The 144,179-nt window shown below is 38.2% G+C and overlaps 1 non-coding gene across 1 annotated transcript; it reads left to right on the top strand.

Moving 5' to 3' along the window:
- The first annotated feature begins 134,175 nt into the window (after nt 1–134,175).
- Nucleotides 134,176–134,307, top strand: Gm23860. Its single transcript, XR_003955528.1, has one exon. It is a non-coding gene; the product is annotated as a small nucleolar RNA SNORA17 (small nucleolar RNA).
- The last annotated feature ends 9,872 nt before the right edge of the window (nt 134,308–144,179 follow it).

A 144,179-nucleotide genomic window follows, 5' to 3' on the forward strand; every position in this document is an offset into this window, starting at 1 on the left:
ACTCATCTCTCATTTTGAAAACTATACTTGTTTGCAAAAGAAAAAAATGTGATGGGACATAAATCACCACAAAAGTGTTTTTGCCAAGTGTTCCATTATACACGGTGGGAAAGACCTCTATGTACTTACCATGTCCTGACCATGCTTACAGGACTTCAGTAACCTGGAACACTTTTGCAAGTCTGTGAAATGGATAAGGGCAGGAAAGGCAGTGAAAATCCACTCACATGATAGGCATGAAATTGGTCCTAAAGCCTTCAGAAGGAAGCCAAACTTGGTATCACCAACCTGGCACCAACAGTCTAAAAGCTGATTTTCTGTCTACTTGGTGAACAGGTTGAAATATGTCATTGGAAAGTGTCAAATTCCAGACCTGAAATTTAAGGATCTGTTAAAGAAGGTCCCTCTGTGGTATCAAGCTCACCACACATTAGGTCAGTCAGAGACTTACAAAAAAGACTGGATCTTCTTTTCTGGTTGCAGAGTCTTCTGTTGGAGGAGACTGAAGCACAGGCAAGTGGAAGCTGTTCTTTCTCTTCAGAAAATGTGAACAGTATTCTGCATTCCTGTGGGAGACAGTCGAGTTAAGATGCCTATACTCCCCAGCTTGGCAGGTGTAACTACAGCTTTCATGCTGTCCCCTGTCAGTTCTGGCTTTGATTCCTTTGTCTTTTCATTGAGCTTTCATTGGTACAGCCTGCCACACCCTGGTACCTCTCTGCATTAGCCCTGAGGTTATGAAAACAGTTGGTAGGAGAGGTGGTAGGAAATAGAACTGTGTGTGCCTGGAGCACAAGGATCTTTCTAACTAACTTTATGAGCAGAATTTTTATTTTAATATCATCATCTTCTTCTTCATCATCCATTTTATTTCCCATTCACTGTCCCCCTCCTGGTCACCCCCTGCCACAATCCTTTCTCATACCCTCTCCCCTTCTCTTATGAGTGTGTGCCCCCTGCCCAGGCATCCTCCCACTCTGGCACATTAAATCTCTGTGATGCTAGGTGTTTCCTCTCCTGTTGAAGCCAGACAAGGTAGCCCAACAAGAAGAACATATCCCACATACAGGCTATACCTTTCGGAATAGCCTCTGTTTCAGTTGTTTGGGACCCACACACGGACCAAGCTGTACATCTGCTACATACGTGTGCGAAGGCCTAGGTCCAGCCTGTGTATGTTCTTTGGTTGGTGGTTCAGAATCTGAGATTTCCAAGAATCCAGGTTAGTTGGTTTTGTTGATCTTCCTGTGAAATTCCTGTCCCCTTCAGGGCCCACAATCTTTTCCCATATTCTTTCATAAGACCCCCAAAGCTCTATCCAGTATTTGGCTGTGGGAATCTGTATTTGTCTGAGTCGGCTTTTAGGTGGAGGCTCTCAAAGGACAACATGCTTCTGTCAACAAGCATAATAGAGTATCATTAATAGTGTCAGAGATTGGTGCTTGTCCATGGTATGGGTCTCCAGTTGGGCCAGTTATTGGTTGTCCATTTCCTTAGTGTGTGCAGATTATATGAATTCAAAGCTTCCTCGGAGATCACTACATTTTGAATATATCTCCAAAGTTCTTATGCTTGTTTGAAACTCAATCTACACATTCACGTATTGGTGGTTTTTTAAAGTGAGGCCTTTGGGATTAAAAATATTACATAAGATCCTGAGTATGAAGTATCCATGATAGGATTATTAGATCTACCAGAAGAAAGAAACCCCAACTTTTATGTTCTCACCTTCTATGCCCTCTCCCAGATAATAAAGCAGCAAGGAGTATCTCACCAGGTGCCAGCAATTTGAACTTAAACTTTGCATCCTCCTGAATTGAGAACCAACTAAACTTTCATTTCGTAAAAATTGCCCCGTTAGTGGTACTGTTGCAGCAGCAAAACCAAAACCTAAGAGCTCGCTTGGGAGGGCTGGCCACACAGATAACTTTCACAACCATTTGGCAATAGTAACCAGAGAAATGGCAATTCTCTGCATATGACTCAAGGTCAAAACAGGCCTTATATGTGTGCTGTATAAATAAGTGTGGGAATAAAATATTCTGCTTATGCTTTCCACCAATAAGCAAATGGAACTCAATGACTCAGAGATGTTGAAAGTACTAAAACACAAACATTTTGCTATGTTCCTCATTTTGTAAGTGGAACGAAAATGGTTGTTTACAGCTGTGTGGCAAAAAGAATATAAAACAGATTTTTTCCTCCTGTATAAGACTAATATAGTCATTACTGAGAAATAAAGAATATGTATACAGCACAATATTATGCCCTAAGTCATTTCCTGGTTAAGATGGGGCAATAGTTTACTGTGGGAGAAATGGAAAGTATAAATGGTGACAAGACTCCAATATGATGGTCTTGATGGAATGTCTCACATATCTTATGCATTTTAAAAGCTCAGCTCATATTTCATTCATGTGAAACATTATGTTATTTTGGCAATACTGTGGTTTTGTTGTTTCAATAATTGACAACAGACCAACTTTTCAGATTCAATCATCAAGAACAGTTTCATTACATAATTGTAAAAAGAAATATCATTACAGTACACTTTTGTTTTGCTTTATAATTGTTTTAAAAATAAGGGCACAACCTTCTCTGATTTTAACCTGACGCTTCAATACTTGGCTTTGAGACAAACACAAACCTTTCTCGGCATCTAATCTTTTTTATAAACTCTAAGATTTGTATGCCATTACTGTAACATATTGGGTTTCAAAAAATATAAGGGTTATATAGTAAGGGTTATATAGCTATTATTGCACATTATTAATTTGTCATGTGGTGCAAGTAAAATAACACTATGTTGCTTCGTGCTCTCTACCCTGAGAGATGGCTCACTATAGGGTGACAGTGGTTTCCATCTGACTCTGAATTACCTAGAAAAGCCACTGTGCTTCAGCTGAAAACTGAGCCCCAGGTACAGTAACTTACTTCACAGGGATCATTTGCCTCAACATAAATGAAGTGCAGCATAAAACTGCTAAAATGTGGCTAGACATGTGTCAGAAGAAATCATTTCTGGCTTCTTCCTCCTTCTTTCACATGGTACCCTAGGAGAACACGGACTTACTCAAGTTGGCCGCACCCACTCACTTGGATGGTAGGTGTGAAGCTAGCCATCTCTACTTAGCAGCTCACACGAGAAGTTTTCCTCAGCATCTATCCCCAGTTTTATTTTATTTAGTTAAAAAAAAATTACTAATTCTTTCTAAGAAAATAAGTTATCTAGGCAAAGCTAGACCACCAAATGGACATAAACCAGCAAAGCCAAAGAGAAAGTTGCCCAGGAAATCCAGGTGGAGGGTGAAGGCTCTGAGGAGCCAATTAATTCTTCCAGAAAGATCCAGACAGGCACCAACCTGGGCCCCACCAGACCTCAAGGTAAGAAGTGAGCCAACTATTCCTCACTCTGTGGCCTCCGCAGCTTGCTATTCAGAGCAAGCCCTTCTGAGATTTGAACTGATTTCTTTTTCTGAGATTTGTTGCTTCTAGGAATGAGATGAGACATTCAAAGTCATTTCCCTAGAGGCACAAACCAAATTTGAAAGTAGCAGAGACAGGAGTGAAAGACCAATAATCTCACCAGCTGGCTCTCCCACAGTAATCTCCCACCGAATGGGAAGTCGTAATATGTTGTGTGATTACTTCCTCTCTTTTATTTGTTTGCCTCACCCTCTGTTTCTGAGTTATCTTTCTTCATTTTGTGAAGAACAATATAAATGTATAATGTTTTGGAGTTGGGAAGAGAAGTTTGCTCGAAGCTCCTGAGTTATTTTTATTTCTTACTACTTTAAACAGAAAATAATAATTTTCATTTCTGCCCATGTAAAGGGTAAGGAAAGAGTAACCGCAAAGTCAGGTGCATAATGACTATAACAAGGAATTATTTTATTGGACTCCTGCAAGCTCTTGGTTATTAGATTACTAGTTTTCTGTAGCACAGGGCCCTTTTCAGACTGCAAAATTTGCTCAATTTTTATTGGGAACATGATGGCATTTCAGACAGTTTAATCTTCTGTTGAAATTATATTTCCCTAGCTCAAATTCAGTAAGGAAATAATACGCATACTGTTACTCTCTCTTTCCTGAATTGAGTTTGCATGTGTACAAATACAATGTCAGTGCATGTCTGTGTGCATAAATGATGATGTTTGTGGCATCCAGCATAGTATTCATGTTTTGGGCTCCTGAGAAAGTTTTGCATATTCTTTTGACAACTATAGTGTGCTACATAAAAATTCACAAACAAATGTTAATTCATGCCTGTAATCCTAAAACTGGGAAGGTGAGGTGGAAAAACTACTGTGAGTTCATGGACTATATAGTGAGTTCCTTGCCAGGCTGGTTATGGAGTAAGATTCTATGTCAGAAAATGTGTGTGTGTGTGTGTGTGTGTGTGTGTGTGTGTGTGTGTGTGTGTGAAAGAAAAGGAGAGACAGACAAAAGTACACAAGCATATTCAAAGTTCTAATGAAAATTTATCTGTATAGTATTTTCAATATGAATTTAGATATGCTGATAGAATCATCACAATTTATTTCCAAAATAAATAAGTGGCATTCATAGTTCAATAGATAATTGATAGTATGTAATATATGTCTCCCTGTATTCCTTAACTTCTTGAATATTACCCACCCACCCGCATCCTCCAATTTTACTGATTCATTACTCAGTAACTCTTCTCTTGTGTTTTCACTTTATGTTTCCTAATTCAGATTTACCTTGTCAGATACAAACTGATAGTCAAGGACCTCATGGCTTAGGAAGGAGCTCAGATTCCTTAGAAAAAGTTCATATTTAAGAAGTATAATTTCTTTTCATGATGACTTGATTTATACTTTGAATTGTTATTTGTACTACTCAGGGCTCTTCTGAGAAAGTGAATACAATAAGGACAAAATTTAAAAACCTGCTCTCCATCAAATTGGAAAGTCTAAAAGAAATGGGTAATTTTTCTCAATGCAAAGCACTAAAATAAGTTAAATTAAGATTAGGTAATCAATTTAAACAGACTCATAACCCCTAGTGAAGCAGTTATTAAAGTCTTCTAACCAATAAAAATCCAGGGCCAGATGGTTTCAGTATAAAATTCTAGCAGAATTTCAAAGAATTAACACCAATACTCCTCAAATTATTCCACAAGACAGAAAGAGGAAAAAAATCCTTGTTCACTTCACTTTATGAGGCCACAGCTCTCCTTATACCCAAACCATATAAAGACCCAAGAAAGAAAATGATTTACAGATCAATTCCCCTTATGAATATATATATGTATACACACACACACACACACACACACACACACACACACACACAAACAAATATTCTAAATAAAACATTTGCAAAATGAGCCCAAGAACACAGCAAAAAGATCATCCACCATAATCAAGTAAGCTTCATCACAGAAGTGCAGGGATGGGTTTATAAATTGATAAATGTAATTCACCATATAAACAAACTGAAAGACAAAAACCACTTCTCAATAGATGCAAAAGAGGCATTTGACAACTCTCCTAAATTTCCCATTTGAACTTTATCAGGAGCTATAAATAATCGTTTCATTTCTAATTCTTTTACTAGTTTAATATAGGCTTCATCTAAACTTTCTTTATTCTTTGAGGCAAGAAGGATATCATCTATATAATGTATTATCCTTAATTTTGGGAATGCATCACGGATAGGTTGTAGGGCTTCTCGTACAAAAAGTTGACACATAGTAGGACTGTTTGCCATCCCTTGAGGTAAAACTATCCACTGATACCGTTTATCAGGCTCTTCATTATTTACAGAAGGAAAAGTAAAGGCAAAATGCTCGCTATCACACAATGCAAGGGAAATAGAGAAAAAACAATCCTTAATATCAATGATTATAATTGACCACTCTTTGGGCAAACTAGAAAGTAGGGGCAGACCTCTCTGTATGGGGCCCATAATCTGCATTTGATTATTAATGGCTCGAAGAACATGCAGGAGCCTCCATTTGCCTGATTTTTTCTTAATCACAAATATGGGTGTATTCCAAGGTGACTGGGAAGGTTTAATATGTCCTAATTTTAATTGTTCCTCTACTAATTCTCTGGCAGCTACTAATTTTACAGAGGAAAGAGGCCATTGAGGAACCCATACAGGCTCCTCTGTTTTCCAAGTAATGGGTATACCACCGTCAATGGCCCCTAGGAAAAACCCAATCCCTTTTTATCTTGTTTGAACTTTGCAGGCACTGGCATAATCATGCCTTGTAATGACTTTCCTAGTCCTTTTCCTGGAGTGTAGCCCATACTAGACATTATTTCTTGGGCTTGTGGGGAATAATAATTAGTTAGTCTAAGATCCATTTTGGTTAAGACATCCCTATCCCACAGGGTCACAGGAATATCCACAATATAAGGAAAAAATTTCCCTGACTTACCTTCCTCATTTTTCCAAGTCAATTCCTTAGCACTTATAAGGATAGCAGTCTCATAACCTACACCACGGAGGCTTTGAAATGATGTTTGCGAAGGCCATTTTGGCAGCCAATCATGAGTGGAGATGCTGCTGCAATCTGCACCTGTGTCTAACAACCCCAGAAAGGATTGTCCTTCAACCTCCAAAGTTAACATGGGGCGATCTCCTAATTCCATTGATAAGAAAGTGAACTGAGAACCTGTAGAACCTAGTCCACTCTCTCCTCTTATTTTATTATTTGCTGGAAAATATTTATGCAAACTTGGCAACAATAATAATTGAGCAATTCTATCTCCTGGGGAGATAGCTGAAATGCCACTTGGGGAGGCCACTAAGATTTTCACAACCCCTGCATAACCTGGATCAATCACTCCAGGGGTAATTTGTAATCCTTTTAAAGCAGAAGATGAGCGGCCAAGCAATAGTCCTACAGTATCTTTGGGAAGGGGGCCTTTAAAATCTGTATCTATCGGCTGTACCCCCATCTTGGGGGTTAATTCGAGTCTGGTGGTGGAGTGGAGGTCCAATCCTGCGGAGCCAGTAGTGGCTCTCTGTGGTCTCTCGGATGATGGAGAGATGGCCAAGGTTTCTTCTGGTCTTTCTAAAGAGCCCCATATATTTGAGGGCCCTGGGGATGTGGGCGCCACTGTCCGTTATTTGGCCTGGTGTCACCATATCCTGCTTGTAATGGTCGGCCTTCTATATCCTTTGTAGATCTGCATTCATTAGCCCAATGTTTTCCCTTCCTACATTTATGGCATAAGCCTGGCTGTCTAGGTTTATCTAATGTGGCCCATTTTTCATTTTCAGGGCAGTTTCTTCTAAAATGTCCTCCTTGGCCAAACTTATAACAAGCATCATTATTAGATCTGCTCAACTGTACTATAGCTGCCGCCAGGCCTGCATTGGTTAACAGGTCCCCTAGTTCTCTGCAAACCTTCATCCATACTTCTAAACCTTTATGTTTATAGGGTGTAATGGCTGCTCTGCATTCTTTAGTACATTACTCATATACTAGCTGCTTCAACAAAGGCATAGCTGTATCTGGGTCTCCAAAAATTCTAGTGGCTGCTTCAACGAGGCGTGCTACAAAATCTGAAAATGGTTCTGTGGGACCCTGCAAGATTTTTGTAAGATTGCCTGAGACTGTGCCTTTGTTCGGCAATGCCTTCCAGACTTTGGTAGCTACCTCATTTATATGGGCATAGACTGCTTCAGGATAATTTGTTTGATCTAAAGCAAAACGTCCTAAACCCAGAAGCATGTCTGCATCCCAATGTCTCTGAGGATCTTGTCCTGTGGCTAAATTTGCTGCTGCCTGACTATTTGCATATTCATAGGACAAGGACTTCCAGTCTAAATACTGTCCAGACGACAAACAAGCCTGAGTAATATTATTCCAGTCCCCCGGGGTGAGGCAATATCTAGCAAGCACCTCGACCTGTGCAACTACAAAGGCTGCACTTACCCTGTAGGTACGGACTGACTCAGCCAGTTGCTTAATAGTTTAAAATCTATTGGCTCATGATACCATTGTCCCTGGCCATCTAAGAAGACAGGGAAAGTCAGTCCAATTTCCTTCCAAACCTCTGGGCAAAATATGGTACCTTGTTTACCAGATTTTGTGGATTCCTTTTTTCCTGTATACTCAGGGTTAAAAGGTGGAGCGGTTGGCACTTTCGATTTTACTCTTTTGTCAGCTGACTCCCCCTTTTTTAAAGGATTGGTTTTGTATGATCAATCTGGATCATACCTATCCCTCTCATGCCGAGCTGCCTCTTCTTCTAGGTCAGCTTCATCTTTATCAAGCTCTGAGTCACTGGAGTCAGAACTTGCTGAGCTTATTGTTAAGTCTTTTAATGAGGGATATTTTTTGCTATTTCCTTCTTTCTCATTATTTCCTTTTCCTTTTGAATTTGCCTTTTCTCCCTTCTCCTTTTCTCTCTCTTTTTTGCCCCCTTTCTTTCTTTTGCTTATGCATTTCCTATCTTCCTCTGACATACTTTCCTGTTTTTCCCTAAAAATTTTCTGACCTGCCTTAACTGTTTCTATCAAACAAAAGCAGAGGCCAGAAATTACAAAAAAAACCGAAACAACAAGGATAAGAGCTACCCACACTGGGTCAACGGGCGAGAAAACATACCCCCTCTTTTAACCGGGGATCAATTTGGGAGACTTACTGGTACCGCCATTCCTCAGCTGAAGAGTTCTGAATCCATGAGATCCTCGGGTCCCGTGTGGGCCACCAATTTGTCACTCCCACCTTGTCTGGCAAGGAAGACACAACATGGTCGGATTCTTCTCAACAGCTTTATTGCAGGACCGCATGGATGCTGCTACGGGAACCCCGGAAACCCAGAGAGGACTGCTTATATACACCCCAGCACTGGGCAGGGCTATGTGTCCTCCTGGGATTGGTTGGCCTGTTGACACTTCATTAGCATGCACCCACTAGGGAGGGGTTGGCGCCAGATTCGGGTTAGCACCTGCGCAGTGGTGTTGTTTACAGCCACAGTGTACCGTCTTTTAGGCGTCGGCTGCCTACAAATACCTAAGCAAAATAAAGGCAGTTTACATCAAGCCCACAGCTGGCAGCAAATGGAGAGAAGCACAATGCAATTCCATTAAAATTAGAAACAAGACAAGTTTGTCCATTCTCCCCATGTCTGTTCAATATAGTACTTGAAGTCAGCTGTAGCAATAGACAGCTGAAAGAGATAAACAGGATATAAACTGGAAAGGAAGCAAAGTACCTTTATTTGCAGATGAAATGATAGAATACATAAGTAACATTAACAATTTCTCCAGGAAACTTCAGAGCTGATAAACTTTTAGCAGAGTAGCTCGATAGAAAATTAATTAAAAAACAAACAATATACTTCCTTTAAAAATGACAGACTGAGAAAACAGAGAAATAAAATCTTTCACAATAGTACCAAATAATATAAAAAATTGTGGATTACTCTGACCAAGCAGGTTAAAAACTTATATGATATAAAGTTTAAGATGCTGAAAAAAGAAATTGAAGACAATATTGAAGATAATATCAGAAGATGTAAAGCTCACCTATGCTTAAGAATCTGTAGGATTAATAAAATAAAAATGGCCATTCTACCAAAAACAGTCTAAGGATTGAATGCAGTGCCCAACAAAAACCCACCACAATATTTCACAGATCTTGAAAGGACAATTTTCAGCTTATGGAAACACAAGAATTAAGTATAGCTAAAACAATCCTGAATAATATAGAATTGCTGGAAGTACCACCATCATCAATTCTTCTAGATCAATAATAATGCATGGTATTGTCACAAAAACAGAATCATCCACCAATAATGGAATCAAACTGAAGATCTGAAGATATACACACACACACACACACACACACACACACACACCCTGTATACACCTGATTTTTTTTATAAAGTCAGAAATACACACTGGAAAAAAGGCAGCCTCTTCAAAAAAAATGGAACTGGTCATGTGTTATCTGTATGTAGAAAAATCCAAATAGACCCATACTTATCACCCTGAACAAAACTCAACTCCAAATATATCAAAGACCTCAACATAAAACCAGATATATTGAACCTGATAGAAGAGGAAGTGGGGAATAGCTTTCAGGTCATTGTCACAGGATAAGGCATTCTGAACACAACATTAAAGAGTTTCACAATCCTGCTGCACAAATAAGAAAAATATAATAAAACTTCAAAGGAATGAAACCATTGAAAATAGAAAAATTCTTCAAAAACACATTATCTTAAATATAATGTTTATATATAAGTATAGTCATGATTGGCTTATAAATCAAATAGATGAGGAAATTGTCCTTACAAAATAATCGCCATTCTGACATTTAATCACTGTCAAAGAAAACAGAATTTTAACACAATTTTATTTTCTTATGGTTATAAATCCAAGCTTCATCACTTGGATCAACACATGAACAAGGAGATTAAGAACTGCAAATGGGGCATTGCTTCAGCACTAAAGTGCTTGCAACTCAAGCATGAGGACCTGTATTAGACACCCAGACTCCAGGTACAAAAGCTTGATGTGGTAGCACAAGATCATATTCCAGTGTTGGTGAGGACTTTTCTAGGAGACAGAGTCTTGAAGCAGTCTGCCTGTTCCCCTGGAGGAGTTGGACATAACAGGAGAACCTAGGAAATGGCAACTTTTCCAGGTGATCTTGTATTTCACCTACAATTAGGAGCAAGCAGAGGCATGAGAGTAGATGCTGCAGGGTACCAGGCAGATAGCTGGTGTGTTCAGAACTGGAAATATGCTCTATATCCATTACCTATATCACAATCAAAGGCATGGGTGAATCTACAAGACATATTCTCATACCTTATGTAGATGAATAGTTAGAAAGATGTGTATTTAGAATTGCATTTTCAGAATTACTGCTTACAAATCTTAAGTATCTGCTTTAATGAGCCTTTCCAGTAGAACAAATCTGTTCTTATCATAACAGCTTTGGGTCTTGAGAATGGAATTATGGTTGCTTTGACGTTGAATGAAAGTTTTCAAAACTGTGATCTTAACTTCACTGTTAAGATATTACACAAATTATAATTGTGTTTATAGTAAGTTGCATTTCATAGTTATTAACAGAATTATAATTTTGAATAAATAAATGAAAACAATGATGTAGAATGTTTGAATTTTATTTCAGATTCCAAACTGGTTAATGTAATACTCAAGAGACCATTATTTCATTTCATGATAAAGACTCAACATCTACTTGTATATCTGAAGAAATCATTTCCAGGGTCTTATAAAATCTTTTTATACAGAAACTGAGGCACTGCCTAAATAACAATGTATTTAGATAATAAAAGGAACAAAAGGAATTAGTCTAATAAAAGAGAATGTATGAAATATGCCTTAGTGTCTGCTAGTCCACTGTGGTATCAGTTATCTGTCACTATAACAGATATCTTGAATGACGACAAATGCAATGAATTATATGAATGTAAACTACACAACAGAAAATTTTTCTTGCCTTGGAGGTATTAATCCATAATTGATTGTTCCCATTATTTTGGAACAGTGGTAGCATAGCATAGTTGAATTGCATAACAAAGCAAAACCATTAGCTAATGGCTAGTGAGCAAAAAATGAGGCCACATCATCATTAGCATGTAGATCTGCATTCGATTCAACCTTATAAAGGCTGTACCATTATGATGATGGTTAATTTTATTTGTCAACTTCACTCAATGTAGATAACTTAAGTAAGCAGTCTCAGTGAGAGATTGGCTAGGTTAAGTTAGCTTGAGCACTAGCATGCATGCATACTTTCCTTTCTGTTCCTGATCATGCATGTGACCAAATCTCTCAAGCTCCTGCCACTGGCCCTTCTCTGCTTCACAGCTGTGCATCTTTACTGCTGTGGGTCAACACTGAAGGCCTGGAGATGGAGAAGTAAAGCCAACACTGATTCACATATTATCTTTGCTATCCCTGGGAAATATTATACACTGTATAACTCAGCCCTTTATTGGACATAATAAACTCTGGGATGGTTTTGGAGCATGAGTCCAACATTCCAGTTAACTTGTTCATCAACTGCCATTATCTGTGCTTTACAATATGCTCTCTACACACATTTGGCTCTGTTGTAGATTTTCATTTCTATTTTTTAAATGATCAATACCACTAACAATTTAAAACACTGTATATTATTTCATAATTGATTTTTCTATCAGCCATTCAGTTGCTGGAAACTGCCACATGAAGAGTGATATGGTAAGGTTTTTGTTTTTGTTTTTATTGATTATTTTAATTATTTACATTTCAAATGTTATCCCCCTTCCCAGTTTCCTCTCCACAAGTCCCCTATACCCTTCTTCCCTTCCCCTGCCTCAATGAGGGCGATACTCCATTCACCCACCCACTCCTACCTCAGCATCTAGTTTTATGTGGAGGTCCTTGATCCACTTAGACTTGGGCTTTGTACAAGGAGATAAGAATGGGTTAATTTGTGTTCTTCTACATTTTGACCACCAGTTGAACCAGCACTATTTGGTGAAAATGCTCCCCACCCCCCACACTGGATTGTTTTAGCTCCTTTGTCAAAGATCAAGTGACTAAATTTGTGTGGGTTTATTTCTGGATCTTCAAGTCTATTCTACTTATCTACCTTCCTGTCCCTGTATCAATACCATGCAGCTTTTACTACTATTGCTCTGTAGTATAGCTTGAGGTCAGGAATGGTGATGTCCCCAAAAGTTATTTTATTGTTGAGAGTGTTTTTTGCTATCCCAGGTTTTTTGTTATTCCAGATAAATTTAAGAATTACTCTTTCTATCTCTGTGAAGAGTTGAGTTGGAATTTTGATGGAAATTTCATTGAAACTGTAGATTGCTTTTGCTAAGATGGCCATTTTTATTATGTTAATCCTGTTGATCCATGAACATGGGAGATCTTTCCATCTTCTGAGGTTTACTTTGATTTTTTTCTTCAGAGACTTAAAATTCTTGTCATACAGATCTTTCACTTGCTACACCAATACCAAATAAAGAAAGAGAACTTTATACCAATTTCCCTCATTCATACTGATGCAAAAATACTCAATAAAATTCTTGCAAACTGAATCCAAGAACAAATCAAAATGATCACTCACCACCATCAAGTAGGCTTCATCCCAGGGATACAGGGATAGACGGTATGGAAATCCATCAACACAATCCACTATATAAACAAACGCTAAGAAAAAAAAATGATCATCACATTAGAAGTTGAAAAAGTCTTTGACAAAATACAACACCTCTTCATGATAAAAGTATTGGAGAGATCAGGAATTCAAGTTCCATACCTAAATATAATAAAAGCAATATACAACAAGCCAATAGCCAACATCAAACTAAATGGAGAGAAACTCTACTAAATTCAGGAACAAGACAAGTCTACCCACGCTCTCCCTATCTATTCAATATAGTACTCGAAGTTCTAGCCAGAGCAATTAGGCAACAATAAGAAGTCAAAGGGATACAAATTGGAAAGGAAGAAGTGAAGATGTCACTATTTGCAAATGATATGATTGTATACATAAGTGACCAAAAAATCCTCAAGATAACTCCTACAGCTGATAAACAACTTCGGCAAAGTGGCTGGATATAAAATTAACTCAAGCAAATCAGTAGCTTTTTCCTACTCAAAGGATAAATAGGCTGAGAAAGAAATTAGGGAAACAATACCCTTCGCAATAGTCACAAATAATATAAAATATCTTGGTGTGACTCTAACCAGTTTAGTTTTCTTAGCAATAGACAAACATGTTAAGAGTAAATAACCTTGTTTCTTCTGCTGCATTTTTTCAGATGATACTCTTAGAGTAGTCATTAAGAAAATGAGGTATGAATTCACTTTATGACCTCATATAAGAAAGTTAATACAGAGGAAGAAGAGAAGAGCCATAATAACAGGACGAACACCAAGGATATATGAAAATGTCATAGTAAAACTTGATTGTGTGTGTGTTACTAGATAGATAGACAGAGAGAGAGAGAGAGAGAGAGAGAGAGAGAGAGAGAGAGAGAGAGGGAGGGAGGGAAAGAGAGAGAGAATAGTTTAAGTAATGTGGTAAAATAATATTTAATATCTATATAGATGTAGATTCAAAAGAGACAGTTTAAATTAAGTTATGTCTCTTAGAAATCCACAATAGAATTTCTAGCAGAACATCCAGTGCTAGGCATTATAACCCTCTACTCATGATGTTCAGAGGAATCCAAGAAACTCTAAAAATTATATAAGCTATTGACATTGACCTTGGTGCTTAACTACTTAATAGTAAAACCCTATTGCTGAAGACACCACACACTTTGGACACAAAAGTTGAATGAATAGATCTGGAACTGACAAGGATGCCTTCCCCCTAAGGAGTAGTTCTAGCATCTGAAGTTGCTGTGCAAGCAACTAAGGGAGAAAAGCAAACAGTAGTACCGCCCAACTGAAAAACCTACAAACCAAAATTAGTTACCAGCCTAGCAAGATATCTTGAAATGTACAATACTGGACATATGTAGGGACTAATCAACAGCCATCTACATGTAGGTAAGGCCTATTCGGTTCAAAATAATCACATCTGGCCCTGTAAATGAGTCAGATGCTTATGACTGGTGGGGTCATTGAAATAAAGGAGACTCTACTACTGCCATGTTCCTAAACCACTATAATTTCTAACTGCATTCTAAATACTTATTGCTATACCCACATATAAGTGTAGCTCTCCACTCTAATCAAAAATACATTTTTGCAGAAGATGGAGACTATTACAGAAATCCACAACCTGTGGTTTACCTAATCTCAAGCAATATACCTACAATGTAACTTGAGGTTCAGGAAACATCACAGAAGAGGTATTGGAAAGATAATAAGATCAGGAAATTTGCTGGACATGACCAGCAAGCTACAACAGTGAGATTTCATTAGTATGGCAGTATACTAAGGCCTTCATGGCAAAAATACCAGATGACAGGCAGGTATGGATGAGGAAAATCTGATAAGGTACTGCCTTTAGGTGAAGAGCTATAGGGCATCAATTCTTTGGGGAGAGTGAGAATCAGTCTTTTTTGGGACAACCCCACTGATATGTTATCCAATCCCAAATGGTAAGCTTTTAAAAAGCATGCACTCAAGCAATACTAAATGGACAAAGCAGGTAACACAGGCCGATAGACACACATACACACATACACACATACACACATACACACATACACACATACACACATACACACATACACACATACACACAAACACACACACACACACACACACACACACACACCAATAATAATTTTAAAGGCAAAAGCAGAGGTCTAGAGACTAGTTGTAGTGTATGGGAAGAGTTAGAAGTGGCAAATGAGGAGTGAAAATATTATACATGTTATACAGTACTCAAACATAAAATGTTCTGAAAAATAAAAAAATTAAAAAATAAACTTAAAAAGCAATCCCACTAAAATCAGGGACTACACAAGGCTGTCCACTTTCTCCCTACCTATTCAACATTGTACTTGAAGTGGTAGCCAGAGCAATTTGACAACAAAAGGAGATCAAGGGGATACAAATTGGAAAGGAAGAAGTCAAAATATCACTTTTTGCAGATGATATGATAGTATATATAAGTGACCCTAAAAATTCCACCAGAGTACTCCTAAACCTGATAAACAGCTTCGGTGAAGTAACTGGATATAAAATTAACTCAAACAAGTCAATGGCCTTTCTCTACACAAAGAATAAACAGGCTGAGAAAGAAATTAGGGAAACAACACCCTTCTCAATAGTCACAAATAATATAAAATATCTTGGCGTGACTCTAACTAAGGAAGTGAAAGATCTGTATGATAAGAACTTCAAGTCTCTGAAGAAAGAAATTAAAGAAGATCTCAGAAGATGGAAAGATCTCCCATGCTCATGGATTGGCAGGACCAACATTGTAAAAATGGCTATCTTGCCAAAAGCAATCTACAGATTCAATGCAATCCCCATCAAAATTCCAACTCAATTCTTCAACGAATTAGAAAGAGCAATCTGCCGCTCCACTCGAGCCCCGGGCTACCTTGCCAGCAGAGTCTTGCCCAACACCCGCAAGGGCCCACACTGGACCCCCCACGGGATCCTAAGACCTCTGGTGAGTGGAACACAGCGCCTGCCCCAATCCAATCACACGGAACCTGAGACTGCGGTACATAGGGAAGCAGGCTACCCGGGCCTGATCTGGGGCACAAGTCCCTTCCGCTCCACTCGAGCCCCGGGCTACCTTGCCAGCAGAGTCTTGCCCAACACCCGCAAGGGCCCACACGGGACTCCCCACGGGATTCTAAGACCTCTGGTGAGTGGAACATAGCGCCTGCCCCAATCCAATCGCGTGGATCCTGAGACTGCGGTACATAGGGAAGCAGGCTACCCAGGCCTGATCTGGGGCACAAGCCCCTTCAGCTCCACTCGAGCCCCGGACTACCTTGCCAGCAGAGTCTTGCCCAACACCAGCAAGGGCCCACACGGGACTCCCCACGGGATCCTAAGACCTCTGGTGAGTGGAACATAGCGCCTGCCCCAATCCAATCGCGTGGATCCTGAGACTGCGGTACCTAGGGAAGCAGGCTACCCAGGCTTGATCTGGGGCACAAACCCCTTCCGCTCCACTCGAGACCCGGGCTACCTTGCCAGTGGAGTTGCCTGACACCCGCAAGGGCCCACACAGGATTCCACAGGAGATCCTAAGACCTCTAGTGAGTGGAACACAACTTCTACCAGGAGTCTGGTTCGAACACCAGATATCTGGGTACCTGCCCTGCAAGAAGAGAGCTTGCCTGCAGAGAATACTCTGCCCACTGAAACTAAGGAGAGTGCTACCCTCCAGGTCTGCTTATAGAGGCTAACAGAGTCACCTGAAGAACAAGCTCTTAACAGTGACAACTAAAACAGCTAGCTTCAGAGATTACCAGATGGCGAAAGGCAAACGTAAGAATCCTACTAACAAAAATCAAGACCACTCACCATCATCAGAACGCAGCACTCCCACCCCACCTAGTCCTGGGCACCCCAACACAACCGAAAATCTAGACCCAGATTTAAAAACATTTCTCATGATGATGATAGAGGACATCAAGAAGGACTTTCATAAGTCACTTAAAGAATTACAGGAGAGCACTGCTAAAGAGTTACAGGCCCTTAAAGAAAAGCAGGAAAACACAGCCAAACAGGTAGAAATCATTAAAGAAAAACAAGAAAACACATCCAAACAGGTGATGGAAATGAACAAAACCATACTAGAACTAAAAGGGGAAGTAGACACAATAAAGAAAACCCAAAGCGAGGCAACGCTGGAGATAGAAACCCTAGGAAAGAGATCTGGAACCATAGATGCGAGCATCAGCAACAGAATACAAGAAATGGAAGAGAGAATCTCAGGTGCAGAAGATTCCATAGAGAACATCGACACAACAGTCAAAGAAAATACAAAATGCAAAAGGATCCTAACTCAAAACATCCAGGTAATCCAGGACACAATGAGAAGACCAAACCTACGGATAATAGGAATTGATGAGAATGAAGATTTTCAACTTAAAGGGCCAGCTAATATCTTCAACAAAATAATAGAAGAAAACTTCCCAAACATAAAAAAAGAGATGCCCATGATCATACAAGAAGCCTACAGAACTCCAAATAGACTGGACCAGAAAAGAAATTCCTCCCGACACATAATAATCAGAACAACAAATGCACTAAATAAAGATAGAATATTAAAAGCAGTAAGGGAGAAAGGTCAAGTAACATATAAAGGAAGGCCTATCAGAATTACACCAGACTTTTCACCAGAGACTATGAAAGCCAGAAGAACCTGGACAGATGTTATACAGACACTAAGAGAACACAAATGCCAGCCCAGGCTACTATACCCGGCCAAACTCTCAATTACCATAGATGGAGAAACCAAAGTATTCCACGACAAAAACAAATTCACACAATATCTTTCCACGAATCCAGCCCTTCAAAGGATAATAACAGAAAAGAAGCAATACAAGGAAGGAAATCACGCCCTACAACAACCAAGAAAGTAATCATTCAACAAACCAAAAAGAAGACAGCCACAAGAACAGAATGCCAACTCTAACAACAAAAATAAAAGGAAGCAACAATTACTTTTCCTTAATATCTCTTAATATCAATGGACTCAATTCCCCAATAAAAAGACATAGACTAACAGACTGGCTACACAAACAGGACCCAACATTCTGCTGCTTACAGAAACACATCTCAGGGAAAAAGACAGACACTACCTCAGAGTGAAAGGCTGGAAAACAATTTTCCAAGCAAATGGACCAAAGAAACAAGCTGGAGTAGCCATTTTAATATCAGATAAAATCGACTTCCAACCCAAAGTTATCAAAAAAGACAAGGAGGGACACTTCATACTCATCAAAGGTAAAATCCTCCAAGAGGAACTCTCAATTCTGAATATCTACGCACCAAATGCAAGGGCAGCCACATTCATTAGAAACACTTTAGTAAAGCTCAAAGCATACATTGCACCTCACACAATAATAGTGGGAGACTTCAACACACCACTTTCTTCAAAGGACAGATCGTGGAAACAGAAACTAAACAGGGACACAGTGAAACTAACAGAAGTTATGAAACAAATGGACCTGACAGATATCTACAGAACATTTTATCCTAAAACAAAAGGATATACCTTCTTCTCAGCACCTCACGGGACCTTCTCCAAAATTGACCATATAATTGGTCACAAAACAGGCCTCAATAGATACAAAAATATTGAAATTGTCCCATGTATCCTATCAGACCACCATGGCCTAAGAATGATCTTCAATAACAACATAAATAATGGAAAGCCAACATTCACGTGGAAACTGAATAACACTCTTCTCAATGATACCTTGGTCAAGGAAGGAATAAAGAAAGAAATTAAAGACTTTTTAGAGTTTAATGAAAATGAAGCCACAACGTACCCAAATCTATGGGACACAATGAAAGCATTTCTAAGAGGGAAACTCAGAGCTGTGAGTGCCTCCAAGAAGAAACGGGAGACAGCACATACTAGCAGCTTGACAACACATCTAAAAGCCCTAGAAAAAAAGGAAGCAAACTCACCCAAGAGGAGTAGACGGCAGGAAATAATCAAACTCAGTGGTGAAATCAACCAAGTGGAAACAAGAAGAATTATTCAAAGAATTAACCAAACGAGGAGTTGGTTCTTTGAGAAAATCAACAAGATAGATAAACCCTTAGCTAGACTCACTAAAGGGCACAGGGACAAAATCCTAATTAACAAAATCAGAAATGAAAAAGGAGACATAACAACAGATCCTGAAAATCCAAAACACCATCAGATCCTTCTACAAAAGGCTATACTCAACAAAACTGGAAAACCTGGACGAAATGGACAAATTTCTGGACAGATACCAGGTACCAAAGTTGAATCAGGATCAAGTTGACCATCTAAACAGTCCCATATCACCTAAAGAAATAGAAGCAGTTATTAATAGTCTCCCAACCAAAAAAAGCCCAGGACCAGATGGGTTTAGTGCAGAGTTCTATCAGACCTTCAAAGAAGATCTAATTCCAGTTCTGCACAAACTATTTCACAAAATAGAAGTAGAAGGTACTCTAAACAACTCATTTTATGAAGCCACTATTACTCGGATACCTAAACCACAGAAAGACCCAACAAAGATAGAGAACTTCAGACCAATTTCTCTTATGAATATCGATGCAAAAATCCTCAATAAAGTTCTTGCTACCCGAATCCAAGAACACATCAAAACAATCATCCATCCTGACCAAGTAGGCTTCATCCCAGGGATGCAGGAATGGTTCAATATACGGAAATCCATCAACGTAATCCAGTATATAAACAAACTCAAAGACAAAAACCACATGATCATCTCGTTAGATGCTGAGAAAGCATTTGAAAAAATCCAACACCCATTCATGATAAAAGTCTTGGAAAGATCAGGAATTCAAGGCCCATACCTGAACATGATAAAAACAATCTACAGCAAACCAATAGCCAACATCAAAGTAAATGGTGAGAAGCTGGAAGCAATCCCACTAAAATCAGGGACTAGACAAGGCTGCCCACTTTCTCCCTACCTTTTCAACATAGTACTTGAAGTATTAGCCAGAGCAATTCGACAACAAAAGGAGATCAAGGGGATACAAATTGGAAAAGAGGAAGTCAAAATATCACTTTTTGCAGATGATATGATAGTATATATAAGTGACCCTAAAAATTCTACCAGAGAACTCCTAAACCTGATAAACAGCTTCGGTGAAGTAGCTGGATATAAAATAAACTCAAACAAGTCAATGGCCTTTCTCTATACAAAGAATAAACAGGCTGAGAAAGAAATTAGGGAAACAACACCCTTCTCAATAGTCACAAATAATATAAAATATCTTGGCGTGACTCTAACTAAGGAAGTGAAAGATCTGTATGATAAAAACTTCAAATCTCTGAAGAAAGAAATTAAGGAAGATCTCAGAAGATGGAAAGATCTCCCATGCTCATGGATTGACAGGATCAACATTGTAAAAATGGCTATCTTGCCAAAAGCAATCTACAGATTCAATGCAATCCCCATCAAAATTCCAACTCAATTCTTCAACGAATTGGAAGGAGCAATTTGCAAATTTGTCTGGAATAACAAAAAACTTAGGATAGCAAAAAGTCTTCTCAAGGATAAAAGAACTTCTGGCGGAATCACCATGCCAGACCTAAAGCTTTACTACAGAGCAATTGTGATAAAAACTGCATGGTACTGGTATAGAGACAGACAAGTAGACCAATGGAATAGAATTGAAGACCCAGAAATGAACCCACACACCTATGGTCACTTGATCTTCGACAAGGGAGCTAAAACCATCCAGAGGAAGAAAGACAGCATTTTCAACAATTGGTGCTAGCACAACTGGTTGTTATCGTGTAGAAGAATGCAAATCGATCCATACTTATCTCCTTGTACTAAGGTCAAATCTAAGTGGATCAAGGAACTTCACATAAAACCAGAAACACTGAAACTTATAGAGGAGAAAGTGGGGAAAAGCCTTGAAGATATGGGCACAGGGGAAAAATTCCTGAACAGAACAGCAATGGCTTGTGCTGTAAGATCGAGAATTGACAAATGGGACCTAATGAAACTCCAAAGTTTCTGCAAGGCAAAAGACACTGTCAATAAGACAAAAAGACCACCAACAGATTGGGAAAGGATCTTTACCTATCCTAAATCAGATAGGGGACTAATATCCAACATATATAAAGAACTCAAGAAGGTGGACTTCAGAAAATCAAATAACCCCATTAAAAAATGGGGCTCAGAACTGAACAAAGAATTCTCACCTGAGGAATACCGAATGGCAGAGAAACACCTGAAAAAATGTTCAACATCCTCAATCATCAGGGAAATGCAAATCAAAACAACCCTGAGATTCTGCCTCACACCAGTCAGAATGGCTAAGATCAAAAATTCAGGTGACAGCAGATGCTGGCGTGGATGTGGAGAAAGAGGAACACTCCTCCATTGTTGGTGGGAGTGCAGGCTTGTACAACCACTCTGGAAAACAGTCTGGCGGTTCCTCAGAAAATTGGACATAGTACTACCGGAGGATCCAGCAATACCTCTCCTGGGCATATATCCAGAAGATGCCCCAACTGGTAAGAAGGACACATGCTCCACTATGTTCATAGCAGCCTTATTTATAATAGCCAGAAGCTGGAAAGAACCTAGATGCCCCTCAACAGAGGAATGGATACAGAAAATGTGGTACATCTACACAATGGAGTACTACTCAGCTATTAAAAAGAATGAATTTATGAAATTCCTAGCCAAATGGATGGACCTGGAGGGCATCATCCTGAGTGAGGTAACACATTCACAAAGAAACTCACACAATATGTACTCACTGATAAGTGGATATTAGCCCCAAACCTAGGATACCCAAGATATAAGATACAATTTGTTAAACACATGAAACTCAAGAAGAATGAAGACTGAAGTGTGGACACTATGCCCCTCCTTAGAATTGGAAACAAAACACCCATGGAAGGAGTTACAGAGACAAAGTTTGGAGCTGAGATGAAAGGATGGACCATGTAGAGACTGCCATATCCAGGGATCCACCCCATAATCAGCATCCAAACGCTGACACCATTGCATACACTAGCAAGATTTTATCGAAAGGACCCAGATGTAGCTGTCTCTTGTGAGACTATGCCGGGGCCTAGCAAACACAGAAGTGGATGCTCAGAGTCAGCTAATGGATGGATCACAGGGCTCCCAATGGAGGAGCTAGAGAAAGTAGCCAAGGAGCTAAAGGGATCTGCAACCCTATAGGTGGAACAACATTATGAACTAACCAGTACCCCGGAGCTCTTGACTCTAGCTGCATATATATCAAAATATGGACTAGTCGGCCATCACTGGAAAGAGAGGCCCATTGGACTTGCAAACTTTATATGCCCCAGTACAGGGGAACACCAGGGCCAAAAAGGGGGAGTGGGTGGGCAGGGGAGTGGGGGTGGGTGGATATGGGGGACTTTTGGTATAGCATTGGAAATGTAAATGATCTAAATACCTAATAAAAAATGGAAAAAAAAAGAAAGAGCAATCTGCAAATTCATCTGGAATAACAAAAACCCTAGGAGAACAAAAACTCTTCTCAAGGATAAAAGAACCTCTGGTGGAATCACCATGCCTGACCTAAAGCTTTACTACAGAGCAATTATGATAAAAATGGCATGGAACTGGTATAGCCACAGACAAGTAGACCCATAGAATAGAATTGAAGACCCAGAAATGAACCCACACACCTATGGTCACTTGATTATCGACAAGGGAGCTAAAACCATCCATTGGAAAAAAGACAGCATTTTCCACAAATGGTGCTGGCACAACTGAAGTTTATCATGTAGAAGAATGCAAATTGATCCATTCCTATCTCCTTGTACTAAGGTCAGATCTAAGTGGATCAAGGAACTCCACATAAAACCAGAGACACTGAAACTTATAGAGGAGAAATTGGGGAAAACCCTTGAAGATATGGGCACAGAGGAAAAATTCCTGAATAGAACAGCAATGGCTTGTGCTATAAGATCGAGAATTGACAATGACCTCATGAAACTGCAAAGCTTCTGTAAGGCAAAAGACACCATCAATAAGACAAAAAGGCCTCAACAGATTGGGAAAGGATCTTTACCTATCCGAAATCAGATAGGGGACTAATATCCAATATATATAAAGGACTCAAGAAGGTGGGCTCCAGAAAATCAAATAACCCCATGAAAAAATGGGGCTCAGAGCTAAACAAAGAATTCTCACCTGAGGAATACCGAATGGCTGAGAAGCACCTGAAAAAACGTTCAGCATCCTTAATCATCAGGGTAATGGAAATCAAAACAACCCTGAGATTCCATCTCACAACAGTCAGAATGGCTAAGATCAAAAATTCAGGTGACAGCAGATGCTGGCGAGGATGTGGAGAAAGAGGAACACTCCTCCATTGTTGGTGGGAGTGCAAGCTTGTACAACCACTCTGGAAATCAGTCTGGCGGTTCCTCAGAAAATTGGACATAGTACTACCGGAGGATCCCGCAATACCTCTCTTGGGCATATGTTCCAGAAGATGTTCCAACTGGTAAGAAGGACACATGCTCCACTATGTTCATAACAGCCTTATTTATAATAGCCAGAAGCTGGAAAGAACCCAGATGCCCCTCAACAGAGGAATGGATACAAAAAATGTGATACATTTACACAATGGAGTACTACTCAGCTATTAAAAAGAATGAATTTATGAAATTCCTAGGCAAATGGTTGGACCTGGAGGGCATCATCCTGAGTGAGGTAACACAATCACAAAAGAACTAAAATGATATGTACTCACTAATAAGTGGATATTAGCCCAGATACTTAGTATACCCGAGATATAAGATACAATTTGTAAAACACATGAAACTGAAGAAGAACGAAGACCAAAGTGTGGACACTTTGCCCCTTCTTAGAATTGGGAACAAAACACCCATGGAAGGAGTTACAGAGACAAAGTTTGGAGCTGAGACAAAAGGATGGACTATCTAGAGACTGCCATATCCGGGGATCCATCCCATAATCAGCCTCCAAAGGAGGACACCATTGCGTACACTAGCAAGAATTTGCTGAAAGGACCCTGATATAGCTGTGTCTTTTGAGACTATGCCGGGGCCTAGCAAACACATAAGTGGATGCTCACAGTCAACTATTGGATGGATCTCAGGGCCCCCAATGGAGGAGCTAGAGAAAGTACCCAAGGAGCTAAAGGGATCTGCAACCTATAGGTGGAACAACATTATGAACTAACCAGTACCCCGGACCTCTTGTCTCTAGCTGCATATGTATCAAAAGATGGCCTAGTCAGCCATCACTGGAAAGAGAGGCCCATTGGACATGCAAACTTTATATGCCCCAGTACAGGGGAACACCAGGGCCAAAAAGTGGGAATGGGTGGTTAGGGGAGTGGGTGGTGTGTATGGGGGACTTTTTGGATAGCATTGAACATGTAATTGAGGAAAATACCTAATAAAAAATAAAATTAAAAAAAGAGAGAAATATTTCAAATAAATAATTTAATAGTATATCCCACAAAATTTTAAAAAGTGAGCCAAATAAAGTCCAAATGAGCAAAGTAAAACAACATAAAATAGAAATGAATTCAGCAGACAATTTCAAGCTATCAAATTAACACATGAATGGGAGGAGTCACAGAAAACTATCTGAAAAAGAAACTAAAGAAATAATCCCTCTTATAGTAGCAACCAATGTTAAACTCTTAGATCTATGTTTAGTAACCAAAACCATTGCTCAATTTAATCTCCATAAAAATATTAGACTCTAGTCGATATGTCACAACATACTATCCAAGATACCAGATCAGCATGCTTCAAATTATTAGTAGAGCAGTGTGACACCTGGGTTCAATCTCTAGTTCTGTCCTCAAAAAGGAAAAATTAAAGAAAGAACAGAGATAAATGATCTGGCAAAGGTGCTTGCTGCCATGTCTGACAACATAAATTCAATTCCCAGAACCCACTGGTATGTTCAAAGAACTGACTTCTGAAAGATGTCCCCTGACCGCAAAATGCACATGAACATGCACACACACACACACACACACACACACACACACACACACACACACACTCACCCACACACATACACATGCACACATAGAAAAAAAATAAATGAGAAATTTTGAAAAATATACAAGTTCATCAAAACTAATGGAAAATAAAATTGTCACACTCAAGAGCAACAAATATAAGCATGACAACTGAAAGTTCCTGGAACCAAATCAAATATTAAGGAGAAGTAAGGAAATGTAATGATTGAACATATACCTTACATTACCTTACGTAGTAATTAATTTATTGGCATAATAAATGTAAAATTAATTATTATTGAAAAATATTAATTATACAGAATCCGAATAAGACAGATGAGGGAACTTTACTACTTTTTGAATTTTACTATACCTTAAATATATTTATAGTTAAAATAATAACAAAATTTAAAAATATGAAACAAAATTGCATTCTAAGACAAGTCCTAGAACAACAATATCAAATAATGATTAGATTAAACAGAATTCAACGCATTCTCCAAATGAAAGACCAATGGTTTCTAGGTAAAATTGCATTTGAGTAGCTAAGTCCCTCATCTGATAGAGCCATCCCTTGATATCCATAAAGAATTAGTTCCATGACCTACTGAGAATATGAAAATCACAAGTAGTCAAGCTCCTTGTATAACAGTTTTCAATATTTACAGGAAACATTCATAAATACTTCACTGTGGTCTAGGTACTCTCTGATGTTTTGCAATATAATTTTCTAATCAGTTGCAGTGGATTGATTAGGAAAATTGACATGGGAAAAACCTGCTCATGTTCAATATATATGTACAATTTACAAACAGTTTTGTTCTGTGGTTGGTAGAATTTGAGGATTGAGAATCTACAAATATGGAAGGCAAACTCATGGTGAAACTAGACTCATATGAACACATACACATTTCCAAAAGATAGAAATGATCCACAGCTTTATACCATGGAACGCAGACCACATTAAAAAATGAGCAAATAGCACTGCTCTAAAGTTTCTCCATAAAAATATAAACTTTAACAATTGTAAATTAATTAATTTTTCATTTAGAAGCCAGGTATGGGGACACAGGCCTTTATTCCCAGCATTTGGGAGGCAGAAGCAAGCAGATCTCTGTGAGGTCAAGGCCAACCTGGTGTACAGAGCTAGTTCTAGACAGCCAAGGCTACATATTTGGGACGTTGTCCCTAAATCCTCCCCCAAAAAATTTCATCTAGAATATATAATCCATATCTGTCTGACAGTATGGAGCTAATGAGGTAATTTTTTTAATATAGAAAGATACACAAACACACACACACACACACAACTATGTCATCTTAAAAGAGAATGATAATCTAGAATGATTATCATTCTGGGAGAACATTCCTATAAAAGATCAAAGGTTATGGTACAACAGTAAATCGAAAAAGAGATTCGAATTTGTGGTGAGAAGACAACACAACTTCGTAAGTTTCTAATGAGCAAAGAGAACTTATTCCACATGTTAGTTACAGGACCCTAGAGAGAACTGTAAAGTACTGACGCTTGTAAATCTCAAAAGAGACAACTGGCAAATTCTGTGGCTGGATGAATGGCGCACTGAAACTAATCTATTATAAAACCAACTGGAAGTCCCTCGGGAAAGTGGAAGTTACATAGGAAAGGGAAAATAGTCACTGTAAACAGAGAACACCCTTCAATGAGACTATCCTTTATGGAAGCCTGGTAATACAACAAGCAAATATTGAAATCACCAACATTTAACTATTTACACATTATACTCTTATATGGTGTGTGTGTGTGTTTGTGTGTGTGTGTGTTTGAGATATAATAAACCCTCAGGAGTAATAGAAAGCAAAATTCATAATTTCTGTCATGGTAGTTTGTTCAATAATGATAACAGTGACAAGTAGAATTTTATGCATGTCAAGCAGGAATCATATCCAGAGATATGGTGTGAAACACCAAAAATATGTAATCATATGAATTTGTGGAAACATACACATGGATGAAAAGCACTTGAGACACACATCCATTGATTTTCTCCTCATCAATCTGCCTTGGACAAGCTCCTTGAATTCATACCTGATTAAAAGAACAGGTTTGAAGAAGTGTTTTAGCTTTTGTAAATATGCAGGATAACAAAGTTTATTTGGAATGCTGAAGAAAACTTTTGTTACTGTGGAAGGAAGTTTTGTACCTACAGATGCCAAAGGTACCATGATGGTGAAGAGGGCTGTATTTCCCAGTCTTTCAGTGAAATTTCAGTGTGTGTTTCTGTTATAACAAGTGTGTTTTCTGTGGTCTTTTCTCAGAAACAGATGGGACCAAGTCACAGGTGTGTTATCTACCATGATGTTTAAGAGGGAATTGATCTTCTATTTTATTTTTCTTTCTATAAGAATGAGGATGAAATTGGTACTTTGGTATATATTGCTCTTGAGTTCACCCCCAGCTCTCCCCAAAAATGCTCTTTAGTGAGAGGCTCTGGAGAATCCCAGGCCTCTGAAAATACTGAGTAAAATGTCATTTGTGTTTAATAGTCAGTGTATGAAAACCAAACTCACATCTGCCTTGCACACAAAGGGCTATGCTGTGGGCCCTTCCCCACTATTGTAACTTAATGAAAAGGAGTTAGCTGTCCTTCTATCCCCCAGGTGAATTGTGCTTGGTTGGATTCATCTATAGAAGCTCTTCACTTTTCTTTATCAAGAGAAATATTATCAAATCTTAACTCATCATGTTTAGCTATAAGCCTGAACACATCTATTCACAGGAAAATAAGGACCACAGCCTCTCTCAGGGTGGTCCATTTTCCCCTTATGCTCTTCCTTCCACATCCTCATTACAACCCTACTTCCTTAACTCATCATGTTTAGCTATAAGCCTGAACACATCTATTCACAGGAAAATAAGGACCAAAGCCTCTCTCAGGGTGGTCCATTTTCCCCTTATGCTCTTCCTTCCACATCCTCATTACAACCCTACTTCCTCTCTTCTTTCCGCTCCAGGGCCCCTGCTCTATCTGACATCAACTTGCTGTTTCTGCAGTAACTCCAAGTCTCCCGCTATAGGAATGCTGTAGATGTCTGGTCATATTTACCACCTGAATTATTCAAATTATTTGTATGTGTGTGTAAATATCTCCAGAGACTTCTTTTCATCACAGGATTTTTTTTAAATGTCTTGGGACTATGAATTAAAAGTTAATTCCTGTGAAAAGTCATTTGTTTCACCAACAATTTGTCTACAGCTTGTGAATAAAGGATTATTTTAGAAAATGTAATAATCTGTAAAATTTTATTATCACCTGCATCCAATACATTTTGAAAGCAATAAGGTCTGGGCTCAAGTTTTGTTGGACTTAAGTCAAAATAGCATGTGCTAAGTGAGCAGAAAAGTGCCGACATTCTCTAAGTTTGGATTATAAGTGAAATTCAATTGTAGAAAAGAAATTTCAGTACATTAAGCCATTTCCCAATGTCTAAAACAGGGCTATATAAGCCATTCTTACTGAAATTTTATGGCTTCTTATAATGTAATTCTGACATGCTTATGCCCCATTAAATATGAAACTATAGCAAAAATTGGTTATGTTTTGTTATTCTTTTATTTTGGAAACTTGAAAATACCACAATTTTGTATAATTTAGAAAACCCTCCCAGGCATTTTTCACAAACAATTCTTTACTCACTAGAAGTAGAAAAAAAAAAAAAAAGAACAAAGTGATTTTTACTATTAGCAAACCTGTTAGTATGCTTCTATTTTCTTACCCAAATGTGAAGGCTCATTGGGAACTGCTTTTTTCAAGTCTATAAGTGAACATTTCTCCAGAACAAGCCATTCCTCTTCTTACTTTTACATTACTTAACCACATCTGTGTCTTCATGTGTGTCTGTAACAGTGGAAAAAGAAAAGATTCTGGAAATTAAACAGCAGATGTATTGGACTTCCACATCCTATAACAAAGACTACAAAATCCATCTAGTTCAGTCCACAGAGAGGCACTTGAGTCAGACTTGATTGTGTCTGCTTTTCTGAAGGCCTTCTTGAAGAAACATACAAACTTCTTTAGCTCATATCAGTGGATGTGAGTAGATGTGAAAGTCAATTCACATCCACTGATCCTGAACACTTCCTGTTATCAGAGACAGTGATCTGCTTCCCTCTTCTCATCCTTCTTTGGTCACATTTGATCCTCTCTATTATCCTTTCTCAGAGAAGTCTTACACTGTGTAAACTAAAAATTTCTTAGGGCTGGTCTATTATCCAATACATGAAGCATTGAAAAATTTAATTATAATTGATCAACTATCTTGAAATAAATATTTTAGTTGCAACTTTAATATATGGAGGAAAATTAATTGAATTTTCTTGGCCTGATATCAGTTATATAGAGAGCATTACACCCCATTCCTCCCTGTAGTATGATTGACAGTGAATGGTAGATGTGGAAAAGGGTTGTTATTTTCCTCAGGAGTGTATGAAACTAGTAAGTTTCTCATACTCCTGAAAACTACCTGTCATCCATGCAAGCAGCCCCAACTCAACTCAGAGGGTCACATACATGAAGACCATGAAAGTAGATAGTGGGAGGAGAATTAGTTGGAAATAAGGATATCAGTCATAGAAGAAGGGGAATGAGACAAGGTGATAACATTCATAAATAACTGGAGTTCGTTATATACATATGTGAAACTGTCAAAGAATAAAGAATCTAAAAACAAATATGAAAAAGGATAAAATATTTATGCTCTGAAATAAATGAGATCTTAATATGAATAATTACTATTAGGCTTTTAAGTCTTTGTGTTTGCTTGTTTGTTTTTCTACTACTCTTTTGACTCTATGGAGTTTTCTTACAGTAGACATAATATTACAAGTGTTGTATTAAAATGAAGCCTGGGAAATGGATCAGATAGGAAAAGTCTTGCTTCACAACCACAACGCTCTGAGTTCAGTAGCCAGAATCCACATAAAATATGAGTTGTGATGTACATGTTTATAATTATACCAATGGAATGACAGAAATAGATAGAGAGATCCCTGAGATATGCCAGTCAGCTGACCTAACCTAATCAATGGTCTCTAGGCCAGTGAAAGACTTCATCTCAAAATGCATGGTGTATATTGCCTTTGAAAGCTGAGGTTATGCTGGGCAGTGGTAGCGCACGCCTTTAATCCCAGCACTTGGGAGGCAGAGGCAGGCAGATTTCTGAGTTCGAGGCCAGCCTGGTCTACAGAGTTCCAGGACAGCCAGGGCTACACAGAGAAACTATGTCTCGAAAAACCAAACCAAAACAAACAAAAACAACAAAACAAAACAAACAAACAAACAAAAAAACAAAACAAAAGCTGAGGTTATCTTCTTGCATCTACATTCATGCAAACACATGTGCACACACATACAATAGTACATGTATAAATACAAATCCACAAAATGAAAGAATTTTAATCATTAATTAACTATATATATATATATAATATATATATAATTCACTATATATATATATATATTATATATATATAATATATATATAATTCACTATATATATAATTCACTATAGCTTCAACACATAATTGGAAAATATTTAGAAATGAGTATTGACTAAAGAGTTATGTGTTTATCATTATTTTCATGTTTGACTGTGAACATTCGAGAATTTGGAGCTGTTATGTACTCCTAAATTTCATATGTTAAAGACAGTTAACAGCTTGGCACAGTTAGATATTGACGTTTACTAGGAAGTATTGGGTTACTGAGGAAGGGTTCTCAAAGTAGATCACAGTACTTGGTTTCCACTAAACCTTATATTTGTTAATTACAAGGTGAATTCTTTCACCATGAATAACCACCATGGTAGGCTGTTTCATCATAGTCACTAAAGCTGGAGGAACAAGCAAACACAAACTGCAACCTCCAAAAAGGTGACCCAAATAAACCTGTCTTCATAAGCTTACTTTCCTTATAAGTTGAGGGGGGGGGCGTATTTACTGTAGTAACAGAAATTTGGCTGACACACGAAGACATTTAAAATAAGATGATACTGTTTACTAAAACAGATTTTTCTTTTTGGTTCTCTTTATGTGTTTGCTGTGGAATGGATAAATATTTTTATAACATTCTTTAGTTTCAGTTAGCAGTAATAACAGAGCATCATGTTATTTTTATTAGGCCTTTAAAAGCAGGATCGATGTTAACTAGCTGTGTGATGTTTTATTTATGAGATACTTGAATAAAGTGATCGTATAAATTAAATAATAACAAAACTATTAACATTATAAATATTGTTATATTATTGAAGATTGAACATACTCTTTATGATAATTCTAATGATATTACTCATTGACTTATGACTACACCCAAAAATGAATTGTTTCAGTGAGGAAATAAGCTACATGTGGAAAGATAAGCACTTGTCAGTTATCCATCCAAGAGAGGATTAGTATCTGTAAAGAACAATCTATGAAGAATATCTATAAATCTATAAAGAATCTGTTAGAAAGTTCCAAACTCAAATATAGAACACAAATCACCCAATTAATAAATGTAGTATTGAAATGAGTAAACTGTTCTCAATTAAAAATATAAATTATCAACAAATATTTTTAAAATATTCAGCATCCTTAGCTGTCTTAGAAAGTTATACTTGCATTGGTATTCAATGTCTTCCTAGACAGAATTGCTCACATCATCAGAAAAATGTAAATAATCAATGTGGTGAAGGAGAGTTCCTACTAAGTGATGGTGGGAATATAAACTGTTGTGGCTGTTACAGAAATAAGTATGGCGGTCCCAGAAAAAAAATCAAAGTAATGATAGAACTACCACATAATTATTCCTGTGTATATAATCAAAGGATTCCAGGCCACAAGAATAATTTCATATCCATGTTTACCTGTCTTTATTCACAATATATGAAATATAGAACTTGCAGAAATTTCTATCTTCAGATGAATGGATAAATAATGTGACTATTTATGTATGTGTGTGCATGTGTGTTTGTGTGTGTGTGCTTGTGTATATGTGAATATATAAATAATTGGATTTTATTGAGATGAGAACAAAGTGTGTGTGTAAAATGAAAGTGTAAGAGGGTCAATTAAAAGAAAAACTTTTAATCTGTATGCCTTAAAGATGCATACAGAAAACAAGAGGTGGAATTAAATGTGTTTAAAAGCACAAGGAATCACTTGAGAAGAGGCAGTGTGCTATAAGTAGGGAGAAAACGATAAAAAGAGAGGGAAATTGGATGATGAACGAAGTATAGCAATATATATGTAAAAATTAATCACAATGAAATCCACTCTTTTTATGTTAAAGTGAGAACACACACAAATATGTGTATGCATATGTGTGTGTATCATATGTATATGGATTTGCTGTATACATCTATATATGTATGCACCCAATAATAAGATATGTTACTGTCCACATAACAACAATAAAGACAGAAAACCTGAAACCAACATGGTGGCATGAATGGCTCTTGGGAAAGCTCTCCAGCTTGGGCAAGGGTGAAGATGCAACAATTTCGAGGCCTCAATAGGAAGAGGAGGAGTTGTGTGGCTACCTACTTCTAACATCCACTGCTAACATTTGCTTTTCCTTATTAATATCAAACACTTGTCTGCTCTTCAACAAAACATGGTTTCTGGGTTTTTTTTTTTCCTTTTTTTCCCCTTTTTTTTTCCAATTTTTAATTAGGTATTTTCTTAATTTACATTTCAAATGCTATCCCAAAAGTCCCCTATACCCTCCCCACCCCTTGTTCCCCTACCCACCCACTCCCACTTCTTGGCCCTGGTGTTCCCCTGGACTGGGGCATATAAAGTTTGCAAGACCAAGGGGCCTCTCTTCCCCATGATGGCCAACTAGATCATCTTCTGCTACATATGCAGCTAGAGACATGAGCTCTGGGGGTACTGGTTAGTTCATATTGTTCCACCTATGGGGCTGCAGTTTTGATGCAAACACTTCTCAGTGTGTGACTCCATGTGTACATGATCTCATTTATATATAGCTAAATAGCAAGCCGGTTTCTATCTCCCAACTTAAACTCTTGACTAAGGTCACTTTAACATGAAATCTAAGCATACCACTTTTCTGGACCTGTCAGAGTTTGCAAGAAGAATGTTCTTTCTATATCCTTACTCTCCAGTGGGTACCCTGGTAGCGGGAAATATTGAAAAGGGAGCAGCTCTCTTCCCGCGCTACTGCCAGCAACTATCCACTCTGGTGCGATCCACTGTTTCTGTCTCTAGCTAGCCCCTGCAGCTACAGATCAATTGATTGCTGTGTTCCCAGCTCTGATTAGCTTGTCCCTGATGTCACTAGTTCCTTCTCAGTCATACACCCCTGTAGTCCGCAGTCCCACACTCCAGTAACCAAGTAGAACCGCCAAGTTCTTGGGCTCCATCCAGCTACTTTCTGCCTGGCGCTATACCACCAGGCTCTGCCTGCCAACTCTCCAGTGGGGCCAGAGATCCAGAATTCTCTGCCACACCAACCCCACACAAGGACTGTCCACCCTGTAGTCAGCCGCCACGACTCTCAGCAACCTGGTAGAAACAAAACTCTAGAAGCTTATAACTAACCAAATAGATTTATGGAGCAATAAGTTCACAATTCACAAGGTGCCCATACAAAAATTTCAAAACCAATTGAGAATGATAAAAGCTGCCCACGTAGATTAGACAGATTATCCCAATTATTCAAACTTTTATGATATCATAACTACCTGGGGCTATTTAAAGTCACACTGATTCAGGTTCTGCTCTTTCTCTCTCTCTCTCTCTCTCTCTCTCTCTCTCTCTCTCTCTCTCTCTCTCTCTCTCTCTCTCTCCCCAACTCTTAGCTCCGCCTCCCTTTTCCTTATCCAATCACAGGCCTCCTGCTGCACTAATATATTAATGTGATTGGACTGGGAAAACCCTATTACGTACTCATTTACATTTTTCCGCATATTAACTTGACAGTCAATTCTAATAGTGTCTCTCATAAATCTCTACTTTTAAGCCATCCTCCTACTTGAGAATTCTCGAGTTTTTCTTTTCTTAAGTTAAATTAAATACAGCTGGGTCTTCTATAACTCAAAGTATGTCAATACCTGACTAAATTTAATATAACTGCATCTACCACCAACTGTCAACACTTCAGTCAGTGTGAGACACTAGACACATGTGTTTCTAGTCTATGCAAATATGATCTTCCATTGCTAGCTTTCCAGTTTCCTCTGTAGAATAAGGAACGAAAAGAAACTTGACTGAAAATCCTATGTGAGGATATTTTTGAAAATAAAAATCTAAGAAAACTAAATTCGTTTCTTTTTGTAGAAAGTAAACAAGTCTGAGGGAAAAAAAGTTGAATCCAATAATAAAAATGTCAATAGGAAATGGGTTCAAACTTATTATTGACAAGCACCCCTCAAGATAGTTGGTGTGGCAGAGAATTCTGGAGCTCTGGCCCCACTGGAGAGTTGGCAGGCAGAGGTAGCCTGGTGGTATAGCGCCAGGCAGAAAGTAGCTGGATGGAGCCCAAGAACTTGGCGGTTCTACTTGGTTACTGGAGTGTGGGACTGCGGGGATCTCCAGTCGGAATAGCAGGAAAGTTAGGAATATGCAAAGTAAGGGAGGCACTTGTATGGATGATACCAGTATCACATAATCTAGAAATTAAAGATGGAATCATGTTCTTAAAAGGAAGCCTAAAATCATAGACAACCCAAATATCTTGTATTGTTATCCACCACTGATAGTACAAGAGATAACTCTAATTCAATCCTTAAAAGCTTTGGGAACATTGAAATGAAATTGTATCATTCAATGAAAAAAAAATTAGAAGTAGAATTTAGTTTTCATTAATGAATAAAAGTTAGGAGCTCTCTAAATCTGACTATTGTATAGCAAAGGGAACACTCGGCAAAATGACAAGGAGGCCAACGGAATGGGAGAAAGATTCGCCAGCTGTATGATCAAAAAAAATGTTGATATCTAAAACACAACTCAAGGAAGAAAAGCATCAGGAAACCGAACAATGTAATAAAAATATGATTAAATATTTGGACAGAAAAATTAATACATAAGGAAATGATTCAACATCACTATTATGGAAATGCAAAGTTAAACTATTTTGAGATTCTTTCACACTGCACTCAGAATGGCTGTCGTCAGAAATCAATTAACAGCAAACAACTGAGGCTATGGAAAAAGAGGTATCCATATTCACTGATTATTGGAGTGCAAACTGGTACATCTACTATGGAAACTAATGTGTATGTTCCTCAAACAGAGATACCATGTGACTCGAAAATTCCATTCCTGAGCATATACAACAGACTACTACTACTGAGACACTGGTTAATAGATGTTTATTCCTGTTCTCGTCTCCACTCACAAGAGTTAACAAATCCAATTAGCCTAGATGCCTTTCAACTGACTAATAGATAATAAAATTGATAAATATTTGCAATGGAATTTTATTTAGCTGTAAACAAAGATGAAATTATAAATTTTCCAATAAATCAATGAAAACTTATATTGAGTGATGTAAATCAGGCAAATAAAACAAACAACACTCATTTGCTCTCTATTGGGGATTTTACATTGGAATCTCTAATTCTATGTGTGTAACTTAATATCTGTGTAGATGCTGGCTATCTAGAAAGAAGACATTGGAGATGCCTTATATCAATAGCAAGTTGATTTTTCAGCAAATATGATTTCTTTGAACAGCCTAGTGGATTAAGGGGTAACAGCAGCACCTCAAGCCTTCTAGCTGACATTAAGTCTATGCTCAGGCTAGTCATGCCAGTAAGGGAGGTGCTGAAAAAAAACAACACAATGTTAGAAGAATACCAGACATGGCTGCACTAACAGCCTGGGTTGGGTTCCAGGCAACACCAACAGGGAGTAAATCAGTGATAAAGACTTATAGATAAAAGCAAACAAAAATTTGTACAATTGAAAAACAGACATTTGAGGATCTCTGCTAACAGAAATTGAGGGCCCCTTATTTAAAATGTTGCTATTCGCCGGGCAGTGGTGGCACACACCTTTAATCCCAGCACTTAGGAGGCAAAGACAGGCAGATTTCTGAGTTTGAGGTCAGCCTGGTCTACAGAGTGAGTTCCAGGACAGCCAGAGCTACACAGAGATACCCTGTGTTGGAAAAAAAAAAAAGGAAAAAAAAAAAAAAAGTTGCTATTCAGGGATTCAGGGCTACACAAGATGACTCAGCAATTTTGCAAAGGACCCAGAGTCTGTTGATGGCAGCCACATGGCAGTACAAGTCCTCTTGGGCTTCCAGTTCCAAGGTATGCAACATCCTGTTCTAGCCTCTACAGATACCATCCATGCACAGACTTATGTACAGGTAAAATACCTACATATGAAAAATTAATGTTTTAAAATAATACTCACTAAAACAAAAGGGGCAACATGAATGCCCAGTATCTGTTGCCTGTCTGGGAATGGAACTGTCTTGCTGAGGCAATTTTAAAATAGAAGCTCTTTTATAATAGCCTTTCCTCTGCATATGGAAATCTGTCTTTATTTTCTTTTCTTTTCTTTTCTTTTCTTTTCTTTTCTTTTCTTTTCTTTTCTTTTCTTTTCTCTTTTCTTTTCTTTTTTCTCTTCTTTTCTTTTCTTCTTTTCTTTTCTTTTCTCTTCTCTTCTCTTCTCTTCTCTTCTCTTCTTTTCTTTTCTTTTCTTTTCTTTTCTTATTGGATAATTTCCTTATTTACATTTCAAATGTTATCCCCTTTCCCAGTTTCCCTCCTCCTGGAAATAGCCTATCACATCCTTCCTCCTCCTGCTTCTATGAGGGTGTTCCTCCACCCACCCACCCACTCCCGCCTCTCTGCCCTCCATTCCCTTACACTGGGGAATCTATGGAGCCTTCATGGGACCAAGGACCTCTCTTCCCATTGATGCATGACAATGCCATCTTCTGCTATATATGCAGCTGGAGCCATGTGTACTCCTTTGTTGGTGGCTTAGTCCCTGGGAGTTCTGGGGGGTCTTGTTGTCTTTTCTTTAATTCTTCTATTTTACACAAAACAATTGACTCCTTTCTCTGCTAGAGGTTTGAGCCAGGTGTTCTCTTTTTAATGCTAACTTTATTATTTCTTTTATTTTTGAGTTTATAGCAATTACATTATTTCCTCCTTCCCTTTACTTCATCAAAAGCCTCTCAGATATCCCCCATGCTCACTTTCAAATTCATGGCAAATTTTGCTAGTACATATGATTATGTGTATACATATATATGCGGATATATATACATATATACTCCAAAATGTATATATAAATGCACACATTGATATACATAAGAACATAAATATTAAATAATATAACTTGTTCTGTCTATATAATACACGTGTGGTGTGTGTATGTTTTCAGGACTGACCATCCTTGTGGTTTTCCCTCTGACTCTCAGCATTTCTCAGTTGCCTTCAGATCATTGTGTAGGGTTGAGACTTGTACACCTTCCCCATCCACTTTGCTGTGTCACTGGCATTGTCCTTGTTCAGGTCATATTTTGGCAGTCATGTTGGAAGACTTCATAGATATAGCCTCTGTTAATATGAGAAGATACGGTCTCACAACAAACTCCATGATCAAGCTCTTAGAATTGTTTTGCCTCTTTTACCACAATCTTTCCTCAAACTTAAGTACAGAAGTTATTTTGAGCTGTATCCATTGGTACTAGTCTCCACAACTCTGCATTTTAATTGATTATAGTTTTCTTTCTCTGTTGCAAAGAGCAGGTTCCTTCATGAGGGGTGAAGACTACATTTACATGTAGGAATGCAGACAAGTATTTAGAGTATTGTTAGGGATGCTAGCTGCCTTCTCTCCCCAGAACATCACAAGGATAATGCATCCTGAGAAAGGTTGGCACCACTCAGACTAGTCTCAGAGGTGCTCACTCCAACATAGTGAACATGGCACCAACTTATTGCAAACTCGGCCTCCTCCAGAGTCACTTTACAATCCCTTTCTCAGGCAGTATTGCTAACTCTGATACCTCTCATTTCCTAGATACAAACCTAAAGAAACAAGTTTAATGAAAACTTGTAATTCATTCTTCCTTTGTGTATTATTGCTATGGCTACTTATTCCTTCAATTATTTTTAAAATGACTCATTTGTGTACTACTGGACTTTTCCTAATCCATCAAACAGGTGGCTTGCCTGCTACAGGGGCAAGCTAGAATATTAATTGTCTGTTAATCTCAGGGAAATTCCCTGTAGTAGACTGTAGCAATAATTCACTTACCAAAGGAGAACTTTGACAACCTAAAACATCCATGCAAAATTATGAATAAATTTAATTGGATGGTTTAAAAATATAATTTCATAGAGCCTGTGCCTGCATCTTTGCTCTTGGGTTCCATAGGCACACTATAGACCCAGCAAATGACACCTATTACCATCAGTCAGTGCAGGACTCCCCTCTGGCTTTCTTTTTATTTGTTTATTTGCTTGTGTATTTCTTTATTTTGCTTACTACTTATAATATTAACTTCTAAATATGTTTTCATTTGTCTAATTTTCCAACTATTTAAATTCATAATCTTGGTGTGTGTGGAGAGGTGTTGCTTGGTTGGGTGGATATCCACAGAAGCCAGAAGAGTACATCAAATCTCCTGGAGGTACAGTTACAAATGGTTATGAGCCATCTAATATGGATGCTGGAAACTAAACTTGGGTCTTCTGTTTCTCTTAGAGAAGAGCAAGCACTATTAATTGCTGAGCCATGCCTCTACCCTCAATTCATGATCTTAAAATGGTCCTCTCCTTTAAAATAAAAGGTTCCTGCACATAGTCTAGGGTGGTGGCTCATTTCTGTAATCTCAGGACTCCCAAGGCTGAGGCAGGTAGACTATTTTAATTTGGAAGGCCTGCCTAGGCTGCAGAATCAGTTCCAGACAAGGCTTGACAGTGGAAATTATTCAACTGTGTCAAATTTGGCAACTAAACACACACACACACACACACACACACACACACACACACACAACTATGGTAAATTTAGCACAAAAACAAAAAAAAAAAACTTTACTAGTATAAGTTGCTATTACAGAAAAGACACAGTAATTTAAAACACAAGCCAAATAAATCAAGGTTATACTGCTTAAGAGAAAAGCTCTATCTTTAATGATATATATGTTCATTACATAAAATGTCTAAAACTGAAAAGTTGAACATCTCTTTTATTGAGGTGTAAAATTATTTATTTTAAAACAAAAAAGTCCATCATATTAAAAACTATGTAGATTAAAACAAACTATGTAATTCTACTGTGAACACTGAAAAAAAAAATGCTGTGAGGATTCTTTCCTTATAACACTGTGCCCCTGTGACCAGAGCAGAGCAGAGTGGAGACCCTCTGGAACAGGAACTCTGAGTCTGCCCCGCCTCCCAGAGGTACTCCTCATTCTTCAGCATAGACAACTGGAGCCCAGACAGAGTCTGGCAGTCTGCTGGAATCCACAACAACAAGCAAGCAAGCAAAAAATGCCTGGAATCTGCAGAAAAAAAGAAATTGAACAGGTATTTCTCTGCACAGAAATGGTTCTGTTGGTCTGTAGAGCCCCTCTGAGACCAGGCTAAGTACAGCTCTTCACTAGCAGAAGGGCAGAAGGCAATTGTCAGCTTTATACAAGCCCACTGCCAGATGGAAAGATCTCTTGAGTAAAGGCACTAGAGAAGAGTGAAGTTTTTGGAAATGTCTTGCCTCAACAGAGGAACTAATTAACTAGAAAAAGGCTATCTGGATGTGCATTCCAAGAATGGAACAGACAGCCCTGAATGAATCAAGAGTTTCTCCGGAACTTCCTTTTCTGCCAAAACAAGATTGATTGCAGAAATGCAAACCATCATCTAGAATATATCTTTAAATAATGAAAGAAATATGATGCACAATTTGAGTAAAAATAAACCACTGTGAACCTCAGACATGAAAAAATATGATGCAACCAGCAGAAAAGAAAAATAATATCATATGATGTTATTACAAAAGCAGGTATTTAACAAGAAATAGATAATAAAGTGGGTATGGGAGGAAAGATGGAACTTCTCTCATTAATGTTCATGAAATTAACATGGAAACAAATTGGACGAGGTCTTGGGAAGAGAAAAGTGGAAGTTATCAATATAATCTACAGAAATTACGTGCATAGAAAAGAGACTGAACCACCAATCTAGGTCATGGGATGGACCTAGGCCCTTTGCATGTATGTAGCAGATTTGCAGTTTGTTCTTCATATGGGTCCCCTAACAGAGCAGGGCTGTCTTTGATACTCTTGTGAGCCTTTTGATCTCTTTCCCATAAGTGGGCTGCCTTGTCTGGCATCTCTGGGAAAAGACGTGCTCAGTCATGATGAGACTTGATGTACCAGGATGGGTAGGTCTCCCTGTGCAGGGCCTCCCCTTCTCTGAGAACAAGGGGAGGGGAAATCGAGAAAGGAGTGCGAGAGTGGGTTGGGAGGAGAGGGGGGCATTTCAATCAGGCTGTAATGTGAGTAAATAAAGTAATTAATGCAGAGAAAGAAAGAAAAAGAAGTAGAAAGAAACAAGACTCACTGTGGACCAAACGGGCTACAGCAGGCAAGCAAAATGGCCCCGCAGAAGTACTCGATCAAGAGCCAGAGTGAGGTAAAGTTATAGGGGCCCCAAAGGGTTCTCACTGGATCAAAGCTGCAGAACAGAACCAAGAGATTAGAAAACTCAAAGCACAATAAACATAAGCAAATTGGAATCTTAATCTGGATAAAGAAAATTTGAATGCTTTAAAATTTATCTTCTCCAAAGTTAAAATGAATGTGGTTTGGCCTTTAAAATATTTTAAAAATGTATATTAATCACATCATTTGGCATTTTTACTTTAATGCAATTATTTCTGCATTTTTCAAGTTTAAATAATAGGAATAAGTGACTATATCTATATTTTATTGAGTTTAACTTTCACATGTTTATAATTTTTCAATATTCTGAATATTTAAAGACAGTTTAAATTGTTCATGAGTTTGTGTGTGTGTGTGTGTGTGTGTGTGTGTGTGTGTGTGTGTGTAATGCATGCACATATCTGTTCACAAAGGCAAGAAGAGAGTGTTGGATCTACTGGAGCTGTGGAGCCACCCAAATGGGTGTTGTCAACCAAAATCAGGTACTCAGAAAGAGCAGGAAGTGCTCCTAACTGCTAAGCCATCTCTGCAGCCCTGATTTCTACACCTTTGTTTACTTGTTTTGATAAAGAATACTCTTATCTTCATAGTGTTATAACCTTATCACTTATTATAATCTAATGTGTAATTGATATTTGACAATAAAATATACACAAGTTAAAAATTCTAAAATCACAATAATAAAACATTTACATCTATGCTTGAAATAGTTATATGTACATATATATAGAGAGAGACATATATACATATATATACACATACGCACACAAATACATGTATTGAATATGGAGAGCATCAACTACTGGGCATGGCAATTTTAGTACCTACATAAAATTTTACTTACATAGAGACAGCTTACTATGAAAAGGAAAATTGTGACTTCAAGCTAGAGGTAAGATGTTAAACACCTTGTTATTTGGGAACCAGCCAAGTGTCTTTGCAGGGCATCTGCATTTGAAGATCACAGAGACATGGTTTTGTTTTTATTCTAACTTTCCTTTTAAAATGTGTGGTAAGGATGCTAGATATTTGTTGGTCAAACAATTATAAGATGAAAATTAGAAATTAGTTTATTTCAGGGAATTCTTAAGGAAAACAATAATGTGTTTAAGTAGCGAAAAATAGAGGAGGCTTTAGAGCTTGGGAGAACGTTGGACACAGTAACAAGAGGGATGAAAATTAACAAATTACATACAATAAAAAGGTAGTGCAACTATAGTTAAAAGCTAAATGATATTATTTTAATAAGTAATATCTCTAGACATGGATGTTATAAATGGATTATTCTCTAGATACTATCATTCCACAGTGATATACAAATCATTTACATCATATTACATATTATAGGTAATTTAGAAATAACTAAAAACATATAGGAGAATAGAACATGTGGGAAATATGGGAAATATGGAACATGGAAAAGTCCATGAAGAATTCTCAAAGGAAGCTCTGCTGAGTGAGATGTCACCAATTCAGCACCCAAGCGACAATTCTTTTTGCATGTATTCCTAACAAAATTGTAAAAATTCTAACAACAAACAAAATAAATTAAAATCTGTTATAATTATATGAAGTTAACACAGGAATACAAACTTAGCTCAATATTAAAAAATAACAAATGTTATATAAAATTTTAATATACTGAAAGTTACATTATTCAAGAAATATGAAAATGGCAAGATAAATAGATGTTAGAAAAACTCTCAAAGTAAACAAGAAATATCAGGAAATTTCTTGAAGCTTCTAAAACCTATCTGTAAAATTCTGAGCTCATATCATACTCTTACTAAAACACTAAGATTTTTCTCCGTTGATTTATAAGTAAGCACAAGGTATAACTGTTATGATTTCTACTCAAACTTGTACCCGAGACACTTCCAAGTTCTCTAAGGCATTAGAGAAATAAAACGTAAATAGTGAAAAAATAAAACTTAGTTTATTGGCAATATAATATTATTTGGAAATTCTTAAAATTTTACAAAAAAGCTAAGGTTATCTTAATTGCTCTTATGACATTAGCAAGATATGAGAATCAATTTTATTTTCTAATCTAAAAAAATGTCAGTTGGAAATGTAATTAAAATTACACAATTTTTTATAAAACTACCTACAAAATGTGTAGAGATAATGCCCAATGTATGTATGATATCTGTAAAATGAAATGTACAATAGCTAAGTTTAAAAGAAAGTACTTGAATACAACAATAAGTCAATATTTTGACCCTTAACTTACACCTAAGAAACATCAGTCAACATATATCAGGTATTCAAATGGAAAGCCAATAATCTATAAACTGTCTATAATTGGAAATGGGACTGCAGCCGTGGCTCCAGCTCAGTATATAACATCTGTGTCATGTATAGAGCCCTGGGGTGAAGACTCAGCTCTGGCATTAGGGACACAGAAGAAAAACTTTGAGAGTTTGTGTTTAGCTGAAATTTTACATGGGAGCCCCACACAAAGTAAATAAATGACAGAAAACATTGATAAGCTGGATTGCAACAAATATTAGGTCTTTAAGGCAATATAAAAGAATCAGAAAAAAAAAGACTGTGATTCATGGGTCTGTAGTATACATATGAAATCTAAAGTGGGCCACCTCTACAAGAAGATGTAAATATTACTAACAAGCACATTAAAAATCTCAGGACTAGGAGTCATCAGGGAAATTCGAATTAAAAGCACAATGAGAAACAAAACCTGGGTTTAAAAGTAGTGCATTATATTATGGCTCAGAATATTCCCAGTATGTAGGGATGCTTAATCACTAGAAAATGCAGAAACAAGAGGAAAATTTAAATTTTGTTTACAGAGTAATAAAAGCAACGTAGAATTTATACATCAAGATAAGAATTACTTAATTTAGCAAAAGCAGCATTTTTTCCCTTAATGTTGTAGTTGCTAGGGCAACACTGAAAATATAGACTTTATTTCCTTCAAGACAGAGAGTGAGCTAAGCGATGGATGCTGTGGGTCATTCACTGTTGTTCTGCTTAGACAGATTCCAGCTGTGATGGCTCTGCTCAGCATCCTGATGTCTGTGTCCTGGCCAATGATATGGGGAAGAAAATTGCTAACAAAGATGAAGGAAGAAGGGGAAGTAAAGATTATCCCACTTTTATGTTTTTACTTAGAAGTGACAAAGGATTTAACTAACTACTGTGACATGTTATGCCAAGGGAGCCTGTAAACAAGACCTATTTGTAATCTTAATATTATTTATTTATTTATTTATTTATTTATTTATTTATTTATTTATTTGGCTTGCATTTAGGGAAGAAATATTAGAAAAAGATGTAATTCTTTTTTCTTTTTTTGGTTTTCGTTTTGTTTTGCTTTCTAATGCTGTTGGTTTAATCTGGTTGTTTTTCAAAGACAAAACTGAGTTACTTTGCTATTATTGGGTTCTATTTGAGTGATCCAGAAGAAGGTCTACAATACACTAATGCATTCTGGATGGGGTGCTCTCTACAAAGAGATGTTAGGAGATACTGGTTAACTATGGTGGGCTGTTGAGATGAGGAAGCCATGCAACTGGAAATCTGTAATGAATGAAAGGGAGAAGACATAGCTGGAGCCTACTGCCTCAACACGGACCTTTATGGTATGTTTTTAACTGCAGCATGGCCACAGGGGTTGCCCTGTTGCTAACTTTGCTGCTGACTTATCTGTGCCGTGCTCCCACCACCTCCAACAACAGGCTGGGGTATGTTCTTCAGTCACAAGCTGATTTTCACTCTTTATTCCTATATTCCTTCTTTCCTTTTGAAATCTTTACACACAAAGGACACAACAGTGAGATAAGTGGATAAAAGCTTAACTTAGTAACTCAATAGTTTGTCTCAGTTCCACAAGCCTAAGTATAACTGAAACTTAACAAACAAAATTTAGGGTAAATTTTAAGGAAAGTAGAGAACTGACCAAAACTTATGGCCTTGCTTACTGGCACAGAACTTGTTACTATGTAAAATATACAATTTAGTATCTTTATCAAGATAACCTCAATTCAAATCATTAATTCCTATTCCAGCCTATACAATTAAATATTAAATTAAAATTCTTGGTAGGATTTTAGGGAAGTTTATGAAAATATTAGTTTTAAACAATATAAAATCCACAAACAATACAGGCAAAAACTAAACATAAAAATAAATTGATGTGAACCCTCCTGCTTTACCCCAAAACTGTCAAAAACCTGTGATAATCAAATAATATAATATTTGTAAAGAAGCTTGCCAGCCATTACTGAACAGAAGATGCCCAAAGATTGATGTAGGGCTATCTATGGAAGAGTAATAAATGTGTGTGTGCACATGAAAGAGAGAGAGAGAGAGAGAGAGCATTTGTAAAATCACTGTGGAAAAGTGGATTATTTACCAACTGTTGAAGCCCAACTCATTATGTGAAGAAAAGTAAAACTGAATCTATAACCCAGAACACATACAAATAACTCTCAATCCAATCCAATACTTCCAAACTCAAGAGAAAACTACAAAAGTAAAAGAGTAACTGTGAAAGAATTTATTTCTCAATAGGCGATCATTTTGAATTCAAGTACATCAAAATCAAGGTTATTTTCCATAAATGATAGATAGAGTTCAGAGCATGCTAATTTCAAACAAAACATCTCTGAAAACTAATGGCTTACTGGTGGGATTTAAGAAATATCAAGTCAAGAAGGTCTATCTGATCTCTGCTGAAGCACTTAGAAAACTCATGAGGTGATGTCCTCTGTCCAGAGAGAAGCAACTTCCTCCAATCATGGCAGCAAGAGCAGAGTGGGTCTGACTAAGCTTTCCCCAGTTTACAGTAAGCTCACACTCCATCGTATCACAGTGTTTTTGTATCTTTCTTCTCTTCATCAAACTTGTGATTGTTTAAAATAAAATCCCCAGTTTCCTGTTTTTAGAACTTTAGAACTTTTGTATGAAGTCTCCTATGTCAACCAAAAAGCTATGTTAAATAAGTATGTTTCTCACTTTTAATCCATCTGACTTTGCAAAAATATTTTTTCCTTTAAACATCATTCATAGAATAATCATGTGGGAAATGTTATTTATTTGAAGATCTTTAGAATTGGATTAATATATTTAGTATGGTATAATTATTAATATATCACATATATACATTTATTTATATATGTGATATAAATGAAATAAAAGAATAAAATTCTCACTAAAGAGTATTTAAGAAATGAATGATTTATAGTTATCATCATCAAGACTATAACTGCATGTATCAAAATGACTGAATAGCCAAGAAATAGCCAAATTCATATCCAACGTGGTTGTACACGTTTGGACTCCCACAATCAATGAAGGCATGTTCCCCTTGTTCCACATCTTCTCCAGCATTTTGGTGTTAGCCATAGTCATTCTGATGACCTTGAGATGGGAATCTCAAGGTCATTTTGAGGACATGCCTAGTCCTGCTAGGACAAGATGCTGCAAGGTGGTGTGGTGCCCAAGGAGGGCTCCCTGTCTCGGAGGAGAAAGGGAGGACAATGGAGAGAAGGATTTGTAAGACTGGGACTGGGAAGAGAGGAGGATCGGAGGCTGTGATAGGGATATGAAGTGAATTAAAAAATAAAAATGGTTGGGTGGTAGAGGCAGGCAGATTTCTGAGTTCGAGGTCAGCCTGGTCTACAAAGTGAATTCCAGAACAGCCAGGGTTATACAGAAAAACCCTGTCTCAAAAAATCCAAAATAAATTAATAAGTAAATAAAAATAAATATAAAAAATGGGCATTCCATGACACCATCTGAATATGAAATTACTTCTCATATTCTTACAAAACATTATTCAGAGTTACACTCATTTCTTCCCTTTTATTTTCTGTACATGAAAATTATTTTGGTTATTAAATATAATTGTGAATCTTTTCTAACATTACATGAGTTAAGAAGCAAAAACAGGAATGTTGTAAATAGAGAGGTCAAGAATTGAACCTATATTAGTTTTTTTTATTAAAAGTCTTATATTTTCTGTGAAAAATACTGAATATCTTCCTGTATGAATATAGCATGAATATGGTTATTGTTCAAAGACAATTCTTTGTATATGTCTAACATCATGTCTCCTGAAATAGACTATACCTATATAAAATAATGAGACCAAAATAAAGGTATTGAAAATTGAAGAGAGCGGTCGCCATCTGGGTTCCGGGACTCCACGGGACCTAGGAAATTAGTCTGAACAGGTTAGAGGGTGCGCCAGAGAACCGGACGGCTTCTGGGACGGGCGGTAGCACAGAGCCGCTGAGGCAGCACCCTTGGCGGGCCGCAGACAGCCGGCCACCATCCAGACCAGAGGACAGGTGTCCGCCTGGCTTGGGAGGCGGCCTCAGCCTCAGCAGCAGTGGTCGCTATCTTGGTTCCGGGACTCAGCAGAACTTAGGAAATTAGTCGGAACAGGTTAGAGGGTGCGCCAGAGAACCGGACAGCTTCTGGGACGGGCAGAAGCACAGAGCCGCTGAAGCAGCACCCTTGCCGGGCCGCAGACAGCCGGCCACTGTCCTGACCAGAGGACAGGTGTCCGCTTGGCTCGGGAGGCGGCCTCAGCCTCAGGAGCAGCGGTCGCCATCTTGGTTCCAGGACTCCCTGGAACTTAGGAATTTAGTCTGCACAGGTGAGAGTCTGCACCACAGAAGCTGACAGCTTCTGGGAACTGCCAAAGCAACACAGCTTCTGAGAGAGGCCCTGTTTTGGGCCTTCTTCTTCGACCAGGAGGAGGTCCAAAAACAAGATATCTGTGCATCTTCCCTGTAAGAGAGCTTGCCAGCAGAGAGTGCTCTGAGCACTGAAACTCAGAGGAGAGAATCTGTCTCCCAGGTCTGCTGAGAGACAGTAACAGAATCACCAGAAGAACAATCTCTAAACAGAGTCAACTATAACTACTAACTCCAGAGATTACCAGATGGTGAAAGGTAAACGTAGGAATCCTACTAACAGGAACCAAGACCACTCACCATCATCAGAACCCAGCACTCCCACTTCGCCCAGTCCAGGGCACCCCAACACACCCGAAAACCTAGACCTAGATTTAAAAGCATATCTCATGATGATGGTAGAGGACATCAAGAAGGACTTTAATAAATCACTTAAAGAAATACAGGAGAACACTGCTAAAGAGTTACAAGTCCTTAAAGAAAAACAGGAAAACACACTCAAACAGGTAGAAGTCCTTACAGAAAAAGAGGAAAAAACATCCAAACAGGTGATGGAAATGAACAAAACCATACTAGACCTAAAAAGGGAAGTAGAAACAATAAAGAAAACTCAAAGTGAGGCAACACTGGAGATAGAAACCCTAGGAAAGAAATCTGGAACCATAGATTTATGCATCAGCAACAGAATACAAGAGATGGAAGAGAGAATCTCAGGTGCAGAAGATTCCATAGAGAATATCGGCACAACAATCAAAGAAAATGCAAAATGCAAAAAGATCCTAACTCAAAATATCCAGGAAATCCAGGACACAATGAGAAGACCAAACCTACGGATAATAGGAGTGGATGAGAATGAAGATTTTCAACTCAAAGGACCAGCAAACATCTTCAACAAAATTATTGAAGAAAACTTCCCAAATATAAAGAAAGAGATACCTATGAACATACAAGAAGCCTACAGAACTCCAAATAGACTGGACCAGAAAAGAAATTCCTCCCGACACATAATAATCAGAACAACAAATGCACTAAATAAAGATAGAATACTAAAAGCAGTAAGGGAAAAAGGTCAAGTAACATACAAAGGCAAGCCTATCAGAATTACACCAGATTTTTCACCAGAGACTATGAAAGCCAGAAGAGCCTGGACAGATGTTATACAGACACTAAGAGAACACAAATTCCAGCCCAGGCTACTATACCCAGCCAAACTCTCAATTACCATAGATGGAGAAACCAAAGTATTCCATGACAAAACCAAATTCACACATTATCTCTCAACGAATCCAGCACTTCAAAGGTTAATAACAGAAAAAAAACAATACAAGAACGGGAACAATGCCCTAGAAAAAACAAGAAGGTAATCCCTCAACAAACCTAAAGGAAGACAGCCACAAGAACAGAATGCCAACTTTAAAAACAAAAATAACAGGAAGCAACAATTACTTTTCCTTAATATCTCTTAACATCAATGGTCTCAACTCCCCAATAAAAAGACATAGACTAACAAACTGGCTACACAAACAAGACCCAACATTTTGCTGTTTACAGGAGACACATCTCAGAGAAAAAGATAGACACTACCTCAGAATAAAATGCTGGAAAACAATTTTCCAAGCAAATGGTATGAAGAAACAAGCTGGAGTAGCCATCCTAATATCTGATAAGATTGACTTCCAACCCAAAGTCATCAAAAAAAGACAAGGAGGGGCACTTCGTTCTCATCAAAGGTAAAATCCTCCAAGAGGAACTCTCAATTCTGAATATCTATGCTCCAAATACAAGGGCAGCCACATTCATTAGAGACACTTTAGTAAAGCTCAAAGCACACATTGCACCTCACACAATAATAGTGGGAGACTTCAACACACCACTTTCACCAATGGACAGATCATGGAAACAGAAACTAAACAGGGACACACTGAAACTAACAGAAGTGATGAAACAAATGGATCTGACAGATATCTACAGAACATTTTATCCTAAAACAAAAGGATATACCTTCTTCTCAGCACCTCATGGTACCTTCTCCAAAATTGACCACATAATAGGTCACAAAACAGGCCTCAACAGATTCAAAAATATTGAAATTGTCCCATGTATCCTATCAGATCACCATGCACTAAGGCTGATCTTCAATAACAAAAAAAATAACAGAAAGCCAACACTCACGTGGAAACTGAACAACACTCTTCTCAATGATACCTTGGTCAAGGAAGGAATAAAGAAAGAAATTAAAGACTTTTTAGAGTTTAATGAAAATGAAGCCACAACGTACCCAAACCTTTGGGACACAATGAAAGCATTTCTAAGAGGGAAACTCATAGCTCTGAGTGCCTCCATAAAGAAACGGGAGAGAGCACATACTAGCAGCTTGACAACACATCTAAAAGCTCTAGAAAAAAAGGAAGCAAATTCACCCAAGAGGAGTAGACGGCAGGAAATAATCAAACTCAGGGGTGAAATCAACCAAGGGGAAACAAGAAGAACTATTCAAAGAATTAACCAAACGAGGAGTTGGTTCTTTGAGAAAATCAACAAGATAGATAAACCCTTAGCTAGACTCACTAGAGGGCACAGAGACAAAATCCTAATTAACAAAATCAGAATTGAAAAGGGAGACATAACAACAGATCCTGAAGAAATCCAAAACACCATCAGATCCTTCTACAAAAGGCTATACTCAACAAAACTGGAAAACCTGGACGAAATGGACAAATTTCTGGACAGATACCAGGTACCAAAGTTGAATCAGGATCAAGTTGACCTTCTAAACAGTCCCATATCCCCTAAAGAAATAGAAGCAGTTATAAATAGTCTCCGAGCCAAAAAAAAGCCCAGGACCAGACGGGTTTAGTGCAGAGTTCTATCAGACCTTCAAAGAAGATCTAATTCCAGTTCTGCACAAACTTTTTCACAAGATAGAAGTAGAAAGTACTCTACCCAACTCATTTTATGAAGCCACTATTACTCTGATACCTAAACCACAGAAAGATCCAACAAAGATAGAGAACTTCAGACCAATTTCTCTTATGAATATTGATGCAAAAATCCTCAATAAAATTCTCGCTAACCGAATCCAAGAACACGTTAAAGCAATCATCCATCCTGACCAAGTAGGTTTTATTCCAGGGATGCAGGGATGGTTTAATATACGAAAATCCATCAATGTAATCCACTATATAAACAAATTCAAAGACAAAAACCACATGATCATCTCGTTAGATGCAGAAAAAGCATTTGACAAGATCCAACACCCATTCATGATAAAAGTTCTGGAAAGATCAGGAATTCAAGGCCCATACCTAAACATGATAAAAGCAATCTACAGCAAACCAGTAGCCAACATCAAAGTAAATGGAGAGAAGCTGGAAGCAATGGCATTAAAATCAGGGACTAGACAAGGCTGCCCACTTTCTCCCTACCTTTTCAACATAGTACTTGAAGTATTAGCCAGAGCAATTCGACAACAAAAGGAGATCAAGGGAATACAAATTGGAAAAGAGGAACTCAAAATATCACTTTTTGCAGATGATATGATAGTATATATAAGTGACCCTAAAAATTCCACCAGAGAACTCCTAAACCTGATAAACAGCTTCGGTGAAGTAGCTGGATATAAAATTAACTCAAACAGGTCAATGGCCTTTCTCTACACAAAGAATAAACAGGCTGAGAAAGAAATTAGGGAAACAACACCCTTCTCAATAGTCACAAATAATATAAAATATCTTGGCGTGACTCTAACTAAGGAAGTGCAAGATCTGTATGATAAAAACTTCAAATCTCTGAAGAAAGAAATTAAGGAAGATCTCAGAAGATGGAAAGATCTCCCATGCTCATGGATTGGCAGGATCAACATTGTAAAAATGGCTATCTTGCCAAAAGCAATCTACAGATTCAATGCAATCCCCATCAAAATTCCAACACAATTCTTCAACAAATTAGAAGGAGCAATTTGCAAATTCATCTGGAATAACAAAAAACCTAGGATAGCAAAAACTCTTCTCAAGGATAAAAGAACCTCTGGTGGAATCACCATGCCTGACCTAAAGCTTTACTACAGAGCAATTGTGGTAAAAACTGCATGGTACTGGTATAGAGACAGACAAGTAGACCAATGGAATAGAATTGAAGACCCAGAAATGAACCCACACACCTATGGTCACTTGATCTTAGACAAGGGAGCTAAAACCATCCAGAGGAAGAAAGACAGCATTTTCAACAATTGGTGCTGGCACAACTGGTTGTTATCATGTAGAAGAATGCGAATCGATCCATACTTATCTCCTTGTACTAAGGTCAAATCTAAATGGATCAAAGAACTTCACATAAAACCAGAGACACTCAAACTTATAGAGGAGAAAGTGGGGAAAAGCCTTGAAGATATGGGCACAGGGGAAATTTCCTGAACAGAACAGCAATGGCTTGTGCTGTAAGATCGAGAATTGACAAATGGGACCTAATGAAACTCCAAAGTTTCTTCAAGGCAAAAGACACCGTCAATAAGACAAAGAGACCACCAACAGATTGGGAAAGGATCTTTACCTATCCTAAATCAGATAGGGGACTAATATCCAACATATATAAAGAACTCAAGAAGGTGGACTTCAGAAAATCAAATAACCCCATTAAAAAATGGGGCTCAGAACTGAACAAAGAATTCTCACCTGAGGAATACCGAATGGCAGAGAAGCACCTGAAAAAATGTTCAACATCCTTAATCATCAGGGAAATGCAAATCAAAACAACCCTGAGATTCCACCTCACACCAGTCAGAATGGCTAAGATCAAAAATTCAGGTGACAGCAGATGCTGGCGAGGATGTGGAGAAAGAGGAACACTCCTCCATTGTTGGTGGGATTGCAGGCTTGTACAACCACTCTGGAAATCCGTCTGGCAGTTCCTCAGAAAATTGGACATAGTACTACCGGAGGATCCAGCAATACCTCTCCTGGGCATTTATCCAGAAGATGCCACAACTGGTAAGAAGGACACATGCTCCACTATGTTCATAGAAGCCTTATTTACAATAGCCAGAAGCTGGAAAGAACCCAGATGCCCCTCAACAGAGGAATGGATACAGAAAATGTGGTACATCTACACAATGGAGTACTACTCAGCTATTAAAAAGAATGAATTTATGAAATTCCTAGCCAAATGGATGGACCTGGAGGGCATCATCCTGAGTGAGGTAACACATTCACAAAGGAACTCACACAATATGTACTCACTGATAAGTGGATATTAGCCCAAAACCTAGGATACCCAAGATATAAGATACAATTTGCTAAACACATGAAACTCAAGAAAAATGAAGACTGAAGTGTGGACACTATGCCCCTCCTTAGAAGTGGGAACAAAACACCCTTGTAAGGAGTTACAGAGACAAAGTTTGGAGCCGAGATGAAAGGATGGACCATGTAGAGACTGCCATATCCAGGGATCCACCCCATAATCAGCATCCAAACGCTGACACCATTGCATACACTAGCAAGATTTTATCGAAAGGACCCAGATGTCGCTGTCTCTTGTGAGACTATGCCGGGGCCTAGCAAACACAGAAGTGGATGCCCACAGTCAGCTAATGGATGGATCACAGGGCTCCCAATGGAGGAGCTAGAGAAAGTACCCAAGGAGCTAAAGGGATCTGCAACCCTATAGGTGGATCAACATTATGAACTAACCAGTACCCCGGAGCTCTTGACTCTAGCTGCATATGTATCAAAAGATGGCCTAGTCGGCCATCACTGGAAAGAGAGGCCCATTGGACACACAAACTTTATATGCCCCAGAACAGGGGAACGCCAGGGCCAAAAAGGGGGAGTGGGCGGGTAGGGGAGTGGGGGTGGGTGGGTATGGGGGACTTTTGGTATAGCATTGGAAATGTAAATGAGCTAAATACCTAATAAAAAATGGAAAGGAAAAAAAAAAAAAGAAAATTGAAGAGTACACTTTGAGATATCAGACCCTCCTCACATTTGGACTGCCTTTGAGATTAAACTGGAATGTGGCAAGGATTAAATATTCCAGAAGATGTTTAACAAGAATTCCTCTCTATACATTTAATATAATTTCTAGGATGCACCAACATCCACAGGTATATTTTCTATTTTCTTCTACCTTTAGAAGTCAGCAACCTCCCTCATTACTGAAGAATATGAGAAAGCAATTAACTATGGAAATCAAAGGGTGAGTGTGTAGAAGAGCTTAACCTTTGCACTGAAAGAGGAAAATATGGCTTTTCATCACTTCCCATTGCATGGAAAACAATGATTACAGTCACTTCAAGAAAAGGGGATAGATGGATGTATAAACATTTTGCTACTTCCAAGCACATTGGCAACGATGCTTTTATCTTTTGTCACATTGTTCTTAGTTTAAAGCATTCTGTGTCTTTGAACAGAAATCTTGACAGCTGATATTTTCTTCTTACTTCTACTCTAACTGCTAATTGCATATTTACAGTCCTTCAATCAAGAGGAAAAGAGAAAAAGATTAGAAACATTTTCTATCTGTCAACAAAACTATGTACTATAATGAAACATCTACTCATTAAGTATAGAGAACTTTGTAGCATCAATAATAAGTGTTATAAAGGGCACAAAGGTATTATTAATTCTGAAGGAATGCAAGGCCTGGAAAAACAATAAGTCATTTTGACAGTTGCTATGAAGACTATTACCAAATGTTATGTTTACTTGACTAGATTCAATTTATAAAACAAGACCTACAAAAAAATCTGCTGTATAATCAATTGAGATGTGCTATTATAAATAACTGCTAATGGACTGAAGCTCTGCTTCCCTTCTTAATGATTGAATTATAGCCGCCTTTTAAAAAAAGAATTGCAGTAATTACTAGTATGGACAGTTTGTGTTCATTTTAAAAATAACCTTAAATCAATGGAATAAAATTGTAGAGCACATTTAATGAAAACATAAATGTTTCCTTTTTAAAGTTGAATTAAGCTAAAGAAGCAAGTCTATTTAAATATAGTATGTGATTACTTCTCAGAAAGAATCCACAAAGGTATTGGTTCATTGTGCAAATTAAGGTACAATAACAGTTTCAAATCCCTAACCATAACATTAATTTAATTTCTCTGTATATATCTTATAAGAATTCAATTCAGAACCCTCAAAAATATTTTATATTTGATTGGATTTTGTTTAGTTTAAAAGAAAAATACTTAAAGCACTTGATCATGTAAGGAACACAAGTGTTTAGAGGGTTTTTCTTAGACTATCATCAAGGGAGTTAGTTGTGTTATTTTTTTATTTTTTTCTTGATTTTGACAAATTTGTGTAGAATGTAGGTTTCAATAACATCACTGGCTTTTTAAAATATGGAATGTTTAATCTTGTATTCTACAGATATCTGTTTATGTAATAATAATAAGTCAGATTTGTTAACAAACATTTGTACACAATAATGAATCAAAAATGCTATAAAAATATAGGCTTGATTTGTGATCTTACAATTTATTGCTTAGGAAATCTTTTGTAATATTTATATGCATTTTTGTATGTATGTAGTTGCTATATGTGTCTGTGTTTATATGTGCTTTAGTATGTGGATAATATTATTACATATGTAAGGGAGACAGCTAGCCTTGAGTCTGAAAGAAGAATGGAAGATCTGAGTAATGTTCCTGTAATGTGAGATTTAAACAAATGTACAGGTACATATATAAGGAACAACTCAGGAGAGGAAAGTTTAAAACTCATGTTCAATATTTAAATAAAACTAAATGACCAGGACTCCCAATCATCTGATCTCAAACTATAAAGAATTATCACAAACAGCAAAAGGATTAGGTGTGATACGGATGCAGAAGAAAGCAGAAACCTTTAATATAGTGTACTGTTTTCAGGGTCTGAGGCCAGTAGAAAATTGGAGATAAACAGTGCTCATAGGGTGCCACAGGCCCAGCTTTGAATGGCAGGAACAGAAACAAGCTTTGCATGAATTGGTTTTGGAAAGTGTGAAGCAGTTGTTTGGATTCCAGTTGGTATACAGAAGCCAAAAACAGAAGAGACTGAGAGAAGAGCAGCATTGCTTCTTTATAAGTGTGGTCACCTGCAGAGAAAGACTCCTCAGAAAGTTGCCCATATCTGAAGGGAAATAGCAGTAAAAAGGGAAAGCAGGGGAAGGAAGCAGAGCTACAGAACCCCAGGGAGAAATCAGCTATGTGTTTCTAACATGTTAAAATCAGGGGCACTTCATCATTTACAAAGCTGTCTGGGGGGTAATAACCGAGTCATTCACACAGAAAATTCTCATACTAATAAACTGCTAACTTCTAACGTGTAAATTAATGTAATAATTTCCTCCTAAAGAGTTCAGCATAAAAAGGGAACAAACACAAAGTCTTTGCAGTGGAAGAACATGCCCACTACCATATCCAGAAGATGAAGTTGAACAGAATCAGTGGTGATTCATGATTTCAGAATATACCCTTGGTGTAACATAATGAGAAAAGCACGTTACTTCTGTGGTCTTCGCCAAGCACCTATCAGCCAGAATAAAAATGAGAAAATGCAAGAAAGATCCTGATTGATAGACCTGCTACTAATATTAGTCATGCATATCTCAAAACTGTCAAGGTCATTAAAAGCAAAGAAAGATTGAAGCCTACCACAGCGCAGGGGCATCAGAGAAGGAGAAACAGATATATGCACTCAGGTGCATTGGGAGAATGATGAACAATGAAAGGACAGCAGCTATTAATTAAGATGACATAAATTAAAGATATTTATATGTAATGTATCAATATAGGATTGCTACTTATGACCAGTGTGTCACACTACCATAAAATATTAAACAGGACATACTGACTAAAACACATAGAAATTCACTGGACTCATGTCACAAATTTTCTATCTGTATTATAAAACAGTTGTCTTGTGAGAGGATGTCTAAACCAAATTGCCTTGCGAAAGTCCACAAAAACTAAATTTAAATGTCACGGGTTGGTGGGAGCCTTTGAGATGAAATTCCTGACCAAGATAGTATAAGGCAAAAGAATAAGGATCAGATTTCCTTCCCTCATGACCATCAGTAAAATGAAATAAAAAGTGAAAATATAGAAGGGAATTAGGAGAAAACTGTGTACTACAGACTTAAAACTTAGAATCAGCTCTGAAAACATGATAATGAATCAAGAATTAACTATCCCCTCAGAGATTAAAACTAAACTTATAAGCATAAGCCTACAGATATCTGGTAACATAGAGAAGGAAATATCATTTTAAATTACCTTTAATTTTTTTTATGGCCCAGTCATTAGCCCGTTCTTGGTCTGCCCTCCCACAGTTCCTCATCCCATTCCTCCTCCCGTATCTCTAAGATGATGTCCCCATTCTCCCCCCAAAAACCCCATTTCCCCCACCCTGTCCCCCCTCACCCTGCCCACCCTACCCTGACTTCCCATTAGGTGCATGTTCTCTCACTGAGGCCAGACCAGGCAATCCTCTGCTGAATACTTATCCGGGGCCTGGTACCAGCTAGTGTATGCTGCCTGATTGGTTGTTCACTGTCTGAAAGATCTCAGGGATCCAGGTTGGTTGAGACTGCTGGTCTTCCTATGGGGTCGCATTCCACCACAACTTTTAATTTCAGAGAAAAGAAGGAAGTAAAAGAGGGAGAGAGAATATGAAAATGAACCATCGAACTGAGCCCAGGGACCCCAGTAGAAGAGTTAGGAGATCCGGGCACCTTCCCTGCCAGAGGGGAGGTGTCTGCCCTGTCCTGGGGGGGGGCTTTGCTGGAGCACCTGGGGAGCCAACTTGGTTCCCAGATCCCTCCAAGACTAGTCTGCGCAGGTTAGAGTGTGGACTACAGAAGCTAACAGCTTCTGGGACAGGCAGAAGCCACACAGCTTCTAAGGCAGACCCTATTTCAGGCTCCAGACATCCGGGCACCTTCCCTGCCAGAGGAGAGGTGTCTGCCCTGCCTGGGAGGGCTTTGCCGGAGCACCTGGAAGAGCCATCTTGGTTCCCGGGTCCTTATGATCTGTGCAGGTGAGAGTGTGGACTACAGAAGTGTACTGGCTAGTTTTGTGTCAACTTGACACAGCTGGAGTTACCACAGAGAAAGGAGCTTCAGTTGAGAAAATGCCTCCATGAGATCCAGCTGTAAGGCATTTTCTCAATTAGTGATCAAGGGGGAAAGACCCCTTGTGAGTGGGACCATCTCTGGGCTGGTAGTCTTGGTTCGATAAGAGAGGAGGCTGAGCAAACCAGTAAGGAACATACCTCCATGGCCTCTGTATCAGCTCCTGCTCCCTGACCTTTTTGAGTTCCAGTCCTGACTCCTTTTGGTGATGAACAGCAGAATGGAAGTGTAAGCCAAATAAATACTTTCCTCCCCAGCTTGCTTCTTGGTCATGATGTATGTGCAGGAATATAAACCCTGACTAAGGCAAGAAGCTAACTGCTTCTGGGACAGGCCCTGTTTCAGGCCTTCATCATCTGCCAGGGGGCAGCTCCAAATGCCAGATATATGTGCACCTTCCCTGCAAGAGTAGAGCTTGCCTGCAGAGAGTGCTCTGACCATTGAAACTCAGGAGAGAGCTAGTTTCTCAGGTCTGCTGATAGAGGCTAACAGAATCAAGAGAGGAACAAGCTCTAACCAGAGACAAGTATAACAATTAACTCCAGAGATTACCAGATGGCAAAAGGAAAACGTAAGAATCTTACTAACAGAAACCAAGACCACTCACCATCATCAGAACCCAGCACTCCAACCTCACCCAGTCCAGGGCACCCCAACACACCTGAAAAGCTAGACCCGGATTTAAAGCATATCTCATGATGATGGTAGAGGACATCAAGAAGGACTTTAATAACTCACTTAAAGAAATACAGGAGAACACTGCTAAGAGTTACAAGTCCTTAAAGAAAAACAGAAAAACACAACCAATCAGGTAGAAGTCCTTAAAGAAAAACAGGAAAACACATAAAAACAGGTGATAGAAATGAACAAAACCATACTAGAAGTAAATAGGGAAGTAGACACAATAAAGAAAATCCAAAGTGAGGCAACGCTGGAGATACAAACCCTAGGAAAGAAATCTGGAACCATAAATGCGAGCATCAGCAACAGAATACAAGAGACGGAAGGGAGGATCCCAGGTGCAGAAGATTCCATAGAGAACATCAGCACAACAATCAAAGAAAATGCAAAAGATCCTAACTCAAAACATCCAGGAAATCTAGGACACAATGAGAAGGCCAAACCTACAGATAATAGGAGTAGATGAGAATGAAGATTTTCAACTTAAAGGGCCAGCAAATATCTTCAACAGACTGGCTACACAAACAGGACCCAACATTTTGCTGCTTACAGGAAACCCATCTCAGGGAAAAAGACAGACACTGCCTCAGAATGAAAGGATGGAAAACAATTTTCCAAGAAACTGGACTGAAGAAACAAGCTGGAGTTGCCATTCTAATATCTAATAAAATCAACTTCCAACCCAAAGTTATCAAAAAAGACAAGGAGGGGCAATTCATACTCATCAAAGATAAAATCTTCCAAGAGGAACTCTCAATTCTGAGTATCTATGCTCTAAATGCAAGGACAGCCACATTCATTAAAGAAACTTTAGTAAAGCTCAAAGCACACATTGTACCTCACACAATAATAGTGGGAGACTTTAACACACCACTTTCATCAATGGACAGATCGTGGAAACAGAAACTAAACAGGGACACAGTGAAACTAACAAAAGTTATGAAACAAATGGATTTAACAGATATCTACAGAACATTTTATCCTAAAATAAAAGGATATACCTTCTTCTCAGCACATCATGGTCCCTTCTACAAAATTGGCCATATAATTGGTCACAAAATGGCCTAAACAGATACAAAAATATTGAAATTGTCCCATGCATCCTATCAGATCACCATGGACTAAGGCTGATCTTCAATAACAAAATAAATAATAGAAAGCCAACATTCACGTGAAAACTGAACAACACTCTTCTCAATGATACCTTGGTCAAGGAAGGAATAAAGAAAGAAATTAAAGACTTTTTAGAGTTTAATGAAAATGAAGCCACAACAGGACACAAAGAAAGCATTTCTAAGAGGAAAACTCATAGCTCTGAGTGCCTCCAAAAAGAAACTAGAGAGAGCACACTCTAGCAGCTTGACAACACACCTAAAAGCTCTAGAACAAAAAGAAGCAAATTCACCCAAGAGGAGTAGATGGCAGGAAATAATCAAACTCAGGGGCAAAATCAACCAAGTGGAAACAAGAAGAACTATTCAAAGAATCAACCAAATGAGGAGCTGGTTCATTGAGAAAATCAACAAGATGGACAAACCCTTAGCCAGACTCACTAGAGGGCACAGGGACAGCATCCTAATTAACAAAATCAGAAATGAAAAGGGATACATAAGAACAGATCCTGAAGAAAACCAAAACACCATCAGATCCTTCTACAAAAGGCTATACTCAACAAAACTGGAAAACCTGGATGAAATGGACAAGTTTCTAGACAGATACCAGGTACCAAAGCTAAATCAAGATCAGGTTAATGATCTCAACAGTCCTATATCCCCTAAAGAAATAGAAGCAGTCATTAATAGTCTCCCAACCAAAAAAAGCCCAGGAACAGATGGGTTTAGTGCAGAGTTCTATCAGAACTTCAAAGAAGATCTAATTCCAGTTCTTCACAAACTATCCACAAAATAGAAACGGAAGGTACTCTACCCAATTCATTCTATGAAGCCACAATTACTCTGAAACCTAAACCACAGAAAGACCCAACAAAGATAGAGAACTTCAAACCAATTTCCCTTATGAATATCGATGCAAAAATCCTCAATAAAATTCTCGCTAACCAAAACCAAGAACACATCAAAACAATCATCCATCCTGACCAAGTAGGTTTCATTCCAGGGATGCAGGGATGGTAAATATATGGAAATCTATCAACATAATCCACTATGTAAGCAAACTCAAAGACAAAAACCACATAATCATCTCGTTAGATGCTGAGGAAGCATTTGACAAAATTCAACACTCATTCATGATAAAAAGTCTTGGAAAGATCAGGAATTCAAGGCCCATACCTAAACATGAAAAAAGCAATCTACAGCAAACAAGTAGCCAACATCAAAGTAAAAGGTGAGAAGCTGGAAGCAATCCCACTAAAGTCAGGTACTAGACAAGGCTGTCCACTCTCGCCCTACCTATTCAACATTGTACTTGAAGTCCTAGCCAGAGCAATTCGACAACAAAAGGAGATCAAGGAAATACAAATTTGAAAGGAAGAAGTCAAAATTATCACTTTTTGCAGATTATATGATAGTGTATATATAAGTGACCCTAAAAATTCCACCAGAGAACTCCTAGACCTGATAAACAGCTTCAGTGAAGTAGCTGGATATAAAATTAACTCAAGCAAGTCAATGGCCATTTTCTACACAAAGGATAAACAGGCTGAGAAAGAAATTAGGGAAACATCACCCTTCAAATAGTCATAATAGTCACAAATAATATAAAATACCTTGGTGTGACTCTAACTAAGGAAATGAAAGATCTGTATGATAAGAACTTTAAGTTTCTGAAAAAAGAAATTAAATAAGATCTCAGAAGATGGAAAGATCTCCCATGCTCATGGATTGGCAGGATCAATATAGGAAAAATGGCTATCTTGCCAAAAGCAATCTACAGACTCAACGCAATCCCCATCAAAATTCCAACTCAATTCTTCAACGAATTAGAAAGGGCAATTTGCAAATTCATCTGGAATAACAAAAAACCTAGGATAGCAAAAACTCTTCTCAAGGATAAAAGAACCTGTGGTGGAATCACCATGCCTGACCTAAAGCTGTACTACAGAGCAATTGTGATAAAAACTGCATGGTACTGGTATAGAAACAGACAAGTAGACCAATGGAATAGAATTGAAGACCCAGACATGAACCCACAAACCTATAGTCACTTGATCATTGACAAGGGAGTTAAAACCATCCAGTGGAAAAAAGACAGCATTTTCAACAAATGGTGCTGACACAACTGGCGGTTATCATGTAGAAGAATGAGAATTGATCCATTCCTACCTTCTTGTACCAAGTTCAAATCTAAGTGGATCAAGGAACTCCACATAAAACCACAGACACTGAAACTTATAGAGGAGGAAATGGGAAAAAGCCTTGAAAATATGGGCACAGGGGGAAAATTCCTGAACAAAATAGCAATGGCTTGTGTTGTAAGATTGAGAGTCTACAAATGGGACCTCATAAATTTGCAAAGCTTCTGTAATGCAAAAGACACTGTCAATAAGACAAAAAGGCCAACAACAGATTGGGAAAGGATCTTTACCAATCCTAAATCTGATAGGGGACTAATATCCAATATATATAAAGAACTCAAGAAGGTGGACTCCAGAAAAATCAAATAACCCCATTAAAAATGGGGCTCAGAGCTAAACAAAGATTTCTCACCTGAGGAATACCAAAACGCTGACAAGCACCTGAAAAAATGTTCAGCATCCTTAATCATCAGGGAAATGCAAATCAAAACAACCCTAAGATTCCACCTCACACCAGTCAGATTGGCTAAGATCAAAAATTCAGGTGACAGCAGATACTGGCAAGGATGTGGAGAAAGAGAAACACTCCTCCATTGTTGGTGGGATTGCAAGCTTTTACAACCACTCTGGAAATCAGTCAGGCAGTTCCTCAGACTGGACATAGTACTACCGGAGGATCCTGCAATACCTCTCCTGGGCATATACCCAGAAGATGTTCCAACCGGTAAGAAGGACACATGCTCCACTATGTTCATAGCAGCCTTATTGATAATAGCTAGAAGCTGGAAAGAACCCAGATGCCCCTTAATAGAGGAATGGATACAGATAATATGGTACATTTACACAATGGAGTATTACTCAGCTATTAAAAAGAATGAATTTATGAAATTCCTAAGCAAATGGATGGACCTGGAGGGCATCATTCTGAGTGAGGTAACCCAATCACAAAAGAACTCACATGATACGTACTCATTGATAAGTGGATATTAGCCCAGAAACGTAAGATACCCAAGATACAAGATACAATTTTCAAAACACATCAAACTCAAGAAGAACGAAGACCAATGTGTGAACACTTTGCCCCTTCTTAGAATTGGGAACAAAACACTCATGGAATGAGTTACAGAGACAAAGTTTGGAGCTGAGACGAAAGGATGGACCATTTAGAGACTCCATCCCATAATCAGCCTCCAAACGCTGACACCATTGCATACACAAGCAATATTTTGCTGAAAGGACTCTGATATAGCTGTCTCTTGTGAGGCTAAGCTGGGGCCTAGCAAACACAGAAGTGTATGCTCATAGTCAGCTATTGGATGGATCATAGGGCCACCAATGGAGGAGCTAAAGAAAGTACCCAAGGAGGTAAAGGGGTCTGCAATCCTATAGGTGGAACAACATTTTGAACTAACCAGTACCCCCTGGAGCTCATGTCTCTAGCTGTATATGTATCAGAAGATGACATCGTCAGCCATCAGAGGAGAGGCCCATTGGTCTTGCAAACTTTATATGCCTCAGTACAGGGGAACACCAGGGCCAAGAAGTGGGAGTGGGAGTATAGGGGAGTGGGGGGGGCATATGGGGGATTTTGTGATAGCATTGAAAATGTAAATGAAGAAAATACCAAATAAATAAATAAATAAATAAATAAATAAATAAAAGAAGAGATAGGAAAAATGCTGAAGGAGCCGTTTATCAACCAAGCAGATCCCCCAGAACTCCCAGGGGCTAAACCAACAACCAAAGAGTACACACAGAGACACCCATGGCTCCAGCTGCATATGTAGCAGAGGATTGCCTTATCTGGCATCAAAGGGAGGGGAGATCCTTGGTCCTGTGAAGGTTGGACGCCTCAGTATAGAGGAATGCTAGAGAGGTGAGGCAAGAGTGTGGAGGGCACTCTCAAAGAAGCAGAGTGGAAGGAGAGGAGATAGGGGGTTTGAGGAGGGGAAACTGGGAAGGGAGCTAACACTTGATATATAAATTTAAAAAATAACCAAATATCAAAACAACAACAACAACTACAAAAATAGAAAGTGAAAAAAGAAAAGAGGAACTACATGGTGAAATGGTGCATACCAGTAGTACTGATGCAGCATGGGGACTGAACACTGGAGTCCACACATTTGCAGGCATATGAAGGAAAATCTCCAGGTTACTAACAAGACTGCTGACTAAGAAAATCATCTTGGGATCCCTACTGCTTGTGACCTTGGTTGCCAAAGACAGAGATGGGAAGGGAAGAAGGAAGGAAGGAGGCAATAATATATAGTATATAATTTATAATTTATTTCTGTGTCTTTAAATAGCCTTCACTGGTGTAAGAATTATTTTGATCTGATTTTGGAAAGTGCAAATACAAAAGAGATTCTGTTTTACATCTATAAAGAAACCACTATCATGAAGGGAAAAGACATGACAAGATCAGGACACATGCCTTTATACTACTGCGTATTAACTACAGGGACTTGCTGCACGCTGGATGATTAGCCCTGAGCCTTCTTCCAAACAAGGTGATGAAGAAGGCACCGACTTGAATCTTTACAGCATGATGATTGCATCATAACAGAGCCTCTCCCCACAGACTTTCTTCTTACCAAGAACAATATTTAAGCCTAATATCAAACCATTTTTTTAACTCTAAAGATTTACTGATTTCTCTCATGTGCACAAGAGGTTACAAAATATTCAAGTGTTTTTTCTCCTATTAATCTATCTTTTGTTACAGACAGTCCTAGATAAGACTTCATGAAGAATGAAAGGAAAAAAATCATTTTTGTTCCCGTATAGTTCTGGTAGACTTAAGGATATATGAGAGTTTGAAAAATAGAGTATATTATAGATAATGAACCCACTGTTGCAAAATCTCATGCTAGACCCCTTTGTTTTTCCAATCTGTGGTTATTCCATAAAACAAACAAACAAACAGGGACCACAAACATATCACAGTAAGCACAGTGTAGAATATACACAGAAGACAAAAATTTGTTACCAAGGAAGTGCATACTTGATTGACAAAAATTTTAAGACGATTGCTTTTGGAGGCAAAAGAGAAAACATGGCCAAGTAGCTGAGAAATTCAGAGCACACACAGTGTGTGCACAAATAGAAACTATCACTGTGGCCCTGAGTGGTCTAAGATGACCACAAATTATAAAGTTAGAAAAGGTGTAAAACTGAAAGCAAAACTTCCTGGAGCTATTCAGAACTGGGTTTGAAGAGACAGAAAAAGAATCAGCAAACTTCAGAGAGATCAACTGAAATTACACTAGATAAGGAAGACAAAGAAAAAAATCAAGGGAAATTATCACAACATTAGGAGCAGGACCAGTTGGTACATGCGCCATAGGGATTCCAGGAACACTGGAGAAAAAGAGGGGAACTGGAACAGTTAAAGGAATGATGCTCTCTGAGCTCAATTTAGATCAGGAAAACCTCCCTGCAGATATCTACATTCAACAAATGCAAAAGATGAGCATAAACATAATTGATTCGTTGTGGATTTAGTGAGGGATGGTATTTTATGATTTTCTATCCAGATCTTTCTGTTATGCTCTTTAGACTCTAGAATATGCACCCAACATGGAATTTTAAGGAGATAGTTAACTATGTATGAATTAAAATGTTGAGTAAACTTCGAAAACTTCCATATTTTGTTCATTAAAATGCATCATTTTTTAAAAAAATACAATTGCTTAGTTTACAAGCCCAAGTATTTTGACCAAGTAGATGCTGATTTTCTCAATTTTGTACACTCATTATTGGTTCATATTCTAGAACTTCATTTACCTCTAGTAAAGGTATAAAGGTCCACACAATGACTTTTCTCAAATTTTCACATCATAAACATCTGTAGCCAGTAATACAGGGAAATATGAAAGTAATCTAAACACAGTGTTCAGATTATCACAGTTTTACCAACCACAGCACAGTCTTTATAGTTATATACATTCACTTTTAAGAAAATTTCTCTCTCTCTCTCTCTCTCTCTTTCTCTCTCTGTGTGTGTGTGGGGGGGTAGTGGGTGGGTGTCTGTGTGTATATACATTCAGAGAACTATAACAGCTTGGATTGTGAGAGACTTTGGAATTCTAATAGGTAGACCATTTTAAGAATGTGTTTAATTTAAAAATAAAATTGAGGTTGGAGAGCAGACTCAATGGTTAAGAGCACCAGAACCCAATTTATTTCCCAGCATTCATAGGAAAGGTCACAATCTCTGTAACTTTATCTCATGCATCAGATGCCCACTTCAGGGACCAGGACCCCAAATAGTGCACAGATGCTCATGCAGACAAAACATCGTATGTATAAAATAAGTATTCATTATTTTTAAACTTTTTAAAAATAAGCACACTATTTAAAAAGACTGTTAATAATTTTAATTTTTTCTAAGATTAAGTTTAAATACATCCTTTGTTTTCTCTGTTTAATGATAGCCATAAATTTGCAGACCAGCTGGGTTACAGTGAAGTAAATGGCAGCCCTTAACAATTAAATCTATGTGACTAAAAAAAGAAAGGGTTACCTGTCTTCATAGAGAGACAAATAGTCACTAATGCATTCAATGCATACATTCTGCTACACGCAATACTAGGTTTGACAGGAAGCCAAGTCTTTATTGAACTATAGTCATCTATATGCCCTGGAGGCTTTTTTTTTTTTTTTTGGAGTATAAGCCAGGATTGAATTATGAAGAACATAGAATATATAGTGAAATATTTATTAAAAGTGTGCATGTATGTGTGCATGTATGTGTGTGTGTGTGTGTGTGTGTGTGTGTGTGTGTATGAGAAAGAGAGAGAGAGCTTTTAGGTAAACTCTCAATAATTTAAGTGGACTATTCCAAGAACCCCTGTTACTTTAAGATTCTAAGTATAGTAGATAACTTGAAATATTATAGCCTATATCTCACGATCCATAACCCCTCTTTAACATTCTAAAATTAATCAGAAAAACTGAGTAAAGTTCAAATTTTATTTCAATCCTAAAGCATAGACTGTATTCATTTGAATTTTGAAATGTCATTGATTGATATGGAACATTACACAATCATTGTTTTTAAAGGATTGAGAGAAATGGTACCTTGTGTTCATGTGCATGATGTATTAAAATAAGACGAGCCTTTAAAGTATTGCTGAAAGAGAGTGTTATTACACATTTTTCTATATTCAAATTAACAAACATGTATGTTTAAATACATATGGATGTGTGTGCATGTATAAAGACATAAGAATGCATTTTATCATATACATTTGGTCTAAAAATAAAAAGGATATAAAATTTGCAATTCAAAGAAGACCGTACTATGTCAAGAAAATCAAAATTTGTAGGGTTATCTCCCTGGAAAGCAAGGGTAAAAAGAAAAGATAATTGCATTGCAATTCAAGTACAAAGCACAAAAAAACTCTATCTAGAAAATCACAGCCATCGTGTGTGTGAATAAAAATTTGCTATTGCTGAGAGACTATGATTAAAAAATATAAAGTAGTATCAAGGAGAATATTGAAACTGACAGGGCAAATACAGAGAAACGTTAACTGATTCTTTCAACCTCATAGGAGATAGCATCAAGGTTGAAAATGTGTTCATTTGGTTACTTTTCCTAGGGAAAAAAAAATAGGAAGAGGAAAGATTCCAGGGGGATATAACTTTAAGGAAACCATAGCAATAAGCATGGGCCTGTGTCTCTTGGGTCTGAAACCAATCAAGTATGGGTTAATAGGAAACAGGCTTTCGAAAAATGCAATAATTTTTTCTCCTTTTTAAAAAAATTGCCCGTGAGAGTATAATTTTGCTATGAACAAGTGCTTTTGTTATTTTAATCTATTAAAAGAAGTTGTTGGTAATAGGGTGCCAGAGAAAAAGGAAGGATGTGATCTGCTTGTGTATGTCCTTATCAGATCATCCATACCCAACCCTCTCTGGTGTGAGCTACTAAAGAGGGAAAAAAAGAGTCTCCAATGGTGGCGTCCGTGTGTTTGAATCTACTCATGAGGAAACAAAACAAATGCCACCCTCTTCAAATGCTCTTATCTGTTTATATTCATCTCTTGTCATGTCATATTATGTCATGGGCAAAATAGGACACCAACATGATAGGGACTCTACTGGTAATAAAAATAGTTTGAAAATGGAGACCTTGACTTATCACAATGCACTTCCAGGTTGAAATGAACATATTGAGCAGATGATAACAAGTATATGTTTTCCTAAGTCAGCTGTGATCAAGGCCTATGTTCTTGTCCTTTCTCAGTCTCTCTTATGTTTCTACAAAAGCTGATGTGTGGACTATGAACTGCATCTTCTGAGCCAGGACATAACTTTCTAGTTCTTAACAATGCATAGGAACTAACCAGGTTCATGAAGCAAACGGAACTCCCAATATGTGTGAAAATGCACATTTCTGCATCATATTTCAGACTTGACATCATCAATAAGGGTGAGACTCAGAGAGAAGCCTGGAGGCTTGCATTTCAATAAAGACTTTAGGTTGTTCTTACACACACCACTAATGCAGCAATGACACTACCAATTCCTCACAGCTAGATTTTAAAGTGAAAGAACAGCTTGTGGGAGTGTGTCCTCTCAACACTACCTTCTCTCTTTGCAGCTCCATATGCTAGGTTATTCGGATTACATTGTGCTTTCTTTAGTACATTATTATCCAGTGTCCATCAGAGCCAGGGTATATTTCATTTGGAGCCGCTGAACATTTCAGTGGTGGATAAATGTCCATCACAGATCAATTTAGTCTTAGAGACGTGAACGGCTTTATTGGAATGTCTTAATGACAGCACAGAAACTTCAGTTTGGTGGGGACATTTATCAACCAATAATGCTTCACTCAATTTAAAATCTGCTGAAAATGGACAAACAATTGTTAATATTAATTGACTAACATGATTTCATAGATAAAAGGTTTTTTTTCTTTTCAAATTAGAACTTGTTTCTTAAATAAACAAAATATTGCAACTGTTTTCTACAGTAGACATTTTTGTGTTTTTTAATACACAAGTAACTACTACTTTTGGATCTTAAGACCAATAGTACTCCTATTTCACATGTATATTACCCATTCTCTACATTAAGTGCCTAATAGATTATCACCTCTCCCTTTTTATCCTTAAAAATCAAATATTTAACTAATTTTCATTTGGATTAGTGTAAGCATTGCTCAAATTTTTCCAACTCCATTTTAATGTGCCACAGAATAAAAGTGTCACTAAATGCTTCTTTGTTCAGCTATCTATAATGACACTGCCAATCAAATTGTACATGGCTTTCCCTTCTGCAGCATAAACTGACTTAGTCAGTCTCAAACATGCTAGCTATTTTTGAGAAGTTGACCTCTAGAAAGTAAAGGTGTGGGCTCTGTGGCTAACCAAGGAAATGTGCTGCAGGGATGATAGGTAAGCTTTTCTGTAGAGTGGTTGATGGTTGAGGAAGCCAGTGTGGCCTAGAGGAAGGGGCCCCCATCTAGACATTTATTTCTTTCCTGTCTTCATATTACCAAGTCTTGTGTCTGTGGAAAACTTGCTTAACCACATGGCAGCTAGATGTAGGTAAATATGCCAGATCCTAATCTCAAAAGGATGGTCAAAAACACCCAAAATAACATTTTAAAAGTGATATATACATATGTATATATATACATGTGTGTATATATACATATGAATATATATATATATATATATATTAACATAAAATTGAGCACTTCTATGGATTGTTTAGGTAGTATACCTTAAAATTGTCAAAGCCAGAGTCAGTTGCTGTCATTTATGTCAATCATGTGATAAGCTAACAGGAAACATGTGTTCCTTTCCTATACTTGGGCTTCTTGGTATCAATTTCTAACTTGTTATTTGGTGAGAATTGTAAAAAGTGATAGATATATATCCATTCATCCTTTCCCTGTCTATTCTTCTGTTGTAACAGATTGTACCTCTTAAGGAAGAGCAGAGAGAGGAGCTTGACTGTGGTTATTTAGATCTATGTACATTCCTTAGATAACCAGCTTTTGGTTCATTATTCTTTGTGCATCTGCATACAGTGTTTACATTGTACAGTCAGCACCAAGGTCAGAATACAAGACAGTTCTATCACCTTAGGTATCCACCCAGTTGTCTTCTATAGATTAGCCCCTCAACTTGTCTAATTTCCTCCATTTACATGCCCAAGTCCTGGCAAGCCTTGGTTCATATTTGCCATCTTTTGTCATTCTGAAATGGTATGTGAGTGAAAATAAAAGCTACATGGCTTAGTAGCTTGACTTTTTCATTCAGCATAGAAACCTGAAGACTCACCCAAATGTGACATGTATTCACTATAATTTCTGTGGGAACCTCGGTTTGCTTTGTAGTTAGATGCTTTGTATTCTGTTTGTTTTTGTTTCACTTATAAAAATCTAAGTATTTAGCTACATGAGAGGATCTTTCAGAATCAATTTTCTTTGTTTTAATGATGCCCAATTTATCACTATGTCCTTTATAGATAAGACTTTTGGTTATCAAATTTAAAAACTGCATGTGAATCTAAGAACAAAGGTGAAATAAAATTGCGTAGATGTACATAACATTACTGTCAACATAAAAACATATTCCACAGAACCAACAGCAACAACAAAAGTCTTTTTACTATGTGAATCAAAAGGAACTTATAGTACAAAATTATCACATGAACATTCATTATGTTTTTATAAGTTACCAATAAACAGGTGAAATAAAACACTAAACCCTGTTTTTTAGTCACGAAAAAAGTAAATTGCTTATGGATACACCCTACAAAACATGCAGAGAATTTATATGATAAATGTCAGAAAACATTAATAAAAGAATTTAAAGAGGATTAGAATTAATATATCATGTTGATTAATGGAAAAGTCATTTGGCATCAGAACAACGCTAAATTGATATAGAACTGTAACACAATTATGTTCAAAATGCCTGAAAAGACTTTATTGACATAGACAACATTAATCTGTATCTGAAACACAAAGACTTGGAAGGGATAAAACAATTTTGTAAATGAAAATTCAAAACAACCAACTTTCAATTATTAGGATTAATGCCTACCCACAGTACTTTGCTTGTCACATTCTGGTATCATGGCTCTAATGCTGAAGACAACACATATAGTTTTTCTTGAACGTGGAGAAGTTGATCTAGTACCTAACTAGATCCTTTACCTCTACTGACCACATGTTCGTGGTTCTGAAAGGTACTTTGCATAATATCAGAGGAGAAAGATAAAGACTAACTCAGCTACAAACTCTGTGATCTCAAAGTGACCTAAATGCAAGATATGCTGAAAAAAATAGTGGCACAAATGTTGTGGGAGTAACCAACCATTTTTAATTGGATTTAAGGTCTATTCCATGAGATAGAACCCATACCTGAGACTGACGAAGGAGCCAAGAGATAGAATAGCTAGGTCATGGGCCAAGGGGAAAATATACTATCATTCTGCTAAAGGAACATAGCAATAAAGTGACTCCTAATGACATTCTGCTATACCTGTAAATCAATGTCCCACATAAAAGGATTCTTCTTGCTATAGAAGGGAACTAACAAAGATATCTACAGAAGGGCCAAAAGCAGAGAGGGAGAGATGTTGGAATGCTCTCTTAGAGCTATGAGAAAGAGGAAACAGAATGATTGTAGGAGCCAGAGTGGATGGATGACTCCAAGGAAATAGTGTCCTCTAAACACAACAGGATTGACACATATGGATTCCTGGAAACTAATGCACATATGAACTTGCACAGGTTTAAACCAGATGGGGTCCAGCACTTAGAGGGCCATGTGGACACAGCTTGTAATCAAGAAGCTATGTATAGTTTACACCTGCTTACAAGGAAAATTTGGTTTTATTCAATAGAGTCCTACTGAATATATTAACCACACTTTAGGATAGGCCCCATATTTTGCAGTAGATGGCCAACACAAACTAAATGTTTTGTTTGTTTGTTCTAGGGATTTTGTTTGTTTGTTTGCTTGTTTCAATTATCTTTATTTGGATTGTTATGTCTTATTGGTCTTTGGCTTATAGATTTTGGTTTCTGTTTTGTGTGCATGTGCTTGTTTCATGATTTAGCTTCTTTGTTTTGTTTGCTTGCTTGGTTGGTTTTTCTTTATGTATTCTTCATTTTACTTAAATACTTTTATATATTACATCCCAACTGCAGTTTCCCCTTCCTCCTTCCTTCTGAGTCTCTCACGCCTCACTTCTGCTTCCCCCAGATATAACCTCCAATGCAACCCCTGTTTCACCTCTTCTCTAAAAAGAACAGATCTTCCATGATATCAACCAAATGAGCCATAATAAGCTACAATTAGACCTGTACACGTTCTCACGTCAAGGCTGGATGAGGCAACCCAGTGGGAAGAAAAGGGTCCCAAAGGCAAGCAAAAGAGTCAAAGAAAGCCACTGCTCCCACTGTTAGGAATCCCCCAAGAGCACCAACCTACACAACCATAACACATATGCAGAAGACCTAGGTCAAACCCATATAAATTCCCTGATTCCCGTGAGCCCACTTGATTGCCAGTTGGTTAATACTGTGGACAATGTTCTTGTGGTGTTTTGATCTCTCTGGCTTCTCCAATCCTTCCTCCCCTTTCTCCTCAAGACTCCCCACATTCAGCCTAATACTCGGCTGTGGGATTCAGCATCTGCCCCCACTAGTTGCTGGATAAAGTATCTCTGATGATGATTATGCTAGGCTCCAGCCCTGTGGCTGGGTTGGTATTGTAATTCCTCCACTTGCAATCTTGCCTGATTACAGAGGACAATTTTCAGACTCCATGTCTACTATAAGGAGTGTTCCTTAGTGTCACCCTTATAAATTTTTATGGAATTTGCATTGCACTAGGTTGCTACCTCAGTTGTGAAATATCTCCCAATTCCAGTCATCACTCCCATTATTCTTTCCCTCCATCCTTACAGCCTGAATCCTTCTGTACACATTCCCACATGCTCCTACTTCAAACATGAAATCTATTCTATTTCTCATTCCCAGGAATACCCTGTGCCCAACCCCCCTGAGCCCCTTATTACTCAGCCCCTCTGGGTATGTGGATTTGTAGCATGACTATCATTTCCTTTACAACTAGTGTAGGCAGCCTGCGCCTAAAAGATGGCACCTGTCTCCGATACACCATTGTCTTAAACAACACCACTGCGCAGGCCCTAGCCCGAATCTGGCGCCAACCCCTCCTGAGCGGGTGCATGCAAATTAAAGTACCGGCAGACTGAGCAATTCCAGGAGGACACATAGCCCTCCCCAGTGCTGGGGTGTATATAAGCAGTCCTCCCTGGGTTCCCAGAGTTCCCGTAGCATCAAGGTGTTCCTGCAATAAAGCTGTTGAGAAGAATCCAACCGTGTTGCATTATTACTTGCCGGACGAGGTGAGCGCAACAAATTGGTGGCCTGTACAGGGACCCGAGGATCTCATGGATTCAGAACTGTTCAGCTGAGGAATGGCAGTACCGGTAAGTCTCCCAAATTGATCCCCGGTTAAAAGGAAGGCTATGTTTTTCTTGCCTGTGGACTCAGTGTGGGTAGCTCTTAGCGTTTTTTGTTTCGATTTTTGTAATTTCTAGCCTCTGCTTTTGATTGATAGAAGCAGTTAAGGCAGGTAAGAAAATTCTCATGGAACAACAAGAAAGTATGTCAGAGGAAGATAGGAAACACATAAGCAAAAGAAAGAAAAGGGGCGAAAAAGAGAGAGAAAGGGAGAAGGGAGAAAAGGCAAATTCAAAAGGAAAAGGAAATAATGAGAAAGAAAAGGAAATAGCAAAAATATATACTTCATTAAAAGACTTAACAATAAGTTCAGCAAGTTCTGACTCCAGTGACTCAGAGCTTGATAAAGATGAGGAAGCTGACCTAGAAGAAGAGGCAGCTCGGTATAAGAGGAATAGGTATGATCCAGATTGGTCATACAAAACCAATCCTTTAAAAAAAAGGGGGGGGAGGTGTCGGCTGGCAAAAGAGTAAAATTGAAAGTGCCAACGACTCCACCTCTTAACCCTGAGTATACAGGAAAAAAAAGGAATCCACAAAAGCTGGTAAAAAAGGTACCTCATTTTGCCCAGAGGTTTGGAAGGAAGTTGGACTGACTTTCCCTGTCTTCTTAGATGGCCAGGGACGATCGTATCATGAGCCAATAGATTTTAAAACTATTAAGCAACTGGCTGAGTCAGTCCATACATACGGGGTGAGTGCAGCTTTTGTAGTTGCACAGGTTGAGGCACTTGCTAGATATTGCCTCACCCCGGGGGACTGGAATAATATTACTCAGGCTTCTTTGTCATCTGGACAGTATTTAGACTGGAAGTCCTTGTCCTATGAATATGCAAACAGTCAGGCAGCAGCAAATTTAGCCACAGGACAAGATCCTCAGAGACATTGGGATGCAGACATGCTTCTGGGTTTAGGATGTTTTGCTTTAGATCAAACAAATTATCCTGAAGCAGTCTATGCCCAAATAAATGAGGTAGCTACCAAAGCCTGGAAGACATTGCTGTACAAAGGTGCAGTCTCAAGCAATCTTACGAAAATCTTGCAGGGTTCCACAGAACCATTTTCAGATTTTTTGCCTCGTTGAAGCAGCCACTAGAATTTTTGAAAACCCTGATACAGCTATGCCCTTGGTAAAACAGCTAGTGTATGAGCAATGCACTAAGTAGTGTAGAGCAGCTATTATACCCTATAAACATAAAGGTTTAGAAGATTGGATGAAGGTTTGCAGAGAACTAGGGGGCCCGTAAACCAATGCAGGCCTGGAGGCAGCTGTAATTCAACTGGGTAGATCTAATAATGATACTTGTTATAAATGTGGCCAGAGAGGACATTTTAGAAGACAATGCCCTGAAAATGAGAAAAGGACTCCATTAGATAAACCTAGACAGCCAGGAATATGCCATAAATATAGAAAAGGAAAACATTGGGCTAATGAGTGCAGATCAACAAAGGACATAGAAGGCCGATCATTACAAGCAGGATATGGTGGCACTAGGCCAAAAAACGGACAGCGGGGCCCAAGTCCCCAGGGCCCTCAAATATATGGGGCTATTCAGAAAGACCAGAAGAAACGTTGGCCGTCTCTCCATCATCCGAGAGACCACGGAAAACCACTACTGGCTCCACAGGATTGGACCTCCACTCCACCACTAGACTCGAATTAACCCCACAGATGGGGGTACAGCCCATAGATACAGATTTTAAAGGCCCCCTTCCCAAAGATACTGTAGGACTATTGCTGGGCAGCTCATCTTCTGCTTTAAAAGGATTACAAATTAACCCTGGAGTGATTGATCCAGATTATACAGGGGTTGTGAAAATCTTAATGGCCTCCCCCAATGGCATTTCAGCTATCTCCCCAGGAGATAGAATTGCTCAATTATTATTGTTGCCAAGTTTGCATAAATATTTTCCAGCAAATAATAAAATAAGAGGAGAGAGTGGACTAGGTTCTACAGGTTCTCGGTTCACTTTCTTATCAATGGAATTAGGAGATCGCCCCATGTTAACTTTGGAGGTTGAAGGACGATCCTTTCTGGGGTTGTTAGACACAGGTGCAGATAGCAGTATTATCTCCACTCATGATTGGCCATCAAAGTGGCCCTTGCAAACATCATCTCAAAGCCTCTGTGGTCTAGGTTATGAGACTGCTCCCCTTGTAAGTGCTAAGGAATTGACTTGGAAAAATGAGGAAGGTAAGACAGGAAAATTTTTTTCATTATATTGTGGATATTCCTGTGACCCTATGGGTTAGGGATGTCTTAACCAAAATGAATCTTAGACTAACTAATGAGTATTCCCCACAAGCCCGAGAAATTATGTCTAGTATGGGCTACACTCCAGGAAAAGGGCTAGGAAAGTCATTACAAGGCATGACTATGCCAGTGCCTGCAAAGTTCAAACAAGAATAAAAGGGATTGGGTTTTTCCTAGGGGCCGTTGAGGGTGGTATACACATTACTTAGAAAACAGAGGAGCTTGTATGGGTTCCTCAATGGCCTCTTTCCTCTGTAAAATTAGTAGCTGCTAGAGAATTAGTAGAGGAACAATTGAAATTAGGACATATTAAACCTTCCCAGTCACCTTGGAATACACCCATATTTGTGATTAAGAAAAAATCAGGCAAATGGAGGCTCCTGCATGATCTTCGAGCCTAAGCATGAGATGTGGTGTTACAATGCCCACTGTGTGTACAATTGCACCACCCTCTTCATGTTGGTATTAACCCTCATGGATTGCTTCCTTTAAAACTGTGGCAAATGGATGTTACTCATGTCTCAGCATTTGGAAGATTAAAATATGTTCATGTTTCAATTGACACCTGTTGAGGTGTCATTTTTGCCTCCCCCATGTCTGGTGAGAAATCCTGCAACGTGGTTGGCCATTGCCTAGAAGCCTGGGCAGCTTGGGGAAGGCCAGATAGTTTAAAAACTGATAATGGCCCTGCATATACATCAAAATCATTCCAAACCTTTTGCAAAATAATGCAGGTTAGTCACTCTACTGGCCTTCCCTACAATCCACAGGGCCAAGGCATTGTGGAAAGAGCACATAGAACCTTAAAAGAACTCTTACAAAAACAAAAAGGGGAATCGCCGATGGCCAGCCACCCAAAGAACAATTGTCTTTAGCCCTCTTTACTTTAAATTTTTTAATTCTGGACAAACATGGTCATTTGGCTGCAGATAGGCATGCCATGACCTCGCCTATCTTTAAACAGGATGTCAAATGGAAAGATGTCCTACCTGGAAAATGGTATGGCCTAGATCCTGTTATTTCGAGATCCAGGGGAGCTGTTTTTGTTTTTCCACAGGGTCAAGAATACCCAATTTGGGTACCAGAGAGGCTGACGCAAAAATTGCTCCCCACGACAGAGATATAGTTTGTAATCGTTCCAGAAAGACGTGGTTTTTAGCAGGATGTTGGCAGGGTATACTGCTGTGGTTGTGAAACTTCCCACCTTTGTGCCTATAGTAGATTTTGAAATATTTGCCACCTATACCCATTGGTGCTACTCATTGATTGGTCCAATTTGAACCTCTTTTTCTCAAATCTTTGCTTCTGTTTGAGAATGAGTTCATTCACCAAGAAATTAGGATAGAGATGGTCAATATTGTCCACAACATAATTACACTTGGGACATCTATTATTGTCCTCCAAACTCTGATGAATACACTTGTAGCAAAAGCTGAGGCCACATTTTGTCAATGTATGCCTCCTCAGTCATATCAAAGCAGATGGGACTCTCTCTTATTTAATAGACTTAGTTCAAGAACAGGTTGAAGAATTGTATAAAGTTGTACAAGCTAATTTCTCTCAGTCTCTTGAACAGAGTCACCTCTTATCTGAGTAGGAAATTGGTCAGCTAAAGTGGAGCAGTTGTCCAGAAAGCTGCTCCTCCAGATTGCCAAACTCAACAGCACTCGACTGGACCCTGTCACCTTGGGGAACTTCACCTCCTGGATCACCAATGCCTTCTCATTTTTTAAGGAATGGGTGGGAATGTTGGCCTGGGGGGCAGTGGTCCTCCTGGGTTGTGTCTTTTGTATCTGGCTATTGTGTCGATTCAAACAAGAGCATGCTCAGTATAAGGCAGTGTGTACCAAGCATTGATGGCGATTAAAGATAGCGCATCTCCCAATGTTTGGCTGTCCTCTTTAAAAAATTAAGAGTTCGCCCTAGGTCGTCTGGCAGTTGTAGTCACACAGATCCACGGTATCCAGTGACAGACAACTTTCCTTATGCACAGACCAACCTAGCACATGTGTACTGGAGGCGATAGGGTAACCTTAGGACAGGTAAGGCTGTGACATGAAAGGATCGACCTAAGACAGGAGCCGTGGCTGATGGACAGACTTGCCCAGACCTCGTCCAGCATCAATTATTAAACAAAAAAGGGGGAGATGTAGGCAGCTGGCGCCTAAAAGATGGTGCCGGTCTCTGGTACACCATCACTGTAAACAACACCACTGCGCAGGCGCTAGCCCGAATCTGGCGCCAATCCCTCCTGAGCGGGTGCATGCAAATTAAAGTGCGGGCAGACTGACCAATCCCAGGAGGACACATAGCCCTCTCCAGTGCTGGGGTGTATATAAGCAGTCCTCCCTGGGTTCCCGGGGTTCCCGTAGCATCGAGGCATTCCTACAATAAAACTGTTGAGAAGAATCCTACCATGTTGCATTTTTCCTTGCTGGAAGAAGTGAGCGCAACAAACTAGTATATACTTATAAGTGAGAACATACCATATATGTCTTTCTGGGACAAGATTACCTCACTCTGGCTGATTTTTCTACTTCCATCCATTCATGCCGGAAATTTTCAGATGTTATTATTTTCACAGATAAGTAGTACTCCATTGTGTAAATGTAGAACATTTATTTAACTGTCTGGAGTCCTTTATTTCTTTTTTTTATTAGATATTTTCTTTATTTACATTTCAAATGCTATCCTGAAAGTTTCCTGTATTCTCCCCCTGCCCTGCTCCCCTATCCACCCACTCCCACTTCTTGACCCTGGCATTCCCCTGTACTGGGTTGGTTTGCAAGACCAAGGGGCCTCTCTTCCCAATGATGGCCAACTAGGCCATCTTCTCCTACATATGCAGCTAGAGACACAAGCTCTTGGGGTACTGGTTAGTTCATGTTGTTGTTCCACCTATAGGGCTGCAGACCCCTTCAGCTCCTTGGGTACTTTCTCTAGCTCCTCCATTGGGGGCCCTGTGTTCTATCCAATAGATGACAATGAGCATCCACTTCTGTATTTGCCAGTCACTGGCATAGCCTCACAAGAGACAGCTATATCAGGGTCCTTTCAGCAAAACCTTGCTGGCATATGCAGTAGTGTCTGCGTTTGGTGGCTGATTATGGGATGGATGCCCGGGTAAGGCAGTCTCTGGATGGTCCATCCTTTCATCTCAGCTCTAAACTTTGTCTCTGTAACTCCTTCCATGGGTATCTTGTTCCCTATTCTAAGGAGGAATGAAGTATCCACGCATTGATCTTCCTTCTTCTTGATTTTCTTGTGTTTTGAAAATTGTATCTTGGGTATTCTAAGTTTCTGGGCTAATATTCACTTATCAATGAGTGCATATCAAATGAGTTCTTTTGTGATTGGGTTACCTCACTCAGTATGATATCCTCCAGATACATCCATTTGCCTAAGAATTTCATAAATTCACTGTTTTTAATAGCTGAGTAGTATCACATTTTCTGTGTCCATTCCTCTGATGAGGGACATCTGGGGTTTATCCATCTTGTGGCTATTATAAATAAGGCTGCTATGAACAGAATCAAGCATGTGTCCTTATTACGAGTTGGAATTTCTTCTGGGTATATGCCCAGGAGAGGTATTGCTGGATCTTCTGGTAGTATTATGTCCAATTTTCTGAGGAATCTCCAGACTGACTTCCAGAGTGGTTGTACAAGCTTGCAATCCCACCAACAATGGAGGAGTGTTCCTCTTTCTCCACATCCTCGCCAGCATCTGCTGTCACCTGAATTTTTTATCTTAGCCATTCTAACTGGTGTGAGGTAGAATCTCAGGATTGTTTTGATTTGCATTTCCCTGATGATTAAAGATGTTGAACATTATTTCAGGTGTTTCTCAGCCCTTCAGTATTCCTCACTTGAGAATTCTTTTTTAGCTCTGTACCCCATTTTTAATGGTGTTATTTGAATTTCTGGAGTCCAGGTTCTTGAGCTCTTTGTGTATATGGGATATTAGTTGGGTCCTGTTTGTGTAGCCAGTCTATTATTCTATGTCTCTTTACTGGGGAATTGAGTCCAATGATGTTAAGAGAAATTTTTAAAAAGTAACTGTTGCTTCCTGTTATTTTTTATGTTAAATTGGGATTCTGTTCTTGCAGTTGTCTTCTTTTAGGTTTTTTGAAGTGTTACTTTCTTGCTTTTTCTAGGGTGTAGTTTCTGTCCTTGGGTTGGTGTTTTCCCTTGAAGGGTTGGATTCGTGGAAAGATATTTTGTGAATTTGATTTTATCCTGCAATATTTTGGTTTCTCCATCTATGGTAATTGAGAGTGCTGATGGGTATAGTAGCCTGGGCTGGCAATTGTGTTCTCTTAGGGTCTGTATAACATAAGTCCAGGATCTTCTGGCTTTCATAGTCTCTGGTAGGAAGTCTGGTGTGATTCTAGGAGGCCTGCCTTTATATGCTACTTGACCTTTTTCCCTTACTGCGTTTAATACTTTATTTAGTGCACATGTTGTTCTGGTTATTATGTGTCAGGAGGAATTCCTTTTATGGTCGAGTCTATTTGGAGTTCTGTAGGTTTCTTGTATGTTCATGGGCATCTCTTTCTTTAGTTTTGGGAAGTTTTCTTCTATAATTTTGTTGAAGTTATTTGTTGGCCCTTTAAGTTGAAAATCTTCATTCTCATCTACTCCTATTATCTGTAGGTTTGGTCTTCTCATTGTGTTATGGATTTCCTGGATGTTTTGAGTTAGGATCTTTTTGCATTTTGCATTTTCTTTTTGCATTTTGCATTTTCTTTTTGCATTTTGCATTTTCTTTGATTGTTGTGTCCATGTTCTCTATGGAATCTCCTGCATCTGAGATTCTCTCTTCCATCTCTTGTATTCTTTTGCTGATTCTCATATCTATGGATCCAGATTTTTTTTTCCTAGGGTTTCTATCTCCAGAGTTGTCTCACTTTAGGTTTTCTTTATTGTTTCTACTTCTCTTTTTGGGTCTTGGATAATTTTGTTCAATTCCATCACCTGTTTGGTTGTGTTTTCCTGTAATTCTCTAAGGGATTTTTGTGTTTCTTCTTTAAGGGCTTCTACTTATTTAACAGTGTTTTTTGTTTTTTGTTTGTTTGTTTGTTTGTTTTTGTTTTTGTTTTGTAATTCTTTAAGGGACTTTTGTGCTTCCTCATTATGGCATTCTACCTGTCTAGCCATGTTCTCCTGTATTTCTTTAAGGGAGTTATTAATTTCCTTCTTAAAATTCTCTACCATCAACATGAGATATGATTTTAAATTTGAATCATGCTTTTCGGGTGTGTTGAGGTATCCAGGATTTGCTGAGGTGGGAGTGCTGAGTTCTGGTGATGGTGAGTGGTCTTGGTTTCTGTTAGTAACATTCTTAAGTTTGCCTTTGCCATCTGGTAATCTGTTGCATTAGTTAGTTGTTCTAGCTGTCTCTGGCTGGAGCTTGTTCCTCCTGTGATTCTGTTAGCCTCTGTCATTAGTCCTGGGAGTCCAACTCTCTCCTGAGTCTCAGTGGTCAGAGTAAGCTTCAGGCAAGCTCCCCTCTTGCAGGGAAGGTGTGCAGAGTTCTGGCACTCAGGTCTGCCTCCTGGCTGACGATGAAAGCCTGAAACAGGACCTGTCCCAGAAGATGTATTGCTTCTGCAGTCTGCATGCTCTCCAGAGCAGACTGGTCTCTGAGGGACCCTGGATACAAGGTGGTTCTCTCACCTGCTTTGGCCGTCAGAGCCCTCCTAGGCGGCCATCTCTCATGTAGCACTATTTTTAAATTCATTGTTCAGTTGAAGAACATATGGGTTGTTTTCAGTTTCTAGCTAGTATGAATATAGCTTCTATGAACATAGATGAGCAAATGTCCTTGTGGTAGGATGAAGCATGCTTTGGGTGTATGCCCAGGAGTGGTATGGCTGGGTCTCCTGGTAGATAAATTCCCAAATTTATGAGAAACTATCATATTGATTTTCAAAGTAGCTGTATAATTTTGTACTCCCACCAGCAATGGAAGAATATTCCCTTTGTTCTATATCCTCACCAGATTCAACTATCACTTTGTTATTTATCTTACCCTTTCTTACAGGTGTAAAGGTGGAATCTCAAAGTTGTTTTGATTTGTATTTCCCTGATGGCTAAAGACGTTGGACATTTCTTTTGGTGTTTCTCAGCCATATGAGATTCCTCTATTGAGAATGTTCTGTTTAGAGCAGAACCCCACTTTTAATTGGAGTATTTAGTTTCATGATGTATAGTTTCTTGAGTTCTTCATATATTTTGTATATTACACATCTATCAGATGTGGAGTTAGCAAAAACCTTTTGCCATTCTATAGACTGGCATTTTGTTTTCTTGAAGGGGTGACCTTTTTTTTACAGAAACATTTCAGTTTTATGAGGTCCCACTTCCTAATTGTTAAGTTTAGTGCCTGCACTATTGGTGTTCTGTTCAGGACTCCTTTGCCAAAGATTTTAATGCTATTCCCTTATTTCTTTTCTATCAGATTCAGTGTTTCTGGTATTATGTTGGGATCTTTGATCAATTTGGTCTTGATTTTTATAAAGGAAGATAGATATGGATCTATTTGCATTTTTCTACATATTGACATCTAGTTAGACAGCACCATTTGTTAAAAATACTTTCTTATCCTTTATTGTATATTTATGTCTTCTTTATAACATATCAGGTGTTCATAGATATGTGGTTTTACATCTGTGTGATTTGATTCTATTGGTCAATTTCTCTGTTTTTAAGTTTTAAAATACCATATGGTTTTCATTACTGCTGTTTTATAGTAGAGCTTGAAATCAGAGATAGTGGTTACTCCTCATGTTCTTTTACTGTATAGGCTCTTTTTAAATATTCTAGTTCTGTTTTTCTTTTTCCATATGAAGTTGAATATTATTCTTTCAAGATCTGTAAAGAATTGTTTTGGAATTTTGATGGGAATTGTATTGAATCTGTAGATTGTTTTTGTAGGATGGTCATTTATATCATGTTGATTCTACCAATCCATGAGCATAAAAGAACATTCTATCTTCTGTAATATTCTTCAATTTCCTTCTTCAAAGACTTGAAGTTTTCATCATACAGGTCTTTAATTTGCTTAGAGTTTCTTTCTCAGCCCCTTTGACATTTGTATATAAGAAGGCTACTGACTTTTTTTTTTTGCATTGAGTTAATCTTATATCTAACTACTTTACTGAAGGTGTTTATCAGCTGAAGGAGCTCCTTGGTACAATTTTGGGAGGTCATTTATGTATACTATGAATTTCTTGCTTTCTAATGTGAGTCCACCTACTATCATTTAGCTGTCTTATTGCTCTAGCTAAACCTTCGAGTAATATATTGAATAGATATGGAAAGACTGGACACCCTTGTCCCTCCTGGTTTTAGTGGAATTGATTTAACTTTCTCTCCATTTAATTTGATGTTGGCTATAGACTTACTTTGAATTGCCTTTATTATGTTTAGGTTTGTCCCTTGTATCCCTGATCTCTCCAAGGCATTTGTCATGAAGGGTTTGGGCTTTGTTAAATGTTGTTTGAGCATCTAATGGTATAATCATCTGGGTTTTTCTTCTTTTATATTATTTATATGGTAAATTATGTTGACAAATTTTGTGTGCTGATCCATCCCTGCATTTCTGGAATGAAGCCTGTTTGATCATAGTGGATGTTCCTTTTGATGTGTTCTTATATTCAGATTTCAAGCATTTTATTGAATACATTTGCATCAAGTTGATGATTGGTATATAATTCTCTTTGAGAAATCTTCATGTTGTTTGGATATCAGGGTAAATCTGACTTCATATAAATTTGGCAATGTTTTTTCTGTTTCTATTTTGTGGAATAATTTAAGGAGTATTGGCCTTAGGTCTTCTTTCAAAGTCTCATAGAATTCTTCACTAAAACTATGCCTCTGGGCTTTTTCTGTTTGGGAGTCTTTGAATAACTATTTCTATTTTCTGAGGGATTAAATAGACCAATTTAAGTTGTTTACATGATCTTGATTTAACTTTGGTATGTGGCATCTATCGAGAAAATTCTCCATTTGTTTTAAATTTTCCAGTTTTTTGGAGTATAGGTTTTTGAAATATGACTTTATAGTTCATTGGATTTCCTTGCTTTTGGTTGCTATGTACTGCTTTTTGTTACTGGTTTTGTTGATTTGGATATTCTCTTTGCCTTTTACTTAATAAAGATAAAGGCTTTTCTATTTTACTGATTTTTCTCCAATTCTTTCTTGTATTGATTCTTTGTATTTCTCTCTCTCTCTCTCTCTCTCTCTCTCTCTCTCACTCTTTCTTTCTATTTTATTGATTTCAGCCCTCAGTTTGATTGTTTTCTGCCATCCATGCTCTTGGGTACATTTGCTTCTATTTGTTCTAGAGTTTCTGATGTGCTGTTAAGTTGCTAGTGTGAGAATTCTCCAGTATATTTATAAAAGTACTTAGTGCTACGAACTTTCCTCTTAGCACAGCTTTTATCATGTCCTATAAGTTTTTGACTATGCTGTGCATTCCTGTTCAATAATTTCTAGAAAGTCTTTAATTTCTTTATTTCCTATCCAGTAAGCATTCAGTAATGAGTTGTTCTGTTTCTATGAATTTTTAGAATTTCTATTGTTTCTGTTTTGTGGAAATCCAGCTTTAATCCATTGTTATCTGATAGAATACAAGGACTTACTTAAATTTTCTTGTACCTTTTAAGGCTTGCTTTGTGACCAAATATATGGTCAATTTTGGAGACTGTTTCATGAGGTGCTAAGAAAAAGGTATATTCTTTTGTGTTTGAAGGAAATGTTCCATAGATATCTGTTAGGTCAATTTCCTATATAATATCTGTGATCTCTGTTATTTTTCTCTTTAGTTTATGTCTGAGTGTCCTGTCCATTGGTAAGAGTGGAGTATTGAAGAGTCTCATCATCAATGTGTGAGGGTCAATGTATGATTTAAGCTTTAGTAATATTTTTTCATTTGTTTTTTCTATTCATATGTGTGTGTTTGAATGTCTATGTAAATGTAAATTTATATGTATATGTAAATGTATATGTTTATGTAATGTATATGTGTATGTAATGTATATGTGTATGTAATGTATATGTATATGTAATGTGTATGTGTATGTGTATGTGTATGTGTATGTGTATGTGTATGTGTATGTGTATGTGTATATGTATATGTATATGTATATGTATATGTATATGTATATGTATATGTATATGTACATGTATTTGGGTGCCCTTACATTTGGGACATAGATATTGAGAGTTTAAATGTCATGCAATGAATTTTACCTGGGATGAGTATGAAGTGTCCTTCCTCATCTCTTTTGATTAATTTTTGTTTGAAGTCTGTATCGATAGACATTAGAATATCTTTACCTGCTTCTTGAGGCCATTCACTTGGAAAATCTTTTTACAAACTTTTATTCTGAGGTGATAGTGATCCTTGATGTCAAGGTATATTTTTGTATGCAGCAGAAAGAGTGATATTATTCTCACATCTATTTTTTAGTCTGGTCTTTTTATTGTGGAATTGAGTCTATAAATATTGAGAAATACCAATGACCAATTATTGCTAATTGCTGTTATTTTGTTGTAATTGGTGATAGTAGGTGTGTGTGTGCATGCTCGTGTGTGTATGTATGTGTGTGTGTTACTTCTTTGAATTATGCTAGTATGAAATTATTTATTGAATGTGTTTTAATTGGTTTAGTCAACCTCCTTGGGTTTGACTTTTCCTTCTAGTACTTTCTGTGACTATAGACAGACTGAAACATGAAGTCTTAAGCTCTTGCTAACATGCCTTCCCTGCCATAGTAGAACTGTACCCTAGAACTATGAAAACATTATGCTTAAGTTTCTTTTGTCTGGGTGTTTTATCCTAAAACCAAAAAAACTAACTGAAGGAGACAAAATTAAAAGCCATTGAATTTATCATAGTTACTCAATGTCTAAATTCTCCAAATGATCCACTTTCAGATTTTTGCAGTTTTGCAGTTCTTATATGCTTATTTGAGAGTCAGATCAAGACTGTCTACTTTATTAAAGTTAAAAAGGAGAAAAAAGGAAGTACTTAAATAATCTTTTCTCGTACATATTTTTATTATCAAGTAAAGCAGCATCAATAAGGTTTTCACATTCTCTATTTTAATATCTATGCTCCAGATATTGATTCCAGATATGATTGACAGGTTCATAGAACTAAATCTCTAAGCCAGAAAATGGAAGGTGGAAAGGGCATATTCTTCTGTAAAGTATTTTAGATAAAATGGATGCACATGTTCATAAAAATTTGAGTTATATAAAATTTAACTAAGCCAATATTTTAAACATAACACTTATTAGGACAGGCTTACTTATTTTTTAGTTATATTTGTGTAGGAGGATGTTTCCATGATGATATGGATGTGACAAACCTTCATAGTCAAAACTCTTAATGTTGTTGTGTATTGAGAAGTTGCATTGCTTCATAATAACTGATTTACTATATAAATATAAGGTTTAAAATGTCTACTGTCAATTTTTCAATAGATATCTTTTTCCAGGTAGGAAAAATAAAAAATAAAAAAGGCAAGAAAAACCTTTGTGTACCACTAGAATTTCAAGATAGGATTTTAAATGAAAATGAGAGTATTTATATTCATATCTTTCCCCCCTCCCTTAAGCCATTATTCCTTTTTTTCCCAATCTTACTTAGTGTTCAAACACCTGTCTATTCAGCAAATACTTATTTTTACTGTGCCTCATGCTTAACACTGAGAGAGTAGACAGTGAAGAAAAGGTCTATGATTAAAGTGTCACATCATTGACAAACATCAAGACACAGTGGTCTGAAATCCACAAATCTCCTATACTAGAATTCCTTTGAAGAGAAGATTATCATCTCAATATCCTATCAATATTGATGGTCACCAAATACTTCTCAACCTCACTCTATGTATTCATTCTATTCTTGTTTACATTCCTGTTTTCTATATTACTTCCTCCAGTAAGCCTGTTTGGACTATGTGACCAGTTTCAGTTTTATTTCTAGTCTCCTACTATTTTTAAGTATTTGTTCTTAAACATACTCATGTTATGAACCTTTAGTGTAGTACCTCATGCTGTGGTGATCCCCCCTCAAATATAAAATTATTTTTATTTCTACTTCATAACTATAATTTTGCTACTTTTATTAATTGAAATGGAAATCTTTGACATGCAAGATAACTGATGTGCCACGCCCATGAAAGGGTTGTTCGATGTCCAAAGGGGTCAGCTCTTACAAATTGAGAATTACTTTTTTAAGGCATAATGTAAGCATTTTCTATCCTTTCTTCCTGGATTTTCTCTCATGAAACCACACAAACTATGGCTCAGTTTTTCATGATTCTCCTTTAGCCATTTAAACATCAATAGCTGGGTTTATAAAATGTCCCTAAACATTGCTTTTAAATAATTAAAATAAATTTAATTGATTAATTTGAATAATTAAGTCATGGTGACTTTAAGCCATCTTCAAACTCTGTAGACTGATGAGGAAGCCACAAATGCTATTGACTAAACCTGTCAACAGTACCAGAACTCAGAGTAAACCCATTACTTAGGTGACACTCGTATGAACTGAACAAGATCTGCCCCTCTCTCCACACATTGACCCCAAGGGCTGTGTTCAGAGTCATTTATCACCATATTTCATAACAATATGTTTCTCAATGAAAAGTAGGTCACTGAAAATAAAAGAGAGGAAAAAATTAAATCCTAGATTTAAATAAAAATCAAAACACATCCTATTAGAGCCTTTGAACACAAGACAGGGAATTCTAAGAGGAAAGTTTATAGCTATAAATGAACATGTTAAGAAAGCTAGAGGAGGGACATGGTCCTTCTGGCCTCCATTTACACCTAGGAGATGGGGCTGTTCCACAGCCCTCTGTGCATGGGTTCTGCCAGGGGATATCTGGTCTCCCAGGAGTGATGGCACAGGCTTACAGGCCCACAGGAAAGACAAGCTCAAGCCAGAGACAGCAAGACCAGCTAACACGAGAGTTAACCAGATAGCAAAATTCAAGCTCAAGAAACTTACCAATAGAAACCAAGGCTATATGCCATCATCAGAACCCAGTTCTCCCACAACAGCAAGTCTAGGATACCACAACACACCACAAAATCAAGATTTAAAATCACATCTCATTATGCTGATAGAGGACTTTAAGAAGGACATAAATAACTCCCTTAAAGAACACAGGCAAACAGCTTGAAGCCCTTAAAGAAGAAACGCAAAAATCATTAAAGGATTACAGGAAAACACAAACAAACAGGTGAGGGAATTGAAGAAAACCATCCAGAATCTAAAAAGGAAAGTAGAAATAATTAGAAATCACAAAGAAAGACAAATCTGGAGATAGAAAACCTAGGAAAGAGATCAGGAGTCATAGATATGAGCATCAGTAAAAGAATACAAAAGATAAAAGAGAGAATCTCAGGTGCAGAAGATACCATAGAAAACATTGACACAACAGTCAAAGAAAATGCAAACTGCAAAAACCTCCTAACCCAAAACCAGGAAATCCAGGACACAATGAGAAGACCAAACCTAAGGATAATAGGTATAGAAGAGAGGGAAGATTCCGAGCTTAAAGGACCAGTAAATATCTTCAACAAATGTATAGAAGAAAACTTCCCTAACCTAAAGAAAGATGGCCATGAACATACAAGAAGCCTAGAGAACTCCAAATAGATTGGACCAGAAAAGAAATTCCTCCCATCACATAGTAATCAAACCACCAAATGCACAAAACAAAGAAAAATATTAAAAGCAGTAAGGGAAAAATATCAAGTAACATAAAGGCAGACATATCAGATTTACACTAAACTTCTCCCCAGACACTATGAAAGCAAGAAGATCTTGGGCAGAGGTCATACAGACCCTAAGAGAGAAACACCCTACTCAATGATAAGTCAAGGAAGAAATAATGAAAGAAATTAAAGACGTTTTAGAATTTAGAAAATGAAGCCACAACATACCCAAACTTTTGGGACACAATGAAAGCAGTGCTATGAGGAAAAGTCACAGCCCTGAATACCTCAAAAAAAAAAAAAAAAAAAAAAAAGACCTAAGAAGAGTAGAAGGCAGGAAATAATCAAACTCAGGGCTTAAATTTACCAAGTAGAAACAAAAGGAACTATACAAAGAATCAACCAAACCAGGAGCTGGTTCTTTGAGAACATCAACAAGACAGATAAACCCTTATCCAAACTAACCAAGAGTGCATAGAGGCAATATGCAAATCAACAAAATCAGAAGTGAAAAGGGACACTTAACAATGGAAACTGAAAAGAGAAGAAAGAAAAACAGAAACTGAGGAAATCCAAAAAATTATCAGATCCTTCTACAAAAGCCTATACTCAACAAAACTGGAAAATCTGAATGAAATGTGTTGTATGCCAGCCCGTGGCCTACATGAACCGGGTACACCTGGGAGGCAGGCTGGGGCTGAAAGATACTTAAGACTGCAAGAGAAATTAATGGAGACCAAGACAAGTTTCTGTTCAAGGCCCGCGAATTTACTAAGAGACCTTGCTTATAAGCGGGAAGGCCTATCCCTCCACCCCACCCCACCCCCGACACCCCCACCTCTGTCAGTCTGTTCTTGGTGCCTGGAGCCATTCTGTCACCAGGCTGGTTGCTTATTCAGGAATGTCTCAGGAAGACAGGTTCAGCCTCTCGGCAGGTAGCAGAAGAGCAGGGCAGTTGTTACTTCAAAAAGGAGCCAGCCATGTCAGAAAGCTGCACCGCAGGTGGCCCCACCTCCATGGCAACAAGGTTTGTACCAGCCCGCATCAGGCTGGGGGAGGCTACAGAAATGAACAATTTTCTAGACATATACCAGGTACTGAAAGATCCTGACAGAATGTAAAAGGTCACAGAAGCCCTGAAATTGACAAAATAGATTTCACTGTTAGCAAAACTAGCTTCACTGATTTAGAAAAATAGAGGTGCACAATGCTCTGGCCACTCCTTGAAACCGTGTGTCTGCCAATGTTTTGACCATTACTTGAACCCAGGTGTGTGCCCACTGCTCACTGCCAGGTGTTTGTGATATTGGTTGCTGGGAAGAGTCAGAAAATTTCCCCAGCAACCACATCCAGGCCAATCCGGAGTTGCTACACCTCCACCAGACTCTTTCCTTGTACCCCTCCCATACCCATTTCTTGAGAATAGACATTGTTTAGATCTGGAAATCCCCTACTCCTTTCCCCCCTGAGGGCCTATAAAAACTGAGACCCCCTTTCCCCTTGTGGTTGACTCCTCTACCCCTTCGTGGGATATGAGTCATCCCCAGAGCTCTGGCTTTCCCCCAATAAAGCCTCATGTGGTTTGCATCAAGCTTGGTCTCTCGTGAGTTCTTGGGTGTCTGCTACTGTCCTGAGGCCTGAGTGAAGGGCTCCTCACAGAGTCTTTCAGTACCAAAGTTAAATCAGGATCAGATAAATGATATAAACAATCCCATAACCCCTAAATAAATGGAAGCAGTAATTAGTAGTCTCCCAACCAAACAAAGCCCAGGACCAGATGGGTTTAGTACAGAGTTCTATCAGACCTTCAAAGAAAACCTAATACCAATATTCTTCAAACTATTCTACAAAATAGAAACAGAAGGAACTCTACCCAATTTGTTCTATGAAACCACAATTACTCTGATACCTAAAGCACACAAAGACCCAACAAAGAAAGAAAACTTCAAACCAATTTACCTTTTGACTATCAATGCAAAAATACTCAATAAAATTCTCACAAACCAAATCCAAGAGTACATCAAAACAATTATCCATCATGATCAAGTAGGCTTCATTCCAGGGACACAGGGATGGTTCAATATACAGAAATCCATCAACATAATCCACGATATAAACAAACTCAAAGAAAAAGACCATATGATCATCTCATTAGATGCTGAGAAAGCGTTTGACAAAATCCAACACCCTTTCATGATATAAAAGTCTTGGAAAGATTAGGAATTCAAGGCACATGCATAAACATAGTAAAAGCAACATACAGCAAACCAGTAGCTAACATCAAACTCAATGGAGAGAAACTTGAAGTGATGCCACTAAAATCAGGGAGTAAACAAGGCTGTCCACTCTCTACCTATCTGTTCAAGACAGTACTCAAAGTCCTAGCCAGAGCAATCAGACAACAAAAGGAGGTCAAAGGGATACAAGTTAGAAAGGAAGAAGTGAAATATCACTATTTGCAGAAGATATGATTGTATACTTAAGTGACCCAAAAAATTCTACCAGGACACTCCTAAATCTGATAAACAACTTCAGAAAAGTTGCTGAATATAAAATTATTCAAACAAAAAAATTAGTGCCCTTCCTCTACTTAAAGGATAAATAAGCTGAGAAAGAAATTAGGGAAACAACACCTTTTACAATAGTCACAAATAATATAAAATATCTTGGTGTGATTTTTACCTAAGGAAGAGAAAGATCTGTATGACAAGACTTCAAGTCTCTGAAGAAAGAAATTGAAGATCTCATGCCAAGGACCAGCCTCAGTCAGCCTCTCTCAATCTGCGGGAAATTAGGGTATCTGACAGGTGGGAAAGGAGTCAGCAATGAAAAGGGTGACAAACAGACACAGACACAAGGGAGTGCTGAATCTGGATATATTTTGTCACAAAGCGAGCACCAGTCTTATAAGTGACTTTTACACAAAACAGAGAGATGCATACTAAAAGTTAACAGGAACCAACTGGGATAAAATCAATGTTAACAACTGGGATCAAAAGCAGCCCCACCTAAGGTCAGCTTAATCTTAGAAGCCAGGGTCAAGGGCTTCATGCCCTTGCCATAGTTCCAATTCTAGTCTATTGTATAGTCCACCTTCCCCCTAGGCCATTGTAAATTCCTGTGTATGGGTGTGTATCTATAGTTCTAAGTATTTACTCTAGTTCCTTCTTAGACCACAACCGTTCTTCTTCCTAGGTCATTGTAAATTCCTGCATATGGGAGTAACTTGGCTTCTCTTTTAAGTATCTGTAGGGAATCTCCATTTGTTAGAAGAACTCACCAACTTTCTTCTAACATGCAATGTAGTCTGCCATACCTGACTGTAATGATGATTTTAAGTATACTTTGCTAAGCTTGCCCTGAGATTTCTAACTCTATGTAGTAGATTGTAATGCCTGATTTCTTTCACTATCTCTTTTACAATACTAGAGGTATTCTGAATGCCACTGAATAGGCAACATTCTTATTGAATTCCAAGCCCAGGATCTGCTCAAGAACTACCTAGGGCATTGGTGAAGTCCAGGAAGCAAAATTCAATTTTGCTTATGTATTTGGCAAGTCATTGGTTGGAGATACCTATAATAAAACAATACTGAGGGAAAACACACAGATCCATTCACTGACTAAAGCAAGGACATTATTGGAGCCTTCATTATACAGGATGCCACGGTTCCAGGAGACTAAGTTTCCATGAACTTTTCGCCTTGGGACTGCGTCCAGCTTTCTAGACCTGTCACACAAGTCACTACTGGAGTGGGTGTAGCAATCTCAGAAGATGGAAAGATCTGCCAAACTCATGGAATTGTAGGACTAATATAGTAAAAATGACCATCTTGCTAAAAGCAATCTTCAGATTCAATGTAATACCCATGAAAATTCCAATTCAATTCTTCATAGAGTTAGAAAGAGCAATTTACAAATTCATTTGGAATGACTAAAAACCCAGGATATCAAAAACTATTCTCAACAATAAAAGAATTTCTGGGGAAATCACCATCCCTGACCTCAGGCTGTTCTACTGAGCAACTGTGATTAAAAAAAACAAAACAAAACAAAACAAAACTGCATAGTATTAGTACAGTGACAGGCAGGTAGATCAATGGAATAGAATTGAAGACCCTCAGAAAATTCATCATAGTACTACCTGAGGACCCATCTATACCTCTCCTGGGCATAGCAGCCTTATTTATAATAGCCAGAAGTTGGAAAGAACCCAGATGTTCCTCAACAGAGGAGTGGATACAGGAAATGTGGTACATTTACACAGTGGAGTAGTACTCAGCTAATAGAAACAATAAGTTCATGAAATTCTTAGACAAAAGGATGGAACTAGAAAATATTATCCTGAGTGAGATAACCCAATCAGAAAAGAACACACATGGTATGCACTCACTGATAAGTGGATATTAGTTCAAAAGCTCAGAATACCCAAGATACAATTCACAGACTACCTAAAGCTCAAGAAGAAGGTAAACCAAAGTGTGGACAGTTTGGTCCACCTTAGAAGGGGGATCAAGATATCAATGGGAGGAGTTACAGAGACATAGTGTGGAGCAGAAACTGAAGCAAAGGCCATTCAGAAACTGTCCCACCTGGGGATCCATCCCATATACAGTTATCAAACCCAGCCGCTATTGTGGATGCCTACAAGTGCTTGCTGATAGGAACCTAATATAACCTTCTCCTGACAGGCTCTGCCAGTGCCTGAAAAATACAGAAGTGGATACTCAGTCCATTAGAATGAGCACAGGGTCCCCAATAGAGGAGCTATATAAAGGACCCAAGGAACTGAGTGGGTTTGCAGCCCCATAGAAGGAAAATCAATTTGAAACAACCAGTACCCCCAGATCTCCCAGGGACTAAACCACATACCAAAGAATACAATGGAAGGACCCATGGCTCCAGCTGCATATGTAGCAGAGGATGGCTTGTGGGACATCAATGAGAGGAGAAGCCCTTGGTCTTGTGAAGGCTCAATGCCCCAGTGAAAGGGAATGTCAGGACAAGGAAGTGGAAGTGGGTGGGTTAGTGAGCAGGGGGGGGGGGGAGGATGGAATAGGGAGTTTTCAGAGGAGAAACAAGGAAAGGGGGTAATATTTGAAATGTAAATAAAGATAATATCTGATGAGAAAGAGAGAGAGAGAGAGAGAGAGAGAGAAAGAGCTAGAGGAGGCTTTATGCTTAAGTGCACTGACTATTCTTCCAGAAGACCTAGTTTTGATTCCCAGCACCCATATGAAGGCTTATAACCACCTGTAATTCCAGTGCCAGTATGGCCTCTTCTGGTCTCTGTGGGCACATGGCACACACATGCTAGCAAACCAACACAAAACATTTATACATACATACAAATATATGTATGTGTGTGTATAATATATTATAATATGTAAGTAATATATTAATATATTATTATATATCAATATAATAATATTTATATATTAATATAATATATAGATAAAAACTTTTTTAAAATGCTAGAGAGATTGCTAATAAATAACCCAATGATCCATTCCAAGGTAGTAGAAAATAATAATAAGCCAATCCTATTTCACATAGATACCAACAAGTGGAAAATATTAGGAAAAAATAATAAAACCAAATCTAAATAAAAAATACACAAAATCAACCAAACAAGGAGTCAGTCTTTGAAAATTGATAAAAATTAACAAACCCATAGCCAAACTAACAAGAAAGTGGGAAAACTAAAATTAGTGAAGTTAGAGACAAAAAATTGTGTGCTGCTCTAGTGGACCCCAGGGGCATCTAGAATATCATTAGGGAATTCTTTGTTACATTTTACTACATTTTTTTCTCACTAGGATTGCCCAAATTTCAGTGAATAGAAGTCATACTAAAAATCATTTTTCTTTTCTTGAATATTTGATTTATAGACTGGAGAGATGATTCAGCAGTTAAAGGACCAACTACTCTTGCAGAGGACCAGGATTCAATTCCCTGCATCCACCTGGTGACTGACAGCCTTATGTAACTTTAATTGCAAGGGATCAAGCAACTTCTCCTGACATCAGTGGGCACTAGGCCTGAATATGTGCACAGACAGACTTGTAGACAAAAGTTTCTATATACAAAGAAAATAAAACTAGGTGAATCTAAATTATTTTAAGCTCTGGTAGTGCACGCCTTTAATCCCAGCACTTGGGAAGCAGAAGCAGGTGGATTTCTGAGTTTGAGGCCAGCCTGGTCTACAGAATGAGTTCCAGAATAACCAGGACTACACAGAAAAACCCTGTCTTGAAAAAAAAAAGAATACTTGATTTCATAAAGAAAACAATCTTAGTTATATCATTGAGTTTATGAGATTGAGAACAAGATTCTGCTAAGGAAAAAAAAAAACAGTAGGGAGAAGAAAAGAAAACATAATATTCTGGGAGTGATGGACATGAATTGGGATCTTGAAGAAAGTCAAAACTCTGTCACTGAGGTTCTATGTCTGGTCCTCAGGGTCCCAAAAGGAATATGATCAAGCACAAAATAGGACAACTTAACAAAATGAAAACAAAGCCCAGTTCTGTTCTAAAGATTCTTCTCACCCTTTATTTTTGGCTGTCTATTTCAGTGATAAGTTTTATTTCTTTATTTTGAGTAAACTTTTGTTAAGAAAAATTCTACTGATATGTAAAGTAAAGAGGAAGCAAATGGACAACTGTAAAACACTGAGATTTCTGAGATACCACAACCTGTTAGCACAAACAAGCATTTGTTATTCATTTAAAATCAAATTTTCTATAAATACCATGTTTTAACCACTGCAAGAGTAGTAACTAAATATCTGTTATGGAGTAATAAGTAAATATCAAATACTGAGATTTGTACATGATTAAAACTATTTTCCTCCAATCCTCTACCCACCTGCTCCCCCTTTTTGGCCCTGGCATTCCCCTGTACAGGGGCATATAAAGTTTGCAAGTTCAAAGGGCCTCTCTTTCCAGTGATGGCTGACTAGGCCATCTTTTGATACATATGCAGCTAGAGACAAGAGCTCCGGGGTACTGGTTAGTTCATAATGTTGTTCCACCTATAGGGCTGCAGTTCCCTTTGGCTCCTTGGGTACTTTCTCTAACTCCTCCATTGGGGGCCGTGTGACCCATCCAATAGCTGACTGTGAGCATCCACTTCTGTGTTTGCTAGGCCCCGGCATAGTCTCACAAGAGACAGCTATATCTGGGTCCTTTCAGAAAATCTTGCTAGTGTATGCAATGGTGTCAGCGTTTGGAAGCTGATTATGGGATGGATCCCTGGATATGGCAATCACTAGATGGTCCATTTTTTCATCACAGCTCCAAATTGGGGATTGGGGGCTTGGTATGGGGGACTTTTGGGATAGCATTGGAAATGTAAACGAGGAAAATACCTAATAAAAAAAAGAGAAAAAAAAACTATTTTCCTTTGTTGATATAATCTTATGTCCATTTCAGTTAAAGTGTTCTGCCATTATTATAATTATTAGATAAATAGTAAAATACAGTCAGGGTGGGACCCTCTGCTGATAGATTCAGCCACTTAGAAACAACAGTCTAAAACTCAAAATGTCACATTTTTCCCTTAGTGATATTATGTAGAATGTATAAATACCTTTAATAATTTAAAAATAGTAATTTAAAAAATGCACATCTACCTTAAATTTATATAAAGACAAAAAAGAATGTAGGCATATCTATCCACATAAATATTAATCTCCAAAGAAGGGAGAAATAAATGGGAATTAATAAAAATGTTTTCAAGGATACATAGATAATAATTATATCCAGGCCTTTGATCTCAATAATTGAGAGACAAAGGCAGAGACAAATAGGTTTCTTGTGAGTTAGAGACCAGCCTAATGTACAGAGCAGATCCGGTACCATCTGAGCTCCACAGAGAAACCCTATCTCAGCATAATAATAATAATAATAATAATAATAATAATAATGATGATGATGATGATGATGTTTTAAGTTATCAAGTGGATATTAGCCCAGAAGCATAGAACACCCAAGATACAATTTGTAAAATACAAGAAAATCAAGAAGAGGGAAGACCAATGGGTGGATACTTCATTCCTCCTTAGAATAGGGAACAAAACACCCATGAAAGGAGTTACAGTGATAAAGTTTGGAGCTAAGACAAAAGAATGGACTATCCAGAGACTACCCCACCCAGGGATCCATCCCATAATCAGCCACCAAACCCAGACACTATTGCATATGCTAGCAAGATTTTGCTGAAGGGACCCTGGTATAGCTGTCTCTTGTGAGGCTATGCCAGTGACTGGCAAATTCAGAAGTGGATGCTCACACTTAAAATTAAGGTGGTTATAACTCCTATGGTTGAGATGGCATTACAAATCCTCTGTGAGAGAGGTCAAAAGAAAACAGACTTAGATAGAAAAGGGGCTGCTAAATTGGATCAATCTCTATTTTTAATGACGTCAGACTGCCAAAGATCATGCTATGTTGGGAAAGAGGCTCTAGGTTTGTGTTAACAGGAAAGAAGGAAAGGCTTTGGACTCCTGAAATAATAGGGTCAGATTTGATAGAGGAAGACACCCTGAAAATCTTGACTGCAGATATCAAGAAAGAAGTCAAGAAGACCAAACAGGACAGGTAACAAGGTTTGCTGATCCTGCTACATGGGAAGAGTCCTAAAACTGGCTGAGATGTAAGAATGTTTCTAGCCAGAACTTAAGCTATACATAGTTAATGGATTTTATTGGATACAGAGTACTCAAGACTCATCATGCCCTCTTTGCATATGGCATGAATGCAGATTTATTTATTTATTTATCATTAGGTATTTATTTCATTTACATCTCCAATGCTATCACAAAAGTCCCCCGCACGCTCCCCCACCCAGTCCCCCACCCACTCACTCCTACTTCTTGGCCCTGGTGTTCCCCTGTACTGAGGCAGATTTGTATCTTAGTTTAATTATATGGTCAAACGAACTTCTAAATAAAATCAGTTGCCTTTCACTTGCTCAAACAAAGAGCAGAAAATTATCCTTAATTGACTTGTGCATCCTGCACATTCCATGCCATGTCTTTATAGAACTATATTGCTTTTAAGTTTTGTATATTGCAGAGTAGCATACCAAGAGGTCAACCCTGACAGAATTCACCCAGGAAAATGAACTAGATGGATGTATGGCACCTGAGCCCAGGTAAACAACCACGTAGCAGATTGTGTTATCTTCACTTATGATATGGTCAGAGAGCCCAGCTACATGTTCAAGGTATTTGTAAATATATTTTGAGACTGAATTTTATGTCTGTGAGCATGGATCTGGGAGGAAGAACTGGGACCTGGCTTCTACACCTAAATGTTATATAGATATTATAATACATTATTTAATGAGTGATGATAATAGAACTATATATTCAGTAAGAATGCAGTTTTTTCTAAAATATTTTATATATATTGGGTTGAATTGACATATGTAGAGGGCCAGTCTTACTTAAAGTGCATTTTTAAACTTTATTTTAAGTGTATAGGTAACATATACGCATTTGGAAACAACTGCATTCCATGGTAGCTATGAACCTGAAATTGGAGTAAGATTTCCTGGGGTCATAAGCCATGGCTCCAATTTTCTAGCTCAGTGATGTTGAAGAATGTTACCTGATCATTGTAATGAAGATGACAAATTTTTGTTTAAATCAATCATAACAATTGTGTACACTTTGGAAAATTTTTACAGTTTGTGTACAATGTTTGTGGACAGAATTTTTACAGTTTGTGATTGAATTGGCCTTATGTGTGACTCATCTATATTTAATACCCAATAGTAAGCACTGTTATTGTTACATAGTATATTTCTGTATGTTAAAAATATTTTAAAAATCAATGTGATGTCACATTACCAAAGAAGTTTGACTTTCAACTGTCATCTTTTTCTTGACTCTTCTTCCTGCTAATGAGTGGTGAAGTGTTTTCTATCAGATCCCTTAGAGATGGATAAACCCATAGTTTGCATTCTAGAATGGTTAGACCCGTTTTATCAGTATTCAAATATACTTCAGAGAACGAAAGCCTTGGAAGCAAATGAAAGAACTAAGATGTTAACTTGCTTATAAACATACAGTATAATATGCCACCAGCTATTTGACACCTGATACTGCCTGACATGATGGCTCCATTAAGTTTGGGTGGCACTAAAATAATGATACACAAAGTTAATTTTGAGCACATATATTAATCACCAGCTCAGGAAAAGTTTGATCACCTGAGTCTGTTTTTTGGAGTAGTGAACTCAAGTCTTTGCTACACATATCTCCCTCCTTCACCTAGATACTTCTTTAAACATACAAATAGTCTCTGTTTCCTCTAGCTCCATGGAAAGCATCAGCTCTAGAACACTGGTACCCAGCCGTCACCATTCTCACTGTCCAGTTGGTTACTATGTAGTTAGTTAAGCATGTTGCAGGATAATTATTTTGTCCTAAATATTTTGTCTTATGAGCAAAGGTAAAGTTTCTCATGATCTTCAAATAAAGAGCTTTTGTTTCCTGTTAATCATTCATTTGTATTTTTAAAAATATACACAGATGTTACGTCATAAAAAACCAATTATTTTCTAATAGCTAGGGATGGAGAGCATCTTGACTTTTACTAACCGTTTACATATCTTTCTTTGGCAAAATGTTAGATAATTGATCCAGGGGCTCTTCCACAGCACAGACCATTTTTTTTTCCTTTCTTGGCATTCCTTAGGTACCTGCAGTTCTTATCTAGGGTTCTGAGCCTGTGTATTCTGTGTGTTCTGAGGAAAATATTTCCTCTTCTATGTTAGCTAGCTGATTGCTGCTGTTATTTTTCAGGTTTGTTTAGGCAGGTATTTTGTTGATACTCCATGGGTTGAGCTTCCCTGATATTTCTAGGAGACATGTATCTCACAGCAGACTTCCTCTTTCTTTAGCTTTATAATCTTTTCCCCCTCTTCCACAATGTTCTCTTTAGAGAAATAGTTGTGATTAAAATGTATCAATAGTGTCTTGGCACCATATAAACATTTTAGGGGAGAGGGATTTGATCTGTTATGGTTTTCTATTATGGTCTTTATCTGTTGCAAAAAGAAGTTTCTTTGTTGAAGTGTAAGTATAACTAGGTTTAAAGATATTTATACTGCAGTTAGTAATTATTTTTAGATTCTTTTACAAGCTCTCAATTATTTATAAATGCATGAGAATATGTGTTCAGTTATTATTGTAAAGAAGTAAGCTATAGTAATAATAAGGATTGCATATGGCATTTAAGCATATGGGGGGGGGTAATATGGCCGTATTAACAAAATTAAATTCCTTTAATCCATAGAGTTGGGATGTTGTCCTTGTCCATTTAACTAGATTTTTCATTCTAATCTCTAGATGTGTTTTAATTTGACTGTTTTTATTTATTGATTCTTTCTGTGTTTATTTGAACTGTTTTTATCCTTGAGTGTTTGCTGGCTTGGGTCCTTGCACATAGCAGACTAATCTTGAACTTTTTATGTTACCCAGTCCAGCCTTGAGCTTGCAATCCTCCTCCTGTGCCCTTCTGAATGCTGGAATTAGAAATTTTCACTGTCTCACTTAGCACTTAATTTGTCTTCTCTTTTGCCAAATATATTGTGGTCTTGAGAATATAAGATTCATATATTTGCAATTTTGTCATTTTCCTAAGTATTTTACTTTGGTACTAATCTTAATAGATTTTTTCAGTTAATTTTTAACTTATACACTATTAATTTAGGGAAGTATAATACATTTTTGTAGACTAATGTTGTATTTTTTAAACTTGTTGAACATATAGATCCTAATAATGTTTTTGAGGATTCTTTGTAATTTTTTCCTTGAGAATTTTTATGTCAACTGTGATCACACCTTTTCTTCCAATGTGCATTTCATTTATTTAGTTGTCTTGCCTCATTTCTGACTAGAATTTCAGTTCCAATGTTAGGACAAGAGCGGCAGTCCTTTGTTATACTCCCTTACAGAGGACAGCATCATCTCTGAGAGCAATGCATTCACTGTGGGTTTGGCATAGATGCCCAATATTAAGTGCTCTTGCTTTCTCCTCCTGATTTATGAGTGTTTTGTCATGAAAGACTCTGAGAGGAGCCCCTTGCTCAGGCCTCAGGACAATAGCGGACACCCAAGAACTCACGATAGACTGAGCTTGATGCAAACCACATGAGGCTTTATTCGGGGAAAGCCAGAGCTCTGGGGATGACTCATATTCCACGCAGGGGTAGAGGAGTCAACCTGGAGGGGAAAGAGGACCCAGTTTTTATAGGCCCTCAGGGGGGAAAGGAGAAGGGGGGAATAGGGGATTTCCAGATCTAAACAATGTCTATTCTAAAATGATTGATTCCTCAAAAAATGGGTATGGGAGGGAAACAAGGAAAGAGTCTAATGAAGGTGCAGCACTCTGGATTGGCCCCGACTGTGGTTGCTGGAGAGATTTCCCAGCAACCAATATCACAAACACCTGGCAGTGAGGTGCAGCAATGGGCACATACCTGGTCAGAACATTGGCAGACACACAGGTTCGAGGAGCGGCCAGAGCATTGTGCACCTCTATTTTTCTAAATCAGTGAAGCTAGTTCTACTAACAATGATATCTATTTTGCCAATTTCAGGACTTCTGTGACCTTTTACATTCTGTCAGGATCTTTCGGTCATAAATTAGTAAGGAGATTTTCAAAGGTGTGTGTGTTGTGTTCAGATAATTTTATAATGGTTGTTTCCTTCAGTTGATAAGCTCCTTTCAACTGTACCTTACAGTCCACCAGTCAGAGAGTTTGTCTTTATGTGGTTTGATGATGACTTAAGGCTTTTCCTAGAAGAGAGCAGTTACCTTTCCTTGTGGTGATTTGGAGAGATATCATCAAATGAACCAGAATGCTAAGTCCTCTTCTGTGTTGTAAACATTGATGAAGAATTAATGAGTTGTCTTTAAATGCACCTCAGACTACATATGTTTTAGGTGAATTATTTTGCCACTACTTCATGCTCTTCACTACAGACATACACATCTGACCACAATATCTGTTTCTTTCCCAGTCACTTTGGTAGTTTGTGTCTCTTAGAAACTTTACTTCTTTACCCAGGTTTCTAATGGTTCCCTGAACTTTCACTGATGCACCACATGATCTTTTGAACTTTATAATGATGAGAAAGTACTATCACTTTGTAAAAGTTATCCCTTGAAGTCTGGATTTTAACCTTTAACCAAGCTGGTAACTTGGGCTTGATGAGAAGAGACAACAAGCAGCAGTAAGTGCCAGGTCATATCTGACGGGAGTGGTCACTTGTCTTACTTGTCCAGTACAAGGGAGATACTGAGCCTGGGATGCTGTGTCGCTAAGCTGCACTTTTCAGTATATTGGGTTCTGCTTGTGTTTTTGAATTATGAGATTTTCCTATTTAGAATTAGTTTATATAAACATGTTTTCATGACATAAAGAGTGTCTGTATTTATAGTGGCTACTTTTAGGACTTTTAAATGCCACCTGTGATTACTCTCTGTTTCTGCAACCTGATTTTATTTCTGGTAACATGCTTCCCTATTGCTTTACATGCATTTTAATTTTTTGGTTAGAACATGGTTATTTGGACAACATAGCATCTCTGACTACTAGTTCCTTGTTAACACGCAACCTAGTTATTTTTTTTTTTTTTGTTCAATTGTTTGGACAGTGACTGACTGAATTACTACAGTAGTCTGTTTTCACTTGTTTTGTGGTAAGCTCTTGGTACTATGTCTAAATGAAGCACAGCATAGGACACACTCCAGTTACTCTGCAATGGTAGTCAGTATATTAGCAAGGCATTGTCTCCTCTTTACTTGACTACACATAGCTATTAAGCTCCACTATATTGCAGGCTAGTAACTATACTATTTCAAAAGTTCTGCTGTGAAACTAATCCAATTAAATTCTGACTCTTTACAGGTATAGTTATCAGGTGCAGTGTATAAGATTTCTTCTGACCTCAAGAAGAGACCCATGCACTCTAACCACATTACAGTTCAGTTTACTCCATGTAATGAGTAACCTTCTACCACCATAGATTCCGCTGTTCATAAAAATTCAGCATGCTAAAGATGGATCTCTATTATCTGTGGCAAATGAAGTTAGCTCATTAGGGAATAATTTGGATGCTCCTTTGTAGCCTGTGTATCATTCCAGATAAGATCTGAGCCCAGGTTTTCCCTAGAGCTTCTCTTGAGTGGCACACTAACTGTAGGAGCAGAGTTTTCAGTGAAATGGGATGAGTCCCAGTTTAAGCTTTTTGTAGTTTCTGCTTCAAGCAAGCATCTACTGTCTAACAAATCAAGAGTAAAGATAACTAGGACTCAGGAGTTCTTGAAACCTTGTACCTGGTGGGAAGACTCTTTTAAACAAGTAGACACCAGACAAGCCAGTGAACCCTACTTTGTTCTTAAGCATTCCAGAGTTTCTCTGTGGCTAGATTATAAGTACTAAGATAAAAGACATAAACTACTTGTTTTCCCAAGAAAAAAAAGAGCCCTCCAAAAAAGGGTTTATGTGGAAGTAGACCTGCATTCTGGACCTTGACAGTCTGAGGCAGTTTATATTTGTAGAGCTAGAAAGGAGAGATCTTGGTCAAACCTCCATGTTCTTGCTTTTCCTGTTGATTTCATAGATTATGTTTTTATTCTCATGCAATTACTATTTCCAAAGGCACTCAGTGTCTCTTGGTGACTTTTTAACAGGCAATCTCAGCAAATAGGAGGCTGGAAGGTTCCCCCTGCCCCCAGAGTGCACCAGAGACCTGGGAGGTGAGAGACTCCCAGGACCCACAGAGAGGGAGGGACCTTTGATGAAATGTCCTGCAGTAGGGAGAAGGAACTTATATAGTACACCTCCAGCAGGAAGGCAGGAATCAAGTGAGGGATGGGGTTGCCATCCCACAGTCACACTTCTGACCCATAATTGTTCCTGTCTGAAAGAATCACAGAGATGGAAATGAAATGGAGCTTGAGGAAAAGAAGATCCAGTGACAGGCCCAAAGTCAGATCCAGGACAAAGGGAAGTCCCAAGGCCTGACACTATTACTGAGGCTATAGAGCACTCACAAAAAAAGGGATCTATTATGAATGCCCCCTGAAAGACCCAACAAGCAGCTGGAAGAGTCAGATACAGATATTTTCACCCAACCAATGGACAGAAGCAACTGATCCCTGCTGTTGAATTAGGGAAGGCTGAAAGAAGCTAAGGAGAAGGTTGATCCTAAAGGAGAACCAGCAGTCTCAATTAATCTGGACCTCTGAGATCTCTCAAACACTGGACCACCAAACAAACAGCATACACCAGCTGATATGAGGCCCCCAACACATATACAGTAGAGGACTTCGAGGTCTATGTTCATTCAAAGATGATGCACCTAACCCTCAAGAGACTGGAGGCCCCAAGGAGTTTAGAGGTCAGATGGGGTGGAGGGTGGGGGCATCGATGTGGAGACAGGGTGTGATGGGGAAGAGTACTTGGAGGGTGGGAGGGGAGGGGTGGGGAATGGAATATGGAGTGTAAAAAATGAATTACAAATAAAGTTTAAAAAAAATATGGTCCCTTGTTTCCACAGGAAACAATTCTACAAGCCCTTCATACCATCATGCTGGAAATCCAAACCTCCTCTATATTACTTTCTCTTCTACAACCGTCACTGTTTTATACCATAACATTTAAGGCCAATGAACAAGCAGTACCTAGTGATATGCTAATAGATACTAATCTCAAAATGAAGCAAATGGAATAGGACTAAGTAGAGTAATGCAAGCCTCCAATCCTGGCACTTAGGAGGCCATGGTCGAGGCAAGAGGATCATAAATGTAAAATGAACATGGGCTACATGGTAACATCCAGGCTAGCCTGGATGACATTGTAAATATAATAAATAAATAAATAAATAAATAAATAAATAAACAAACAAACAAACAAGGATTTATTGAAAGTAGACATGTTACTCAAGCAAGCAAGGCTGCTGCAGCGAATGCCATAAGCCTGGAGAAATGCAGTAGAAGATGCAGTGAGATGTGAGAAATACTCTAGACCATCATTGGGTGAATGAATGAATTACACTCTATTATTTAAAATTATGAGGATGGTCTTTATACCCAAAATAAAATGAATGATTTCATAGAAAGTGAATCACAAAATCAGATGGCCATATATGATCCTATACAGTGATGATCATGTATTCATTTCTTTTTTTTCAAATTTTTATTAGATATTTTCTTCATTTATATTTCAAATGCTATCCCAAAAGTCCCCTATACCCTTCTCTCTCCCTACTCCCCAACCCACCCACTCACACTTCTTGGCCCTGGCATTCCACTGAACTGGGGCATATAAAGTTTGCAAGACCAAGGGGCCTCTCTTCCCAATGATAGCTGACTAGGCCATCTTCTGCTACATATGCAGCTAGAGACACGAGCTCTGGGGGTATTGATAAGTTCATATTGTTGTTCTACCTATAGGGTTGCAGACCCCTTCAGCTCCTTGGGTACTTTCTCTAGCTCCTCCATTGGGGGCCCTGTGTTCCTTCCAATAGAAGACTATGAGCATCCACTTCTGTATTTGCCAGGCACTGGCATAGCCTCACAAGAGAGAGCTATATCAGGGTTCTTTCAGCAAAATCTTGCTGGCATATGGAACAGTTTCTGGGTTTGTTGGCTGTTTATGGGATGGATCCCCAGTTGGGGCAGTATCTGGATGGTCCATCCTTTCATCTTTTCAGCTTATGGCTATTATAAATAAGGCTGCTATGAACATAGTGGAGCATGTGTTCTTACTAACAGTTGGAACATCTTCTGGGTGTATGACCAGGAGAGGTATCCTGGATCCTCCCCTAATACTTTATCCAATTTTCTGAGGAACCACCAGACTGATTTCCAGAGTGGTTGTACCATTGTGCAAACCCACCAGCAATGGAGGAGTGTTCCTCTTACACCACATTCTGCTGTCACCTGAATTTTTGATCTTAGCCATTCTGACTGGTGTGAGGTGGAATCTCAGAGTTGTTTTGAATTGCATTTCCCTGATGATTAAGGATGATGAACATTTTTTTTCAGGTGCTTCCGAGTCCTTTGGTATTCCTCACTTGGTAATTCTTTGTTTAGCTCTGTACCCCATTTTTAATGGGGTTATTTGAATTTCTAGAGTCCAGCTTCTTGAACTCTTTGTAAATATTGGATATTAGTCCCCTATCATAATTAGGATTGGTAAAAAATCCTTTCCCACTCTGTTGGTGGCCTTTTTGTCTTACTGACAGTATCTTTTGCCTTACAGAAGCTTTGCAATTTTATGAGGTCCCATTTGTCGATTCTTGATCTGACAGCACAAGCTATTGCTGTTCTGTTCAGAAATTTTTCCCCTGTGCCCATATCTTCAAGGCTTTTCCCCACTTTCTCCTCTATAAATTTCAGTATCTCTGGTTTTATGTGGAGTTCTTTGATCCACTTATATTTAAGCTTTGTAAAAGGAGATAATATGGGATAGATTTTCATTCTTCTACAAGCTAACGGCCAGCTAATCCAGCACCATTTATTGAACATGCTCTTTTTTCCCCTCGATGGTTTTAGCTCCCTTGTCAAAGATCAAATGACCATTAGATGTGTGGGTTCATTTGAAATTTGAATGTGGGAAGTAAATTTTGGACTGCACAGTGCAGGTTTTCTTCCTTAGGACCATTTCTGCTACATCTTTTGTGATCTTTTGTCTTTAACAACACTGCCTCAGGAGCTATTTAAAAGCATATAGTACGGGAAGCAGCTTTAGAGAAAGGGGAATACCTTCCCCTTAAGAATATTGGCTTTTGGGGATATATTCTCCATGTGGGAAAAGAAGAATGCAGAGAAGGATTCGAAAGAAAGTAGAAGCATAAGTCAAAAACTGTCAGAAGATAAAATTAAAATCGTCTAAATTATTCATATAAAGTATATATCATTCTAATGGAGACCTCATAAATGACAGAGTAAATATAAATATGATTTTATAAAAGATCAAATATAAAAGCCTTATTTTAAAACCCTTTCACATTGAAATGTGACAGAAGAGGTACACTAGACATTAAGTACATATCTCAAAGATCACGATGTCTTTCGCATCCATGCTTCCTGTTGGACAGTCAATACCATTTTCAAGTTGAAATAACAACCATGGGCTTGAGTCTTAAGCAGAGTGTAAACTGTCCCATCAGCTTGCAACGAGTGAGAAATAGACACCAAGAGGTTAAGTGATTTTCTGATGTTTCTCATGCTAGATTGGCTCCATGTAATTTCAAATCCATTTTCTTTTAAAGAAAATCACAAATAGATGAGAATGTTCTAGAGACCTAGTGTCAGGGTCAAAGTTTCTAAGAAAAAGTAAAGAGAAACAAATGAATAGTAACACTGTGCTAAAATTTTCAGACAAACGACCTGGGATTATTTTTAAGATCTTAGGAAATTTTCCCAAGATAAGAAACATATTTAATTCATACCTAAAATAACATAACTCAGGACTGCATCTTTTCCAGTTTTATTTCATTTTATTCACAATGCAAAAAGCACTGGTGAATACTTTTATTCATATACTTTGCTAAAACTTTGGCTGACTCTCAGCTCTGAAGCTCCAAGAACTGACATTTTAAGAAACTATCACCCATAAGTGCTGAGTGCTGAGTTGGAGTCTTCTCAGGAGGAGATGCAAGCTCTAATTTCATAGAGAAACTCAGGAAGTTCAGATTAGCCCAAACTTCACATGAACATTAAACTCAATGCCCAGTGAAAACAGTCACTGAACTTGGGGCATTAAACATAAAGCCCTAGCTTTATTTTATCAATGTGCTTTTAGCAGTGTGCTTTTAATTTTATAATTGTGAACTAAATATCTGGGTGATCTATGAAAACCACAATATGTTACAACCTAAGTGTCCATTAGCAGAAGAAACACATTTGCTTTTCACACTCAAGCTCTAAGTCAATCCCAAACTTCCAATTTTCAGGTTATCCATTGGGAGCCAGTGATTCATTTCTTCTGTGTCAGACACTGTGATAGGCTCTGGAAATGTTTGGGTGAAACAAAACTTACCAACAGAGTTAAAGGGCCAGGCACTATCGCACTGTTTAGAACATCATAGGACTAAGGAGTCAATGTCAACTGTATAGAGAGCATAGATTTTTTGGAAGATGGAGTATTTTCCCCAGAGTGAAACTTAACAGAAAAGACCATGGGGAGGTAGGCAGAAGGAAGACAATAGCCCCAGGGGTCACTTCAGTGTTTTAGAAAGAAGCAAGTTATATGAAGAAAGCCAAACTTAGAGACATGGGATTTCTGAATTCACCATAGGTAGGCACATATCAGGTACTTCCACTGGACAGCAAAGGGGTTGTCGATGGTGGAAACTGACAAGTGTGGGGAAGATCTCGGCTTCTGATGAGTTAAATTTCTCTGACATCTTTTTTTATTAGATATTTTCTTTTTTTTTTCTTTTATTTCTTTTTTTTTTCTTTTTTTTTAATTAGGTATTTTCCTTGTTTACATTTTCAATGCTATCCCAAAAGTCCCCCGATATTTTCTTAATTTACATTTCAAATATTATACCCTTTCCTGGTTTCCCCTCCAAAAACCTCTATCCCCTGCTCCCTCCCGCTGCTCACTAGCCCACCCACTCCCACTTGCTGGCCCTGGCATTCCTCTACACTTGGGCATAGAGCCTTCACAAGACCAAGGACCTCTCCTCCAGTTGATGACTGACTAGGCCATCCTCTGCTACATATGCAGCTGGAGCCATGGGTCCCACCATGTGTGCCCTTACATCTTAGGGGGAATAACACAGAGATTGAGCAGGGGTGTGTAACATGATCACATTACTTTTACAAAGACCCTCCTGGCAGTAAAGTGACAATGAAAGGGAAATGAGAAGGCATCTGGGGACAGTAGCGGTGTTACAACAGTAACAAGTTACTATTAGAAGCAAGGTGTTCTTCAGCTTGAACAATACAAGACTCAGGGAAAAGCTAATGAACTTTAAGATACCAAGAAAGGAGAATTTTAGCTTTGGCTAAAGAGCAAGAAAAAGATGAAAATGATAAGGTTGGAGGGTACAGATGTAAGGGAGAATGAAAGAGATGAGTTTAGTGTGGGAAATCCTGTTTTTTGATCCCAAAACATCTGGATTTTTTTCAGGATGGACCAGTAACTGGCAATGTGCACTTAGTGGAGGGCTGTGTACCTCTAGGCCTCTGAGGAGTCTGCCACAGCCAAGCTCCACAGTCACAGGAGTAGCTTGTGGGTGACACTATCTAAACACACCTCAGAGTTACAGCCCCAATTTTTAAGTACAGACCAAGAAGAGAAGAAAAGCAAGCTGTTAATGAGTGAAATTACTTAACAGACATGCCAAGCAGAGACAACAGAATGATAGAATGTGCATACACACACTGGCATGACACTCATTCCTATCCACAGCCACAGTAAAGAGAACACGCAGGCAACAGTCAGATGGAAACCAGGAGCAAAAACCTTTGCAGAGACAGGAAATAACTGAGTTTTCCAAATGAGGGGAGAAAGCATTTCATTGATTAATCCCCTCATTCAATTGATCATGGAATGTTGTGCTGTTCTCACTGTCTGCTTTGAATAGAAAGGAACTTCACAAACCTAGCTCAGAGACTAGTCTTATTTATTAGACACTTGCTCACTCAGACCTCTGATTTCATGCATGATAGGCTATGTTGTGTGTCTGGGTTCTTTAAAAAGTTGCTCATTATGTGAGCATTTGGTATTTTATCCAAGCTTCATTAGCCTTAATATACATCAAAACAAATTATTACAGAACAGGCCTTGCAGACTCTTTTCCTGGAAACTTAATGTGGTATTATATTTTTCAAAAACAATTATTCTCAGCTGTAATGAAAAGCAAAATATTAAGTAATATATAAAAATTCACAAAATAAATCTATAGTAGACTTTGCTGCTCTATTTTGCTTGGGTATTTAATAGTCTCAAAATTATCTTAACCTTGATATTAAATTTTGAAAACCTTATAATAAAATTGACTTAGGATAAGTTAGTACTTTTTCAGAGTGCAGAATATAAAATAATATAGCCACACATGTGCTATTTTACCATGGCAGACCACTGTGCTTACAGTCTGCCCACCCCATTCAAAAATAGTGGCATTTCAGAATTCCTTTCTGCTTGTCATCACCGGTTCCTTCCTGAAATCTGATTTCAATTTTGATCTAGAAATATGTTAGGCTGTATTGCCAGCAAATATTTTCTTCTGTCATGGCGTTGCTTCCCCTGTTCTGTCCTGACAGCTTGTCTCTCACATCTCTTCCCCTGTCTTTACATGGCGTTTTCATCATATTTAAACTTTGCTGTTGCTGTTAGAGAAGAAAAGTCAGGACCTGTGCCCAATAAACAGAAGTACCAGGCCTGTATTTGGATTGAGTGCTTTGACCTCTGCCCTTTTCATAATGAAGAGCAGCCACATGCCACCTTAGAAAGCTAAGAATCACCTCTTCTGCCTCTTTGCTTGTATAGTCTTGGATGTTTTGTCCCCTCTGTCCACTCCCCCTGGGGACTAATCACACGTAAACTGCAGAGTAGTAACAACCTAAAGCTAAGGTATTATGTACAGAAGGTGGGGCTTAACTAGCAAATTGTCTGTTTTATAGCAATATAGGAAGGTCATAGATCTGGGGGCTAATAATCCTGTTGGACATTTGTCATAGCTTGAGTGAAGCATGGTAGGAGGAAACATAGAGGTCTCCACTTTAGCATGTCAGGCTTACCAAAAATTTTATCAAAAAATTGTAAATAATTCACTAAAATTAAACATCTTGGGAATCTTAATATTTTTCTCAAGTGTAGTAAGGATTGTAGAATGGACATAGTAGTGAAAAGATTGTTTCCTAGGGTTAGGCGCACCATGGTGAACATTTCTACTAAAAACCCTTTCAAAGTAGGAATGGATTAAAGACTTGTTTTTTAAATGCCTATCAGCTCAAGCCAAATTGAAAATGTTCTATCATTGTATATGTGAATATGTGATATACATAATAAAGACACAAAACAAGTAAAATTCAATATAATATACAAAAACTATCATATTTTATTTTAAAATCTAGTCAGTGTGAAGAAAAGAAACCCATGGCATATGATACTGTGTGATTAACTGTGCTTTGACCCCAGGACCTGAAGCAGCCCAAAAACAATCTCATGCAATTTAAACTCGAAGTGAGGAAGAGTGGCAGAGTCATATGTATTTTTCTTTGTAACAAGAGAAGCATATAAAAGGAATATGGGTTTTGATTCAGTCACTTTTCCCTTTAAGTAAATATAGTAGAAGTTTGGTGTCCCATGGGCTATGGTTGAAGTTTTGTTGGGATGTTAGCTTCCTTGCAAAAGGACTGTGTAAAAGACTAAATAAAACACACAACTGTGATAACTGAAGATGTATGCTATGGACAAGGGAGGGGAGATCCGAGACTCAAAAGTGATGGAGAGAAAGTGGTGTTGTAGCAAGTTCCCTATTATAGCATGGGCACAGAACAGCACAGGAAAAGTTATCAGCAAAATATGGGTAGCAACAACCTTCTAAAAAAAATAAAAAGGAGCAAAAATGAACTGAATGAAAATGAAAATAGATTGATACAGAAGAAAGTAGACACATTAAAATCAAGAGTAAAAATAATCAAATTGATGCCCCAGGTGCAACGAAGGCTTAAAAAAATATTTTAGAGTTCCAAGAAGCATTTGAGAGCTGAATTAAACAGGCTAAATTAATCTTTGAGCAATTTTCTTACTGGGGAAAGATGAATTCATTTTTTTCACCTTGGTGAATTTATTAATCTCCCCATGGGCAAAAAAGTCATTTACATTTTTTAAGTACAGAAAGATGTGTGGATTTTCAAAGCAGCTTTATAAGGTATGAGACATTATTACCAGTGTGTGAACAACCCAGTTTTTGAAGTCTACACTTGTGCATGATTTTATAAACCCTTGATACAAATCTTAATATTCAAAGCATTGCTTTCCCTGGCAAAGTAAACAGAGTAAAGTGGGAAGCCATGTAAAAATGTAGAAGGTGATGTATTAAATAAATTGAGCACAGTATTGCATTGCACCCAATGCAGACCGAATCATCCTGTGTGGAAATAGGAAGATCCTGGATTATCTCAAAACTGCCTGCTCATTCACATCATCTCATTTACAAATACCTATTCTGTATCCTTTTGTCCCAAGCACGTGTGTGTACCTACACAGAGGTGTATACATGCTCACACATATATACACACATATTCAGAGAGGGGGAGAAGGGAAGGGAGAGGGGAAGGGGGAAGACAGAGAGAGAGAGAGAGAGAGAGAGAGAGAGAGAGAGAGAGAGAGAGAGAGAGAGAGAGAGAGAGAGAGAGAGAAACTAAAAGTAGTTTTTTGGCTTACTCCAGACATATGCAATCTTATTTGCCAAATTAGGCTGTAACTTAAACTTGCTACTAAGAACTTGAAAACATGACTTAAATGTAGAAATTTTGACTGAATATAACTCTTTAAGGTATTATAAACCTGAATTTACACCAACAATCAGGTTTCCAAATTTCAAACAAGAAATCACAGTGCTTGATAATTGGAGGTTAGTGATGCGGTCTGAATGTTGGTGTCCTCACTAAGTTCATATGATACAATTTACCATGTGACATGACATTATTAGAAAATTTAATAACTTTATATGTCTCAGTACAGGGGAACACCAGGGCCAAGAAGTGGGACTGGGTAGGTAGGGGAGTGGGGGGGGAGGGTATGGGGAACTTTTAGGATAGCACTGGAAATGTAAATGAAGAAAATACCTAATTAAAAAAACATGAAAAAAAGAAAAGAAAATGCATACTTGGGTTAATAATTATGTCACCAGGGATGTTATATCATAATGGGACTAGTGACCTTACAGAAAAAAAAAAAAAAAGCTTGAAGGAAGCCTATTATTTAAGGACATAATAAGGTGATATTTGAGGAAGAGACCCAATTCCAACATTAAATCTATGAGAGTAATATGGATCTCTTTAGCCTCCAAAAGTATATTCAACAAATTCCCATTGACTACAGTTTTCCAACTCTAAGAAATTTTGTTGCAATAATGCAACTAGACAAGATAGTCCTACAATGAGTGGTATGCACTATACTTGTTCTTCCTATGGGGTTGCAAACCCCTTCAGTTCCTTCAGTCATTTCTCTAACTCCTCCATTAGGGAGTGTGCTCAGTCCAATGGTTGGCTGTGAGCATCCACCTCTGTGTTTGTATGGCTCTGGCAGAGCTTCTTAGAAGACACTTATATCAGGCTCCTGTCAACATGCATTTCTTGGCATCCACAATAGTATCTGGGTCTGATGACTGTATATGGGATAGATCTCCAGGTGCGACAGTCTCTGATTGGCTTTTCCTTCAGTCTCTGCTCTACAATTTGTCTTCATATTTGCTCCCATGAGCATTTTGTTTCCCCTTTCTAAGAATGACTGAAGCACCCACACTTTGGTCTTTCTTCTTCAGCTTCATGTGGTCTGTGAATTGTATCTTGGGTATTCCGAGCTTTTGGACTAATATCCACTTGTCAGTGAGTGCATACCATGTGTGCTCTTTTGTGATTGGGTTACCTCACTCAGGATTGTATTTTCTAGTTCCATCCATTGGCCTAGGAAAATCATGGATTATTGTATCTAATAGCTGCATAGTACTCCATTGTTTAAAGGTACCACATTTTCTGTATCCATTCCTCTGTTAAAGAACATCTGGGTTCTTTCCAGCTTTTGGCTAGTATAAATAAAGCTGCTATGAACATAGTGGAACACGTGTCCTTATTATATGTTGGAGAATCTTTGGGGTATATGCCGAGGAGTGGTAATTCTCCCCTTTCTTGCAGATAGCCCCAGCCATGTTCATGTTCTGTCTACTTCTTTTTCTCTTTCTCGCTCCTTGCTGGACTCTTCCAGCACCTCTCTCTCTCTCTCTCTCTCTCTCTCTCTCTCTCTCTCTCTCTCTCTCTCTCTCACACACACACACACACACACACACACACACACACACACACACACTAAATAGCTTCCCCTTAACCACGCTATGGAGCTGTTCTGTCATCAGTTTATCTACATTGCTTCATGACCAATATCATTTCCTAAACTATAATTTAAACAGTGTAATCTAGAATAGGCTTTTGGATGAATGGGTGGAAACAAGGAAGGAAGAAAGGAATGAGGGGAAAAGAGCATGAGATAGATGGGTAGATGATAGGTTGAAAAACTTTCAGAATTTATGCAACTGTAACTTCATGGCAATTTTTTAAATGCACTGACCTTCCATCCTATTGATCTCATATTCAACCAACTGAATGCCCACTGGTTCTATGTGTGTTAAGCATGTTTTGTCTTCTTGTCTTTATCCCAAACAATGCAGCAATTATTGGATAACATTTATATAATAAATTAACATGTTCTATTATTAATCTAGGAATGATTTCAAATATATGAGAGTTATTTTGCAATTATATACATACTATGTAGAAGACTTAAGCATCTGTGGGTTTCCATACACTAACCTTCTGTTGAAGACATGGAAGGGAAGTTTTACAAAGATTTTAGAAGATAATTGATAAGAGTAGGTGAATAAAAATGTTTCTTATGCATTTTGCATACAAGGATGTAGAAAAATCTGGAAGTATTGGGATCTAGGTAAATCTTTAAATGTAAAAATGAAACTTCTTTGCAAAACAGCATATAAGAAACAGTATCATTTATCCCCAAATCCAACCCCCACACCATACAACTTTCTTTAATCACACTCATAAATGTCAGAATATAGAGAAAGAGTCCAGAACTCAGAGTGTGTGCTTTTGAATCCTTAACTAAGCAAGATCAGTATCCCTCTAGGGTTTATAGTGTAAAGTGGTTATTAGGTTAATTTCTTGTGTTGCAGTGGATTGTTTAAACCCTTTGCCCTGCAGTCGCTTTTCTCTGGATTCATCCTTTTTTTCTTTATTTTAAAACTTTTTCCAATTTTTTATTAGGTATTTTCTTCATTTATATTTCAAATCTTAGTCAGGTCTTTAGCTGCTGCACTAATGCCTGGTGTGGGTGTCACTTTTTTTTTCCTCTTTTTTTTTTATTAGGTATTTTCCTCATTTACATTTCCAATGCTATCCCAAAAGTCCCCCATACCCACGCCCCCAATCCCCTACCCACCCACTCCACCTTTTTGGCCCTGGCGTTCCCCTGTACTGGGGCATATAAAGTTTGCAAGTCCAAAGGGCCTCTCTTTCCAGTGATGGCTGACTAGGCTATCTTTTGATACATATGCAGCTAGAGACAAGAGCTCCGGGGTACTGGTTAGCTCATATTGTTGTTCCACCTATAGGGTTGCAGTTCCCTTTAGCTCCTTGGGTACTTTCTCTAGCTCCTCCATTGGGGGCCGTGTGACCCATCCAATAGCTGACTGTGAGCATCCACTTCTGTGTTTGCTAGGCCCTGGCATAGTCTCACAAGAGACAGCTATATCTGGGTCCATTCAGCAAAATCTTGCTGGCGTATGCAATGGTGTCAGGGTTTGGAAGCTGATTATGGGATGGATCCCTGGATATGGCAATCACTAGATGGTCCATCCTTTCGTCACAGCTCCAAATTTTGTCTCTGTAACTCCTTCCACGGGTGTTTTGTTCCCATTTCTAAGAAAGGGTAAAGTGTCCACACTTTGGTCTTCGTTCTTCTTGAGTTTCATGTGTTTTGCAAATTGTATCTTATATCTTGGGTATCCTAAGTTTCTGGGCTAATATCCACTTATCAGTGAGTACATATTGTGCGAGTTCCTTTGTGATTGGGTTACCTCACTCAGGATGATGTCCTCCAGGTCCATCCATTTGCTTAGGAATTTCATAAACTCATTCTTTTTAATAGCTTAGTAGTACTCCATTGTGTAAATGTACCACATTTTCTGTATCCATTCCTCTGTTGAGGGGCATGCCTCAGCTTCAGGAAACGCCTAGATTCCTTCTATTTAACCCTTTTACGGTTCTGCCTTACTTGGTAAAAGTTTCACAGCATGATGCATTTCTCCAAATGCCAATCTCTGAGGTCACTTACTAAAACAGTTAAGTTTGCCAAGGTCATATTTTTACATGAAATTCCACAAACATATTCAAGCATGGCCATCATTTCAGCCTATAAGCTACTTGTCCGTGTCCACAGATGCCTCCTAAGCCTGATTACCCTGTGAAGTCTTTTATATCTCTTGTAACAATGTGAAAATTTACCAGTCATATTTAGAATATCTCTACCTTATTTAGATGAATTTATACCTCAAATATGAATAGTTATGAGTGATCAAACTTGTTCTTTAGTGCCTTTTTACACTAGGCTTGTTCTGAAGGATTTAATACTAAATGAATATATTATCTGATATTTATACCAGTGACAAGGTAAAGATAGCATGCCACAAGGTTAACTTAAGAAAATTAGGTGGCTAAATACAACAGTTTGGAATGATAAAGAGTATATATGTATAAAAAATAAATAAACCTTCATCTCAACTTCATCAAAAACTATAGCAGGAAATTTATAAATGATGCAAATTTCTAATTTTTTTATAAAATCTTTTAATTCTGTAAAATATAATGTTAAAGAAATAAAACTGTTAAAAAAAAAAAAGGAAATTCCACTGCAAGGCTAAGTTTGTGGTATAGATACTGCTGTAGGTTCTCTCAAAGTCCTAACTGCTGTACATGTCATAGGAGACATAAGACAGGGAGAAAATAGGAATAAAGTCAAGAGAGAGGCTGAAGCCAGTTCATTTCAGTAAGGAACCAGCCATACATCTCTGCTATATGTACAATAGTGTAGCCATCCCAAATACCATGGTAATACTGACTATGGAGAGCCGGGCAAACAAACTTAGCATGGTTTTTTAATGAGTTTTGTATATAGCAGTGGAGAAAAGTCTGTAGAGACAATTACTGCTCAGCATGAACACAGTAGTAATGACAATTTCCTTTCAAGTTAAATTTGAGGTGGTTAAGTTCCATTCTAGCTCCTCTCATTTTGAAAGAGATATAGTTTACGAAGTAAGAGCATGTAACAATAATAATTAAAGAAGAGGTCATAGATTTGAGAAAGAGTTGGGGACATGGAGGAAAGGTAGTTAGGGGAGGGGTTGAAATGATGTAAATACAGCACTAGTATGTAAATATTCAATAATAAATTAAATTGAAAATCATAATTTTATTTTACTTCCTCTAGTTAAAAAAAATGGTTGTTGTACATTCATTTTAAAAATCAAGACTCATCTGTTTGACTTAAGCAACGTGCTTTCTTGTATCTTTTATTGTTCCATTCTAGGATAACACATATTCCCAATGTGAGCTTAAGAAATACACAATAAAGTGTGTCCATTTTTGTGGGCAGATGGGTGAGAAGATTAACTCAAATGTAAACCACATGTCTGAAGAGCTTCCATTGCAGAAGGTAGTTGCTCTTTAAAAATAGTTGCCTGACATCTGGAGGCAGCCAGTCTATGGATGGAATTCTTTTTGATAGATCCAGCTGTGGCAACTCTGACCAGACAATGTTAGCATAGTCTCAAATAAGATTAAGTGTTAAGCCCTATACGGCCTTTATGTAAAAAGCTAGTAATTTCCTCTCAGCTGTTCCTCACATCATGGAGCTAGCTGAAGTTACATACACTGAGATATTTCCAAATTGCTTAGGTGAGTGACCTCCAATGTATGTATACACTCCACATTTGAGAAAACAAGAGATTGTAAAGATGTCAGATAGCCCTCTGCAGAAAGGATCTGTCAGAATATTGTGGACAATCACAATTTCTTCCCAGGAAATCCACTTATGACCTGTGGATCCATAGACTCTGTGGAAGGAGATGGGAGATTGTGTGTTCTGAAATGAATTCATTATTCCAAAAGTTTATCTGCTGAAGAAATAAACCCCAGAGTGAGGAAATGACCACTGATGAGGCCTTCAAAGAGGCAATCAAGTTAAAATGAGACTATGTGAGTATATTCTAGTCATATCTGAGTGACAGCTACCTAAGGAGGAAACCTGAGAACCAGTGTGAAGACAGTGGAGTGTAAACACACACACACAGGAAAGTCTATGAGACAACATGAAATGAAGGTGCTCATATGGAGCTCCTGTGGAGTAATAACATTTGTTTGGCAACAAACAAAGACAACAACTGTGCTCAGACATCAATCTACTCCCAAGTTGACTCGGTATAACATGTAGATAGACATTCAGCAGTCCTGATTAAGAATCGCAAAGCCTGTTCAAGATTCATTGGTTATATTGCAGAAAAGCTGTTTTGTTTGAGACCATTGCTAGTCTTTAGAAGTCAGACACATATGGTTATGCTTTCAAATTTGGTGATGTTTTCAATCCAAATGCTGTTAGAACAAGAAGGTTAGTTTCCCTCAAGGCAAAATTGCATTAATGTGCATGACAGATGTACCAAAAACAGGAGGCATGAGAGATAAAATCATGAGGTGAGCCCTTAGAATACTTCAAAATAAAAGAAGTTTGGACCTTTCACTTGTCTGAAGTAGAAAAACACCCTCTGACAACAGTTGAAAGGGGGTAAAAGGAAACATATTAGCATAGCTGCAATGCAGCTAATGCCTGCAGACTTGAGCATAGGAGTAACCACAGCAGTAGAGAAGGTGTGCTTGGCGTGATGGCCAAAGCATGCTGTGCCTGCTCTGTTGAGCATCCGAAAGAAGTGAACAGACTTTATGTATAAAATGGCGAGGACAGTGAATGACACAAGTGGCTTTCTGCTGCTTTTGGTGTTAAAGATGAGTGGTAACAGCTCACTTTTATTACCATTGGTGTTTTTGATATTCCTTGTGCACTGGGATGATGTGAACTGAAGCTTTGTAATAACTTTCTACAGTCTCATTCTACCCCTCCCCCTCTCCCTCCTGCCTACTTCTTCTCCCTCTATCTCCCCATCTCTCATGCCTCTTTCCCTTTTCCTTTCTCTCCCTCCTTTCTACCCTTTAATAGATAAGAGGCATATTTTCATCATGCATGCCTATTCTCTTGCTGCATAGCATACCTCTAAAACTTGTATCTATTTTCAGTGAGAGTGATGCCTTTAATAAATGTAATCCCTGTTGTAAAAGATACAGAATAATTATTCCAGAGACTTCAGTTATGCTTCCTCCCTGGTAGTGCAACCTGGCTGAGTATGAACACACCTTTGTATTCTCAGAGGTTAGATTTACTCTTGCTATGTTCATATACACATGGCATCATATATTATATTCCTGTCTGTGTCTCTACCTCTTTTGTATTGCATAAGGTTTTAGAAAGCCCTCCTGTTTTGTATTGCTGAACCACATTTATTGTGTGTTTATCATAAGTTTTCTTTTCAGTCATCATTTTATGGACTTGAACTGCTGACAAATTTAGCATGATTTTTATTAGATATTTTCTTTATTTACATTTCAAATGTTATTTATTCCCTTTCCTAGTTTTCCTTCCAAAAACTCCCTAAGCCATTGCCCCTCTGCCTGCTCCCCAACCAACCCACTCCCAGTTCCTGGCCCTGGCATTATCCTACACTGGGACATAGAGCCTTCACAGGACCAAGGGCCTCTCATCCCATTGATGACCGACTAGGCCATTCTCTGCTACATATTCAGCTGGAGCCATGAGTCCCACCATGTGTACTCTTTGGTTTGTAACCTAATCCCTGGGAGCTCTGGAGCCCCTCCTATGGGGCTGCTAATCCCTTCAGCTCCTTGGGTCCTTTCTCTAGCTCCTTCATTGGGAACCCTGTGTTCAGTCCAATGGTAGGCTGTAAGGATCCACCTCTGTATTTGTGAGGCACTGGTGAGCCTCTCCAGAGACAGCTATAACTGGCTTCTGTCAGTAAGTACTTGTTGGCATCCACAAAAGTGTCTGGGTTTGGTGATTGTATATGGGATGGATCCCCAGGTGGGGCAGACTCTGTATGGTCATTTTTTCAGTCCACACTTTGTTTCTGTACCTCCTTCCATGGGTATCAATATCAAATTATCATAACAACAGTCACTATAATAAATTTTAAAAGAATTTAACCACTCTGTTTCTTCAAAAGTATTAATACAATCATTGAAAGGAAATCAGGAGAATAGAATCAGTATTTGAAACTATTGAAGAAATTATCCTGCAAATGAATGTTCTATTTTAACAGTTTACTGGATCTTAGCAAAATTGTCCCCATGTAAGAGACACCATTCTGACCTTAAAATCCAGCATGTAGGCCCAAAACCCCACCAAAATGGAAACAAAGACAATTCCTTAAGACCTACTCCATAGTTCAAAGAAAGCTCCTAAATTACTAACCTTGCTTTTTGGCTTACGTAGTTGTGCTTCTGATAACCAAATTGTGAGAATCACCCTGTGGTTTTTGTGTATATAAAGCTTGGGGCTGCATGAATTAGGCACTTTCCCTATATAGCTATTGGCCTGCAATAAAGATTTTCTTTTAGGCTTTGTGTGTTTGTATGGCTCTGGTGGGCTTCAATTCCAAGACTATCTCCATATGTTAAATAGTGAAATCTTGAAATTTGTACCTTTTTTTTTTTTTTTATTTTTTTCCATTTTTTATTAGGTATTTAGCTCATTTACATTTCCAATGCTATACCAAAAGTCCCCCTTACCCACCCACCCCCACTCCCCTACCCACCCACTCCCCCCCTTTGGCCCTGGTGTTCCCCTGTACCGGGGCACACAAAGTCTGCGTGTCCAATGGGCCTCTCTTTCCAGTGATGGCCGACTAGGCCATCTTTTGATACATATGCAGCTAGAGTCAAGAGCTCAGGGGTACTGGTTAGTTCATAATGTTGTTCCACCTATAGGGTTGAAGATCCCTTTAGCTCCTTGGGTACTTTCTCTAGCTCCTCCATTGGGAGCCCTGTGATCCATCCATTAGCTGACTGTGAGCATCCACTTCTGTGTTTGCTAGGCCCCGGCATAGTCTCACAAGAGACAGCTACATCTGGGTCCTTTCGATAAAATCTTGCTAGTATATGCAATGGTGTCAGCGTTTGGATGCTGATTATGGGGTGGATCCCTGGATATGGCAGTCTCTACATGGTCCATCCTTTCATCTCAGCTCCAAACTTTGTTTCTGTAACTCCTTCCATGGGTGTTTTGTTCCCACTTCTAAGGAGGGGCATAGTGTCCACACTTCAGTCTTCATTTTTCTTGAGTTTCATGTGTTTAGGAAATTGTATCTTATATCGTGGGTATCCTAGGTTTTGGGCTAGTATCCACTTATCAGTGAGTACATATTGTGTGAGTTCCTTTGTGATTGTGTTACCTCACTCAGGATGATGCTCTCCAGGTCCATCCATTTGGCTAGGAATTTCATAAATTCATTCTTTTTAATAGCTGAGTAGTACTCCATTGTGTAGATGTACCACATTTTCTGTATCCATTCCTCTGTTGAGGGGCATCTGGGTTCTTTCCAGTTTCTGGCTATTATAAATAAGGCTGCTATGAACATAGTGGAGCATGTGTCCTTCTTACCAGTTGGGGCTTCTTCTGGATATATGCCCAGGAGAGGTATTGCTGGATCCTCCGGTAGTACTATGTCCAATTTTCTGAGGAACCGCCAGACTGATTTCCAGAGTGGTTGTACAAGCCTGCAATTCCACCAACAATGGAGGAGTGTTCCTCTTTCTCCACATCCTCGCCAGCATCTGCTGTCACCTGAATTTTTGATCTTAGCCATTCTCACTGGTGTGAGGTGGAATCTCAGGGTTGTTTTGATTTGCATTTCCCTGATGATTAAGGATGTTGAACATTTTTTCAGGTGCTTCTCTGCCATTCGGTATTCCTCAGGTGAGAATTCTTTGTTCAGTTCTGAGCCCCATTTTTTAAGGGGGTTATTTGATTTTCTGAGGTCCACCTTCTTGAGTTCTTTATATATGTTGGATATTAGTCCCCTATCTGATTTAGGATAGGTAAAGATCCTTTCCCAGAATGAACCCTGGCACATTCGTTCTAGCACTAATTCATTCTACAGTGGTTACATATTAAAATCCCTTTAAATAATTCATGCTAATAAATAGAAGAAATATCATAATTATACATATGTATTAAAATTTTTTGGTAAATTCAGTACTGTATAAAGCATTAATTCATAATTTTGTAGATGATATTCATTATAATAGCATATATGTCTTTATCTCAGTACAAGTGCTTTCTCATAGAAAACTAATACAAACATTTTCATCAGTTGTATGTACACAAGGCCATTTAGATGGCAGTATTTGCCTATGTGACTAAAGAAAACATAGTCAACTATTATATGATCTACCTGTTGTAAATGAGAAATGATATCTTCTGAATTACAAAGTGAATATTGTATCTTTGAAAAGGTAACAAAGAATTTCATTAAGATTGGAGAATAAAATATTGGGATATAAAAATAATAATCTCTATACCTGAACAGCATTCATCTGAAACAGCAATCCGTTTCTAAGAATTTTCAGGGAGTAGGGTGCTTTACAGACCAAGGGCCGACATTCACTATTTCTATAGAAACTTATGTAACAGGAATGGAAGTAAATTACAAAAATTTTCTCCATAAAGTCAAATATGATTACATAGTTTTTTAACTTAGGTCTCACATGAAGTAAACACAAATTCTCTTCTTGAGAAAAAGATTTATTCTTCTAAACTGGTGTTACTAGTCTGAGCCATGCAAATCTATTGGAATTGTTCAAATGTTTGTTTTTGGTTGTTTTTTTTTTTTTTTTTTGATAAATTACCTGTTGGTGAATAACAAAGTATGTAACTTGGCCCTTTCAAAGCTCCATGAATCTTTTCACATAAATCTTTGCTTCATTCATATCTTACTGTCATTAGATGAACATAAAATCTCTTATTTTCACATCAGTTTGTACTGAATTCATTTTCTTATAGTTGATGATATCTCTGAAAGTATCATTGCCTTAACTTGTTCTATCTGAAAATCACAGAGGCTCATTCTTCAGTTAGTCAAACTCAAGGCTGACTCCTGAAATAAAGTTAGTCCATCATGAAAACTATCTCCCCTGCGCGTAAAAAAGTCATACTGCCATCTCAGTATCTTAAAACTTCTCATCTCCTCTCTGCTGCTATAATTTTGTAGTTTAAAGAAAATTATCTAAGGGGGATTACACAGCATGTGAAATTTTACCATTTTCCACAGTGCATAATGGCTGTAAGATAATTGAAGTTGTTAAGTTAATCAAGCTTTTTGTTTATATTAGAGAATCCAGAGGAATATGCCACAGGCCATTCTTTGCCAAGACACACTTGATAATTCTAAGTCTGGACTACTAAAAACAAGGCTCTCATAAACGATTGTTATTTAGTTTTCATTTCTCTGTGTTAAGTGCCTAACAATTTGTTTTCTGAGTCTCACATAATGTTGTATTATCTTTTAAAAGACTGTCAGCTACTGTCCATATACCTTGCATACTCACTATCATTGTATAGAGATCCCATCACCACATCTTTCCAGTACTTGGTATTAGTAGTTAGTATTTGAGCTGTTCGAATAGGCTTATGGTATGAATCACTCTGATCTTCTGCTTCTCCTGAGGCTGATGTGAACATCTTTCCTTCTGTCTCAAATAGACAGCTCCTGCATGCTGTTCCTGGTTTTTTGTGACTGAATGTTTTCCTCTTATTGGACTTTTGAGATTTTCCTCTGGAATATAGTGCTCAAATGGGTCTAACTCTCCATGGACTCTTGTACAAAGCAAGAGGTTTTAGTTTTGAAGTCTGATCCACTTGGTATCATATCAAAGTATTATTCATCAAGACCTAGGTCCCCGAAGTTTTAGTCTGCTCTCAACTCAAACATTTATAAGTTTAAATACATACATTATATGTATTTAAAAGTCTTGTTTCCAAGGAGTCTGCGCAGGAGAGCCTGCAGACTGCAGAAGCAACATAGCTTCTGGGACAGGCCCTGTTTCTGGCCTTCATCTTCACCCAGAAGATCCAGACCTCTGTGCTCCTTCCCCACCAGAAGAGAGGTGGCCTATAGAGAGTACTCTGACCACTGAGACTCAGGAGAGATTTGGACTCCCAGGACTGCTGACAGAGGCTAACAGAATCACAAGCTCCAGCCAGAGACTGCCAGAACAACTAACACCAGAGATTACCAGATGGCGAAAGGCAAATGTAAGAATCTTACTAACAGAAACCAAGACTACTCACCTTCACCAGAACCCAGCACTCCCACCTCAGCGAGTCCTGGATACCACAACACACCCGAAAAGCTTCAGATTTAAAAACTTATCTCATGATGCTGGTACAGGATTTTAAGAAAGAAATTAATAAATCACTTGAAGAAATACAGGAGAACATGGCTAAACAGGTAGAAGGCCTTAAAGAGGAAGCACAAAAATCCCTTAAAGAATTACAGGAAAACAGTGCTAAACAAGTAGAAGCCCTTAAAGAAGAAACACAAAAATCCTTAAAGAATTACAGGAAAACATAACCAAACAGGTGATGAAATTGAACAAAACCATCCAAGATATAAAAAAGGGAAGTAGAAAGAAAACCCAAAGGGAGACAACTCTGGAGATAGAAACCCTAGGAAAGAAATCAGGAACCATAGATACAAGCATCAGCAACAGAATACAAGAGATGGAAGAGAGAATCTCAGGTGGAGAAGATTCCGTAGAGAACATGGACACAACAATCAAAGAAAATGCAAAATGCAAAATGCAAAATGCAAAATGATCCTAACTCAAAAATCTAGGATATCAAGGACACAATAAGAAGAGCAAACCTACTAACAATAGGAGTAGATGAGAATGAAGATTTTCAATGTAAATGGCCAGTAAATATCTTAAACAAAATTATAGCAGAAAACTTCCCTAACTGAAAGAAGGAGATGCCCATGAACATACAAGAAGCCTACAGAACTCCAAATAGACTGGACCAGAAAGAAAATTCCTCCCAACACATAATAATCAGAACAACAAAGTATTAATAAAGATAGAATATTAAAAGCAGTAAGGGAAAAAGGTCAAGTAACATATAAAGGCAGGCCTATTAGAATTACACCAGACTTCTCACCAGAGACTATGAAAGCCAGAAGATCCTGGACAGATGTAATACAGACCCTAAAAGAACACAAATGCCATCCCAGGCTACTATACCCAGCAAAACTAAATTACCATACATGGAGAAACCAAAGCATTCTAGGACAAAACCAAATTCACACAATATCTTTCTATGAATCCAGCCCTTCAAAGGACAATAAAGGGGAAACACCAACAGAATGACGGAAGCTACATCTAGAAAAAGCAAGAAAGTAATCCTTCAACAAACTTAAACTCTGCAAGAACAGAATCCCAACTCCAACAACAAAAATAACAGGAAGCAAAAATTACTTTTCCTTAATATTTCCTAATATCATTGGACTCAATTTCCCAATAAAAAGACATAGACTAACAGACTGGCTACATAAACAGGACCCAACATTTTGCTGCATAAGGAAACACATCTCAGGAAAAAAGACAGACACCACCTCAGAGTGAAAGGCTGGAAAACAATTTTCCAAGCAAATGGTCCCAAGAAAAAAACCTGGACTAGCCATTCTAATATCTAATAAAATTGACTTCCAACCCAAAGTTATCAAAAAAAGACAAGGAGGGGCACTTCATACTCATCAAAGGTAAAATCTACCAAGGGGAATGTTCAATCCTGAATATCTATGCTCCAAATCTATGCTCACACAAATGATAAACAAGCTGAAAAAGAAATTAGGAAAACAACACCCTTCACAATAGTCACAAATAATATAAAATACCTTGGCATGACCCTAAGGAAGTGAAAGATCTGTATGATAAGAACTTCAAGTCTCTGAAGAAAAAAATTGAAGATCTCAGAAGATGGAAAGATTTCCCATGCTCAATGATTGGCAGGATTATTATAGTAAAAATGGCTATCCTGCCAAAAGCAATCTACAGATTCAATGCAATCCCCATCAAAATTCCAACTCAGTTCTCCACAGATTTAGAAAGGACAATTTGCAAGTTCATCTGGAATAACAAAAAACCTAGGATAGCAAAAACTATTCTCAACAATAAAAGAACCTGTGGTGGAATTACCATGCCTGATCTCAAGCTCTACTACAGAGCAATTATGATAAAAACTGCATGGTACTGGTGCAGCAACAGATAGGTTGGTCAATGGAATAGAATTGAAGACCCAGAAATGAACCCACACACCTATGGTCACTTGGTCTTTGACAAAGGTGCTAAAACCATCCAGTGGAAAAAAAGACAGCATTTTCAACAAATGATGCTGGCACAACTTGCGGTTATCATGTAGAAGAATTTGAATTGATCCAATCCTATCTCCTTGTACAAACCTCAAGTCTAAGTGGATCAAAGAACTCTACATAAAACCAGAGACAGTGAAATTTATAGAGGAGAAAGTGGGGAAAAGACTCGAAGTTATGGGTATAGGGGGAAAATTCCTGAACAGAACAGCAATTGCTTGTGCTGTAAGAATTGATAAATGACAAACAGGCCACCAACAGAGTGGGAAAGGATTTTTACCAATCCTAAATATGATAGGGGACTGATATCCAATATATACAAAGAGCTCAAGAAGCTGGACTCCAGAAATTCAAATAACCCCATTAAAATGGGGTACAGCACTAAGTAAAGAATTCTCAACTGAGTCATAGTGAAGGCCTGAGAAGCACCTGAAATAATGTTCAACATCTTTAATCATCAGGGAAATGCAAATCAAAACAACCCTGAGATTCTACCTCACACCAGTCAGAATGGCTAATATCAAAAATTCTGGTGACAGCAGATGCTTTTGAGGATGTGGAGAAAGATGAACACTCCTCCATTGCTGGTGGTTTTGCACGATGGTTCAACCACTCTGGAAATCAGTCTGGTTGTTCCTCAGAAAATTGGACATATTAATACTGGAAGATTCAGCAATACCTCTCCTGGGCATATACGCAGAAGATGTTCCATCTGGTAATAAGGACACATGCTCCACTATGTTTATAGCAGCCTTATTTATAATAGCCAGAAGCTGGAAAACACCCAGATGTCCCTCAACAGAGGAATGGATACAGAAAATGTGGTACATTTACACAATGGAGTACTACTCAGCTATTAAAAACAATGAATTTATGAAATTCTTAGGCACATGGTGTATCTGAAGGATACATGGGTGATACATGGGTGTATCTGAAGGATATCATCCTGAGTGAAGTAACTCAATCACAAAAGAACTCACATGATATGTACTCACTGATAAGTGGATATTAGCCCAGAAATGTAGAATACCCAAGATACAATTTGCAAAACACAAGAAAACCAAGAAGAAGGAAGACCAACTTGTTGATACTTCATTCCTCCTTAGAATAGGGAACAAAATACCCATGGAAGGAATTACAGAGACAAAGTTTGGAGCCAAGATGAAAGGATGGACCATACAGAGACTGCCCCACCCAGTGATCCATCCCATAATCTGCCACCAAACGCAGACACTACTGCATTATGCCAGCAAGATTTTGCTGAAAGGACCCTGATATAGCTTTCTCTCATGAGGCTATGCCAGTGCCTGGCAAATACAGAAGTGGATGCTCACAGCCATCTATTGGATGGAACACAGTGCTCCCAATGGAAGAGCTAGAGGAAGTACCCAAATTACTGAGGGGGTCTGCAGCCCTATGGGTGGAGCAACAGTGTGGACTAACCAGTTCCCCCAGAGCTTGTGTCTCTAGCTGCATATGTAGCAGAAGATGGCATAGTTGTCCCATTGGGTAGGGAGGCACTTTGGTCTTGCAAACTTTATATGCCCCAGTACTAGGGAATGCCAAGGCCAAGAAGTGGGAGTGGGTGGGTAGGGGAGCGGGGCAGGGGAAGAGTATAGAGGACTTTTGGGATACTATTTGAAATGTAAATAAAGAAAATATCTAATAAAATGGCAAGGATGTGGAGAAAGAGGAACACTCTTTCATTGCTGGTGGGATTGCAAGCTGATACAACCACTCTGGAAATCAGTTTGGTGGTTCCTCAGAAACTAGCAAAAGATCCAGCAATACCACTCCTGGGCATATACCCAGAAGACGTCCCAACTTGTAATAAGGGCACATGTTCCACTATGTTCATAGTAGCCTTATTTATAATAGTCAGAAGATGGAAAGAACCCAGATGTCCCTCAACAGAGGAATGGATTCATATACACAGTGGAGTACTGCTAATCTATTAAAAACAATGAATTCATGAAATTCTTAGACTTTTGTGGGACATTGGGCTATGCACAGACAGGCTGGTCTCCATTTTAACTGAGGTCTGAACCCTGGAAGGGTGATAATTCACCTACATGACATGGTAGGCGTTCCCTCATGCTCCTGGAACTCTGGCTCCTGCCTAAGTTACCACCACAGCCCCCACAAGAGAAGCATGGCTAAAAGTCACATAGGCAATGTCCCAATCCTCTGACCTTCAGGCTAAACTCCTCCTCAGTTACCTAGCAACAGTAGGATAAGACAGCATACTTTAAAAAGGGATGTTCAGCCCCTCCTAGCTCTCTTACTTGTCTCTCTCACTCCTTACTCTCACCCTCTCACTCCTCTCTCACTTATCTCATTCCTTTGATATCTTACCTCTCACTTCTCTCACTTTTCTCACTCCTCTCTCTTTTCTCTTTGTCTTCTCCTCTCCTCTCTCCTCTCCTCTCCTCTTACTCTCTCCCTCTTACTCTCTCTTTCTCTCTGGTGCTCTCTCTCTGTCTCTCTCTCTGTCTCTCTCTCTGTCTCTCTCTCTGTCTCTCTCTCTGTCTCTCTCTCTGTCTCTCTCTCTCTCTCTCTCTCTCTCTCTCTCTCTCTCTCTCTCTCTCCCCTACCTTTTCTCTTTCTCCCTGCCTTTCTATAATAAAGCTCTAAACAATAGAATGTCTATGCTCATCAAAGCCCACTGTGCTTGGAGGATGGAATAGGCTTTCTCCTAATGAGCCTTTTCTAATATCCCAATGGAAGGCCTTCCTGTGCTCTAGTCAAGATCTGCTGTGCTCACTCTCGCTGGTGTGGGAACCTCTCTTCCCTCATCTCTCTCTCCCATAACCGCAGGGCTTTAGGAAAGTAGCCCCAGGGCTCCCACATTGGGCTGCCCCTTGTTCACCCCCCTAAGAGTGGGTCAAAGACTTGGATGCCTACCAAGGAACTGACTGGAGAGCATATGGCAGCATAGAAACTCTGGCGGAGTGTTGGGCCTTTCCTTCCTTCTCTTCCCCAGGGCACCAGTATCTGTAGGATATCATCATGAGGTAACTCAATCACAAAAGAACACACATAATATGCAGTCACTGATAAATGGATATTAGCCCAGAAGCTCAGAATACCCAAGATACAATTTGTAAAACACATGAAACTGGAGAAGAAGGAAGACCAAAGTGTGAATACTTCAATCCTTTTTAGAAGGGGGAACAAAATACCCATGGAAGGAGGTACAAAGTTCAGAGCAGAGACTGAAGGAATGACCATCCAAAGACTGCCCCACCTGGGGATCCATCCCATAAACAACCACCAAATCCAGACACTATTGCAGATGCCGACAAGATTTTGCTAACAGGAGCCTGATACATCTGTCTCATGAGAAGCTCTGCCAGTGCCTGGCAAATACAGATGTAGATGCTCAAAGTCATCCATTAGATGGTGCACAGGATCCCCAATGAAGGAGCTAGAGAAAGTACCCAAGAAGCTGAAGAGGTTTGTAGCCCCATAGGAGGAACAACAATATGAACTAACCATTACCCCCCAGACACCCGGGGACTAAACCACCAATGAAAGAAAACACACGGAGAGACTCATGGCACTAGCTGCATATGTAGCAGAGGATGGCTTACTCAATCATCAATGGGAGGAGAGACCCTTGGTTCTCTGAAGGCCCCAGTATAGGGGAAAACTAGGGCCAGGAAGCAGGAGAAGGTAGGTTGGGGAGCAGCAGGAGCAGGGGGACCAGGGAGAGGATCAGGAATTTTCAGAGGGGAAACTAGGAAAGGGGATAGCATTTGAAATGTAAATAAAGAAAATATCTAATAAAAAAGATTAAATATTTTGTTATGGGCCAAGGGTTTCCTCTCCTATTGATACCTGACAAGGCCATCCTCTGCTACATATGGGGCTGGAGTCATGGGTCCCTCCCATGGTTGGTGGCTTAATCCCTGGGATCTCTGGCAGGTTTGGTTGGTTGATATTGCTGTTCTTCCTATGGGGTTGCAGGCCAGTTTTCCTATGGTGCTTGTTTGGAGTCAAATGATGTTTCCTATAGTCTCTTTGCCTTGGTGGGTATGAGCTACCTGACCCATTAGATGTACAAAGCAGGTTTATTTGGGGGATTTTCTAATTTGTTTCCTCCCTGGTATTATTCCCCAGCTAGTTTTCCGGATCCCAATATGGTATGTGTAAGTCAGAAGCAGTTGTCCCTTGGGTCCTAAGTCCTGTTTCAGCCCCTACATTCTTCTTGGTATCAATCAGCATCTTCGTATGTTTTCTTTAATATGACATCCTGTATTTCTAGCTATAGGTAGTAGGAGGATTGTGGCATGGATGTTTATTCCTTCTGTTATCTTCAATGTCCTCAACTCAGCAAGCAACTGTTTGCACTAAAAGGCTAATAGTCTTAATCAAGTTTCTTTTCTCAGGACACATTTCTTTGTCTGCTGCAATCAAACACAATTTAATTAACTCTACATTCATTTTCTTTCCTCGGCTAACAAAGGAGCCACTCAGAAACTTTTACCTAAGATTCATTTAAATTGTTTTAAAGAATTAAAATAAATATTGCTTTGATGAAATGTATTTGAAGATTCTTAGGTTTTTTTCTGAAATTTGTTTTCTCTGAAAGAGGAAATATTATAATGAGTAATTAACTAGGTGATGTTGTCACATCACATTATTTGAGCATGTTTCTATGTAATAAGCACAATGCTTTGCTATATGATTTGTTAACCAAAATAGTTTATACTCCTCTGAGCCTTAAACACAAGGCATTTAATGCCAACTTTCCTTGTTTTGATGTAGTAGGATACACTGTTAGTGATAATAAATAAAGAAGTGGTTAAAAGCCAACATACTGTACAAGATGTGCCATTCAGAATTTTGTCCAATTGTACCAAATTGTCATGTATAGATTTGTCATAAGGAACACAACTGTGATAAACAATGTATCATGTTTTGGTTTCTGGTACTGCTATTACAGTATGAGAGCATCTATAGCTCATAAGATGGAATGACTGAAGCTGTGTTCTAATGAAACCTTAGAAACTTTATTGCAAACCTTAGAATCTTAGCTAATGAAATTAGACACAAAAAAGTCTGTGGATTCCAGAGTAAAACTTGAACTTGAACTTGAAATTTGTTCAATTAATCAACATGGATAAAAATTACCCATTAAGATTCCCTTTCTTGGGCATTACATTAAACCAGGTTGACAATTAGAAGTTACCACCACACACACCAACATGCCATCAGCAACACTAAAGACTCTCTCCAGCAGTCCTGTGCGCCTTTTATAATCCTCTGTGAATACTGTAACGCTCATGAGTTTCTCTAGGCCTTATAAGTTGTGTTAGCTTCCTGTATCTAATGAACCCACCCCATCCTTAAGAGCAAAGGTTTAAATTTGTAGGAAATAACTACTCATTCATATATTCATATATCAAAATAACCATTCATATTTAAAATAACAATGCCATTCTTAGATGAATGAAATATTGGGGAATAAAGTGTCATATTGCATACAACTACTTATCAGAGTTTAGAAAAAAGTTTTCTCTCTCTCTCTCCATATGTGTGTATACAAGTGCATTTGAGTATAGAAGAAATAAGGAAATACTGTTTGAAAAACTCTTTAATTAATGAAACTTGGAAAAGTTAAATCATTTCAACAAATTTAAATTTTTTAAATTAAATATTTAGAAAAAAAGTTTAATTTAAATTCGTGGGGAAAATGAATTTAATGCAATAGTCATGGTGACTGAACTTAAAGTACACTTGGGGAACCTGGTGAAAGCTGGGCAATGGGTCTTTATGAAGTAGAAGTGGCTATTGTTTAGTCTTATCAACGGGGTTAGATGTATTTGTCTTTCCTTTGGATCTTTTGGTTTCTATAAACAGTTTTCTATAATAATAGAACTATGCAATTGATACAGAGATAGTTTCATAGTATGAATGGCTTCTCAACCACAGAACCGACAATCCAAAAGAATGTCTATTAATAAATTCTAAAACAAAGTACATTGGTATCTAAATCCAAATTAATGCCATACTGGTATTCTTACTTTGAAATCCAGTAGCAGCTGTTTACTGTAAACCAGATGTTCAGAGAGAACATGCACATCATCTAATTTTGCTTGACAAAATTGACCACATTGTATGTAATGTTCACTTTGATTTAGTCATGATGATATTGTTATACTAGCCTGATATGTATCTAGGATACCCCCCTTTTTTTAATTTAATCTCAATGGCTACAAGTTCCTTAAGATCATGAAACATTCAACATATATTTTTGTATCTTCAATCTATTTTCAAACATCAGACCTTTAAAACATACGTGGTGATCAATTAGAAATCAGGACAGTACTTTTATAATTTTTTAGTAGAATATTTCTCAACAGCCATGTCTTTTCATGAAAGCATTACTCTATGTTATAATGAACTAATTTTTATTAAAATTTTGTTCATGAATAAGACTATAGAAAAGAATCTGAAATTTTTTATTTTAAAATTATCTGTGTTGAATATTAATATTTCAAAGAGGAAAAAATAGCAACCAGATCTAGTAGGAAAGAAGACTTCATATGAAGGATACTATTTTGTACTTTCCTACAGGGGCTGATGGTGAGACATGGTCTCATTCTGTTGCAAGTTGGCCTCAAATTCACAGAAATTCTACTTCTCAGTCTACTAGTTGCTGGGAATTTACTCATGAAACACTCTACCCTCCTCATAATCTTAAAATACTACAATATACTATAATAAGATCTATCTGTACAATATAATCAATTCCATTGAAGTACTTATCCCCTGAGATAGGAAACAAAAAAGGGGGGGCTGGTAATAAAGTAATTTAATTCTCAAGAATGAGGGGGAAGAGCCTTTGGGACTACACAATGTTAAAGCTGAGGCCTGACTATCAAATACTCAGCCTGCTGCTGATACTATAACTGTTTTTACAGGCTGAAAGTAATTGTTTATTGGCCTAACACACAGTCATTAATGATAAATTTTGCAGAAAAATAGTAAGTTTTGAATCCATTGCAGCAATTAAAGAGGAACAACCAATTTAACGTGACTTAAATTTCAAGTATCGCCTCATTTCCTGTTGTTTCTTTATCATCTCATTAATTAATTGTTGATCTTAGTGCCTGGGCCATTGGTGTTTTGTTCAGAAAGTTTTCTCCTATACCAATGAGTTCAAGACTATATCATACTTTCTTTTCTATTAGATTTATTGTATTTGGTTTTGTGTTGAGATCTTCGCTTCACTTGAACTTGAGTTTATGAGGATGATTTTAGCTGAGACTCCTGGCAGTGTGGACATTAAACTTGAAGTAGCCACCTCCTGTAGTCAGGCAGGATTCCCAGTGGAGAGATAAGGACACCAACCCACCCACAAAACTTTTTGCCCAAACTTTGTCCTGTCTACAAGAAATGCAGACAAAGATAGAGCAGAGACTGAAGGAATGGCCAACCAATAACTCAGTCATTGAGCCCCATTCCATGTACAATCACTAATCCCTTACGTTATTATGCTTGCCAACAGAGCCCCGAGAGAGGCAGGGCCTGCTGCTCCCCTTGCTGCTTCTGCTGCTTCCTCCTGTTACATTTGCTGTTTTGCTGTTTGCTACATTGCTGTTTGGCTGAATTGCTGATTGGAGATATCCTGTGATGAAGGTTGAACTTGCTTCGAAGAATTTGATGCTCTTAATCAGCAGGAAGTAGTCTAAAGAGGTCTATGCCCCCTTTCCTCTCTGACATTATTTCTCACCTAGGGTTGGGAGTTGAAAGAGATTGGAGGTAGAGAAGGGTTGTAGATATAAGAACCCAATAAAGCAGCCAAAAATTGTGTTTACAAGAGTCAACTTAGGGAATCTCAGTAAAAGACTGCCTGGACTACATTGGCCTGTTGCCATATCTGTGAGAGAGAATTTTGGTTGATGATTAACTGTCAAAGGATAATAGCCCAGTGTGCAGTCAAAGGAACATCCCTAGGCTGTTAGCTATAGGTTACAAAAGAAAGCTATTCAAGCATGAACCAGTGAGCTAGGCAGAGAGTCAGCAGGTAGAGCCCCTCTACAGTTCCTACTTGAATTCTAGCTATAATTTCTATCAATGATGCCCTATGCTCAGGAAGTATAAGCAAAATATTTATTTTGATCTCCAAGTTGTTTTGGTCCTAGTTTTGATTACAGAACGGGCCTATCAAACACAGAAGTGGATGCTCACAGTCAGCTATTGGATGGATCACAGGGCCCCCAATGGAAGAGCTTGAGAAAGTACCCAAGGAGCTAAAGGGATCTGAAACCCTATAGGTGGAACAACATTATGAACTAACCAGTACCCCGGAGCTCTTGACTATAGCTGCATATGTATCAAAAGATGGCCTAGTCGGCCATCACTGGAAAGAGAGGCCCATTGGACTTGCAAACTTTATATGCCTCAGTACAGGGGAATGCCAGGGCCAAAAAGTGGGATTGGGTGGGTAGGGGAGTGGGGGGGAGGGTATGGGGGACTTTTGGGATAGCATTGGAAATGTAAATGAGGAAAGTACGTAATAAAAATATTAAAAAAAAAGAAAAGTAACTAATACAAGTCACAGTCTGAAGAAAGGTCACCATGCCTAGTCATCTGAAACCAGGCCACTTAACTCTCCAAGGGCATTCTTACTCTACCCTGGGGAAAGTGATTTCTGGTCTTGTAGTACAATGGAGTAAGCTATGGGACATCAGTCCAAAGCCATTTATAAAAATAATAACCTAATAACTAAAAATAAATTGCTTTTAAAGTCATTTTAGTAAGAAGTAATTTGGGTTCTGAGTATAGTTCACCTGCCTCTCAAAGAGTTGCAGGAGTGGCCCCTGTGTTACATGTATAACAGTAGGGAGCAGAGAGGAGAGAGGCTATGTCTACACTCAAAGGTCAGACCTAGGAATATCTCAATGATTAATAGCCTAATATTCCTTTAAAAAAAGTGAGCTTGAGATGACAGCCAGGCCAGCATCAGGAAGGCCCAAATGGACTCCATCAACAGGGAGCAAGGCAGAGACTAGAAGATTCCAGGCTGAGACTGTGGGCCCCCAGCAGGAGTGAGCCTAAGACAAATGACCCTTACAAAGGCCCACCTAGGCATGCTGAGTGAGAAGTGATCCCCAGATGAACACCAGAGTGGCTCTATAGGGTCTATACAGGAAGCAAGCCTGAAATGACCACCAAGCCTGGGGGAGGGGTCAGATCATGCCCAAGATGTCCCCTGCCCAGCCCCATAATGTACAAGTCAGACATAACAGTCCTGAAACTATTCCTGGGGTGACCCCAGACACTCAGAGACCCTGAGCACCACTAATAACAAGTAAGTGGTGGAGAAATGGAGGAGAAAGAAAAACAGAAGGATGTGGGCACAATGAAGAGAGGCAGAACTGGAGACTTGAAGGTAGTGAGGAACAACCTGATTGAGGAACTAGAGACGCCACCTGAGACTACGGCGGGGTCCTGGCCTGTACTGCCACCAGTGGTGACATATGGGCCCATGTCCCTGCAGGAGCAGAAGTCTGTTACCACCAAGGACAGGCAGATGTCTCTGGTCTGGTGTGCTTCCTGGAGACATGCTGATGGCTGAGGGCTTTGCAAAACTGGCCCTACCTCTCTGCTGGGCTGACCCTGCGGCATGAGATCAGACAGAGCGGATCCCACCTCTAGCCAGCTGCAGTGCTCAGGAAAGCAGGCCTTGCACATTTCAGGAACTTCAGGTGAGCAGGCCCTGAGGATTTGAGGGAGTGAGCAAAAACTAGCCCTACTACTACTCAACTCCCATGCAGTGGCATAGATGAGGGAGAAATACCCACTGCCCTCCTTACCCTTCACCACCTGCAGCAGGCAGAAGACCTATCCCTGAAGTCATGAAAGAAGGAGAGTTGGTCTTGTCCCTCCTGAGCTGCAGCACTTGGAAGAACAGGCCCTGTACCTCACCTAGGCAGCACAGTCGAGTTTACCCTACCTGTGGAGATTGTAGCAGAGCAGCCCCCAAGGGCACGAGCACAGGAGTAGAGACCCTGCCTCTTGTTTGGTGGGCAGAGACACAGATAAGAGAGACATACCCTTCTCCCCTCTCTCATCCCTGGCCATCTATATCAAATAAAAGAACTTGTCATGAGAGTGGAAGAACTGGCTAAGTCCCTTGCCAGATGCAACTCTTGGGACAATGGGCCCTGCACTTAGCCTGAGCAGCAGGATGGAGATGGCCTTGATCAAGGGATTTGCTGGTGAGCCTGCCCCGAGGGCATGATAGCAGGCAGACTAACCAGCTCAGATACCTCTCAGATCCAGGGCCTTAGATTGGCCTACCCCAACATGTACCCCATACATGGATTGTTGGAATCCATGTAGTGGCTGTCCCTACAGGTGCAAAACTTCAGGTTCTCCATGACACAGGGCAACAACACAAAATCTGAGAGGAGTCCATTGGAAGATGCAGGATTGATAGTGTCACCAAAGCCAGAGGCCTCGAACCAGACCAGTGACTCACTGCAATGAACATTTTCGATCAAAGAAGTGTGGACAAAGAGTATATTGTGAAATACACTGTGACACAATTCAGCTTCCACAATGAGATTATTTTTCTCTGTTGGGAGTAGAAGGTTGCAAAGGTGGCAGATGCGTATCAGGAGAGCACAAGATGACTGGAATTGAGATGCATGATGGAAAATTCACAAAGAACAACAACAAAAAATTAAATGTAGCTCAGTTTGCAGTATTTGCTTATCACACAATAATACCTAATATGACCATAAAAACATACATTTATAGTTCTACCTATCATCAAGAAGGAGATGCAGGGGGATCAATAGTTGACAGCCATACTTGACTACCTACCAGTTTATGGGGAACCCTAGGTTACATGAGATCCAATAATTAAACTAACAAATGAGCAGTGGTTTCATTTCAGAGAATAGGTGGTGGCAGGTAAACTCTTTCTAAGATAAGTCATTACTACTATATAATTATATTTAGAAAAACAAATTTGATCCAGAGTAAAGCTTAAAGAATAATTAAATGCAGGTAATTATTGATCACTTCTAGTAAATGCAAGCCATCAAATTAATGCTACATGTAAACACTATTCAGTGTCAGATTCTTAGAGTGCAAAGTACTTACCCATGGAGACTTTAAAGTTTTTTTTTTCCCCCTCAGTGCTACATTTCTTCCTTTATTAGTTATTTCTCTAATCTCTGTGAGAAAATTACCTGAGAGAGCAATTTAAGGGAAAAAGGATTGTGTTTATTGGTTGAACATAAACTTTATTTTCAATGATCCCACATTCAATTGGAACTTTACATAAAAATAAATGGATATACATTATTCTGAAAGCAATTGATTGACAGATAACAGGTTTATCTTTGTTAACAGTGATAAAAATCACAGGAAAAAAAGTGTTTCTGGTTTCATAGATTGAAATGATGAAAGGATGGACCATCTAGAGACTGCCATATCCAGGGATCCACCCCATAATCAGCTTCCAAACGCTGACACCATTGCATACACTAGCAAGATTTTGCTGAAAGGACCCAGATATAGCTGTCTCTTGTGAGACTAGGCCGGGGCCTAGCAAACACAGAAGTGGATGCTCACAGTCAGCTAGTAGATGGATCACAGGGCTCCCAATGGAGGAGCTAGAGAAAGTAGCCAAGGAGCTAAAGGGATCTGCAACCCTATAGGTGGAACAACAATATGAACTAACCAGTACCCCGGAGCTCTTGACTGTAGCTGCATATGTATCAAAAGATGGCCTAGTCGGCCATCACTGGAAAGAGAGGCCCATTGGACACACAAACTTTATATGCCCTAGTACAGGGGAATGCCAGGGCCAAAAAAATGGGAATGGGTGGGTAGGGAAGTGGGGGGGGGGTATGGGGGACTTTTGGGATAGCATTGGAAATGTAATTGAGGAAAATACGTAATAAAAAAATATTAAAAATTTTTAAAAAAGAAAAGAAAACTATGGATGAAATAAAATGTGGAAAGGCCCACTTGTATTTAAGTCTAAACATTGAGGATTTAAATCAGCTTCAGCTGACGCCTAGGGAAAAGGCCAGTAGAATTTTAATCACTAATTGAGCATTTCCAGTTATTTTTAAAATGAGTGTCATAAGCAATGATAGACCATTCTTTATATTGCTTCAAAAGTAAAAGTCTTCAGATCCATATGAAGCTACTTTTAAAATCTAGGTACATTGATGTGGATACAATGCTTCCAAAGAAGTATTTTAAACAGAACTTTATATTACTCTGTGATTTACCAGATGCGCAATTCATCAGGCTGTTCTATGATCTTGGAGCAAGAAGTCACAGGTGCTGACTAGAACACACATTTAAAAGAAGAGTCTGTGCTCCAATCACCATGTATTCTACAGAAGTTAAATTAAGGCAGATGCTACAGAGACAAACACTCATCTCCATAATATCAACCAGCGCAAGCCTAGTAACTTCTAACGCCATAAGTGCGTTAGACCCCTGAGGATAGGTCCGAAAAAAGAAAAGAAAAACATTTTCCTTGCTTTCTTCCATTTTACCAAATATAAGAATATGAGTAAGATTTAGAACATTATATTAGTTTTGAGACCAAACATTTTTGTAATACTAAAGATATGACTATAGATAAAGTCACCTCAACATTCTTCCTATATTTTATTTTCAAGTAGAAATACCTGATGTACAATTAAAGATAAAATTATACTTGAATGTTATTTTTGTAGGTATGTGTGGGGATGAGAACGGCAAAGAACCCATAAGTTTAGATATTTGAATGCTTCGTCCAAGTTCATGGAACTGTTTGATAAAGATTAGAAGTCTTGAGCTTCTTGTAGAAGCTCTGTCACTGAAGGTAGGCTTTGCTCTGTCCAAATCTCCATACCACCCCTAGCTCTCCCTGTCTCATGCCTGTGGATCAGTAAGCTCTCAATTTCCTGCTAGCACATTGCCTGCTGCATAAAGTGGTCATGAAACCTAAGCTGCTAAAACTGTAAGCACAAAATAAACTCTTCTATAAGTTAAAAAAAAAAAAGAAGAAATACCTGATGTGCCTAAAATATAATCCACAATCTATACATGATTTTAAATTGTTAATGACTGTGCTAATAGAAAATAGCTAACTAGCAAAAATAAGTTTAGTATGGGCCAAATATTATCATTGTCTCATATATGTATATATATATATGTGTGTGTGTGTGTGTGTGTGATATGATATATAATGTTGAATATTAAAATTATTAATAAAGTATTATATATCATATTTTTGAGTTGAGCCTCTTAAATCTACTGTTATTGGACAACTACAATCTGTTCTTTTTTGCATGAACAAATGCTACAAATGTGGCAAGAACTAGCACACTGGACACAATCAGTATCAGCAGCTTGACAAATGGTTTTCTTGTAAGAACCCTCTTTATTTTGTCCGCTATTTCCAGAAAATATATGCTAAGAAATACTTTAAATTATGATGGGAGTGGTTACACCAAGTCATTTTTCAAGTTTTCCCAGCTGGGATGTCAGGCTACAACACCATGAGCTGCCTTCAAAGTTTCTGTTACTAACCTGACCTCACAGGGTATGAATAGAGGCTACTGTTCTAGGGAAGATAGTAAGTTACAAAGGATCACAGGCAAGCCAGGAGCCAAGTACTGATTGTAGTGAAAATTCTGGAATTTTGGGTTCTTTAAAAAACACAGAATTATAAGAATGTTTCAATTTTGATTCCAGGTATGAGCCTATGGCAACTAACTATGATTTGCCTTGTGTTCTAGCAGAGGCATGGTTTTGCCAGCAGTAGACAGTTCCTATGGTTATATGACATTTGGAATCCTCAGGAATTTTCAGAGGGTATATAAATCCTAGGATTCTGAGAGGCAATATGGTTTGTTGGTTGATTTTTGGACACAATTTGCTAAGTAGTTGTGCATAAAGAAGAAACAAGAAGAAATTAGATATCCCGATGATGGCAAAGATCAAACTTGCCCCAAGGAACTAGAAGCCCCTCGTCAGTAGGAAGAGTCTAGTGATAACATCACATCCTCTCTTATCCCTGACTTTATTTGGGGATCTCTTTCCTTTCATCTCTATTATTCTTTCTTTCCTATCTAGTGATAGGGGGTGAAACTATGGAGGAGAAAAGTTGGAAGAAAAAGAACCCACAAGGTAGCAAATACTAGCTAGAAGCAAAGAAGACATAAGAGAAATTATATTCCAAGATCTCTATCTCTATCTCCCCCCACCTCTATCCTTATTTCTCTCCTATCTAGTGATAGGGGTTGAAACTGGGGGGATAAAGACGGGGGTCCCTTATCTCAAAAATTGAACCAGCAAGTAAACAAGTGAGTGAAAAGTTTGTTTTCAAAAGCTTATTTAGGGAAAAACTTTCCAAGACCAGTAAAATATCTAACTACATTCTCAATACTTAGATCTGCACCCACAGAAAATTGTAGCCCTCACCGCTCACCAAAGAAGTTTCTCTTTGCAGAAGATGGAGCTGGTTAAAGAAACCTAGAGCTAATTGAAATGCAGAGAGCAGCTGACTATGGGAAATACATCCCCAAATGATATATACAATGCAACCCCCTACACCTAAGGCTCAGGGGAATATAGAAGAAGAGGGATAGAAAGATTGTAAGAGACAAATGGCTAGAAAATCTACTGAGAGATTGTCTTCAATAGATGACAGGGAAACTACATCCATGAATTGACAACATTGCTTTCTAAATAGACCTGAAAATGGCAATACCAGTTGGTAAACCAATGAGGATGGGGAAAAGCTCATGGCACCCCACCCCTAGCTGAAGGATTACAGAAAATGACTGCTGACAGCAAGAGAGTAAGGTTTCTCTTCAATTAGTTGTCCAACGCAAGTTCATCATTTCCAAACTATGCACATGTAAGTAGCACTAAACAAAATGAGCAGGTTGTATTTATATATTCATACCTGTGTCTATATGTTGCAATAATTTAAAAAGGAAAAAGAAGGGGTGAATTTGAGAAGGAAATAGGAAGGAAAATGGAAGAGACTGGAGGGAGGGAGAAGGGAAAGAAAATAATGTAACTATAGCATACATATATAAAAATAGAATGAAAATGAAAAATTCATAAAAAAATTAGCTGTTTGTTACCCTCAAATAATAGTGCCACTATAGGATATTACAGATATCTTGCTGTGTTGACTATTGTCACTGTTTATAGGATTTGTAGCTGCGTGGGACCACTGATTTCTTCACCTTAACACAAGGCATAGTATATTTTGATAATGTTAAGAGCTTGTCCTCAGGAATGGGACTTCCAAATCCTGTCCATCCAGATCTCTCAAAATTCAGGATTCAAAGTATTTGCAGTAACTCCAGCAACAGGCTCTTACATTTCAAGTTTTAGGAGGCAAAAAGGGGCAATGACATCAGTCAATATTGGTTTTGGAATCTTGGACTCCAATGACCAATAATTTGAAAGGAGGCTTGTCATACCTAACACTGGAACTTTTGTTAGATAGTCTATGGCTTTTATGGGAAGTTTTATTACATTTTGTGTTGTAATGTGTGTGTGTGTGTGTTTTGTGTGTATGTTCATATATATTATTTGTATTTTTAAGCAACTTACATAGTATTTCCTATGGCTTTTCAAGCATCTTTAGTAGTATTTATCTCTCCTCCCTCCCTCTTCTTCTGTATTACTTTCTTTTCCATTCTCCAGATGTAGTCCCTTATTCCAATTTTCACACTTTTCCCTTCATAGCACCTGTGTTGTTGTAGGCAATCAGTACTTGTTTAATCAGATTTAAGGCCTGCTCAGTTGCAGTATATTCATGCCTGATACTGAAAACGTACCCAAATACTGGATCCATGCATGGAGTTGTAATAGACCTTAGAGGAGGATGTACTACTGTCATTTCCCAAACCAATGTAATGTCTGCTTTCTAACTACTTATCTGCATGTGTGGGCAGCTCTCATGCCTTAATGAAGGTTCTTTTTGCAACAGGAGTTACTACTACAGAGAACCACAGTTGGCTATAATACAGAGGTATGGGTTCCTAAATCTATAATGCAAGCCCTACTGCTAAGGCTTACTGACCATTATGAAAGAGAGATCCAGAGGACAGGGATTCCTGGTGCTAGATATTATTTAGACATGACAAAGAAACTGTAATCATGACCTCTCAACATCATTGTCTGAGCATGACTTGAATAATGACATCAGTTGACATGCACATTAATAGGGAAAGAACTGCAAGCTATCATCTGCTTAAAGAGGTAAAATCAGTCTTCTCTCTAAATGACCCCATAGAAGATTATCAAATTCCAGTGGTCATCTCTAAATAATGTATATAAGGCACAACACTATCAGAGAACAGTAGAATATACACTGATGTGTGTGTAAATGATAATTATAGAAGATGTCATGAACTTAAAAGAAGGGGCATGGAAAGGGTTGGAGTGAGAGAGGGAGGAGCAGAAACCATATAAAGACAATACTAATACATTGCCTTGTTCTCTGTCTTTTTGTTTTTCTTGGATTATTATTTGTTGAACTTTTTAATTTATTTTGTTTCAAGACAGGACCTCAAAGGCCAGCCCTGAACTTACAATACTCTTGCCCCAGTTTCCTGAGTGCATAAATTATAGGTATGTTCCATCATTCCTAGCTTTATCTCGGATTCTTAATCATACAATAAAGAAAATCAGTCTCTGTAACTCATATTTGCCAATAACTTCTGCATGAATAGATTTGCAAATGACTCAGTGACATAGATACAGCATGTATATTACACCCAAAGATGTAAATAAGAAAACAAAAGCTAAGAGATCCTGGACCTACTAAAGAACTGTGATCATCTACCTGTGGCAGCAGAAGAAGCATAATTTGCTATGTTTCATCATCTGTCATCTTAATTATTTTCTCCTTCATACTCCCCTGCCACTTACAGCATTTAAAACTTTCCTAAACAATGTAAATAAAGACTTCATCTGGATGATGACCAAAGGAATGTGCTCAAACTGAAAGAACTTCATCAGTAGAAAATATCCACAAGCAGAAGTTTTCCAATGTAATACTGACAAAATCAGCAACTGGAAGCTGACAAAGCTCTCTCCTGTGCCATGCTTGCCTACAGCAACTTCTCCCTATTGACAGGCTGGGAAGCAAGACAAAATGTGTTTTGGGAAATCAGAATTGGAATGAGGAGTATGTGAGAGGGCCAAAGTCATGCAACATGAGGAGAGTATGAAATTCAACTCGAATGTTCCAGTTGGCAGTCACCATCTATGCTTTCACTGGAATTGACAGAGAATGACTTGTGCATTTTGTGGCTTTTGTGAATACTGAGTTTCCTTTCCATTGTTCCTGTCAAAAGTTGTAGAGACAGAGACTGGTCTTCATTTCAGAATATCCTAAATTACACCAAAAGACTTCAGCTGTGAATGGATAAAATAAAGACAAGCAATGGTAAATAAACTATTATATTTCTGGGTGGTTGAAGTGGTTCCAGCTGTTGGTCTAATTCTATCTATGCAGAAAACTGCTTTCAGCAAACTCAGGCTAAATTGCTCAACTAGCTTGAATGAATGAAATTTTATTGGAGAGCTTACAAAAAGTAGTTTATAACAATCAGGTCAGAAATGTAACAAAATGAATAGGAAGAGGAATTATTTCTTTAAAATGTACTTCGAACTGAAAAGGAAAGAGGCATTCACCAAAATTTAATTTAATATTAACTAATACTGAAAATTCACAGCTTCAAAGTTTTAATGGAAAAGGTCTCTCCATTCCCTAGCATAATGTTAGGCAATTGTGGAATTTATGTATTATAAAAGGCTTCATTCATCTGGTTTTCTCTATCTACAAACACCCATCACTCTGAAGGATACACATCTAAGAATGTTAATATAATCAATGATATCCTTTGATTTATGGAATCATATTGACCCTTTCTATCAATCAAAACAAATTTTGTTAAATGTCTGAGCCTTATATTGTATCCTAGAGGAAAACAATTTTGTCAAGTCTAGAAAAATCCAAGAATAGAATGAAAGCTTTAGAAATTTTAAGATTTTCATTTTATTATTTTTCCTACAGTATATTATTTCTATTTTTCCTCATTCGAATCTTCCCAGTTCCTCCTTACATCCATCTGTATCCACTTAAATGTTGTTTGCTCCCAGCAAAAAAAAAAAAAAGGAAAACCAAATATATATTTTTTTTTCTCCCACACATTCAGCTTGCTGTGGAGTATGGTTGATATACCTAGTGATACTCCAATAGAAAAAATTGATTTTACTCTTTCCTGACAAATATCAATTGCAAATAGTATCTAAGTTAGGATGGAGAAATCCTGCCACTATTTTGAAAAAAAGAACATAGCAAAAAAAACAAAACAAAACAAAACAAAAAACAAAAAACAACAACAACAACAACAAAAACTAAAAGACCCAAACAACATCTGCTATGCTCATAATTAGTGCCTCACTCAACCTTCATAATGGAAGTTTCTTCTTTCAGTAGATGGGAACTAATACAGAAACCACCAACGACAATGTGTAGAGAACAAGACACATAGAAGTCTTAATAGCGTTCTCACGCCCGGCCAGGAAGAACACAACAGACCAGAATCTTCTGCGGCAAAACTTTATTGCTTACATCTTCAGGAGCTAGGAGCGCAAACCCCCAGCCCCAAAAGCGAAAGCCACCCCTATATCGAAACCGAAACCCCTTCCCTATTTAGGAGAGTTATATTTCGCCTAGGACGCATCACTCCCTGATTGGCTGCAGCCCATGGCCGAGCTGACGTTCACGGGAAAGGCAGA

This window comes from Mus musculus, chromosome 4 (assembly GCF_000001635.26).
Source record: "Mus musculus strain C57BL/6J chromosome 4, GRCm38.p6 C57BL/6J".
NCBI lineage: Eukaryota > Metazoa > Chordata > Mammalia > Rodentia > Muridae > Mus > Mus musculus.